The following is a 144,179-nucleotide window of genomic DNA, read 5'->3' on the forward strand; positions in this document are numbered from 1 at the left end:
GGCAAGAATACTGAAGTGGGTGGCCATTTCCTTCTCCAGGGGGTCTTCCTGACTCAGGGATCGAACCCAGATCTCCTGAAGCGCAGGTGAACACTTTACTGCCAAGCCACCAAGGATGCTGTAACAAACATTTATTTTGTCCTTTTTCTGTGGTTGGCACAGAACACTTTGCTGAATTGAAAATAGTTAATAAGACCAAGTTGGCTACAAAAGTATGAAACAAATTGCAAAAACAGTCACTTTGAAAGGGAATAAAATATTGAAAAGCTTTTTAAATACCTTGGCCACTGTTTCTCACATGTAAAATATAAATCATAATAATGATGATAAAAATACCTAATTCACAGTGTTATGAGGAAGGTCAGGGAGATAAAATGGAGAAAAGAGATCATATACTTCAAAATTATCTCTAAATATCAGTTCTTCTCAGCCAGTAGAGGATAACTCTCATTATCACAGGACTCATAATTTCCTTTAATTGCATATATCTTGCATATAATGCTCTTAAAACCCGAAGGAAAAAGAAATCACTGTGTAAGACAAGTGGTAGGTTCTGAACAGAATCAGCAGGCAAGTTGAAATTACGAATCTAGTATAAGAAAGTGAGAGATAAATGACCTGATATGTCCTGGGCTATCTTTAGCAAAGGCGGGAATCTCATTTAGGCAGTAATTAATTATAGGTGCCCCAACATTTTCAGTTGTTATGATTAACTTGGCTTGGGTGATCCATCTTGGGTGTCAGCTCCAGGAGATAGGTGGGGTTTTCAGTCTGATATGGAAATTATTTCAAAATTAATCAATCCTTAGCCCTTCTCTAATGACAGCATTTCCCTGTTACCAGGTCTTGAAGCTTGATTAGCAGGCTGGACATTTTATGTACATTCCACAGTAGCAAAAGGAATACCACGAATTATTTTACAAAAGTTTAACCAAGTGTTGAGACTAAGGCAAAATATCTCTTCTTTGGTTTGGGGGAAAAACAAAAGAAGGAAAGCTGATGCAATAATCATCTCTGCCTGGCCTCTTGGCTCACATCCTTCCACAAACGCTGTCTTCCTTGCTCTTTTCCAATAGATCAGGCATGTCCATCTCTTAGATGGTTTGCACTTATTCCCTTGGCCTGGAATATCCTTCCTGTTTGTACCCTTTACGTCTGTGACGTCTCTCCTTGCCAAGTCATTTAGAATAGAATAAATCATCCCCTTTTCAAGTACTTCCTGTTCTCCTTTCCTCCTTTGTTTCTTCTCCATAGCTCTGATTAGACAAATGATACGATGATTTCACTTCTTAATTGTTTTTATTCGTCTCCTCCCATCAATGCACACTTGTGTGACGGAAGAGGTTCTGTCCCCCTGTTCCTTGCTGTGTCTCTCAAAGGAGAGCGATGCTTGTCACAGAGAAGCCACTTGTCACAGAGCTTGGGAGTAAATGAATGAAACTTTACATGTGATGGTCTTATCATGTTTTTAAAATATTTCCATGTTGTAAAAATTAAATGTCTCCATGACCCACCTGCCAATGCAAGTAGATGTAAGAGATGTGAGTTCGGTCCCTGGGTCCGGAAGATGCCCTGGAGGAGGGCATGGCAACTCACTCCAGTATTCTTGCCTGGAGAATTCCGTGGACAAAGGAGCCTGGCGGGCTATGGTTCATAGTGTTGCAAAGAGTCGGACATGACTGAAGCGACTCAGTATGCATGCACACGTGACAGTTCTGATTTACAGCATAACCATAACTTGCTAAGAACACAAACACTTACATGTGATTTCCAAGAGGTGATTATTTAAGTGCTGGCAGCTTCATTGCTTATTTTAAAATTTAGGTTTGAGTTTAAAATTGAACATATCCCCAAAGACAATAAAATGGGGAGAATGATAGATCGAAATAATTACCCTTTTCTAACAGAATACAAGGAAATAGAGTCAGTTTACTAATCCATCAATTAGCATATATCTTGGAGCACCTACAAATGGTTTGCCTATTTTATGACCTGGAAGAAAGCCTTAATATGTAAGTTAAAATGGCTTACCCTCTAGTTTCTTTGGGGTAATACTGAGCATTAAGGAGACATTATTGGAACTGGAAGACCACTTTGATATAGTTCCTGCTATATCCTAAAGGAAATCAGTCCTGAATATTCTTTGGAAGGACTGATTCTGAAGCTGAAACTCCAATACTTGGCCACCTGATGTGAAGAACTGACTCACTGGAAAAGATCCTGATGCTGGGAAAGACTGAAGGCAGGAGAAGGGGACAACAGAGTATGAGCTGGTTGGATGACACCACCGACTCGACAGACATGAGTTTGAGCAAGCTCCAGGAGTTGGTGATGGACAGGGAAGCCAGGCATACTGCAGTCCATGGGGTTGCAAAGAGTTGGACAGGACTGAGAGACCGAAATGAACTATTAACTCCCTGAATCACATTAGTCAGGTAAACTTTAGATTCTGAGTATCAGTATCTCTCTCTATTACATAATAATAGTGCAGGAACTCTACACTCCTTCTCAAAGCAAAATACTAGATTTTACATTAGGAGGTAGGGCAGAGCCGAGCACATGACTGGCTTCTCAATAAACACTCCTCGGTTAGCAAACCTGAGTCTCTTCTTTCATCCTAGTGGGGAGCAGCTCCTGCAGCTGGTAAAAGGTAATCCTCACGCTCGAGACTGAGCAGCGCGGAGTAGTCCGGATGGAAGAAGATACAGAGAGGAAGCACAAACCTATCAGCAGCTGGAAGATAAACACCCTCCTACCGCCAGCAGCCCTTAGGCAGCCCGGTGATGTGGTTCTGGCGCCACCTGGTGATTCTTCTCAAAATTTCCCTGCAGCTCCAAGGACCCGCGTGACAGACTTTTTTTTTTTTTTTTTTCTGTAAAACACCCTTCAAATGAAGGCTCATCTGATGAGTCCATGAAACTGAAAAGATTTATTAATAGTGTTAAATATCTAGCTCAGAGAATGGGAGAGGAAGCAAGTATATTCTAAAAAAGATGAAGAAATGTAGAAGAGGCCCAAGCACTGCATTTTAAAACAGTATTCCGATAGTGGCCAATGGTAAACCTGAGGTGTTCTCTGTCCGATTGAAACAGTTCAGTAATTTAATTTTCTATCACTGGTTTTCATTCACAACAACACAATTTGCTGGGCTTCTTTTGAGGCTTGATGTTTGTGACGGCAGAGGAGCACAGAGCGGTGTTCAGGCCACAGGGAGCTCCATTCGGGCTTTTCGCCCAGGGAGTGCACCACGGGCCGGAGGGTGGTCATTCTCCTGTGAGAAGTGCAGGGAATGTTACAGGAGCTCACAAGCGAAAAGGACACGCTGTGTCCTGAGAGGTGAAACCTGAGAGGTGAGCAATGCCTGGGAGGCGACTTAGAAGGTGGTTCAAATTGTGAAGAGCCAAAGTGAAGAAACACGGTGTATATAAAACAGAAAAGCAACAAGGACTGACTGTATACACAGGCAACCATATTCAATCTCTTGTAATTACTGACAATAGAAAAGAAGTTGAAAAGTATATGTACATGGATACACAAATATGTATGCGCTTCCCAGGTGGTGCGATGGTAAAGAATCTGCCTGCCAAGGCAGGGGATGGAAGAGACATGAGTTCGATCCCTGGGTGGGGAAGATCTCCTGGAGGAGGAAATGGCAACCCACCCCAGTATTCTTGCCTGGAAACTTCCGTGGCCAGAGGTCCTGGTGGGCTACAGTCCATGAGGTCTCAAAGTGCTGGACACGACTGAGTGAGCAGGCACACGCATAACTGAATCACTTTGCCGTACCCCTGGGACTAGCACGGGGTTGGAAATCAACTAGACTTCAATATAAAAAAGTGAAGGGAGGTAATTTGAGGTGGAAGGAATCAGTGTCAGGGAGCATTGGGGGTCAGGAAGGTCAGGATGTCCTCTGGGAGGATGGCTGGGTATACCTGCTAAGGTTTCTGCTCAGGGGTCAGGAGGGCTTCTCACAACCCTTACCCTAATTCAAGGGGCTGGACTTACTGCCCATAGTGGCGAGGGCTGTGGTATATTGGGAATTCATGGGACCAAAGCTTCATGTGAATTCAGTAAAGGAAATGCTGCCATTTTATTAAAAATCTGCGACCTTTAGAATTAGCTGGAATTCAATTCTAGGGATCTTTAATTGGGAAACATATTTATCACACTCATGTTAAGGTTTTCACCTTAAAGATTTTTTTTTTTTTTTTTTGGATGGGCAAATATATTTCAAAAGCTGTTAGTCAGCCTTGAGAGAAAATTGGATATCGAAAAAGTAGAAATACATACGCTTTGTCTAGAGTAAGTCAGACAAATTAAAGTGTGGTCTTTTCCACATTTGTGAATATTTTTGACATTTCCTGTGAGTCTGGATTCAGGGGAATGAATACAATGAGTTAGGTGAATAAAAATGCAGTGCCAGTAATAAGTACAACTGCAGAGAATCTGCTCACCGCTTTAAAGCATAGATGGCTTAAATGTTTCCCACAGAATTAATATATGTCAGATATCAGAATTACTGTAGGAGGATTAAACATACTGGTTATGTTCTGCACTTTGAAAGTGACAACACAGATAGATGAATGGAAAAATATTTGTCATTTTTAGCTATCATTTATCTTTAAATGCTGAAAATTTTGAAATGTTACATGAAGAAGTAGAAATATACATTTTAAAAATTCACATAATGTTTGATATTTGTATGTTATTTTCATGTTTTCTAAACACGCTTTTAAATCCTAGTTTTTCTGGAGAACATTCCAGATCCTCTTAAATCAGGGTGGATTTTCCAGGTGAATTTTATGATCTGGCAATTTGGGGAAACACTTAAAGAAATTGCCCTCTCAAAATCCTCATCCGCTAGCTATTGATCATCCCCACAAGTGTGTGAACAATGGCTCAGAGAGCCTGAGTGGCCCAGGTCCCCAAAGATGGTTCTGACTTCTAACTTAGGTCAGTCTGTGTGTCTCTGAAGCCCAGCTCTGCCCAGTAGTCCTCACTGCAGCACGGTAGTGACGGTTTGATAAAGGACAGTTTGGAAGTCTGTAAATAAAGCATTCCTTCTACAGATCCTAAGGCGCATCTATACTGGGCCATCTATGACGGACAGGGAAGCCTGGCGGGCTGCAGTCCAACGGGTCGCAAAGAGTTGGACATGACTGAGTGACTGAGAAGCTCTATACAGTCAGCAAAAGCAAGACCAGGAGCTGACTGTGGCTCAGATCATGAACTCCTTATTGCCAAATTCAGACTGAAATTGAAGAAAATAGGGAAAACCACCACATCATTCAGGTATGACCTAAATCAAACCCCTTATGATTATACAGTGGAAGTGAGAAATAGATTTAAGGGTCTAGATCTGATAGAGTGCCTGATGAACTATGGACTGAGGTTCATGACATTGTAAAGGAGACAGGGATCAAGACCATCCCCATGGAAAAGAAATGCAAAAAAGCAAAATGGCTGTCTGGGGAGGCCTTACAAATAGCTGTGGAAAGAAGAGAAATGAAAAGCAAAGGAGAAAAGGAAAGATATAAGCATCTGAATACAGAGTTCCAAAGAATAGCAAGGAGAGATAAGAAAGCCTTTCTCAGCGATAAATGCAAAGAAATAGAGGAAAACAACAGAATGGGAAAGACTAGAGATCTCTTCAAGAAAATTAGAGATACCAAGGCAACATTTCATGCAAAGATGGGCTCGATAAAGGACAGAAATGGTATGGACCTAACATAAGCAGAAGATATTAAGAAGAGGTGGCAAGAATACACAGAAGAACTGTACAAAAAAGATCTTCATGACCAAGATAATCATGATGGTGTGATCACTGACCTAGAGCCAGACATCCTGGAATGTAAAGTCAAGTGGGCCTTAGAAAGCATCACTACGAAAAAAGCTAATGGAGGTGATGGAATTCCAGTTGAGCTATTTCAAATCCTGAAAGATGATGCTGTGAAAGTGCTGCACTCAATATGCCAGCATATTTGGAAAACTCAGCAGTGGCCACAGGACTGGAAAAGGTCAGTTTTCATTCCAATCCCAAAGAAAGGCAATGCCAAAGAATGCTCAAACTACCGCACAATTGCACTCATCTCACATGCTAGTAAAGTAATGCTCAAAATTCTCCAAGCCAGGCTTCAGCAATATGTGAACCATGAACTTCCAAATGTTCAAGCTGGTTTTAGAAAAGGCAGAGGAACCAGATATCAAATTGCCAACATCTGCTGGATCATGGAAAAAACAAGAGAGTTCCAGAAAAACATCTGTTTCTGCTTTATCGACTATGCCAGAGCCTTTAACTGCATGGATCACAGTAAACTGTGGAAAATTCTGAAAGAGATGAGAATACCATACCACCTGACCTGCCTCTGGAGAAACCTATATGCAGGTCAGGAAGCAACAATTAGAACTGGACATGGAACAACAGACTGGTTCCAAATAGGAAGAGGAGTACATCAAGGCTGTATATTGTCACCCTGCTTATTTAACTTCTATGCAGAGTACATCATAAGAAATGCTGGGCTGGAAGAAGCACAAGCTGGAATCAAGAGTTCCAGGAGAAATATCAATCACCTCAGATATGCAGATGACACCACCCTTATGGCAGAAAGTGAAGAGGAACTAAAAAGCCTCTTGATGAAAGTGAAAGTGGAGAGTGAAAAAGTTGGCTTAAAGCTCAACATTCAGAAAGCAAAGATCATGGTGTCTGATCCCATCACTTCATGGGAAATAGATGGGGAAACAGTGGAAGCAGTGTCAGACTTTATTTTGGGGGCTCCAAAATCACTGCAGATGGTGACTGCAGCCATGAAATTAGAAGACGCTTACTCCTTGGAAGGAAAGTTATGACCAACCTAGATAGCATATTCAAAAGCAGAGACATTACTTTTCCAACAAAGGTCTGTCTAGTCAAGGCAATGGGTTTTCTAGTGGTCATGTATGGATGTAAGAGTTGAACTCTTAAGAAAGCTGAGTGCGAAAGAACTGATGCTTTTGAACTGTGATGTTGGAGAAGACTCTTGATAGTCCCTTGGACTGCAAGCAGATCTAACCAGTCTATTCTAAAGGAGATCAGTCCTGGGTGTTCTTTGGAAGGACTGATGCTAAAGCTGAAACTCCAGTCCTTTGGCCACCTCATGCAAAGAGTTGACTCATTGGAAAAGACCCTGATGCTGGGAGGAATTAGGCGCAGGAGGAGAAGGGGACGACAGAGGATGAAATGGCTGGATGGCATCACCGACTCAATAGACATGAGTTTGCGTGAACTCCAGGAGTTGGTGATGGACAGGGAGGCCTGGAGTGCTTCGATTCATGGGGTCACAAAGAGTTGGACATGACTGAGCAACTGAACTGAACTGAACTGAGCGACTGAACTGAACTGATTACTGGACCAGGGGATGCAGGAAAGTTCAGGATGTGGGTCCCTAACTATCCTCTCACAGGCAGGGCCAGGCCACAGTGTTAGAAGGCCTATAGGTATGCATGGGGGTGGTCTGGTTGGCTAGTGGGTTACGAAGCGAAGATCTTGACCCTCAACTCTGCTGATGATCCCCAAATTGATCTTTAAAGGGCTGTAGGAAGGTGGCTTGGGATTGCCAGGCCCCTAATCTGAAAACATTCATAAAGCAGACTGGTGGCCTCCAGAAAGATTTCCTGGGCAAACTTACTTCTTATAACTCACATAAGAAAACTGTATGGGTGTTATTTGACACCCATAATGTTTTTAGTTTAGAGATTAAACCAGTCAATCCTTGTTTGATTGGAAATCAGGAAATCAACCCTGAATATTCATTAGAAGGACTGATGCTGAAGCTGAAGCTCCAGTACTTTGGCCACCTGATGAGGAGAGCTGACTCACTGGAAAAGACCCTGATGCTGGGAAAGACTGACAGCAGGGGCAGCAGGGGGAAGAAGAGGATGAGATGATTGGATGACATCACTGACTCAAAGGACATGAGTTTGGGCAAACTCCAGGAGATAGGGAAGAACAGGGAAGCCTTGCATGCTGCAGTTCATGGGGTTGCAAAGAGTCGGACACAACTTAGCGACCAAATAACAACAATGAATATTTAGTTAATTCTTGTTCAAGTTTTATCACTCCTGAGGAATGAATGCATCTTCTAAAGATCAGAATAGAAGCCAGTTAGAATGGGAACATGTATCAACAAAACTAGCAACTTAGAATGGGTTTTCTTAAAAATCAAACAGGAGACTAGTATATCTCCAGTCTCTTTTATTTGAGTTGGGTCATATAGTCTAGTGGGGCTTCCTCAGTGGCTCACTGATAAAGAATCTATCTGCAATGCAGGAGATGCAGGAGACACGAGTTCAATCTCTTGAGTCAGAAAGATCACCTGGAGGAGGAAACAGCAACTCACTCCAGTATTCTTGCCTTGGAAATCCCGTGGACAGAGGAGCTTGGCGGGCTACAGTCCATGTGGTCACAAAGAGTTGGAAATGACTAAGCACACATACGTGTGTAGTCTACCATATCCTGGAGGTCAAATGAAACCAGTCTCTAAAAAGGATTAATCTGTAGGTGAGAGATCGAAAGTGATTTTCCTTTCCTGCGTGGTTTTAGAGAGGACACCTTCAGAGGTTTAGGGGCTAAATTCTGGGCAGGTGACAGGAGACTAGGCTAGTGTGCTTAATGAACTTAATTTTTAATTTTAAATAAGAACATGATTTTGGAAACAATCTGACAGAGAAAATGCTCATATCTTGAAGCAATTACATTAGTAGACCAAGGGAATAAAGGATGATTTTTTCATTGTCTGATATAATTTCATAATATGTGTCCAAAATAGCTAGTCAGAAATAGTGTTTTAACTATATATATATTCAATATATGTACCGTATAGCATATACTATAGTATAATGGACTTCCCGTACTATTCTATATAGTATACACCAATCTATTTACTTAAGTAGTATTATAGATCAAATATTTTGATTCTATGACTAAATAAATCCTAATTTTTCTAGATGGATCCCATGGAAAAACTTTTATTATTTAGGTTCTTGATTAGGTTCACACCAATCTAGCTTTAATTTATTGTAATGTCCTCAAATCATAGTAGTTTTGGGGGTGCAAGGAGATTGAAAAAAGGAAGGAGGCAGGAGCCTAATGTGGGGTTTGCTGAGGAAAATCTCTTTTAGATAAATATAGCAGGCATCACCCAGATACAGACCAAGTCTTGTTTTTCTCTGTGGAAGATGGAGAAGGATGCTGGGCTGGAAAAGGTCACTCTTCAGAAGGAGAGCATCCCAGCCTGGCTGGTCTGGTTGGTGGGACTGTGATTTGCACTGGCTTAGTCCATCAGACACCTGCATATTCCATCATTATAAATGCCAGGCTTGTACCCAGTACTGATGGGGGTAAGATAGAGAGTACATGGGGTCTGGCCCTCAATGGATCTGATGCTCCATTGTGTTGCTGGCTGTCAGACTTGATGGAAAGGTCTTTGAATGCATTTCCTCCTTTGTAAAGTAAGTGAAGTGAAGTCACTCAGTCATGTCCGACTCTTCATGACCCCATGAATTGTAAGCCTGCCACATTCCTCTGTTCATAGGATTTTCCAGGCAAGAATACTGGAGTGGGTTGCCATTTCCTTCTCCTTTGTAAAGTAGGGATAATGGAAATGACTTCACAGGATTGTGAAGAGGATTAGAGATGATGTGCATAAATTTGCCCACCTGATATGAAAAGCCTACTCATTTGGAAAAGCCCCTGATGCTGGGAAAGACTGAAGGGAAAGGGAGAAACAGGCAGCAGAGGATGAGGTAGTTAGATAGCATCACTGACTCAATGGACATGAATTTGAGCAAACTCCTGGAGATGGTGAAGGACAGAGGAGTCTGATATGCTGCAGTCCATGGGGTCACAAAGAGTTGGACACGATTAAGTGTGTGAACAACATATAACGTATCATGCATGGGCCTCACACAGGGTAGGCACTCAATGGTCATCAATCTCTCTCTCTCTGTCTGTTTCTCTCTCTGCCTCTATCTGTCTCTCTCTCTTACACACACTTGCACACACACTCCAAGTCCTGATCCAATATAACAACAAACTGTGACTTTTTTATTTTTTTTTCTATCCTTGTCATTGTTGCTGCTATAACCATGATCCACTAGGTCAGACCACTAGTGTTTACTCAAGGATTATGTACCTACTTCCTCATAACTGAGGATATCAAGGAGTATGACTCACCTTGCAAAGTTTTTTAAATATGTGAAATATTACTCAGCCAGAGGTCATTTTAAAATGATCTACCTTCCAGCTCTCTGTTGTCAATGGAGATCTTAAAACTTTTATTTGTTCTTAATAAAGAGGTTGTAGGATTGAGATTATTATTATTATTTAAAAAATTTTTTTCTCCAAGCTTTTTGGATTCTTGGCTTCAGTATGCTAATTTCCCTGGTAGCTCAGGTGGTAAAGAATTTGCCTGCAATGCAGGAGACCTGAGTCCAGTCCCTGGGTCAGAAAGATCCCCTGAAGAAGGGAATGGCTACCCACTCCAGAATTCTTGCCTGGGAAATATTCTTGCCTCCTCCTCCTGGTCAGAGGAGCCTGGTGGACTACAACCCATGGGGTCACAAAGGGTCGACACGACTGAGCGACTAACACACACTCAGCATGTCCGGTGAGGCATGTGATGGTCTTCAATATGCCAGGTCTGGACTGCAGAGCGCCCTGGCAGGTACCCTTGCCCCATATTAACTGCCAAGCAGGTTTCAAGCAAGAAGGTAGTAACCGACTAGCAAATCCCACTGGATATTTGGGGTTTACTTGCATGTCAGTTCCATAGTCCTGTTTCATATTTCTTCTACTTTGTCATTAAAGAGTTCAGTTCAGTTGCTCAGTTGTGTCCGGCTCTTTGAGACCCCATGAACCGCAGCACGCCAGGCCTCCCTGTCCATCACCAACTCCCAGAGTCCACCCAAACCCATGTCCATTGTGTCAGTAATGCCATCCAACTATCTCATCCTCTGTCGTCCCCTTCTCCTCCTGCCCTCAATCTTTCCCAGCATCAGGGTCTTTTCAAATGAGTCAGCTCTCTGCATCAGGTGGCCAGAGTATTGGAGTTTCAGCCCTCCAATGAACACCCAGGACTGATCTCCTTTAGTTTTCTATAAAATGTATAAGTTTCCTGGCCTCCTTGATCTGGGTTTCTTAAGATTTCTGCACCGTTTCTTCCATTTCCCCAAATCAAGATGGTCCTTGTCAAGTCCCTACTTAGACTCGATTTCTGCTTATTAAGACCCAGCTCACTGCTTCTTGTCGACCATCCCATATGTAACTCCCCTGGACTTTCATTATACTCTAATCCTGACAGATAGTGCTGTTTGCTTTTGAGCAGCCATTTTTCATTTTCTTCCTTGCTAACCGAAAGCAAAAATGATTTTTGCTCATCAGATGAGTAGCAGGGCATGAAAGGAAGGAAGGGAGAAAGTTGCTTGACCCAGTCCTAATATTTTTGTTTAGTGGAAGCCAGTCTTGTAATCCTAGTTCTCTCATCTGAGGATGAAGTGGGCTGGAAGAATAGAGAGATATAAATGTATATGTTTTCAACTTTTCTTGTTAAGACTTTCTTTCTTCATAGACTGAAAATCTGTGGAGAAAAGGGCTACACACATTTTTTTTTTTTTTTTTCCGCTGCTGCTCCTTCCTTCCCCTTGTGAGGCTGCTGTGCAGCCATCATTTTATGACCGTGAACAAGGGACCAAGAATCACAGAGATGTCCACCAACACCTTCTATCTTGATGCTAATTAACAAGTTTGGGACCATCTTCCTCTAAGCATCTCCCAAACACAGCATTCATGTCATGATTGGATATGTGCTTATAACTCTTTGGGGCTTCCACACACTAACGGTCACTGTGTCCTTGCCTTACTCTTTTCCGGGCTATGGGTTCCCAGCCACAGGGTAACTACAGTACAAGAGTTCATGGTTAGAGGAAGAAGAAAATGGACAGAGAATGGCCTTCCATTAGGAGGAAAGTCCTCAAAGCAATGCTTTTTGTTTGTAATTTTAATAGCATTTTGTTCTCAACCTACAGGAAAGTTTAGTATTATTAGTCCTATTCCCTTGTAGCTCAGTCAGTAAAGAGTCTGTCTGCAATGCAGGAGACCCAGATTCGAAACCTGGGTCGGGAAGATTCCCTGGAGAAGGAAATGGCAACCCACTCCAGTATTCTTGCCTGGAGAACCTCATGGACGGAGGAGCCTGGCAGGCTACAGTCTGTGGGGTTGCAAGAATCGGACATGACTTAGCAACTAAACCACCACCACCACCAAGAGATTAGAAAATTGAGGATTAGAGAGTTTAAGCAACTTGCCCAAAGCTTCAGATTTTGCAAACCATGTGAGGTGTGTATAGTTTCAAGGTTTATATTTATACAGTTTACAACTCTGCCCTGGTGGCTCAGACTGTAAAGCATCAGCCTGCAGTGTGGGAGACCGGGGTTCAACCCCTGGGTCAGGAAGATCCCCTGGAGAGGGAAATGGCAACCCACTCCAGTACTCTTGACTGTGAAGGAGGAAACAGACAGAGCTGGACTCCATCTTAGGCCAGGCTGCAAACATTAGGCTACATGCATGGTCACCCTCCCAATGGACTCTGAACTTTGCACCTGGTGTCTACAGAAATGGCATACCAATGGAAAACCAGACCCCCTGGATAAAAGAGCCTCAGGACTTGTACTTGGACTCTCTGTCACCTAAAAGAATATGCTAATTATCTCTGTAACAGAACAAAGTCATAAATACCGTTATGTTTATTGGGATATGACCACAGGCCTATTAATAAATGTCCACTGTTTAACTATCTAGGCTTATGACACATGAATCCTGGGTTAACTTTGATTGTATCTCTCTTTTACCTTGTCCAGACTAGTTTCAAGGAACTTGGGGAGGTGGGTTTGAGCACGTACGCTTAGGGTATATAAAGTTTTCACAAAAACTGGTCGGGGTCCTTGGCTAAAAGGAGACTCTGGCTTGGGCCCGCTGGTGTAATAAACTGCACTCCACTATCTGCATTGTCCTTCCGAGTGAGTTTGTTTCCCAGAACGTGTGGCTACAACACCTGGAAAATCCCATGGACGGAGGAGGCTGGTAGGCTACAGTGCATGGGGTTGCAAAAGTCGGAGACAACTGAGTGACTTCACTTTTCTTTTACAACTCTGCTCTGTGCAATAAGGATGAAATCTGAATCCTAACATGATTTTCAAGACTATTATTAACAATTATTACTTAAAATTCCCCAAATGTTCAAAGTTCCTCTCTCTTCTGTATCTTTGCTTATGCCATTCCCTCTGTCTGGAATGTTCTTCTTCCTGTTTTCATCTGGGTAAATCCTATTTCTCTGAACTGAGCTAGGACATCACGTTTTCTTGAAAACATCCTGTACTCTCCAGTCAGTCAGATATGCTATCCTTTATATTTAAATTGAACTTGTATGTTCCTGTTTCTTGTGCAAATTTCTGTTCCCTGTGAGCTGCATTCCCTGAGCTGAGAGCAGATTCCTGCTCCACTGGGGAATAGTCCTTATCCATCCTCATCCTTGAGGACACAATAGATTTAACTTTGACTTCAACTCCACATGGTGTATCAGGTGCTCTAGGGCTTGAGGAGGGGAATTTACATTCTGAAATCTCCACTGATGATTATAATGTGTATTCCTGGTGATAAGCGAGAATAGCAAGTGCTCAAAAGTATTTCTTGTGCAAATTCTGTACCAGTTCCTTGACTGGTAAACAGAAGACTAAAGTGAAGTTGCTCAGTCATGTGGGATCCCATGGACTGTAGCCCATTAGGCTCTTCTGTCCATGGGATTTTCCAGACAAGAGTACAGGAGTGGGTTGCCATTTCCTTCTCCAGGGGATTGAACCCAGGTCTCCTGCATTGCAGGCAGGCGCTTTAGCATTTGAGGCACGAGGGAAGCCCAACAAAAGACTAAAAACACAAACAAATAACTAAAAATGTTCAATATTCTCCACCTAGTTATATGGACTAATTCAGTACCATCATAATCACTGAAGCCAAGAATACTGTTTAGAAGTCCACAGTAAAACAAAGAAAGCAAAATATAAATAAGCCAGACTATCCACAAGTATCCCAACTCTAAAAGGTCATTGCACATTCCAATATCGGTCAGACAATTAAATCGTATAGGAATGACCTAAATCAGTTTCCGAGTGAATTTCTATGTTCCTTGAAAAGCATTCAGATTATATATTTTTATCAGAACTTAGAAGGAATTGACGATTTAAGAAAGAAAATCAGTAGACTGGAATAAAAGTGAATATAAACTCTTTGAAAACTACATTTTATTCAAATGTAACTTTTCTATTTCTGATAAAATAACTCATAGGGTGTGCACATGTGGGGGTTGAATTCCTTAGGAGACAGAATGCTACTGGAGAAATGGGAGCTTAGAATAGAGAAAACAGGTCACTGGCAGATGTCTTGCCTGGGGACAGAGAACAAAGAGTAATTTCAGATGGCATCCTGGAGAGGGTAGAGGAAATCCACTCATAATTATAGATTACATGGGTAAACATTAACTCTACTGAAAATCCCTGCAAAACAGAGTCCTTCCATAAACTGTCAGAGATGGTGCTGATAATTTAAAATGAAAGAGCTTAGATATAGCTAAATAGAAAAAGAGAAAAAAAAAAGTTTGAACTTGGAGAAAAATGATTTTCTGTTCACAGAGCTACAGTTGGCAAAGAGAAGCATTATCATAAAATTTATGTTAAAATGGACATAAACAGGGACCTCCATTTTGAAAGGGAATGTTATAGTCTTGAAGGAGTATGAATGGACAGAAAAAAGAGGTTGAAACAATCTTGTAGTATAACCCTAAAATATCTGTGTTCTGTGTTTAGAAAGGACAGGATTTGGAGTTATCAGGACTTTCAATCAAAGCCAGATCTTCTATTCCTACCAGACATGACACTTGAGTCTTAATGCCCTAATTTGTTATTGTAACAATTAGTAACTTTTCTTTCACAAAAGGAAAAGGTGCCATGAGCCTGAGACAGAATCTCAAATAGGTCTCTAAAATAAATCACAATTATCTATTACTCTTAACATAGAGACAGAGGTTAGAAATAAATTCCCCAACAATGAAAACTGGTCTTTGACATTCTTGCTACCATCACAGTGTTCTAATATTTGGGGGAAAAAAACACATTCTGAACAGTTTCTTTGGTATTAGGAGGCTTTCACTGAGAAGCTGGTACTGGCATTAGATTGTGTCATATCTAGCGGAAATATGATCTTGCTTGTGTGTAATTCTACACATCTCAAAGCATTTTTCTTTGTTTAATTTGATCTTCCCCGGACAGGAATTCACAACTGGATATACAGATTATGGAGTAGTGAAATTTTAAAGTCAGAAAATAGTTCAACTATTTATTAGAATGACCCAGTGCCATGGTTTTTGGCTTTTATCTTGTGTTCCAAGGTAGTGAGACAAAAGCTGGAGGAAGGATAGTAATGTGGGGAGAGAGTCCCTAGCGAGCAGGGTCTTCCTGAATGTAAGGCCAAGAATGGCCCTCTTGTAATTGGGATTAGAGCAGGAGAGGGAAGTTCAAGTTCCTCTGAGACCAGACAGTTCTTCACCGCATAGGCTCTCTGAAAACTGGAAGCAGAGCAGCGAGATTAAGAGAGAGATCCAAATGTATGGAAAGTTCGACGACAAGAAGACGAGGAAGAACATATGAGGGTGATTCAATAACTGGAAGGCAGAATACAGAGGGCAGAATGCGTTTCCTGAGTTCTGAAAGGTAATGGCTACGGTAGAAAAAATAAAGAAATCTTTAGACTCTAGTCAGTGTGCAATATTCCAAAGAATGTAGTTTTGATTCTGCCTTGAAAATACGTGAAGCAAGTTGAGAACTAAACAAAGCCACAACACAGCCTAGACCTATCTTAACTGCAGATTGGATCCTTGTAGCCTCCGTATTGGTACCTCTCATGTCTTTCTTCAGATCCCTATTCTTCTTTCATATAGAATCTCTAGCACACAGTTATAAACTAGGGGAAAGCAAAGGGCTGAAAAATATAAACTATCATTAAGATAAAAAATAGTCTATAGAAACAGGACCAGAGGTGGCCTCAATGTAAGAATCACTAGAACATGACTTTAATAATGATAATTATGTTAACAGAGTGGAAAAGGAAGACAACATGAGTAAAGAGATTGGTGATCTATGAGAATTAATAAAGTAATAACATTTGAAATAGAAAAGACAATCAGAAATTAGAAATGAAGAACTCACTTGTTGAGTTAAATAGCAGACTTGAAATAAGAATATGTCAGTACTTTTGATGACAGTTCTATTTCAATTCACTAAAAAATCAGAATATTGAAGAGATATTGGGACTCCACTCCAGGTTCATTGCAGCATTATGCAAAATAGTCAATATATGGATACAACGAATGAATGAATGAAGAAAGAAATGTGTAAATCAGTGGAATATTACTCAGCCTTAAAAGAGAAGAAAATCCTGTCCTTCGTAACCATGTGGACTAACCTGGAGGGTATTACGCTAAGTGAAATACATCAGTCACAGAAAGACAAATGCTGCATGATTCCACTTACATGAGGTAACAAAGCTCACAGATCTACTTGGAAGCCTGCTCTGCCTTCCCCAGGAAGGCCCATTCTGTACGTAATAAATGTTTTTATCCCTTTCTATGTATGTGTGGTGTCATCAGTCTCAACATCTGCACCAAAGGCTGGATGGGATGATCCATTCCCTCTCAAGTTTGACTAAACACAAACACTGACCATCACCAAACATACACAGTAAGAGCGCCTTCCCACTGGGTGTGCGACATTTCATGAGCCCTATGAGAGAATTTTTGGCAGCTTCTTATAAATCTCAGGGGTACTACCCAATGTTTTCTCTCCTAGATATTTTCCCAAGAGAAATGCAACAAGTACCCAAACACTCATTCAAGAATGTTCCTAATAGTCTCAAACTAGTAATGCAAATAACCTGGGCTTCCCAGATGGCTCAGCAGTGAAGTGCCTGCTTGCAATTCGGGAAACCTGGGTTCAATCCCTGGGATGCGTCCCCTGGAGAAGGAAATGACAATCCACTCCAGTATTCTTGCCTGGGAAATCACATGGACAGAGAAGCCTGGTGGAATACAGTCCATGGGGCCACAAAAAGTCAGACACGACTTAGCGACTAAACAACAACAACCCAACTGTCTATCAACAGTATAAAAAGCACATTGGAATGGAATTGAATGCTAATGAAAAGAGTCAACAAATATTTGAAAGGATCTCAAAAATTATGGAGAGAGCAAAAATAAATATATCCAAAGGATGTCTATAGTATAATTCTATTTATTTGAAGACCAACAGGCAATGCAGATATGAAAAGTGATTGCCTCTCTTGCCAACTGGAATTGCTCGGAAAGGGACTCAGGGGAATTTCTGTCATGGTGGAAAAGTTCTATATTCTGTTTTCTTTGGAGGTTACCATGAGCATATAAAACTGAAAATTCATTCATCTGAAAATTTAAGATCTGCTATTCCTGTTGTTCAGTCCCTAAGTCGTGTCTAACTCTTCGCGATCCTGTTGACCATAGCCTGCCAGGACCCTATGTCCATGGGATTTCCCAGGCAAGCACACTGGAATGGGTTGCCAGTTCCTTCTCTAGGGGATCTTCCTGACCCAGGGATTGAACCCAAGTCTCCTGCATTGGCAGGCAGATTTTTTTTTTTTTTTTTTTTACCACTGAACCATCTGGGAAGAATATATTCAAATTATACCTCAGTTTAAAACAGTGAATACAGGCTAAGCATTCTATACATTAGGAAAATTAATGTGTTAAATTTTCTAGCAGTTAACCTTTATTGCAGCATATGTGCAGTTTCTTCAAGGACACTGAGTGAGCACGGGTGCTCTGTTTCTGAATCATTTCTGACTCTTTGAGACTCCATGGCCTGTAGCCCGCCAGGCTCCTCTGTCCATGGAATTCTCCTGGCAAGAATCCTGGAGTGGGTTGCCATCCTCCTCCAAGGGATCTTCCTGACCTAGGGATCAAACCTGCATCTCCTGCGCTGGCCCACAGATTCTTTACCACTGAGCCACCTGGGAATCAAGGGCACTTTACTTACTGCATAGGACATAATGTTGTGCATTAGGGATTTAATTTATAGACCTGTTTGCCATATGAAGAAACTGGGTCCAGAAATGCAAATAATTTCTCCATTTATGAAACTACTGGTACAAATGAAGAGAATTCTACTCTTTTGACTTGAAACATCATGAACCCCTCAACTTCCATGAGGTTGATGTTTTCTTCATGTGTCTTTATCTTACTGTGACTTTCAGAATTGATTACCCGAGGAGGTGGTTCTGTCCACAGACACTTGCATTGCTCGAGTGTTCTCAATGCAAGTGACTCTGCCTGGGATTTATGATTCTGAAAGTTAGAGCTTTTCTGGAAGTCTTTTCAATGACTAGCTAGCAAGCATGAGCACCAAAAAGCTAATGGCATCTTAGAGTATGAGGTAATGATTTACATGACAAGTCTCTCAAGTGTTAAAAATGCTGGCCATTCACATCCGTGAGGCCACATGCATAGAACTTTTCTCTTCTGCCATGGACTGCTGATAAAATACTTTTAATTATATTATGCAATTATCTCAAAGAAAATAGATAGCTTTCAGCTGCTAAGTTTCCTTTCAATGACCTGATTAAAATGCATCAGGGGAGATAAGACCCAGATGTTCTTGTCATTAACTGATAAGATATTGCCTGTAATTTCTACCAACGGCTGAAATCATAGGGAAAATGCAAATAGCAGGAAAAGAGCAATGTCTTAATAGCAAAATATGGACAGCATCTCCTATGAGCAGTATCTTTTGATGATTTATCTTTCTTTACCTTTTAATGTTTATATGTATTTTCCCTGGGGTTTGGCAGCCATTCCATGCTATCTCTGCTGGTTCACTGGGGAAAAAATTACAACAGGGATGGCAGGCGTGCCTTTTAAATTAAGTTTATATATATATTTTTTTAGATTTTTATTTTTTTATTTTAAAGTTTATTATTGTAGAGAAACTTTTTGCATTATATTAAATTGAAGCTAAAAATATATTCCTACAATTGAATATAGCATTGTACATTTATTCATTTTTTCATTTTTTTTTTAATTTTATTTTATTTTTAAACTTTACAATATTGTATTAGTTTTGCCAAACATCGAAATGAATCCGCCACAGGTATACCCGCGTTCCCCATCCTGAACCCTCCACCCTGCTCCCTCCCCTCCCCTCCCTCTGGGTCGTCCCAGTGCACCAGCCCCAAGCATCCAGTACCGTGCATCGAACCTGGACTGGCAACTTGTTTCATACATGATATTATACATGTTTCAATGCTATTTTCCCAAATCTCCCCACCCTCTCCCTCTCCCACAGAGTCCATAAGACTGATCTATACATCGGTGTCTCTTTTGCTGTCTCGTACACAGGGTTATTGTTTCCATCTTTCTAAATTCCATATATATGCGTTAGTATACTGTATTGGTGTTTTTCTTTCTGGCTTACTTCACTCTGTATAATAGGTTCCAGTTTCATCCATCTCATTAGAACTGATTCAAATGTATTCTTTTTAATGGCTGAGTAATACTCCATTGTGTATATGTACCACAGCTTTCTTATCCATTCATCTGCTGATGGGCATCTAGGTTGCTTCCATGTCCTGGCTATTATAAACAGTGCTGCGATGAACATTGGGGTACACGTGTCTCTTTCCCTTCTGGTTTCCTCAGTGTGTATGCCCAGCAGTGGGATTGCTGGATCATAAGGCAGTTCTATTTCCAGTTTTTAAGGAATCTCCACACTGTTCTCCATAGTGGCTGTACTAGTTTGCATTCCCACCAACAGTGTAAGAGAGTTCCCTTTTCTCCACACCCTCTCCAGCATTTATTGCTTGTAGACTTACGGATCGCAGCCATTCTGACTGGGGTGAAATGGTACCTCATAGTGGTTTTGATTTGCATTTCTCTGATAATGAGTGATGTTGAGCATCTTTTCATGTGTTTGTTAGCCATCTGTATGTCTTCTTTGGAGAAATGTCTATTTAGTTCTTTGGCCCATTTTTTGATTGGGTCATTTATTTTTCTGGAGTTGAGCTGTAGGAGTTGCTTGTATATTTTTGAGATTAGTTGTTCATCAGTTTCTTCATTTGCTATTATTTTCTTCCATTCTGAAGGCTGCCTTTTCACCTTGCTAATAGTTTCCTTTGTTGTGCAGAAGCTTTTAAGTTTAATTAGGTTCCATTTGTTTATTTTTGATTTTATTTCCAATATTCTGGGAGGTGGGTCATAGAGGATCCTGCTGTGATGTATGTCAGAGAGTGTTTTTCCTATGTTCTCCTCTAGGAGTTTTATAGTTTCTGGTCTTACGTTGAGATCTTTAATCCATTTTGAGTTTATTTTTGTGTATGGTGTTAGAAAGTGTTCTAGTTTCATTCTTTTACAAGTGGTTGACCAGTTTTCCCAGCACCACTTGTTAAAGAGGTTGTCTTTAATCCATTGTATATTCTTGCCTCCTTTGTCAAAGATAAGGTGTCCATATGTGCGTGGATTTATCTCTGGGCTTTCTATTTTGTTCCATCGATCAATATTTCTGTCTTTGTGCCAGTACCATACTGTCTTGATAACTGTGGCTTTGTAATAGAGCCTGAAGTCAGGCAGGTTGATTCCTCCAGTTCCATTCTTCTTTCTCAAGATAGCTTTGGCTATTCGAGGTTTTTTGTATTTCCATACAAATTGTGAAATTATTTGTTCTAGCTCTGTGAAGAATACCGTTGGTAGCTTGATAGGGATTGCATTGAATCTATAAATTGCTTTGGGTAGTATACTCATTTTCACTATATTGATTCTTCCAATCCATGAACATGGTATATTTCTCCATCTATTAGTGTCCTCTTTGATTTCTTTCACCAATGTTTTATAGTTTTCTATATATAGGTCTTTGGTTTCTTTAGGTAGATATATTCCTAATTAAATTTATAGATAGTGTTGATTTGAGACAAAATTATGAAATAAGATAACTCTACTTCTAATGCTTCACATGTTTTTGCACAGAATAATTATTTTTGAGATTCTAAATAAAACTTAATTTTTAGTCAGATTATGATAATAGCTCTTAGTCTTGCCACTGGCCTCTCTGTGTTCCTGTCCATCTTTTAAAATGCCTCGAGGCCCAGGTGGTGCTAGTGGTAAAGAATCTGCCTGCCAATGCGGGAAACATAAGAGACCCAGGTTTGATCCCTGGGTTGGAAAGATCCTCTGGAGAAGGAAATGGCAACCCACTCCAGTATTCTTGCCTGTAAATTTCCAGGCAAAGGAGCCTGGCAGGCTACGGTTCATGGGTCTCATAGAGTTGGATATGACTGCAACTGAGCACAGGTTAATATTTGTAGGACATGTAAATCGTCGTGGCTCCACTCTGCCCAAACACTGTAGGTGGAATGGGAGGATATTTAGTATTAGATAAGCCAGAGATCAGCAATCTTTCTCTGTAAATAGAAAGTAAAGTTTAAGGCCCTGCAGGCCATCTAGTCTCTGGTGTTGTGGCATCTACAAATAGTATGTAAATAAATGGACATGGCTGTGTTCCAATAAAACTTTGTTTCCAAAAATAGGCAGTGCATCAGATTTGACCCATGGGTCATGCTTTGGTGACCTCTGAATTAGTGAACCAACAATTTATTCTGATATAGAATTACACACATTTAAGATCTGTAGTTTATTTTCAGTTGTCTGAAAATAATTGCCAAAGTTCCTAAAGTGTCATAAAAACACAAAATTTGTTCACAAATGTGAAAACAGTCAAGGAAGCAATGTTAGAGCTTAATTCTTATTTCCATTACTAATCAAAGTCCTCACTCTTGATAGGGCAAAATATACGTACAATCATAATTGTAAATAATAACTAGATGCTAAATCTATTTTACAAAATAACCTTGGAAAAACGTCCCAAACCAACTTATGATTTGTGGATTTAATATTAGAATATTTTCTATACTCTTTGTTGACAAAATATAGCCTTTGTATTAGAAACAAGAGACTTGGGGGGCTAATTATGTGAATGGACCTTTCTCCTTGAATAGAGCAATCTGAATTGGCAAGTTATGACATAAAGTAATATTTTATGCCTGCATTTGAAGTTGACAGCAAATATTAAATAAAAACATAAAACATCAGAGATCGTCAAGTTATCTACTTGGATGTTCCATGGTTACTTTCAAACTAAAATGGGTAAATCATAATTTTCTCTCCCAAAACTTCTTCGTCCTTGGGTGCCCCATTCATCTGGTATAAAGATATTTACTGAATAAGTATGTGAGGGAAAATAAAAGGTGTGAATTCCTATTAGAGGACTGTTAACATTGCTTTTGTTTTCTTTAGTTTTTAATTTTTCTGTCTTGAGGAGAAGGGGCAGTATTCCTCATGGCATTCAGTCTGTGCTAGTTTTTTGGAACAGAAAGGAGACAGAATTTCTTCTCAAAAAAGCATGCAATAGAATTTTCATCAGTGAGGATGAGTGTAATCAATATAGATGACTCTACTCCTGTCTGTGTTAAAAGTGTACAGTCCCCATGTTACAGTGAGCCCTGACCACAGAAAGGAAGGTTCTCTGACAGAGATCACCCATGGCTTGACCAAGACTAAGCTAATGCAGAAGATATTTTCAAAGGCGATAATAAACCCTCACTTTCTGCATGCTCTTTTGCAATGTGGTCTTGCCTCCCTCCCATCAAGAGGTGAATTCTTAGCCTCCCCTGGAATCTGATCGGGTCCTATGTCTGATGTTGACAGACAGAGTGAAGCAGACAGGATATTGTGTGACCTCTAGGCCTTGCGGCTTCCACTTTCACCCCTTTGAAACCCTGGGTAATGATGTACAGGAGTCCCACTTTTCCTGGAGAGACCATGTGGATAGAGAGGCCCCCTCCCCCGCCCCGAGTTATTGCAGTCATTGCGGTGAAGCACCATATGACTAAGACCATGTTGGATCATGCTGCCCCCAGCTCAGCTGAGCCTTCAGAGGATGTCAACAGCAGGAGTGACCACAGGTGAGACCAGAAGAACAACCCACTACACATTGCAGAATCAGGAAAAAATAAATGGTTCTTGTGCAGCAGACATAATGGATATGGTTCCTTCTATGTGTTTGGTCTATATGAGCACAATGGAAAAAAAAATCTTTGTCATGTCAAGGCACTAAGGAGATGGAGGATTGAGTGACTGTTGGCTGTTTGCTTCACACTTCGTTATTATACTAATCTTTCTGCTGCTGCTGCTGCTAAGTTGCTCAATCGTGTCCAACTCTGTGCGAGCCCATAAAGGGCAGCCTACCAGGCTTCTCCATCCATGGGAGTTTCCAGGCAAGAGTACTGGAGTGGGTTGCCGTTGCCTTCTCCGATACAAATCTTAAAAAACACCAGAAATTTGCTCCTGATGTTGAGCCAGTGCTACTGGTGTAGGTACCCTTTCCCTTCTGTAGGGGTTCTTTCCAGGTCTCCCACATTGCAGGTGGATTCTTTACCAGCTGAACCACAAGGGAAGTCCAAGAATAACTGGAGTAGGTAGCCTAGCTCTTCTTCAGGGGATCTTCCCAACCCAGGAATTGAATGGGGATCTCCTGCATTGCAGGTGAATTCTTTACCAACTGAGCTATCAGGGAAGACCATCTATTTACACAGTACTAGTAAATCGGAGGACTTCCCTTGTAGTTTAACTGGTAAAGAATCCTTCTGCAGTGTGGGAGACCTGGATTCGATCCCGGGGTTAGAAAGGTACCCTGGACAAGGGAACAGCTACCCACTTCAATATTCTGGCCTGGAGAATTCACAAAGAGTCGGACACAACTGAGCAGCAAATTAGAGAGCTTGTAGATAAAGGAAAAAATGACAATTTTATTTTCTGATATTTTGCAATTTTCAAAGAAATTTCATTATCATCACCTAATTTGTGATTTAAAACATATCAAAGAGATTCACAGGGGAGATATCATGACTTACATTAAAATTTTGAGGGTTCAGGAGGTTAATAATGACTTTATCAATAGCTCAGGTAAGAACTGACATAGCTAAGATTTGAAATCATATTTTTAAGTTTAACCTCTGTTTTATTACTGTTTCTCAGGTGTTAAGCTTATGTTGTATATGAGAAACAGGGAGATGTCTTTGGTATAAAACAAAATTCAGCTTTGGCAGTTAGCATTCTATCACTACAAATGTTTGTCAGTGTCTAGGCTAAAATATTCATGATGGTACAGAAGTCTGTTTTTATTGATCTTTGGGTAAACTGAAGCATGTTAAGTGATGGATAGAGTGTCTGTCACATAGTATATTCTAAAAATAGTGATCACTATTCTCATTATTCCTCATTCCATACCATAATTATTTATAACTCCCCCTAGTATGTACTAACACATTATGGATTACACATGACCCAGGGATATTAATGTTCAGTTTTCAAGATTAAAATCATATTTTGGTGCATGAAAAAATCCTGTGTATTGTTTTGTACTGTTAGCACCCTAATATTATCAGGTGAGCTTTGATTTTTATCATTTCTATAAACTGTAAGTGTACCTGCATTTTAATAGCTGGTTTAGACATGGGAGCAGAGATGATTATTTCGAATCTTTCTACATGAGGTTTAATTTTCAAGTAAGAAGAAACATTTATACTTTCATAACTTTTTAATAAGATGCATTAACAACTATTTAATAAGGGGCTATGGGGAGGTTTATATAAGAAGTCTATTTTTGTTGTGGCTATTAACTCTTGCATTTAGGATTTTCAATATTTTAAGGGTTATGAATAATTATAGATAGATCAATTCCTTGCTTTCTCACAAAATACTTTATCTCATTTTTCTCTACTACTGCTCAGCCTTTTCTAATGTTGGATGACTGATCCGAAAGGACAGTGGTTTTATAATCAAGTCCTCTCACCTACACACTAATTCTCATTTTCTATCCAGTATCTGAGCTGGTTTTCCTGTCATATAAATCTTTCTAGTCTTTGCATTAGGATTTGCTTTCTAAGTTATCCCAGCTTTTCTTTTGGAATTGAAATACCTTCGAACTAGAATATTTAATGGAAGGGAGAGAGAGAAAAAGGGAGGAGAGTTTGAGAAGCTATTTCAGATGAGTTTTATGATTTTTGATCTGGCTCTACTTCGAATAGAGTTCAAGCAAACCACATGTGTACTTCAGATCAGAGGCAGCACTCGGATCCCTGCAGTTCTTTCATTAGACCAGATCTTTCTGTAGCTGACCTGACTTGGTCTCATTGAAGAGGGTTATTGTGAAAATCCATTTCCTGTCTACTCAGGTGACAGGAGCTCAGAGTGTATTCTTTATACCTTTTGGAAAAGTGGAATAGTCAAAAAGGACTGATTTTTTACAGAGAGTTTTGCTTCTTTCTACCTGTGGGATTTCCCCTGCAGGACAGGTTTACAGCAGACAATGGCCCTGATGGGAACATCGCAGATGCGGAACTAAATCTCAGAGAACAAAATCCTTGGATTAGATGTTTGAATTTAAGAGAAGATAATAGTTCTCTATAATAAAAGAGATTTAAGATCTATTCTAAGCATTTACAATACCATATAATATTCTTTGGGGCTGGCATTCATGTATATTGCTTCAATTGTACTGAGTAACACAAGGCAGTTACAGTCTGTGTAAGGTCAGGAAAGTACAGTGGGGTCAGATTTAAGATTCAAGAATCTGAACTCACCAAGTCACACTCATTTGAACCTCAGTCCATTGAAGAATCCTAAAAGTCAGTAGATTCAGTGAGGGGATGGAAGAGAGACCCTCTTTCTCTTCTCATTTAGTGAATTTAAACACCAAAGGAATAGGTAGAAGATTGAGGGAGTGAGGAAGAGACAGGAAGGAAGGTTACCTACATCTGTCCTGAGTGATAACTGGAGAATGAGCTTCTTAGGATGAGCTTGCACAGAACAGACTCTGGAGCTTGATCAAGCTGGACCAGAATCCCAGGTCTGCCACTTCCCAACTGTGTGACACTGGAAGAGCTACTACATCTTCCTCTGACTCAGTCTCCCCATCTGTACAATAGGGCTACTAAGAGAATTTTGTTCATATGGTTTTTATGGACATAAAATGAGTTAATTTGCTTGAGAACATAGTTCCAGGCACAGGATAGACTCTATTTAGATTTATGAGCTCACTTTATGATAAAAATGCTACTTGTTATTCAAAGGAATCTGCGCCGGTGAATGAGGTGGACCACTACCTAATTAAATCTCTTGCATTTCCCCCATTTCTTACATATTTCCCAACAGTATCTCTATTTGGGGTCTTATTGTCTCAAATCAATCCACCAATAGGCAGCCATTATCAATGTGTTCTTTTTGAATGACTGTGTCATTAGTCTTTTTTTAAAAAAAATCATGTCCCATTCTGCATCAGATCCCAGCTACTAAGTATGAGACTCAAGCCTTCCCACAATCTCATCTCAGCATATCCTGCATGCCAGGCTTCATCTCCTCCTACGCTTCTTTCTACAGTTTCTGCTCATGAATGTCTATATTTCACTGCGACATTGTTTTGTTTGTTTTTGCTTTAAACTTTCTTTTCCTACAGTTTACCTGTGAAAACATACATAAACATCCAAGAGATAACAATGATGCTCTCTTCCATTCTTTAAAAGTCTGGGTGTGGACATGTACACACTGTTATATTTAAAATGGATAACCAACAAAGAACTACTGTATAGCACAGGGAACTCTACTCAATGCCGACTGGATGGGAGGGGTATTTGAGGGAGAATGGATACATACATTGATATATGTATTAATATGGCTGAGTCCCTTCACTTGGAACTGTCGTGACATTGTTTATTAATCTGGCTGAGATTCAACCAGTCCATTCTGAAGGAGATCAGCCCTGGGATTTCTTTGGAAGGAAGGATGCTAAAGCTGAAACTCCAGTACTTTGGCCACCTCATGTGAAGAGTTGATTCATTGGAAAAGATTCTGATGCTGGGAGGGATTGAGGGCAGGAAGAGAAGGGGATGACAGAGGATGAGATGGCTGGATGGCATCACTGACTCGATGGACGTGAGTCTGAGTGAACTCCGGGAATTGGTGATGGACAGGGAGGCCTGGTGTGCTGCAATTCATGGGGTCACAAAGAGTCGGACACAACTGAGCGACTGAACTGAACTGATACTCCAATATAAAATAAAACGTTTTTAAAAAAAGTCTGAGTGAAGATATGTGTTTCTGATTTAATTCCGATCTATCTGTCTCTTAACTACTGTGTTTACTGCATTGAGTGTCAAAAAGGGGACATGTCTTACTTTAAGAAAATTCACCATTAATTCAGGTTTTCCCCTTCTATAACTTCTCTCCTTATCTTGATACCTCTATTTGATGCCCAAAGCTTCAAGAATTCCTTCTTAACACTTTTGAAAATGTTTCTAATATATTGCCATAGCCCAGACCTCATTATTTTAAATCCAAACTACTCCCATGTCCAGACATATACCTATCCTTTTTACAGGTCTTAAGTTACAAAGAAATGTTTTTAAAATGTCAATTCGTTTTGCCTATCTGCTGAATACTTTCCAGTATCTTTGCTATAGTGCAAATCCCTTCAGCTGGTGTGGTGAGTACTGTTTTCATTTCAATTCATTTCAATCACTCAATTGTGCCCAACTCTTTGCTACCCCATGGACTGCAGTACACCAGGCTTCCCTGTCCATTACCAACTCCCGGAGCTTACTCAAACTCATGTCCATTGAGTTGGTGATGTCATCCAACTAGCTCATCCTCTGTCATCCACTTCTCCCCCTTCCTTCAATCTTTCCCAGCATCAGGGTCTTTTCCAATGAGTCAGTTCTTCACATCAAGTGGCCAAAGTATTGCAGTTTCAGCTTCAGCATCAGTCTTTCCAATGAATATTCAGGACTGATTTCCTTTAGGATGTACTGGTTGGATCTCCTTGCAGTCCAAGGGACTCTCAAGAACCTTCTCCAACACCACAGTTCAAAAGCATCAGTTCTTCAGCTCTCAGCTTTCTTTATAGTCCAACTCTCCCATCCATACATGACTACTGAAAAAACCATAGCTTTAACTAAATGGACATTTGTTGGCAAAGTAATGTCTCTGCTTTTTAATATGCTGTCTAGGTTGGTCATAACTTTTTTTCTAAGGAGTAAGTGTCTTTTAATTTCATGGCTGCAGTCATCATCTACAGTGATTTTGGAGCCCCCCCCCCCCCCCCCCCAAATAAAATCTGTCACTGTTTCCCTATCTATTTGCCTTGAAATGATGGGACCAGATGCCATGATCTTAGTTTTCTGAATGTTGATCTTTAAGCCAACCTTTTCACTCTCCACTTTCACTTTCATCAAGATGCTCTTTAGTTCTTCACTTTCTGCCATAAGGGTAGTGTCCTCTGCATATCTGAGGTTATTGATATTTCTCCTGGCAATCTTGATTGCAGCTGGTGCTTCATCCAGCTCAGCATTTCTCATGATGTACTCTACATAAAAGTTAAATAAGCAGGGTGACAATATACAGCCTTGACATACTCCTTTCTCTATTTGGAACCAGTCTGTTGTTCCAAGTCCAGTTCTAACTCTTGCTTCTTGACCTGCATATAGATTTCTCAAGAGGCAGGTCAAGTGGTCTGGTATTTCCATTTCTCAGAATTTTCCACAATTTGTTGTGATTCACACAATCAAAGTCTTCGGCATAGTCAATAAAGCAGAAATAGATCTTTTTCTGGAACTCTCTTGGTTTTTGGATGATCCAGCAGATGTTGGCAATTTGATCTCTGGTTCTTATCTTTTCCAAATCCAGCTTGAACATCTGGAAGTCTCGGTTCATGTACTGTTGAAGCCTGTTGAGTATTGTTTTAGGAATCTCAATTATATCTATTCTTAATACCAGGCTTCCCTGGTGGCTTGTCTGGGCTTCTCTGGTAGCTCAGGCAGTAAAGAATACTACTGCAATGAGGGACACCTGGATTTGATCCTTGGGTTGGGAAGATCCCCTGGAGAAGGGAACATCTACCCAGTCCAGTATTCTGGCCTGGAGAATTCCATGGACAGAGATGCCAGGCAAATTACAGTCCCTGGGTCATAAAGAGTTGGACACGTCTGAGTGACTTTCACTTTATTCACTTTTAATGCCAGGCATGTATGAGTCCATCCACACAGATTTGGAATGAAGACCACGCTTGCCTACTGCGAAGGAGCTTTCTTGAAAAGACATGGTAGTCAAGTCACATAAGAATGATCCTATCACACTATTCCAGTTGTGGAGGGAGAGGGTAAGATGGAAGGAATAATTCTGAACACAGTCCCTGTCTACTCATAGTATCATCCAGCCAGTCCTCCCAGAAGCACAACTCAGCTTAAAAGAAAATGTCCACAATAAAGTGATTACATATTTTAGATTCTTAATAAAAGGGGAAAATAAATCTTTTGAATCTTAAGAGAACAAACTAGCAATGATACATTAGAAACCAGAATCCCTTGATATTTATCCAGTTTCATCCTAGTATTCTTGTCTTTTGGATAAAGCAAGATAGAAAGTGAGGTGATAAGTGTTACTGTTAATGATTCAAGTTGGGAGTGATGGAGAGGGTTTGTCCCTTTATATTCCTGGTAAGTCCATGAAGAATAACTGCAGTAGGTACTGGGATCTAACGGGGGCCTTTGCTCTTATTTAATGTTTTTATGAATATCAAAACTCCAAGGCAATGTGGCCCTGTGCAAGCCATCTTCCCTCAGGAGGCCTCAATGTCCTCATCTGTCTGAGAAGAGTTTCAGATGAAATATTCAGGCTTACTCACATACACATTTTTCTGTCCACTAAGGAGCATGTATTGTGAGTAAAATCCCAGCTCTGTCTTCCCCGGGGATAAGAGTGGATCCCTCTGCAGTGACTGATGCAGTTTTCCTCTGTGACTCAGAATCAACGCAAAGGCATCACTGGCCCACCGAGCCAGCATGTGTCAGGATGTGTATACAGGCCCTCAAAGTTCTTTTCCCATATGTCACTTCTGAAAACCTAGGACTCTCCCCTCCTTTAAATCAGTGCTTCGTCACTTAATAAGATACTAGAAGGTAACACACATTTTTGGCTTGTGCTAGATATGATATTAAGTCTGTGAATCCACTGATAATAAAGAAACTATACGCAGCAATTTTAGAAGGAAGGGAAGATAGAAGGCAGGGAGGGAAAGAGAGAGAGAGGAAGGAAGAAGGAAAAGGAGGAAGGGAGGGGGAAAGAAAAGGGGGAAAGAGAGAAAGAAAGAAAGAAAAGGAGGGAAAGGAAAGAAAAATAAGAAAGGAAGGAAGAAAATCATACCCCATCCAGTCCGAACTAAATCCAGCTGAACATATGTGCAAAATAGCTATAACATGCAAAGATAGATGATGATTGCCAGAAGGAAGTCACTCTGTCAGATTTAACATTTAAAACTATGTCATTAAAAGAAATAAACTTTGACTACAGATTTGTCTTATCATAATCCTTAGCAAGACTCTTTACTAACGATCTATAAACTTTGCTGTTCACAAGAGTTACTCTGGGTAATTTGCTATTAACTTACTTCTGCCCTTTTGCCACTGTTCATGCATTTTGTGAATTTCTTTTTGTGTTTCTGGAGCAAGAAAACAAGATCAAGCTGAAAGGCAATGGCCTGAGTCATATTGCCACAGTAAGCAGAGAAGGAACATGTTCTAGAATTGGTTAGAAAAGGCCCACTGTGTGATGAAAGAAAACAAAGTGTAGACCTTGCTTTCTGAAGTTGTAGGTTGAAACCAACTTGGTCAAGGAATCCTTAGCCTTCTTTCAGTTCTCTTCCTGAGGGGACAGTGAACATAGTAATTGCTCAATAAACATTACTTTTTGAAAGAACAAAAAACAATTGCTAACTTACTCATTCTCACTCTACAGTTCCATCTTCTCCAGAATTTCGTACAGTTGAAATCATAGAATATGTATCACTGATATGATGCAGTTTTGTCTCTCTGATATTAATTAAAATCTAGATCGATGTACAATTGACATTCCGGCATCTTCCATGGATGGCAGATATATATATTTTCTCAAGTCATTGGACTAAGAGATTGCTAGTACCATTTTTCAGCATCATTTCAGTATTCTATAATTTTGATGGAAATTTTCTTAGGCATCTTTAAACAGCCAGTGAGTACTAGCTAGAGAATAATACTAAAGTCTTAAAAATAGTATCTTCTAGTTACTGACTATTTTCTATCTATGGGCACCATGCAGGTTACTTTATATTTGAATTATTTAGAACAGTCTTGCAAATAATTATCATTTTAAAATGGCAAAACTGTGGTTCATTGATGGTGACAGTATTATTGAGATCAATTTATAGTTATAGATATAAGATAAATATTTAGGGATTGCCGGGAGCCAGCCTGAGGAACTCTGCCCGTGGCAAAAGTCATGAGGAAGGAGGCTCGGCATATGCAAAGGTGGGATTGAGCCTCAGGGACTCCTGAATTTCCTCCTGGAAATTCTCGAGCATCTACCCCCCAAACCAGAGTCTGCCTACTTTACTGCTTTGTGCTCTCACCTACACCTCTGACTTTATGGGGGGCTGTCGCCCACTACCATCTCTCTCTCTGAAAAAGAGTTAACTTACAGCTCCAGTTAATAAAGTTCCTGGGTGTGACAAGAGTGTTTCAACCTACAAACTCCTTTGGAAGTCCTCTAGCCTGCTTGAATAGGTTCTTCCGGCTATATGTGATTGTTCAGAGCTTTCCAACTGTGAGAGGCATGAGATGTTCTAAACTGTCTAAATACAGATTCCTTTGAGCAGTTAAGTTGATTAGAAATTGTATTGGTGAAGGATTTTTCACTTCTTGGGCCAATGTTTGCTGCTAAGTTTCCATATCCCTTACCTACTATGTCCCTCGCAGTGTATTGATTAATATAATTGGTGTATAGGAATGTAAGTAGTAGCTTTAATGTTTGCAACCTTGAACCCTTGAGTTAATTCTTTTCTTGTTATAGCCCACCACACCTTTGCCCTATAGGAATGCAACTTTATCTAATGCTTTTGGAGGGTGGCGCCTGACTTTAAAATAATCACCTTTAAAGAAAAATAAGTTTTCTGAAGAAAGGATCTTAAAATGTTAACAGGCTTCCTGGCCAGAAGATGATGTAAATCACCTAAACTTTTGCATATGATAAGTTTGAAAGCCTGGCTTCGATTAGGATCAAGGACTACTGTCCTTGCATGACTCTACCCCTTCCCCCATTATCCTCTATGCACAACTTAAGGTATAAAAATTACTTTGGAAAATAAAGTGTGGGCTTTGTTCACCAAAACTTGGTCTACCCATGTCGTTCTTTCTCTCACCTTCTGGCTGAATTCCCATCTGGGGCATGGAGGCTCGTCAAGCCTACTAATTTTGCCTGGGCTTCTAAGATCTGACCGGGGAGGCCTTAGTGTCTCCTCTCCTTCGGGAGAACAGGAGGATGCCTGCGGCCTATGTAGGTGATGTAAATTCCTTGCCTTGGAATTTTATTAGCTTTCCACGTAAACCAAGTTATTCAGCCTCTTTTCTCCACTGAATTTTCTCACTGAGCTATCCTTATTTAACCACTCTTTATATCCTTAATTAACGTTTAATATTAAGCAATTGTTTCCTGATCCCCACCGACACCGTCCCCGCTTCGAATTCCCTGGATCCACCAGGGCTGGACCCCAGCAAGGATTGTCTGATTCTGAGCCCCTTCTCTCTTTCATACTCTAAGCCTTGTCTTTCTTCTCAGCCAGAAGAAGAAGGCATTTTGTTGCCTCAGACAGTTTTAAAAGTTCTTGCACCTCCCCAAGACTGGGCTTTTTGTTGTCTGATTATAATCTTGAAAATGAAGGTCTCCATTTGTCCTTCAGGAGCCATTGAGAAAATATTCCTACATGTACTGTTCCTTAATGGCTCTACTGCTGTAAATAATGTATATGACATGACCTAGATCAGCCCTCATTAAAAAAGATGGAGTTCCCAACTATTCACTCCTGTAGCCAACGGTGGATCAATAACACTGTGATTAACTGTGGGCTCCTGCCTGAGAATTGCCTGCTATGTGCAGGGACACCAGTGTGCTATTATGATGTTGATGAAAAGAGCTAGGAGCTGTAGTTTATATGACAAATAATAAAAGACAAACCAGGGCTTTGGCTTCAAGAAACAACGACATACTGGGAAAATGCAAAAGAGGAAATTAAGTTTCTTATTTTTTTAAACATAGGTTTAGTTAAACCTCACCTGGTTTACTGCTATATTCATGTGAAAAGGTATGTTGGCAGGTCTGATTGCCTGGGGAGCCTAGTCTGTTTTGCGGAAGCTTAGGAAGGGCTTCCCTGGTGGCTCGGTCTGTAAAGAGTCCACCTGCAAAATGAGAGACATGGGTTCGATCCCTGGGTTGGGAAAATCCTCTGGAGGAGGGCATGGCAACCCACTCTGGTACTCTTTCCTGGAGAATCCCCATGGACAGAGAAGCCTGGCAGGCTGCAGTCCATGGGGTCACACAGAGTTGGACATGACTGAATGACTAAGCACAGGAAACCTCCTGGGACAAAGGATGTGAGCATTCAAATGCTCAAGATTATTTCAAGGATGGTACATTATTTTAAAGAGTATATTTTATTAGAAGGTTCTTCCTTGTCTGTTTCTTAAAACTGTCCCTTTCTTAGTTCTTAGGGAACTGTACCTAAATTCCAGGTAAGACTGTGATAAAAAAAAGTAAATAGAGGTAAGAGAGCTAGAAAACTTGAGGGCAGAAACTGATGACAACCTTGGCCAGACACAACAGCCTTCCCATTGGGAATCAGGGCCATCGACATTAGTATTGCTGGCTATACCAACAGTAGCCCTTATGCTGGACACCAGCACTGGGGTAACCTCAGTGGGATCTGCTGTTTAACTCTTCTGTTAGTGCTCAGAAGAGGACACAGGCAGATGCTATGGATGGTCAAAACGTCTAGCTTAAGGAGCATGTTGAGCTACTCTCTGGGACTCCTATAGGTGAGATAGACCACAGTGGCCTTAGCAGGAAGGAAGCAAGCAGTGGGAAATAGGGTAGAACCTCTGAAAGTATGGATGGGGCTACAGACTGGAGCTTCCCTAGTAGCTCAGATGGTAAAATCATCTGTCTGCAATGCTGGAGACCCGAGTTTAATCCCTGGGTGGGGAAGATCCCCTGGAGAGGGAAACGGCAACCCACTCCAGTACTCTTGCCTGGAAAATTCCATGGATGGAGGAAACTTGTAGGCTACAGTCATGGGGTTGCAAAGAGTCAGACACAAGTGAGCGACTTCGCTTTTACTTTCAGTTTTCACAAACTGGTGGCAAGGAATGCTCACATATTACTTGGAAATTGGGAGGAGTCCACTCACTGACTGGCTGTGTGTGAACATTTTAGGTAGGTAGACGTCCACAGCCTTATCTTGTCAACCCCTGAGGAACTCAGAATATGGAGCTGAGCCAGCAGAGTGTAAATTGTAGGATTTGATACCAAAAGGTTAATACACAAAGAGAAAAAATGATTATTTGAAGTCATTTGAACAGATAGAAAATATAATATTTAAGAAGATTAAGATCCTGCAGAGACATAGAGAATTTACTAAGTGAAATTGCAAACATTTTAAGTGGATAATGTAAGAGATAATTTTACATTAAAAAGAAAAGGATTATCACCCAAAGAAGAAATTTTCATTCTAAGAATTCCACTGAAAGAGCCTGCACAAGTATGGAATGGGAATTATTAAATAACCTACACTAAACCACACTGAAAATTCTTTATTTTGCACAGTGAGTCAATCACTACAGGCTGTCTGGAGTTAGATAATTTCAAGCCTTGGTTATTCATCCCAACCCCTCTATGTTCTCAGGTAAGTGCTGAGAACTGCAGGTGTTCAGCTTGCCCAGTTCTGGAAAAGCTCAGGAGGAGATGGCTGCAGGATGGGGACGAGGGGGTGATGACTGTGCTACCATAGAATAGACTTGAGAGGTTACCCGAGGCTAAGACAGGACCTGAAAGATACAATTTGTAACTAGATCGAATTTCTCCATTAGCTATTCTGCCTTTGAGCTTCCTTTATCTGGAGATATTACTTGAGTAATATAATACACACCTGTTGGACCTGGTTTTCATCAAACTGGATCCATGAATGGAAAGAGGCTACTTTGTTTATCAGGTTGTTTTAAGGACACTTTGTGTCTGAAACAGTGCCAATGTTCTTTTAATGCACACATTGCCAGTTAATTTTATATATTTTACACGAGTTAATAGTGGCCTACTCTGTGCATAATGCTTATCCTTTCACTCTGCAATTTACGATTGATAGCTAGGATAGGGAACTGCAGTTTAGCTTAATCAGAATGGTGGTAAAAGGCATTGCTAATGACAATGAAAATATGGGAAGACAGTGAACCCAATTTGGATATCCAGTAAGAGTTCCTCAAAGAGGTTTCACATCAGCTGTATATGGAAGACATCAATGCTGGCAGCCGAGAAACAGAGCAGAACGTTGGAAGTGCTGAACTGGAAGGACTGATGGAGGGTATGATTCTCCATTTTGCAAAACTGGAAACTTTCCCTGACAAAGCTACCTTCAGTAGGCTGTCAACCTGCTCAAAGGCAGAGCCTCCCCCAGACAGGTCAAAGGGAGTACAAGAGGGTAAGAGTAAATAAACACCCACAATTAGAAAAAAAAATGAGGCCTTTGCTTCTAGGTGTGCACATGTGCTAAGTCACTTCAGTCGTGTCTGACTCTTCACGATTCCATGGACTGTAGCCCGCCCGGCTCCTCTGTCCATGGGATTCTCCAGGCAAGAATACTGGACTGGGTTGCCATGACCTCCTCTAGGGAATTTTCCCAACCCGGGGATCAAACCCTCATCTCTTATGTCTCCTCCACTGGCAGGAAGGTTCACCTGGGAAGCCCTTGCTTCTTGGAGGGTACATTTATTTAGAGCTGAAAGTGGAAAATCAGGAATCATAGGTTTTCTAACAAGCGTATAGGCTGCTGACTTCTTTCACTTTGTTTTAGGTCGAATCCATAAAAATTCTACCCAGTGTAAACAGAAATCGAAGGAAGAAGGATCTTTAAACCATTTTTAATGTTTTTTTTTTTTTAAACTCTATTTAATTTCAATGAAACTGAAGAATCTTTCTGAAGAATCAGCCTGCTGACTCTAAAAGCAGAGGCCACAAGCTCAGGGACACAGCTCTGGCTTTCCAGGCATTTCCAGGTGACCCTTCTCTTCCACTGTGTTGACAGATGGGACATTTTCTCAAGATAAGAGGAAAAGCAAAGCATTGCACTGCAACTCTCAAAGGGCTAAAAGAGACTCCATTTAAAAATAGCATTTTTGTTATATGTTACCTATGTGTGTTTCATGCATTTTTGTTTAATGACCATTTGCTGCCCACTTGATTAGAGAAGTGTGGCTGTATGTAAGCAGGAAGGAAAACCCCTTTGTTTATACCACAGGATGTTCAGTCAGCATCCACTTTGTTGTGGATATCCGAGCAACACTTGAGATTCTCCTAAATATGAAGCACCAAGTAGTTTGGGTGTTCATCCTCATACTCGGAGAAGGACCGAGTACGAGTGATTGATCTTGAATTGCAGTGACTGAAATCTAAGTGCTATAAAATGAACTTACCAATAATAAGTGAGTTTAATAAAACAGTTCTTCTGAAGCACTAGGGGATGCCTGGGGTATTGCTGATAAGCACAACAGCAAGAAATTTTGAAACATTGCCCAAGGCATGCGACTACAATTTTTTAAGAACCTCAATATCCATAAACATTAAAGATCCTGTGGAACAACCAGGACCTCTTACAATAAACTTGATCTTCGTAAGACTGGATTTCCATGCACACATCTTGACTTGTCTTGGACAACTTGCACAATTTATTAACTTTTACAAGTCTCAATTTCTTAAATTGCAAAAAACAAATATGCATGGGAGGATTCTTATGAGGACTACAAATAGTACATGAGTTGCTACCATGTCCTGATTCTGCCAACAAGTGTCAATATCACATTTCCCTTATTACCCAAATTATAATAGCTCAAATTATAACAGCAGAGACATTACTTTGCCAACAAAGGTCCACATAGTCAAAGCTTTGGTTTTTCCAGTAGTCATGTATGGATGTGAGAGTTGAACCATAAAGAAAGCTGAGCGCTGAAGAATTGCTGCTTTTGAACTGTGGTGTTGAAGAAGACTCTTGAGAGTCCCTTGGACTGCAAGGAAATCCGACCAGTCCAGCCTACAGGAAATCAGTCCTAAATATTCATGGATGGACTGATGCGGAAGCTGAAGCTGCAAAACTTTGGCCACCTAATGCAAAGACCTGACTCATTTGAAAAGACCCTGATGCTGGGAAAGATTGAAAACAGGAAGGGAAGGGGACGACAGAGAATGAGAAAGTTGGATGGCATCATTGACTCAATGGATGTGAGTCTGAGCAAGCTCCAGGAGATGGTGAAGGACAGGGAAGCTTGGCGTGCTGCAGTCCATGGGGTCACAAAGAGTCAGACATGACTGAGTGACTGAACTGAATTGAATTTATTTAAATGTTATATTTAATCATTATTTATAATTTTTAATAAAGATTTCTGATATTCTCATTTTTCACCAGAAGAGGCCACTATGATCCAACATAATGGATTTATTGTCAATTACTGAATAATTCTATGTAGGAGATCAGTCCTGGGTGTTCATTGGAAGGACTGATGTTGAAGCTGAAACTCCAATCCTTTGGCCACCTGATGAGAAGAGCTGACTCATTTGAGAAGACCCTGATGCTGGGAAAGATTGAGGGCAGGAGGAGAATGGGACAACAGAGGAGGAGATGGTTGGATGGTATCACCGACTTGATGGACATGAGTTTGGATAAACTCCGGGAGTTGGTGATGGACAGGGAAGCCTGGCGTGCTGCGATTCATGGGGTCGCAAAGAGTCAGACACGACTGAGCAAATGAACTGAACTGAGAAAATTGACGGTTACTTAAAAGGCAATGATCACGAATATGTTTTTCTTTTCTCACAACCCACCTTTTGAAAGGCAGCCTCCTCTTCTATCCTAGCATAGTGCTTATAGAAGATCCTTCCTCTGATTCCTTGGGAGAAGTCAAGATTTTAGAGATAGACAAACATAGATTTAAATCTTGGTTCTAGCACAGACACAAACTGTTTAACCCTGGTAAGTAACTTAAACTTGTTCACTCCTACAAAGAGAAAAGGATGGTATCTAGCTTGCTTTTGCCTTTTTTTTTTTTCTTTAGCGATTAGATGAGCTACTGCTATAAGAGTACTTAAATGGCACCTGTAATAAAGAAGAAACTCCTATTAGTTCCTATGCCTCTAGAATCTCCAATACACTTGCCCATACCTGATTTTTATTACCAAGTATGCTCTAAAGAATTCTAAAATGATTTATGTACATTTACCTAATAATGGAAAGAATAGAATGAATGCTAAATTCAAGGCTGTTTACAAGGTTAATATAGAGAAAAATGAATAACTGGACAGTGGAGATTAAGGATTTATTCATTTTTTATCCTCAAATTATCATTGCAGTTAAATTTTTACCTTTACATTTTAAAATAGCAAGCATATGCTTCCTTTCCATTATAAAATATTAAAATAAATGAACAATTTATCTTTCCTCAGATATCTCTTCTATTTCTGTAATCATTTATCAAATGTGCATATATAAAAACTAAAAACTAAAATACTAATAGCAATAGTTGGCATTTTCCTGGTAGTCCAGTGGTTGAGAGTCTGCTTGCCAATGCAGGGGATATGGGTTTGATCCCTGGTTCATGAAGATTCCACATGCTGTGGAACAACTAGCTTGTCAGCTGTAACTACTGAGCGCACGAGGATTTATACATCAGTTCAGTTCAGTTCAGTTCAGTTGCTCATTCGTGTCTGATTCTTTGCGACCCCATGAATCGCAGCATGCCAGGCCTCCTTGTCCATCACTAACTCGCGGAGTCCACCCAAACTCATGTGAATTGAGTCGGTGATGCCATTCAGGCATCTCATCCTCTGACGTCCCCTTCTCCTTCTGCCCCCAATACCTCCCAGCATCAGGATCTTTTCCAATGAGTCAACTCTTCGCATGAGGTGGCCAAAGTATTGGAGTTTCAGCCTCAGCATCAGTTCTTCCAATGAACACCCAGGACTGGTCTCCTTTAGGATGGACTGGTTGGATCTCCTTGCAGTCCAAGGGACTCTCAAGAGTCTTCTCCAACACCACAGTTCAAAAGCATCAATTCTTCGTTGCTCAGCTTTCATCACTGTCCAACTCTCACATCCATACATGACCACTGGAAAAACCATAGCCTTGATTAGATGGACCTTTGTTGGCAAAATAATATCTCTGCTTTTTAATATGCTATCTAGGTTGGTCATAAGTTTCCTTCCAAGGAGTAAGCATCTTTTAATTTCATGGCTGCAATCATCATCTGCAGTGATTTTGGAGCCCTCCAAAAATAAAATCTGACACTGTTTCCACTGTTTTCCCATCTATTTCCCATGAAGTGATGGGACCGGATGCCATGATCTTCGTTTCCTGAATGTTGAGCTTTAAGCCAACTTTTTCACTCTCCTCTTACACTTTCATCAAGAGGCTTTTTAGTTCCTCTTCATTTTCTGTCGTAAGGGTGGTGTCATCTGCATATATGAAGTTATTGATATTTCTCCCGGCAATCTTGATTCCAGCTTGTGCTTCTTCCAGCCCAGTGTTTCTCATGGTGTACTCTGCATATAAGTTAAATAAACAGGGTGACAATATGCAGCCTTGAGGTACTCCTTTTCCTATTTGGAACCAGTCTGTTGTTCCAAGTCCAGTTCTGACTGTTGCTTCCTGACCTCATATAGGTTTCTCTAGAGGCAGGTCAGGTGGTCTGGTATTCCCATCTCTTTCAGAATTTTCCACAGTTTATTGTGATCCACACAGTCAAAGGCTTTGGCATAGTCAATAAAGCTTAAATGGATGTTTTTCCAGAACTCTCTTGCTTTTTCGATGATCCAGCAGATGTTGGCAGGTTGATCTCTGGTTCCTCTGCCTTTTCTAAAACCAGCTTGAACATCTGGAAGTTCACAGTTCACGTATTGCTGAAGCCTGGCTTGGAGAATTTTGAGCACTAATTTGTACATCAGGCTACCATATATCTGAATTATGAAGATGTGAATATATTTTTCTAGTATTGAGCTTCATACCCCCTATTCCACTCCATCCCCCAAACACAGATGTTTACAAGACCTTGCACATCCCAGAGCAAATCACCGTATTAAAACTTTTAATAGATAAGACACATAGATTTCTTTTATAAAGAGGAGAAAGGACTATTTGTGAATTTAAGATATCTACAGGAAAATCTATTGTAAGAGATTTTACAAATGAGAGTTAACAATCTGGAAAATAACCTTCTCTCGACCTAGGTTCTCAAATTAAGATTCTTCCTTTAACACACTCTAATCATATGCAACTCTTTAAGACAAGTAGAAATAGAAGGGAAAAAAAAAGATGTAATATTTCCTAGGGAGATAACAATCATGGATTAAATGCCTTTTTTTATTTTTAAATTTTATTTTATTTTTAAACTTTACAATATTGTGTTAGTTTTGCCAAATATCGAACTGAATTTGCCACAGGTACACATGTGTTCCCCATCCTGAACCCTCCTCCCTCCTCCCTCCCCATACCATCCCTCTGGGTCGTGCCAGTGCACCAGCCCCAAGCATCCAGTATCGTGTATCGAACCTGGACTGGCGACTCATTTCATACATGATATTATACATGCTTCAATGCCATTCTCCCAAATCTTCCCACCCTCTCCCTCTCCCACAGAGTCCATAAGACTGTTCTATACATCAGTGTCTCTTTTGCTGTCTCGTACACAGGGTTATTGTTACCATCTTTCTAAATTCCATATATATGCGTTAGTATACTGTATTGGTGTTTTTCTTTCTGGCTTACTTCACTCTGTATAATAGGCTCTAGTTTCATCCATCTCATTAGAACTGATTCAAATGTATTGTTTTTAATGGCTGAGTAATACTTCATTGTGTATATGTACCACTGCTTTCTTATCCATTCATCTGCTGATGGACATCTAGGTTGCTTCCATGTCCTGGCTATTATAAACAGTGCTGCGATGAACACTGGGGTACACGTGTCTCTTTCCCTTCTGGTTTCCTCAGTGTGTATGCCCAGCGGTGGGATTGCTGGATCATAAGGTAGTTTTATTTCCAGTTTTTTAAGGAATCTCCACACTGTTCTCCATAGTGGCTGTACTAGGTTGCATTCCCACCAACAGTGTAAGAGGGTTCCCTTTTCTCCACACCCTCTCCAGCATTTATTGCTTGTAGACTTTTGGATCGCAGCCATTCTACTGGCATGAAATGGTACCTCATAGTGGTTTTGATTTGCATTTCTCTGATAATGAGTGATGTTGAGCATCTTTTCATGTGTTTGTTAGCCATCTGTATGTCTTCTTTGGAGAAATGTCTATTTAGTTCTTTGGCCCATTTTTTGATTGGGTCATTTATTTTTCTGGAGTTGAGCTGTAGGAGCTGCTTGTATATTTTTGAGATTAGTTGTTTGTCAGTTTCTTCATTTGCTATTATTTTCTTCCATTCTGAAGGCTGCCTTTTAATCTTGCTAAAAGTTTCCTTTGTTGTGCAGAAGCTTTTAAGTTTAATTAGGTCCCATTTGTTTATTTTTCTTTTATTTCCAATATTCTGGGAGGTGGGTCATAGAGGATCCTGCTGTGATGTATGTCGGAGAGTGTTTTGCCTATGTTCTCCTCTAGGAGTTTTATAGTTTCTGGTCTTACGTTGAGATCTTTAATCCATTTTGAGTTTATTTTTGTGTATGGTGTTAGAAAGTGTTCTAGTTTCATTCTTTTACAAGTGATAGACCAGTTTTCCCAGCACCACTTGTTAAAGAGATTGTCTTTAATCCATTGTATATTCTTGCCTCCTTTGTCAAAGATAAGGTGTCCATATGTGCGTGGATTTATCTCTGGGCTTTCTATTTTGTTCCATTGATCTATATTTCTGTCTTTGTGCCAGTACCATACTGTCTTGATGACTGTGGCTTTGTAATAGAGCCTGAAGTCAGGTAGGTTGATTCCTCCAGTTCCATTCTTCTTTCTCAAGATAGCTTTGGCTATTCGAGGTTTTTTGTATTTCCGTACAAATTGTGAAATTATTTGTTCTAGCTCTGTGAAGAATACCGTTGGTAGCTTGATAGGGATTGCATTGAATCTATACATTGCTTTGGGTAGTATACTCATTTTCACTATATTGATTCTTCCAATCCATGAACATGGTATATTTCTCCATCTATTAGTGTGCTCTTTGATTTCTTTCACCAGTGTTTTATAGTTTTCTAATTTTGGGTCTTTAGTTTCTTTAGGTAGATATATTCCTAAGTATTTTATTCTTTCCGTTGCAATGGTGAATGGAATTGTTTCCTTAATTTCTCTTTCTGTTTTCTCATTATTAGTGTATAGGAATGCAAGGGATTTTTTTGTGTTGATTTTATATCCTGCAACTTTACTATAATCATTGATTAGTTCTAGTAATTTTCTGGTGGAGTCTTTAGGGTTTTCTATGTAGAGGATCATGTCATCTGCAAATAGTGAGAGTTTTACTTCTTCTTTTCCAATTTGGATTCCTTTTATTTCTTTTTCTGCTCTGATTGCTGTGGCCAAAACTTCCAAAACTATGTTGAATAGTAATGGTGAAAGTGGGCACCCTTGTCTTGTTCCTGACTTTAGAGGAAATGCTTTCAATTTTTCACCATTGAGGATAATGTTTGCTGTGGGTTTGTCATATATAGCTTTTATTATGTTGAGGTATATTCCTTCTATTCCTGCTTTCTGGAGGGTTTTTATCATAAATGGATGTTGAATTTTGTCAAAGGCTTTCTCTGCATCTATTGAGATAATCATATGGTTTTTATTTTTCAATTTGTTAATGTGGTGTATTACATTGATTGATTTGCGGATATTGAAGAATCCTTGCATCCCTGGGATAAAGCCCACTTGGTCATGGTGTATGATCTTTTTAATGTGTTGTTGGATTCTGATTGCTAGAATTTTGTTAAGGATTTTTGCATCTATGTTCATCAGTGATATTGGCCTGTAGTTTTCTTTTTTGTGGGATCCTTGTCAGGTTTTGGTATTAGGGTGATGGTGGCCTCATAGAATGAGTTTGGAAGTTTACCTTCCTCTTCAATTTTCTGGAAGAGTTTGAGTAGGATAGGTGTTAGCTCTTCTCTAAATTTTTGGTAGAATTCAGCTGTGAAGCCGTCTGGACCTGGGCTTTTGTTTGCTGGAAGATTTTTGATTACAGTTTCAGTTTCCGTGCTTGTGATGGATCTGTTAAGATTTTCTATTTCTTCCTGGTCCAGCTTTGGAAAGTTGTACTTTTCTAAGAATTTGTCCATTTCTTCCACGTTGTCCATTTTATTGGCATATAATTGTTGGTAGTAATCTCTTATGATCCTTTGTATTTCTTTGTTGTCTGTTGTGATCTCTCCATTTTCATTTCTAATTTTATTGATTTGATTTTTCTCCCTTTGTTTCTTGATGAGTCTGGCTAATGGTTTGTCATTTTATTTATCCTTTCAAAGAACCAGCTTTTGGCTTTGTTGATTTTTGCTATGGTCTCTTTTGTTTCTTTTGCATTTATTTCTGCCCTAATTTTTAAGATTTCTTTCCTTCTATTAACCCTGGGGTTCTTCATTTCTTCCTTTTCTAGTTGCTTTAGGTGTAGAGTTAGGTTATTTATTTGACTTTTTTCTTGTTTCTTGAGGTATGCCTGTATTGCTATGAACTTTTCCCTTAGGACTGCTTTTATAATGTCCCACAGGTTTTAGGTTGTTGTGTTTTCATTTTCATTCATTTCTATGCAAATTTTGATTTCTTTTTTGATTTCTTCTGTGATTTGTTGGTTATTCAGCAGCGTGTTGTTCAGCCTCCATATGTTGGAATTTTTAATAGTTTTTCTCCTGTAATTGAGATCTAATCTTACTGCATTGTGGTCAGAAAAGATGCTTGGAATGATTTCTATTTTTTTGAATTTACCAAGGCTAGCTTTATGGCCCAGGATGTGATCTATCCTGGAGAAGGTTCCATGTGCGCTTGAGAAAAAGGTGAAATTCATTGTTTTGGCATGAAATGTCCTATAGATATCAATTAGGTCTAACTGGTCTATTGTATCATTTAAAGTTTGTGTTTCCTTGTTAATTTTCTGTTTAGTTGATCTATCCATAGGTGTGAGTGGGGTATTAAAGTCTCCCACTATTATTGTGTTATTGTTAATTTCTCCTTTCATACTTGTTAGCATTTGTCTTACATATTGCGGTGCTCCTGTGTTGGGTGCATATATATTTATAATTGTTATATCTTCTTCTTGGATTGATCCTTTGATCATTATGTAGTGACCATCTTTGTCTCTTTTCACAGCCTTTGTTTTAAAGTCTATTTTATCTGATATGAGTATTGCTTGCTACTCCTGCTTTCTTTTGGTCCCTATTTGCATGGAAAATCTTTTTCCAGCCCTTCACTTTCAGTCTGTATGTGTCCCCTGTTTTGAGGTGGGTCTCTTGTAGACAACATATGTAGGGGTCTTATTTTTGTATCCATTCAGTCAGTCTTTGTCTTTTGGTTGGGGCATTCAACCCATTTATGTTTAATGTAATTACTGATAAGTATGATCCCGTTGCCATTTACTTTATTGTTTTGGGTTCGAATTTATACACCGTTTTTGTGTTTCCTGTCTAGAGAATATCCTTTAGTATTTGTTGGAGAGCTGGTTTGGTGGTGCAGAATTCTCTCAGCTTTTGTTTGTCTGCAAAGCTTTTGATTTCTCCTTCATATTTGAATGAGATCCTTGCTGGGTACAATAATCTGGGGTGTAGGTTATTTTCTTTCATCACTTTAAGTATGTCTTGCCATTCCCTCCTGGCTTGAAGAGTTTCTATTGAAAGATCAGCTGTTATCCTTATGGGAATTCCCTTGTGTGTTATTTGTTGTTTTTCCCTTGCTGCTTTTAATATTTGTTCTTTGTGTTTGATCTTTGTTAATTTGGGATTAAATGTCTTAAATTCATTCTGCAGCTGTGAAGTTAGAACTATGATTTCTACATCAGAATGGCATTAAGCATTGCCCAAATTTGATCTACAATGGTTGTCTCTTTTGAATATGTCCCTTTTTATACCAAGGGGCATTTTTCCTCTTGTAAGCCACAAAGGATAATACAATGGTTAGGTAGAGTCTGAAAATTACGTTTCTATGACACTCTCCCCACATTCTGGAAAGCAAGGCTCTGCCAAGTTTAATACCTGAATACAGATCTGAAAAGGTACAGTCCTAGAGCTTCTAAATCCATGGTGTACTTGTGCAGACACACATGTAAGAAGATGGTAACACCCATTATTTTTGTGGCTGTGTGTGCTACAAGGGGTGTCATCACAAGTCTTGAAGCAAAAAATAAACATCTCCTTGGTATTTCTGAAGTACTGGAGGAGTTTGCCTCATCACAAACACTGTTTGCTTTGATAATCTAACTACGTATTTCTCAAGGGAGTATAAAAATCTAAAAATCAGGAAATCTTGCTAAAATGCTTTCTTTGCTGAAGCAGTATCTCAGTATAATAGCTTAGTAACTCAACTACTTAGACACAGTTATTTCTTTGTTACGTATGGCTCCGTATTCTTCATGGAGCTTTAAGCTCTGCTGAGACTGAATATTCCTTTTGAATAATTATCCTTCCTACTAGTAAACTAATCAGTGACTCTCTTGAGGCCAACAAAGTGAATGGTTTTGAGTCTGACTCTTGTTGAAAAAGCACACTTAGTCCCACAGATGGCACTGTGCTATAAATCTGAAGTTATATATATTAAAAAAAAAAAAGATAATCACTATCTTTTTTTTTTTTTCCTCAAGCAGACTTTATGAAGTATTAATCAATTTAGGGAAGCTAATAAAATGCCTTGAAAATGAATCCCAATGTTATTTAAATTATAGCTATTTATCAGTAAACAGAAGAAATTTATGAGGCCACTATTGGAGCATACCAAAAGGCAAGCTGGTCAAAATAGATTTGACCCCTGAGGAAGTTTGGGGATATTTTTAGTGCAAAGAATAAAAGTTTGGGTGTGTTTTTGTGAATAAAATGAATTCCATTATTGTATTTCTTTCAAGGAGTCGACTTTGACAATCCCCACGTTGAAATCAAGTTGTCTATGCAGCAACTTCTTTTGTAAATTTTAAAATCCTGCCAGCCCTTCTCTGAGATGCTGGTATCTTTAATATGTCAAAAGAATGTTCGCCTGCCACAGTGAACTAACATTTATTTTTGTTCTAAATTAGAAAAACAACAGGGCTGAATCAGCTTGACATGACATTTAGCTGAACACCATGAGGGATATTTTCATCAGTAAGGATGAAGAAATAGGAACGGTGGTTCCCAGAAATGAAGTGTGTGCTGCAGTCAACAAGGGGCTGTGTGAGGGGAGGCTGGTTGGAGACTAAGGGAGTGTTTGGGTAACAGTAGTCTGGGGGCATGGATAAAATATTCTGCATCTTACAGGGCATTCTCAGGCAGTATTTCATTTGGATCGCAGCAATTTTTTTTTAATTCTTATTTTTTTATTGAAGTATAGTTGTTCATAATGTTTCAGGTGTACAGCAAAGTGATTTAGTTTTAAATATATACTAGTTATATATATATATATGTGTGTGTGTGTATATATGTATATATTTTTTTCTATTATAGGCTACTATAAGTTAATACAGTTCCCTGAGCTATACAGTGGATCTTTCTTGCTTATCTATTCTGTTTCTTTTTTGAGGATGGTTGTCACTTGATTTGGAGGATGGTTGTCACTTGATTTTTTGGGAATTTGACTGCAATTTTTCAGGAGATTATTTAACATTTCAAAATCAGGTTTGCTTTTATCTAAAATTTAAAAAATTGCCTCAGAATCCTAATTTGAATAATTTGAGAGAATGACAATTTGTGATATTCATATATATTGTGAAATAATATAATTAAATTTATTGACAAGAGGGTAGATAGGTTTTAATCATCTCTTTGGTTTTTTTTTTTTTATGAATTTTATTAGAGTATAGTTGCTCACAGCAATATTTTATGGAAGAAATTAGAAACCAAAGGAGAGGGGAGTATTACCATTTTCTGATGAGGAAACTCAACGACAGAGTTGGCTTTGCCTTAATTCATGACCCCACGTGAAAGCACTTGACGCAAGTAAAAATATCATTTTGTTGCTTTTCATTCTGATGACCTGTCAGTGATAAAAAGAGAAAAGCTTCACTTTAAGAGTCTGTTTCTATTGAAGTTCATTTTTTCTTGCACTCTGGGATGACATAAGGCTTAGAAGTTTTATTCTTGCAAATGAAGACTGTCTTACCCACGACCTTCTGGGCACCGGAAGACAATGTGATACAATAGGAAAGACACAAAGCCAGGGGTTGGGACACATGTTTCCTGCTGCTTCATCTCTTCAGGCCTGTGTGTTTTCATTTATCCAATAATAGGGTAGAAACAATTATTTCTAAACTCCTTATTAACACCAAAACTCTATTTTCACTTCATTTTCCCAATGGTGAACATAATAAATGATGTAAAATTTAATGATCTCATTACTACAAATGGTAAATTGCATTTTAGAGTAAAAGGTTGAGTTACTCATTAGTAAGTCTATGAACACAGCAGTGAATTTCTAGGTTTTTTTGACATCATCAATCTTTTTGGAAATCAGCTCAATAGGAAGAATGATTCAACTTCATCCTGAGAGTTTGGCTTTCTTCCCTCCTTTCCTTCTTTTTTTTCCTTCTTCCCACAGATATTTATTGAGTAATTACTATGTGCTAAGTTCTGTACAGGGTACTGGGGATAAAGTGGTCATAAATCAAATTTTGACACTGCCTTTTAGAGTTTACAGTTTAGGAGATAGTCAAATTAGCCAAAAATTAGAACATAGAAAAATAGTGCTAAGGAAGGTGAAAATATAGATTAACACATGGGTTGCCTCTACCCAATTCAAAAGCAGAGCCTCCTCTCTGTGTTTATCCATTTATTTCTTTGCATCTTTCCTTTCTCAGATTTGACAACGGCATCTTCATGATCTCAAAGATGCTTGTGCCCAGGAGAATATCTCTAGATACTATCTGTATTAGTTTCCTAGAATTTCTTAAGAAAATACCATAAGCCTGTGGCTTAAATGAGAGAAATAGTATTCTCTTACAGTCATGGAGGCTAAACGTTCACAAGTATGGTGTTGGTGAGGTCATGCTCCCACCAAAGCCTCTGGGAAGCATCCTTCTTTGCCTCCTTCAGCTTCCGGTGGTTCCTGCCAATCACTGGAGTTCTTGGTTTGTAGCAGCAAAGCTCCAGCCTCTCTCTCTGTCTTCATGTGACCTTCTCCATGTCTGTCTCCTCTGTGTCTTCAAATCTCTATTTCTCTTCACAAGAACACCATCCATTGAGTTCAGGGCCCACCTTAGGGCCTCATTTTAAATTGATTACATCAGCAAACATCCTATTTCCAAATAGGTCATGTTCACAGTTTCCATGTGTAAGGACATTTTTGGAGGAACTATTCAAATCAGTTCAAGCCTAAGGAAAATAGAGATAACAAAAGAAGGATGCAGAAGAGACTTTATTGTTAATATGACTTTTATATTTTTTAATGATTATGCATATAATATATGTTTATTAAGAGAAAATGGAGCATGGTTTAATAAAAATATAGATGTGTGCATTTAAAATGAATGGTGTTTCCATTTAAATGCTTATAGTACACAGATCACAGTTAGGGGACTCTGCTGATCACAGGTAATCGGAATCCTGAACTTTCATGGGTGTCAGTAGCTTCAACCTCATTGCCCAGCAAGGTGGAGCAGAGTGTCCTTTTCACTCCCTTGTCATCCTTCAGAGAAAACACTGATGTTTTATAGGGGGAAGGCCACAGGAAAATGCAAAATGCAAAGTCTGAACAATTGTAGAACAGGATAATTTGCTTCTGAATTATTGGGAATGTGAAGAATTCTTGACAACATAATGATTCCACCAAATTTTCTACCAATTTTCCTTGATTCAAAATCAATTTCAAATTTACTTGTATTGCTATTAGAGGTGACATATTTAATATGAGGGTCTTTAAACAAGGACAGCTTAAAATCCTCTTATAATAGACGAGTTACTAAACCCTCAAGTCACACATCAAACTTCTTAAGATGCAGTTTATATTCTTTTCAGTTTTTTTTTTTTTCAGTTCTGGGAGAATTTTCATTGACAGAGAATTTGCTTCTGTAAAATTCAGGCAAAACTCATACTCTGAAATTGTAGGATTTTCCCTTTCCTCGATCAGACTTCAGTTGAGGACAAAGTATGGTCTTTATTTCACGGTTTCTTTCTCTTGTCTCCTTTCCTTTCCTTTCCACTCTCTCTTCTTTTTATTTTTTTGCTTTCAGGGACTAGAAATAGTTCTATATTGAGATCTGAAAGTTCATCAGTGTGTGATTTTCTTTGTAAATTTGTCCCAAAAGACTATGATAGATAGAATTCAAGCTTTGCATCCAAAATGATAAAAAAAAAAGAGCCAAAGCTAACTATGTGAGGTGATATATATGCGTATGTATATATGTATATAGAAAGATAGACACGATGGAGGTGATCATTTTATAATGCATTGATATAAAAACACACTGAGTTGTATACCTTAAAATATACTACTTTTATTAATCAATTATACTTCTGCTGCTGCTGCTGCTGCTAAGTCGCTTCAGTCGTGTCTGACCCTGTGCGACCCCATAGACCGCAGCCCACCAGGCTCCCCCATCCCTGGGATTCTCTAGGCAAGAATACTGGAGTGGGTTGCCATTTCCTTCTCCAATGCATGAAAGTGAAAAAGTCAAAGTGAAGTCGCTCAGTCGTGTCCGACTCTTAGAGACCCCATGGACTGCAGTCTACCAGGCTCCTCCGTCCATGGGATTTTCCAGGCAAGAGTACTGGAGTGGGGTGCCATTGCCTTCTCCAGTTATACCTCAACAAAGCTTAAAAAAAGTGCATATCAGATCAGTCGCTCAGTCGTGTCCGACTCTTTGTGACCCCATGAATCTCAGCATGCCAGGCCTCCCTGTCCATCACCAACTCCTGGAGTTCACCCAGACTCACGTCCATCGAGTCAGTGATGCCATCCAGCCATCTCATCCTCTGTCGTCCCCTTCTCCTCCTGCCCCCAATCCCTCCCAGCATCAGAATCTTTTCCAGTGAGTCAACTCTTCGCATGAGGTGGCCAAAGGACTGGAGTTTCAGCTTCAGCATCATTCCTTCCAAAGAAATCCCAGGGCTGATCTCCTTCAGAATGGACGGGTTGGATCTCCTTGCAGTCCAAGGGACTCTCAAGAGTCTTCTCCAACACCACAGTTCAAAAGCATCAATTCTTCGGCGCTCAGCCTTCTTCACAGTCCAACTCTCACATCCATACATGACCACAGGAAAAACCATAGCTTTGACTAGACGAACCTTTGTTGGTAAAGTAATGTCTCTGCTTTTGAATATGCTATCTAGATTGGTCATAATTTTCCTTCCAAGGAGTAAGCGTCTTTTAATTTCATGGCTGCAGTCACCATCTGTAGTGATTTTGGAGCCCAGAAAAATAAAATCTGACATTGTTTCCACTGTTTCCCCATCTATTTCCCATGAAGTGGTGGGACCTGATGCCATGATCTTCGTTTTCTGAATGTTGAGCTTTAAGCCAACTTTTTCACTCTCCGCTTTCACTTTCATGAAGAGGCCTTTGAGTTCCTCTTCACTTTCTGCCATAAGGGTGGTGTCATCTGCGTATCTGAGGTTATTGAAAGTTCAAATGCAGTTACTAGAATCATACGCTTAGGTCCCCTGGTGAGCTAAAGTAGGAGGTTGCAGGAGATTAGGGGAGAGGTAGGCAGAGGTTTAAAAAAAAAAAAGAAAGCAGGCTTGTTCAGGATCACTCAGGGTTTGGGGCACACCTGAGAATGGGATAGGAGCTTCTTACCAGCACAGGTGGAGCTGGACCTCTGGGTGAATTTTATAAACTTCTCAGTTTTCCAATTCAAAAAGGTGCCGTCTGGGTACAGAAGCACCTCTTGTCTTCACAGGCTGAGCAGAGCTGGGTCGTGTCCCTCGCTCCCATAGCTGGGCAGCCTCTGTAGTTCTAACTCACCTACCCATGGGGGCAGCCCTGACCCTAGCTCTCAGACAGACTTCCTGCAGTCACCCTTCACTTTCTTTAGCTTTGATGACTGGTCCTCATTTGCTGTGATGCTCATATCCTTGGCAGAGAAAAGACCTTTTATAAGTTGGAGAAATAACAGTCGCTTGTATTTATCAAGAATCCTTGAACACATGGTTATAGTATCTAGAAAGTTCTGGGCACAGGGACACCGTGAACCTAGTGGTTATTAGTGGGATTGACTGGGTTTGGATTCTGAAGGTTCCACCTCTTTTAGCTATATGTGTCTAGACTTTAGACACATTATGGGAAAGTTATTATTCCTCTTCAGAGGGGCTGATTTTAGCAGCAATAACATGATTGTATAGATTAGAAGGATTAATGCACATGAAGATTATTTTTAAGAAATGGAAAAAAAAGTATTTGGCATGTGCAAAGTGCTAAAAGTATGTATTATATTTTTAATGAATTTAATATAGAAGCAATAGTATTTAGACACTGATCATGAAGGACTTACCATCTCATGAATTTTACTTTAAATGTTTTAGAAACAATTATTGGGTAATCTTCAAGGACTAGTAACTGATTTTAATAAAAACAGAGAAAACCAATAAGGCAATGTTTTTACTTACTCAGGGGTCTTCCCTCATTCATAAACACACAATTATATTTCTTAAATCTAATTTTGAGTTGAGTATATTTGGCATTCAAGGTAAGAAACTACCCATAGGTTTAGACTTAACCCCAATGGAAATAATGTTTCATCTGTCTCCATTTATGTGTGTGTTGGGGGGTATAAAGGAGAGACGAGCAGAGACTGAGAGGTAGAGAGAGAAGGAGAGAATGAATTTTGAAGACAATGAATTTGATACATTTATTTCAGTTCAATTCAGTCGCTCAGTCATGTCCGATTCTTTGCCACCCCATGAACCGCAGCACACCAGGCCTCCCTGTCCATCACCAACTCATGGAGTCCACCCAAACCCATGTCCATTGAGTCAGTGATGCTGTCCAACCATCTCATCTTCTGTTGTCCCTTTCTCCTCCTGCCCTCAATCTTTCCTAGAATGAGGGTCTTTTCCAATGAGTCAGCTCTTCGCATCAGGTGGCCAAAGTTTCAGCTTCAACAGCAGTCCTTCCAATGAACACCCAGGACTGATCTTTAGGATGGACTGGGTGGAACTCCTTGCAGTCCAAGGGACTCGAAAGAGTTTTCTCCAACACCACAGTTCAAAAGCATCAATTCTTCGGCACTCAGCTTTCTTTATAGTCCAACTCTCACATCCATACATGACTACTGGAAAAACCACAGCTTTGACTAGATGGACTTTTGTGGACAAAGCAATGTCTCTGCTTTTGAATATGCTATCTAGTTTGATCATAACTTTCCTTCCAAGGAGCAAGAGTGTTTTAATTTCATGGCTGCAATCACCATCTGCAGTGATTTTGGAGCCCAGAAAAATAAAGTCTGACACTGTTTCCCCATCTATTTGGCATGAAGTGATGGGGCCGGATACCATGACCTTAGTTTTCTGAATGTTGAGCTTTAAGTCAACTTTTTCACTCTCCTCTTTCACTTTCATCAAGAAGCCCTTTAGTTCTTCTTCACTTTCCGCCATAAGGGTAGTGTCACCTGTGTATCTGAGGTTATTGATATTTCTCTCCTGGCAATCTTAATTCCAGGTGGTGCTTCATCCAACCAGCATTTCTCATGATGTACTCTGCATATAAGTTAACTAAGCAGGGAGACAAAATACAGCCTTGACGTACTCCTTTTCCTAACTGGAACAGGTCTGTTGTTCCATGCCCAGTTCTAACTGTTGCTTCCTGACTTGCATACAGGTTTCTCAAGAGGCAGGTCAGGTGGTCTGATATTCCCATCTCTTTCAGAATTTTCCACAGTTTACCGTGATCCACACAGCCAAAGGCTTTGGCATAGTCAATAAAGCAGAAATAGATGTTTTTCTGGAACTCTCTTGCTTTGCTGATGATGAAGCAGATGTTGGAAATTTGATTTCTGGTTCCTCTGCCTTTTCTAAAACCAGCTTGAACCTCAGGAAGTTCACGGTTCATGTATTGCTGAAGCCTGGCTTGGAGAATTTTGAGCATTACTTTACTAGCATGTGTTCAGTTCAGTTCAGTTGCTCAGTTGTGTCTGACTCTTTGCAACTCCATGGACAGTGAGATTTTCCAAATTTGCTGGCATATTGAGTGCAGCACTTTTACAGTATCATCTTTCAGTATTTGAAATAGCTCAGCTGGAATTCCATCACCTCCACTAGCTTTGTTTGTAGTGATGCTTTCTAAGGCCCACTTGACTTCACATTCCAGAATGTCTGGCTCTAGGTCAGTGATCACACCATCATGATTATCTGGGTTGTGAAGATCTTTTTTGTACAGTTCTTCTGTGTATTCTTGCCACCTCTTCTTAATATCTTCTGCTTCTGTTTGGTCCCTCCCATTTCTTTCCTTTATCGAGCCCATCTTTGCATGAAATGTTCCCTTGGTATATCTAATTTTCTTGAAGAGATCTCTAGTCTTTCCCACTCTGTTGTTTTCCTCTGTTTCTTTGCATTGATTGCTGTGGAAGGCTTTCCTATCTCTCCTTGCTATTCTTTGGAACTGTGCATTGAAATGGGTATATCTTTCCTTTTCTCCTTTGCTTTTCACTTCCCTCCTTTTCACAGCTATTTGTAAGGCCTCCCCAGACAACCATTTTGCTTTTTTATTTACCTCTATATATAATTTCTGTAGCTATTTGAAATTGAATATATATATCTATTCTTTAGGGTTTCCCTGGTGGCTCAGAGGGTGGTAAAGAAGCTACCGTAATGTAAGATACCTGGGTTTGATCCCTGCATCAGGAAGATCCCCTGAACAAGGAAATGGCAACTCCAGGATTCCTGGTGGGCTACAGCCCATGGGGTCACAAAGAGTCAGACACAACTGAGCAACTAACACTTTACTGTTTTTTTTTTTTTTTTTTGCTTTTTATATATTCTTTACAGAGGAAGAATGGTGGTGTAAAATGAAAAGCAGCTTTACAATTTGACACAAGCTAATCTTTCAGTTTAGCCATTTACTGATATTGTAATTCTGAGTATGCTACCTCAATATTTGGAGTCTCAATTTTATCATCCGGAAAATGGAATTAATTACAGTTTGTAAATTTGTCATAAGGATATGTAAGCATTTGGTTCATAGGGGCAATGACGAGAGGAGTTACCCCGCATCCGAGGTCAGGGGCGGCGGCCAGGAGGAGATACCCCACACCCTAAGCGCGAGGCCAGGGGTGACAGGAGGGAGGAGCTACCCCACGCCCCTAAGCCCGAGGCCAAGGGCGGCAGTGGGGAGGAGCAACTGCATGACCAAGGCCAGGGGCAGTGGCCGGGAGGACCAACCCCATGCCCAAGGATCCATGGCTGCACGGGCGCAGGAGGGCCTAGAGGAGCTATCCCACATTGAAGGTCAGGAAGGGTGGCGGTGAGGAGATACCCCTTGTCCAAGGTAAGGAGCAATGGCTGTGCTTTGCTGGAGCAGCCGTGAAGAGATACCCCACACCCAAGGTAAGAGAAACCCAAGTAAGACGGTAGGTGTTGCAAGAGGGCATCAGAGGGCAAACACACTGAAACCATACTCACAGAAAACTAGTCAATATAATCACACTAGGACCACAGCCTTGTCTAACTCAATGAAACTAAGCCATGCCCGTGGGGCAACCCAAGATGGGCGGGTCATGGTGGAGAGATGTGACAGAATGTGGTCCACTGGAGAAGGGAATGGCAAACCACTTCAGTATTCTTGCCTTGAGAACCCCATGAACCGTATGAAAAGGCAAAATGATAGGATACTGAAAGAGAAACTCCCCAGGCCAGTAGGTGCCCAATATGCTACTGGAGATCAGTGGAGAAATAACTCCAGAAAGAATGAAGGGATGGAGCCAAAGCAAAAACAATACCCAGCTATGGATGTGACTGGTGATAGAAGCAAGGTCCGATGCTGTAAAGAACAGTACTGCATAGGAACCTGAAATGTCAGGTCCATGAATCAAGGAAAATTGGAAGTGGTCAAATAAGAGATGGCAAGAGTGAATGTTGAAATTCTAGGAATCAGAGAACTGAAATGGACTGGAATGGGTGAATTTAACTCAGATGACCATTATATCTACTACTGCAGGCAGGAATCCCTCAGAAGAAATGGAGTGGCCATTATGGTCAACAAAAGAGTCTGAAATGCAGTACTTAGATGCAATCTCAGAAACAACAAAATGATCTCTGTTCGTTTCCAAGGCAAACCATTCAATATATAGTAATCCAAGTCTGTGCCCCAACCAGTAATGCTGAAGAAGCTGAAGTTGAACAGTTCTTTGAAGACCTACAAGACCTTTTAGAACTAACACCCAAAAAAGATGTCCTTTTCTTTATAGGGGACTGGAATGCAAAAGTAGGAAGTCAAGAAACACCTGGAGTAACAGGCAAATTTGGCCTTGGAATACGGAATGAAGTAGGGCAAAGACTAATAGAGTTTTGCGAAGAAAATGCACTGGTCATAACAAACACCCTCTTCCAAAAACACCAGAGAAGACTCTATACATGGACATCACCAGATGGTCAAAACTGAAATCAGATTGATTATATTCTTTGCAGCCAAAGATGGAGAAGCTCTATACAGTCAGCAAAAACAAGACCAGGAGCTGACTGTGGCTCAGATCATGAACTCCTTATTGCCAAATTCAGACTGAAATTGAAGAAAGTAGGGAAAACCACTAGACCATTCAGGTATGACCTAAATCAAATCCCTTATGATTATATAGTGGAAGTCAGAAATAGATTTAAGGGCCTAGATCTGATAGATAGAGTGCCTGATGAACTATGGAATGAGGTTCGTGACATTGTACAGGAGACAGGGATCAAGACCATCCGCATGGAAAAGAAATGCAAAAAAGCAAAATGGCTGTCTGGGGAGGCCTTACAAATAGCTGTGAAAAGAAGAGAAGTGAAAAGCAAAGGAGAAAAGGAAAGATATAAGCATCTGAATGCAGAGTTCCAAAGAATAGCAAGAAGAGATAAGAAAACCTTCTTCAGCAATCAATGCAAAGAAATAGAGGAAAACAACAGAATGGGAAAGATGAGGAATCTCTTCAAGAAAATCAGAGATACCAAAGGAACATTTCATGCAAAGATGAGCTCGATAAAGGATAGAAATGGTACGGACCTAACAAGCAGAGGATATTAAGAAGAGATGGCAAGAATACACAGAAGAACTGTACAAAAAAGATCTTCACGACCCAGATAATCATGATGGTGTGATCACTGACCTAGAGTCAGATATTCTGGAATGTGAAGTCAAGTGGGCCTTAGAAAGCATCACTACGAACAAAGCTAGTGGAGGTGATGGAATTCCAGTTGAGCTATTCCAAATCCTGAAAGATGATGCTGTGAAAGTGCTGCACTCAATATGCCAGCAAATTTGGAAAACTCAGCAGTGGCCACAGGACTGGAAAAGTCAGTTTTCATTCCAATCCCAAAGAAAGGCAATGCCAAAGAATGCTCAAACTACCACACAATTGCACTCATCTCACACGCTAGTAAAGTAATGCTTAAAATTCTCTTAAATGCTTAAAATGCTGAAGCCAGGCTTCAGCAATATGTGAACCGTGAACTTCCTGATGTTCAAGCTGGTTTTAGAAAAGGCAGAGGAACCAGAAATCAAATTGCCAACATCCGCTGGATCATAGAAAAAGCAAGAGTTCCAGAAAAACATCTATTTCTGCTTTATTGACTATGCCAAAGCCTTTGACTGTGTGGATCACAATAAACTGTGGAAAATTCTGAAAGAGATGGGAATACCAGACCACCCGATCTGCCTCTTGAGAAATTTGTATGCAGGTCAGGAGGCAACAATTAGAACTGGACCTGGAACAACAGACTGGTTCCAAATAGGAAAAGGAGTTCGTCAAGACTGTATATTGTTACCCTGTTTATTTAACTTATATGCAGAGTACATCATGAGAAACGCTGGACTGGAGGAAGCACAAGCTGGAATCAAGATTGCCAGGAGAAATATCAATAACCTCAGGTATGCAGATGACACCACCCTTATGGCAGAAAGTGAAGAGGAACTCAAAAGCCTCTTGATGAAAGTGTAAGAGGAGAGTGAAAAAGTTGGCTTAAAGCTCAACATTCAGAAAACGAAGATCATGGCATCTGGTCCCACCACTTCATGGGAAATAGATGGGGAAACAGCGGAAACAGTGTCAGACTTTATTTTTCTGGGCTCCCAAATCACTGCAGATGGTGACTGCAGCCATGAAATTAAAAGACGCTTACTCCTTGGAAGGAAAGTTATGACCTACCTAGATAGCATATTCAAAAGCAGAGACATTACTTTGCCAACAAAGGTCTGTCTAGTCAAGGCTATGGTTTTTCCTGTGGTCATGTATGGATGTGAGAGTTGGACTGTGAAGAAGGCTGAGCGCCGAAGAATTGATGCTTTTGAACTGTGGTGTTAGAGAAGACTCTTGAGAGTCCCTTGGACTGCAAGGAGATCCAACCAGTCCATTCTGAAGGAGATCAGCCCTGGGATTTCTTTGGAAGGAACGATGCTAAAGCTGAAACTCCAATACTTTGGCCACCTCATGTGAAGAGTTGACTCACTGGAAAAGACTCTGATGCTGGGAGGGATTGGGGACAGGAGGAGAAGGGGACGACAGAGGATGAGATGGCTGGATGGCATCACTGACTCGATGGACGTGAGTCTGGGTGAACTCCGGGAGTTGGTGATGGACAGGGAGGCCTGGCATGCTGCGATTCATGGGGTCACAAAGAGTCGGACATGACTGAGCGACTGATCTGATCTGATCTGATACACTAAAAATGAGCAGGTTGCCCTCCACATACTGTCTCATTTAATCCTCAGAGTGATTTTACAAAGTAACGATTAACATCTGGATTATAATGAGGAGAACTTTAAGGCTTGAAGGGGCACCATAGCTTGTCCCAGAGAAACTCACTGCTGCTGACGCTACTGCTGCTGAGTAGCTTCAGTCATATCTGACTCTGTGCGACCCCATAGACGGCAGCCCACCAGGTTCCTCCGTCCCTGGGATTCTCCAGGCAAGAACACTGGACTGGGTTGCCATTTCCTTCTCTAATGCATGAAAGTGAAAAGTGAAAGGGAATTCGCTCAGTCGTGTCCAACCTTCGTGACCCCATGGACTGCAGCCTACCAGGGCCTGTGTCCATGGGATTTTCCAGGCAAGAGTACTGGAGTAGGGTGCCATTGCACTAGCAGATGTCAAACACAGGTTTTTCTGAAACCCTTGGCATTACTCTTTCCTTTGCATCACTCAGTCTCTTGTTAGGAAAATCTCATCTCACAATAGTCTGTATCCAATATTTATGCATGGAACTTTTCACAATCATTTCTTTCCAGTAAATATGTACTATATATTCATGGGCTTCTCTGGTGGTGCAAGTGGTAAAGAACCTGTCTGCCAATGCAAGAGATGTAAGAGACAGGGGTTCAATCCCTGGGTGAGGAAGATCCCTTGAAGGAGGTCCTGGAAGCTCACTCCAGTATTCTTGCCCGAAGAATTGTACAGACAGAGGAGCCTGGCGGGCTATGGTCTATAGGGTCACAAAGAGTCGGACACAACTTAAGCAATTTAGCACACATGCACGCATGTCAGATATGCACACAAGCATATATGACATATAATGCTTCTCCTCTCTCCAAGTTTAAATGTTAGTTACTCTTGTTTTGCCTCTTGTACACCTGTTTTCTAAATGCAATGCAATTATCATCCTCCTGTGAAATGTAGGTAAGAGCAGTAGAACATAGAGACCAAAATTATGGAAGTGCAGCCAGGGCAGTTGCATGGGGCATTTGAAATCATCTAGTCCAGAGACTTTTAAACCTTCAGCAGACAGTTCACAGTGGATATGTCTCAGCTGGTAAAGAATCTGCCTGCAGTGAGGGAGACCTGTGTTCAATCCCTGGGTTGGGAAGATCCCCTGGAGAAGGGAAAGGCTACCCACTCCAGTATTCTGGGCTGGAGAATTACATGGGCTCTACAGTCCATGGGGTTGCAGAGACTTGGATGCAACTTTCACTTTATATTTAAATTTCTTAAAAACATCAATTTTATATTCTTCACAGAACACAAATAGATGACATAAGTCACAAGCATAAATTTTAATTAAAGAAACCATAGAACTGACTTCATTCTTCTGTTAATGACCTTTTGTTATTTGCTGTGTGACCTTTAACTACAGGTATTTAATAGCAGACTGTAGGTTTAAAAAGTATGGGATGGATACTTGTTTGCCTACCTGCTAATAATTTTCTGCGTCCCACCTAGTACCCCACACCAACACAAATAGAAACAAACAAAAAATAAATAAAATGTTAGTACATAGTAGGTGGTTGATATCCAAAGGAAGCATAGTCATGGTCAAGTGAAAGCATAGTCTACTTTAGACCAATAATCTTATTTATTTATTGTTAATTGGGCAAAATGAAGTCTAAGAAAAGGACATAATTTAAACTGTCAAACTGTTTTTAGCTGTAAAGTCTATCACCGCTGGTTTTAATCCTCTTACTATTTCTCAGGGGAAAAGGCTGCTTTGACAAACCACATTTTTAGGGCTCTCTGCTGGAGATATGACTGATGCCTCTTTTCTTTCTGTACATGCACAAACACACATATGCACATGTAGACACACCGTTGGCATTGCTTAAAGACATGCTGGTTTTTTCCTTTTAAAAAAGCAACGTGTGTTTGTCCCTCAGCGATTTTAAAAAACAGTCACAAACTCTAAAGAGGAAAATAAAAAGTGTCCTTATTTTCCCACTAATTTAAACAATAAATTTGCTCAGGAGAAAATGATGAAAAATTTAAAAAGTAATAAACCTTTTTTTACAGTAGGTTGTAATGGTACTAGTGTTCACCAAAATTTCAACAGATTTGTTAAGAAGTTATACCTGTACTCTTAGATTTTAACTCATGTTTTTACATGACTCAAATTGAAGAGTGTTTTTTGAAAGGGAAATAAAACCAGTTATAATGATACCAAGCCTGAGCCCGAGTCTACAAATCTCTCCACGTGAGAATTAACCTCTTCCAAAGATAAGCTTCTTGTTAGTGGCCCTGTTTCTCTATCAACTACCCAAAGATCCACTACTCAGTCGATATATTTTATCTTTTCAAATTAAGTCCTCCTGTAGTGAGCCTGATAAAGATGATTTAAGTAGTTGAAAAAACATGATTCTATCTTCATTTTTTAAGTTACATTTTATTGAAATGAGTGTTCTTCTTCTTCCTATTTTCTCTTTAATTTCAAAGACCAGGATTTAAAGTTGATTAGCCACCATTATTAAACTAAAATACATGTAAATGAGAATAGATTTTCTTCTGAGAGAAAATACTTTTGAATCTTCAAAGAAAAAATACTGTGTTACTCAGATCCAGTTGCTAGGACTTAGATACATCTGGCCTCCCACTGGTAGGAATTCAGAAAGAGGCCCTAATTCTGCATGTTGCAAAAAAAAAAAAAAAAAAAAACACACACACACACACACACAGGTAAAGGAGCCAGTAGAATGGTATAGACTCTCATGATGTCATGGAGACCAGGATCTGGGGAAAATTGGAAGTGGTCAAACAGGAGATGGCAAGAGTGAACATCAACATTCTAGGAATCAGCGAACTAAAATGGACTGGAATGGGTGAATTTCAGATGACTATTATATCTACTACTGTGGGCAGGAATCCCTTAGAAGAAATGGAGTAGCCATCATGGTCAACAAAAGAGTCTGAAATGCAGTACTTGGATGCAATCTCAGAAACGACAAAATGATCTCTGTTTGTTTCCAAGACAAACCATTCAATATCACAGTAATCCAAGTCTATGCCCCAACCAGTAATGCTGAAGAAGCTGAAGTTGAATGGTTCTATGAAGACCTACAAGACCTTTTAGAACTAACACCCAAAAAAGATGTCCTTTTCTTTATAGGGGACTGGAATGCAAAAGTAGGAAGTCAAGAAACACCTGGAGTAACAGACAAATTTGGCTTTGGAATAAGGAATGAAGCAGAGCAAAGGCTAATAGAGTTTTGCCAAGAGAACTCACTGGTCATAGAAAACACCCTCTTCCAACAACACAAGAGAAGACTCTACACATGGACATCACCAGATGGTCAAAACTGAAATCAGATTGATTATATTCTTTGCAGCCAAAGATGGGGAAGCTCTATACAGTCAGCAAAAACAAGACCAGGAGCTGACTGTGGCTCAGATCATGAACTCCTTATTGCCAAATTCAGACTGAAATTGAAGAAAGTAGGGAAAACCACTAGACCATTCAGGTATGACCTAAATTAAATCCCTTATGATTATACAATGGATTACACAGAGATAGATTTAAGGGACTAGATCTGATAGATAGAGTGCCTGATGAACTATGGAATGAGGTTCGTGACATTGTACAGGAGACAGGGATCAAGACCATCCCTATGGAAAAGAAATGTGAAAAAGCAAAATGGCTGTCTGGGGAGGCCTAGCTGTGAAAAGAAGAGAAGTGAAAAGCAAAGGAGAAAAGGAAAGATATAAGCATCTGAATGCAGAGTTCCAAAGAATAGCAAGAAGTGATAGGAAAGCCTTTCTTAGCGATCAATGCAAAGAAATAGAGGAAAACAACAGGATGAGAAAGACTAGAGATCTCTTCAAAAAAATTAGACATACCAAGGGAACATTTCATGCAAAGATGGACTCGATAAAGGACAGAAATGATATGGACCTTACAGAAGCAGAAGATATTAAGAAGAGGTGGCAAGAATACACAGAACTGTACAAAAAAGATCTTCACGATCCAGATAATCATGATGGTGTGATCACTGACCTAGAGCCAGACATCCTGGAATGTGAAGTCAAGTGGGCCTTAGAAAGCATCACTACAAACAAAGCTAGTGGAGGTGATGGAATTCTAGTAGAGCTATTTTAAATCCTGGAAGATGATGCTGTGAAAGTGCTTCACTCAATATGTCAGCAAATTTGGAAAACTCAGCAGTGGCCACAGGACTGGAAAAGGTCAGTTTTCATTCCAATCCCAAAGAAAGGCAATGCCAAAGAATGCTCAAACTACCGCACAATTGCAATCATCTCACACATTAGTAAAGTAATGCTCAAAATTCTCCAAGCCAGGCTTCAGCAATATGTGAACCGTGAACTTCCTGATGTTCAAGCTGGTTCTAGAAAAGGCAGAGGAACCAGAGATCAAATTGCCAACATCTGCTGGATCATGGAAAAAGCAAGAGAGTTCTAGAAAAACATCCATTTCTGCTTTATTGACTACGCCAAAGCCTTTGACTGTGTGGATCATAGTAAACTGTGGAAAATTCTGAAAGAGATGGGAATACCAGACCACCTGACCTGCCTCTTGAGAAACCTATATGCAGATCAGGAAGCAATAATTAGAAATGGACATGGAACAACAGACTGGTTCCAAATAGGAAAAGGAGTACCTCAAGGCTGCTTATTGTCACCTTGCTTATTTAACTTATATGCAGAGTACATCATGAGAAACACTGGGCTGGAAGAAGCACAATCTGGAATCAAGATTGCCGGGAGAAATATCAATAACCTCAGATATGCAGATGACACCACCCTTATGATAGAAAGTGAAGAGGAACTAAAAAGCCTCTTGATGAAGGTGGAAGAGGAGAGTGAAAAAGTTGGCTTAAAGCTCAACATTCAGAAAACGAAGATCATGGCATCTGGTCCCATCACTTCATGGCAAATAGATGGGGAAACAGTGGAATTAGTGTCAGACTTTATTTTTTTGGGCTCCAAAATCACTGAAGATGGTGACTGCAGCCATGAAATTAAAAGACGCTTACTCCTTGGAAGGAAAGTTATGACCAACCTAGATAGCATATTGAAAAGCAGAGACATTACTTTGCCAACAAAGGTCTGTCTAGTCAAGGCTATGGTTTTTCCTGTGGTCACGTATGGATGTGAGAGTTGGACTGTGAAGAAAGCTGAGCACCGAAGGATTGATCCTTCTGAATGGTGGTATTGGAGAAGACCCTTGAGAGTCCCTTGGAGTGCAAGGAGATCCAAGCATCCATTCTAAAGGAGATCAGTCCTGGGTGTTCTTTGGAAGGAATGATGCTAAAGATGAAACTCTAGTACTTTGGCCACCTGATGCGAAGAGTTGACTCATTGGAAAAGACTCTGATGCTGGGAGGGATTGGGGGCAGGAGGAGAAGGGGACGACAGAGGATGAGATGCCTGGATGACATCACTGACTCGATGGACGTGAGTCTGAGTGAACTCCGGGAGTTGGTGATGGTCAGGGAGGCCTGGCATGCTGTGATTCATGGGGTTGCAAAGAGTTGGACAGGACTGAGTGACTGATCTGAACTGAAGCCTTCTGACTCTTCATCAAAGACATTTCCCAGAAACTCCTCTGTCACTAAAAAGATCTGTAAAAAGTGATGTAATTTGGTTAACTAATTTTCATTAATTGCACCTGGTCAGCATTAATTGTCTAATTCAAAACAAGGGAATCTTCCCAAGGGACTGAGTATTCCATGGTTAAAATCTGAATCAGGACCTCTCTTACCTATGAAATGGCCAGGAATTCTCTGGTCTATGGAGAAACAGTGGAATGAAAGGTATTACATGGGATTCTTAGGAGGTTATGGCCCACATTATGACCAACTAAGAACCAAGTGTATGTGCGTTTGAACCTTTCATCCTGGGCAGTGGCCTGAGGCATCACCCCTTGGAATTTGCAAAGCTGAGTTGGATTTCCCATTTTAACCATATGACTAGCAGATAAACATGATTACCACAGCCAATCCTTGAAACACAGGTTATCATCTTCTTTATATTAATAGTTCTAAGAAAGTAAATACAAGAAGAAAGTGATAGAACAGATCATCTTTAAAGATTTCATTTAGAATCAGAAGGAAAGGGCTCAGAGAGACAGGATGACCTAAAGGCAGATACTGAAGCTAGAGGCTGAAATTATAACTGAATCAGTGATGACATGGCATCTCCTTAATCACCCCTTTGCATCTCAGTAAAGGTAAGCAAAGTGGCCAAAGACTGAGGTGGTCATTTTAAGATCAGATCTAGTTAGAAGCAGTGGTAAGGAGACTAAGAAATATGTGAGGTCAACCCAGACTTTTTCTGCAAACCGCTTCATTTGCGTATCCTAAAGAACAGTGAGAAGGTGGGAACAGGTTTGATCAGAGTAAGAGTCAAGAGAAAGCACATTACCTCCTGCAAAGGTAGGCTAGGTAACCACAGACCATAGGTAGGAAAGGGGATGAAGTCTTATTCTGCAGTGAATGCTTGAATTAAGCATCCTTTTTTTTTTTTTTTTAAACTGGTTGGAGCTATTAAACATTGTATGTTTTTTGGGGTCTGAAAAACGACTGTAGGATTATGTAATCGCATAAGAACAAACTTGGAAAACACATAGTGATATCTGCTCAAATTTCTATCCTGGAATGTGGAAAGATTATTCTCATGTAACTCAAGATAGAGTCATAAAGAGAGATGAAATAAAGTTTTGTTTATATTTTATGACTTAGCTTTAGCATAATTGTTACAGAAGAAAGGAAGTATAGGAAGGGAAGAAAAATTGAAAAGGAAGAAGGAAAGTTCTTGGATGAATTTTCTTTTTTCCTTAACAAATATGAGCCCAAGGACCAAATGATCCTTTTTTCCTTATCATATCTGGTCTGAGGACCAGAGGATTGATTTACCCAAACTTTATGAATATATTTATGAAATATATTTTATAATCTACATTCTGTTCTGTATCTATTGCTCCAAGAGAGAAGCCATGTCCTTTTCACCTTATTCTTATTTCTTTCATTTTGAATATATTAAGATCAAAATAGTAGTTTTAAAGGAAGTAAAATATAAATACTGTATGGAATTAAGCCTTGATTATTTTTATAATCTGCTCTGTGCATCAAAATTTTAAAAAAATTTAGTTTAAAATTCAGCTAAGTATCTGTGAACTATTAAATATAGTCAAAATAAATCAGAAACTAATTCTTTCAGCCAGCAACAAACCCAAATATACCGAATTAACAGATTAGTTCTTCCTAGGAATCTATGGTGCATTATCAACAAAATGTTCTCATAGAAAATGTTGTCTGGGAGCATTGGAGAATTATCCCAATGAACACTGTTGTAATTATAATTATAAATTAAAATAATAGTAGCTCCTCTGAGGAGTACAAAACACTTCTCTGAGAATTTTTTAATGATTTCAATCTGAGCTTAACATTTTTCATCCAGAGTCAAAACAGAAGAAGAGACAGTTTATCAATAATAAACTAGGAAATAAATTATGAGAAATGCTCAGAGCTAAAGAACCAGATATAGAATTACCAACAGAAATTCGGAGCAAGAACTTTTTATCCATACTCTACAGATTTAAATAGGCATCAAATTGAAGAAGCAATTCAACAGATGGTGGATCAATAGGTCAAAAATACTGGTCAGTGAAATATTATGTGTAAGATACTATAAGATGTCCTGTGCTGAATTAGGGTGCTTTCCAAGAAGAAGAAAAAGAAAAGACAAATCACCTTTATGCTAGCAGATCCTATAGAAGAGTTAGAAAACAAACATATTGTTTAGGTTTTTAATGAAATATTTCACTATGTGGGAATCAAATAAACTGCTATTGCTATAGGAATTTTAGGGGTGATGAGAGTCACTTAAAGAGGAAAAAGAAGGCTGGCATTGTCAGAGAGGGCTTTATAAAGTGTTATCTAGTTTAAAAGATTATTATAGTCTAGGAGTAAAATTCTTTGCTCAGTAAGATACTTGAATATTCTATGAGATCTGAGTGGTCACTATGTCATCCGTATTCCTAATCTCCTGAAGGACACATAATAACATCCACAATAAAGGTAGTAGATCAACCATTTATAAAGTAGAGTAAGTTTAAAAGACAAATATAGTGAAATCATCTATGCCCACGATAAATAGTTAAAGGATGCACACAAAATGATATAAAATATGATGTCAAGACATGATGGATGGAGGGGCAGTAAAATATGCAGGGTTGTTAAAATCTGTTCAAACTTACAGGATCAGCAATTTAAAATTTTATATATATATACACATACATGCACACACACACACAAAGACTATAAAGAAAGCTGAGTGCCAAAGGATTGATGTTTTTGAACTATGGTGTTGGAGAAGACTCTTGAGAGTCCCTTGGACTGCAAGGAGATCCAACCAGTCTATCCTAAAGGAAATCAGTCCTGAATATTCATTGGAAGGACTGATGCTGAAGCTGAAGCTATAATACTTTGGCCACCTGAGGCAAAGAACCTGATGCTGGGAAAGACTGAAGGCAGGAGGAGAAGGGGACGACAGAGGATAAGATGGTTGGATGGCATCACTGACTCAATGGACATGAGTTTGAGTAAACTGCGGGAGTTGGTGATGGACAGGGAGGCCTGGCATGCTGCATTCCATGGGGTCGCAAAGAGTTGGACACGACTGAGTGACTGAACTGAACTGAATATACGTGTATATATATATATATATATATATATACATATATACATACATATATCACCCCATCCCACAGAGACTCACTCAGCTGGTGGTGACCCATACACATAGCAGGCTTTGATGGGTCTGGAGACCTGGCTATAGTTAGTTCCCCTCTCTGTGTAGCCAGCTGCAATTTGCTATTGACAGAAAGTCTAGCTGTATAACTTTCTTCCAGGTCCCTGTTGTGTTAAAAAATAATACATTAAATAATAAATTCTCATAACTTTTGCTTTGGAAAGAAAGTTCATAGAAAGTTCATCCTCAGAAATTTATGTTAGAAAAGCCTTCTACAAATTATCTATATTAGAAGGTTGCCATGGGGCTTAAGTAAAAGGATGCCCCCTCCAAAAAAAGCGTGTGAACACTTTTTTTACACCCAGTAAGTACAATTCCTTCTCATACTGTTCATGGTGTTCTCAAGGCAAGAATACAGAAGCGACTTGCCATTCCCTTCTCCAGTGGACCACGTTTTGCCAGAACTCTCCACCATGACCTACAAGGGTGGTCCTACAAGGCATGGCTCATAGTTTCATTGAGTTAGACAAGGCTGTGGTCCATGTGATCAGATTGGTTAGTTTTCTGTGATTATGGTTTTCAGTCTGTCTGCCTTCTGATCTAGAAGGATAAGAGGCTTATGGATGGTTCCTGATGGGAGAGACTGCTTAAGAGGGAAAATGTGTCTTATTCTGATGGGGCCATGCTCACTAAATCTTTAACCCAATTTTATGTTGAAGGGCGGGGCTGTGTTCTCTCCCTATTATTTGACCTGAGGCCAAACTAAGGTGGAGGTAACGAAGATAATGGCAATCCCTTCAAAAGGTCACATGCACCCACTGCTACACTCAGTGTCCCCAACCCTGCAGCAAGCCACTGCTGACCCACGCCTCCACCAGAGACTCCTAAAACACTGAAGGGCAAGTCTGGGTCAGTCTCTTGTGGGATCACTGCTCCTTTCTCCTCGGTCCTGGTGCAAACAAAGTTCCAGTTGTGCCCTGCAAGAGTCTGTTTCCCCAGTTCTGTGTAAGTTCTGGCAGCTCTATGTGGGTTAATGGTGACCTCCTCCAAGAGGGCATATGCCACACCCAGGTCTGCTCCACCCAGAGCCCTTGTCCCTGTGGCAGTCCACTGCTGACCTGTACCCCCACAGGTGACACTCAAATATAGTTCTGTCTCAGTCTCTGTGTGGTCTCTGGGTCCTGGTGTGCACAAGGTCTGTTTGAGCCCTGTGAGCATCTCTGGTGAGTATGGGCTTTGATTCTAAATGTGATTCCACCCCAGCTACCATCTTGCTGGGGCTTCACCTTTGCCCTTGGACATGGGGTATCTTCTCAAGGTTGCTCCAGCACTGCACAGCTGCCACTTCAGTGCCTAAGAGTCTTGGTGGGGACTCTCTACCCTTGGAAGTGGGGTATCTCCTCACATTAACAGTACGAAAAGGCAAAAAGATATGACACTGAAAGATGAACTCCCCAGGTTGGTAGGTGGCCAATATGCTACTGAAGATCAGTGGAGAAATAACTCCAGAAAGAATGAAGAGATGGAGCCAAAGCAAAAACAACACCCAGCTGTGGATGTGACTGGTGATGGAAGAAAAGTATGATGCTGTAAACAGCAATATTGCATAGAAACCTGGAATGTTAGGTCCATGAATCAAGGAAAATTGTTAAGTAGTCAAACAGGAGATAGCAAGAGTGAGCATCAACATTTTAGGAATCAGCGAACTAAAATGGACTGGAATGGGTGAATTTAACTTAGATGACCCTTATATCTACCTCTGTGGCAAGAATCCCTTAGAAGAAATAGAGTAGCCATCATAGTCAACAAAAGAGCCCGAAATGCAGTACTTGGGTGCAATCTCAAAAACGACAGAATGATATCTGTTCATTTCCAAGGCACCATTAAATATCACAGTAATCCAAATCTATGCCCCAACTAGTAATACTGAAGAAGCTGAAGTTGAATGGCTCTGTGAAGACCTACAAGACCTTCTAGAACTAACACCCAAAAGAGATGTCCTTTTCACTATAAGGGACTGGAATGCAAAAGTAGGAAGTCAAGTAATACCTGGAATAACAGGCAAATTTGGCCTTGGAGTACAGAATGAAGCAGGTCAAAGACTAACAGAGTTCTGCCAAGAGAACGCACTGGTCATAGCAAACACCCTCTTCAACAACACAAGAGAAGACTCTACACATGGACATCACCAGATGGTCAATACTGAATCAGATTGATTATATTCTTTGCAGCCAAAGATGGAGAAGCTCTATACAGTCAGCAAAAACAAGACTGGAAGCTGACTGTGGCTCAGATCATGAACTCCTTATTCCTAAATTCAGACTTAAACTGAAGAAAGTATGGAAAACCACTAGACCATTTAGGTATGATCTAAATCAAATTCTTTATGATTGTACAGTGGAAGCGAGAAATTTATTCAAGGGATTAGATCTGATAGAGTGCCTGAAGAACTAAGGATGGAGGTTTGTGACATTGTACAGGAGGCAGTGATCAAGACCATCCCCAAGAAAAAGAAAGGCAAAAAGGCAAAATTGTTGTCTGAGAAGGCCTTACAAATACCTGTGAAAACAAGAGAAGTGAAAGGCAAAGGAGAAAAGGAAAGGTATACCAGTTTGGATGCAGAGTTCCAAAGAATAGTGAGGAGAGATAAGAAAGCCTTCCTCAGTGATCAATGCAAAGAAATAGAGGAAAACAGTAGAATGGGAAAGACTACAGATCTTTTCAAGAAAACTGGAGATACCAAGGGAACTTTTCATGTAAAAATGGGCACAATAAAGGAGAGAAAAATGGTATGAACCTAACAGAAGCAGAAGATATTAAGAAGAGGTGGCAAGAATACACAAAAGAACTATACAAAAAGAGATCTTCATGACCTAGCTAATCACAATAGTGTGATCACTCACCTACAGCCAGACATCCTGGAATGCGAAGTCAAGTGGGTCTTAAAAAGCATCACTACAAACAAAGCTAGTGGAAGTGATGGAATTCCAGTTGATCTATTTCAAATCCTAAAAGATGATGCTGTAAAAGTGCTGCACTCAATATGCCAGCAAATCTGGAAAACTCAGCAGGACTGGAATAAGGTCAGTTTTCGTTCCAATCTCAAAGAAAGGCAATGCCAAAAAATGCTCAAACTACTGCACAATTGTACTCTTCTCACACACTAGTAAAGTAATGCTCAAAATTCTCCAAGCCAGGCTTCAACAGTATGTGAATTGTGAAATTCCAGATGTTCAAGCTGGATTTAGAAAAGGCAGAGGAACCAGAGATCAAATTGCCAACATCTGTTGGATTATTGAAAGAGCAAGAGAGTTTCAGAAAAAAATCCATTTTAGCTTTACTGACTATGCCAAAGCCTTTGACTGTGTGGATCACAACAAACTGTGGAAAATTCTGAAAGAGATGGGAATACCAGACCACCTGACCTGTCTCCTGAGAAATCTATATGCAGGTCAAGATACAAGAGTTAGAACTGCAGATGGAACAACAGACTGGTTCCAAATAGGAAAAGGAGTATGTCAAGGCTGTATATTGTCACCCTACTTATTTAACTTATATGCAGAGTACATCATGAGAAACACTGGGCTGGATGAAGCACAAGCTGGAATCAAGATTGTCGGGAGAAATATCAATAACCTCAGATATGCAGATGACACCACCCTTATGGCAGAAAGTGAAGAAGAACTAAGGAGCCTCTTGTTGAAAGTGAAAGAGGAGAGTGAAAAACTTGGCTTAAAGCTCAACATTCAGAAAACTAAGATCATGGCATTTGGTCCCATCACTTCATGGCAAATAGATGGGGAAACAGTGGAAACAGTGACAGACTTTATTATTATTATTATTTTTGGCTCCAAAATTAATACAGATGGTGACTACAGCCATGAAATTAATTAAAAGACACTTGTTCCTTGGAAGAAAAGTTATGATCAACCTAGATGTCATAATAAAAACCATAGACATTACTTTGCCAACAAACATCCATCTAGTCAAAGCTGTGGTTTTTCCAGTAGTCATGTATGGATGTGAGAGTTAGACTATAAAGAAAGCTGAGCACCGAAGAATTGATGCTTTTGAACTGTGGTCTTGGAGAAGACTCTTGAGAGTGCCTATCCCTGCAAGGAGAACCAACCAGTCTATCTTAAAGGAAATCAGTCCTAAATATTCATTGGAAGGACCGATGGTGAAGCTGAAACTCCAATACTTTGGCCACCTGATATGAAGAACTGACTCATTGGAAAAGACCCTGTTGCTGGGAAAGATGGAAGGTGGAAGGAGAATCAGATGACAGAGGATGAGATGGTTAGATGGCATCACCGACTCAATGGACGTGAGTTTGTGTAAACTCAGGGAGTTGGTGATGGACAGGGAGGCCTGGTGTGCTGTAGTCAATGGGGTTGCAAAGAGTCGGACACTACTGAGCAAGTGAACTGAACTGAATGGAAGTAGAATGCACTGGAATTTATTTTTCTTAAAAGGGGTCTTTGTATCTATATGTAGAAAAATATTTTGTTTTCTCTTATGCTGTTACCTTTCCAGGTGATGCCAATGGTAAAGAACTCATCTGCCAGTGCAGGAGACACAAGAGGCACAGGTTCAATCCCTGGGTCAGGAAGACCCCCTGGAGAAGGGAATGGCAACCCAACCCAGTATTCTGGCCGGGAGAATCCAATGGCTAGAAGAGCCTGGTGGAGTCCATGGGGTCGCAAAGAGTGGGATACAACTGACTGACTAACACTTTTGCTGTTACTCAGTTCCAATTAAATAAAAAAAAAATCATTATTAAACGTATTATTCCTGCTGTGTGAGCTGCTAAATGCTTACTGTGATACAGGGCTCTGGAAATAATGTCATGCTGAATTTGCCCTTTTGAGGGAAAAGTAACTTCCAGACTGTGCTGAGATGAAGATATATCTCTTTCTCTCTCTCCTACCCAGCACTTTGGGACAAGTGCACAATCACCATGATACTTTTGCATGCTCCTACTGAGTAAAGCAATTTTAGGTCATTTCTCATTTAACCATGGACCTGCATCATTTTACATGTGGCTTATCAGGATCAAAAGGTAGGGCAAGGTTAGAGGAAGAAAGACAGAAAACTGAACCAGACAAGAACCCTACCTTCAAGGTAAGTGTTTGTTTAATCCTACACATATTGGATTTCATTATGGGTCTTCCCAGGTGGCTCAGATAGTAAAGAATCTGCCCGCAACGTGGGAGACCTAGGTTCAATCCTTGGGTCAGGATGATACCCTGGAGAAAGGAATGGCAACACACTCCAGTATTCTTGCCTGGAGAATTCCATGGACAGTGGAGCCTGGTGAGCTACCAGCCCACGGCGTTGCAGAGTCATACATGACTCAGTGACTGACAGTTTCACTTTCTGTGACTGAAAGATTGTAAGTTTCCACCCATGTACGCAGTGTCTACATTCCTGCAGAGAAAAAAACCATATTTAACCAGGGAAACAAAAGTGTATAACAGATCTAGGTGGGATATGATTTTGATTTTGGAATATGAAGTTGGATATAAATAAACTGTATGATTTCTCTCGTAGAGAAAGATTTCTCTCTTCTTTTTTTGGAAGGCCTAAGAATCTGTCCTGTTAATCTTGATCTATTCTTTGTAGTTCACACAGGCAGCTATCTTGGGTAGAAACATTTTCTGTTTTTCCTCTGTGGGCCCAGCAAATGGAAAGGCTGTTAAGGGTTGACCCAGAGTGGTATGTGACACTGGGGACTTATACTGTGCGAAAAAAAGAGACCCAATTATTTTCTGTAGCAAAACTCAATTTTTCCTGGCTTCATTGCTCCAAAGCGAAGAGTTACATGACTCATTTGGGAATTCCTTTTTCTCTAGACAAAATGAGTTTCATATTCTGGACATGATGCCCAGAGGCAATTTTCAGGATATTTGACCAGAGTTCATCAGTTGGGTATTTAGATAACTTTTCATCCTTTGGTGCCAACACAGTGGATGCAATCCCATTTGGGGAGAAGTAAAAAAAAAAAAAAAAAAAAACAAAATCCATTATTGATGTAAACACACATCAGGGACAGTAATTCTAAGTTTTAGTCAAAATGTGCACTATGCTTCAGGATTGATAAACCATATTTTCAGCCATTATACCACTTTATGCAATCCTATTCCACGAAAGTAATCTATAACATAAGTGTGATTACTTCTGTCCATTTTACAAAGTGCAAATTTATCTAAGAGTAGTGGTAGAAATATGTTTGGAGGAAGGAAAGAACGGATGCTTATCCTTATTAAACACTAATTATATGCTTATGCCACTATATTCTATCATTTTACTTTTCAAAAAGTCATATAACTTGTGCATTTCATCTCCCATGTCTATGTTGATGATACTGAACCTAAGTTCCTAAAATGAAACTGTTTCCTTCCTGTCTTTGCACACACCTGTACCCTCAGTTCAGTTCAGTTCAGTTGCTCAGTCGTGTCCGACTCTTTGTGACCCCATGAATCACAGCACGCCAGGCCTCCCTGTCCATCACCAACCCCCGGAGTTCACCGAGACTCACGTCCATCGAGTCAGTGATGCCATCCAGCCATCTCATCCTCTGTCGTCCCCTTCTCCTCCTGCCCCCAATCCCTCCAAGCATCAGGGTCTTTTCTAATGAGTCAACTCTTTGCATGAGGTGGCCAAAGTATTGGAGTTTCAGCTTTAGCATCGTTCCTTCCAAAGAAATCCCAGGGCTAATCTCCTTCAGAATGGACTGGTTGGATCTCCTGGCAGTCCAAGGGACTCTCAAGAGTCTTCTCCAACACCACAGTTCAAAAGCATCAATTCTTCGGCGCTCAGCCTTCTTCACAGTCCAACTCTCACATCCATACATGACCACTGGAAAAATCATAGCCTTGACTAGATGGACCTTTGTTGGCAAAGTAATGTCTCTGCTTTTGAATATGCTATCTAGGTTGGTCATAACTTTCCTTCCAAGGAGTAAGCGTCTTTTAATTTCATGGCTGCAGTCACCATCTGCAGTGATTTTGGAGCCCCCAAAAATAAAGTCTGACACTGTTTCCACTGTTTCCCTATCTATTTCCCATGAAGTGGTGGGACTGGATGCCATGATCTTCGTTTTCTGAATGTTGAGCTTTAAGCCAACTTTTTCACTCTCCACTTTCACTTTCATCAAGAGGCTCTTTAGTTCCTCTTCACTTTCTGCCATGAGGGTGGTGTCATCTGCATATCTGAGGTGACTGATATTTCTCCTGAATCTTCAGCATGGAATACAATTTCTTCCACTGGTCTATCTATTAAACTGTTCTGTTAAAGCTCATATGTGATATCCAGATACATGTCCTTACAATTCTCACAATGTATTGGACAAAAAAAAAAAAAAAGTTGATATTTACAGTGTGTGTGTGCTCAGTCACTAAGTTGGTCCAACTCCTTGGGACCCTGAGGACTGTAGCCTGCCAGGCTCCTCTGCCCATGGAATTTTTTAGGCAATAATCCTGGAGTGGGTTGCTGTTTTCTTCTCGAGGGGATCTTCCTGACCCAAGGATCAGATCCACATCTGTATTGTAGGCAGGTTCTTTACTGTCTAAGCCACCAGGGATGTCTCAATATTTACAGTAGAATGTAATAAATGTGTTAGGTGTTAAGTTGTAGGAAGGGAAGAGTGATTGAATCTGCCGTAGTAACATATCTCACTTATGTTTCTGTTCTTAGTTTCAAACATGGCAGAAAATCTCCCAGCAATTTGTCAAGATAAATGTGTGAACTAATGCTTTCTCTGCTATGAATGATACACCCTTTGATGGCGAGCTATTAGTGCATTACATAACCCTTTCAAGAATACACAGAGGCCCTGGAAGAATGCATAGTTGTATTTTGCAAAATCTGCTTGGAGTTCTAAGTTCTGCTTAAAGAAGGCCAGAGTATGTTTATAACTAATCTATGAGAGGTAGCAAAGCCATAACTACAGCAACACCTTCCAAGGTACCTTTTCTAGATAGCCAGAGGATCTAATGCCTGAAAGCGCCTCACCTTGAAAAAGGATTCTCTTTGACCTTCTTGGGTTACATGCTTAAGTCAGAAAAAAACAGTATTTCACTAAGATCTAATATAAATCCAATCTTTGAGACTTCAACTTGACAATCAGCTGGTCTCAGAAGTATTCCGACACTACGTAGGACATGCGAACGTGCTATGCTATTGTTTTAAACTAGTCAAAGTACATACAGAATAAAATTTAACCCAAATACTTGCAGAAGTGCCAGAGTACACTGCAGGGGTAGAGTTCCGTAAAACCCAGTTTAAAAATTCCTGAATTAGGAGATGCCCTATGCCTCCAAGACGGCATGCCTAGAGTTCACAGAAGCACAGCTTGGGTGGCAGGTTTGTACATGGAGGAAGTCTCGGTACTGCTGAAAGAATTGCACAGATCCTGACAATGAGTTCTGGGCACCATGAAGGATCTGGGTGGGTCCTACTGACACTGCAGACTCCGGGACAAAAACAAAGAAGGGTCAGAGTCCCCTCCAGTGCTTGGGGACCAAGCAGAGGATCTGGTTGTACTGATATGTGTACAATAAAGAATTGCTACTGGCTGTACTACAGTCTTTCCTAGTTAAGCAAAAGAAGGCACTTAGGGTGGCAACCAGCTCTAATTGACAGTGTGACTCCAGGAAATTCACTTTTCTTTAGGAAAACCATTCCCCTCTCCCAAAGATGAGGACTTGGACTAAATTATTTCTTTAAAAATGATTTTGAGGCCTGGCCCCTTCTTTCTAACTGTATATACTTGGAAATCACAAACCCTCTTCTTCCGAGACTCTCACTTTTTAACTTACATATAATAAGGATTCAAAATTTCTACTCATCTCACGCACTGTTATGAGAATATCAGTTAATGTAACCGAAGTACTTTCCATATTGTAAAGTGCTCAGTCATGTCTGACTCTTTTTAACCTCACGGACTGTAGCCTACTAAGCTCCTCTGTCCATGGGATTTTTCAGGAAAAATACTGGTCTGAGTTATCATTTCCTTCTCCGGGAGATCTTCCTAACTCAGGAATTGAACCCATGACGTCTGTGTCTCCAGAATTGGCAGGCAGATTCTTTACCTGCTAAGCCATTGGGGAAGACCCATTATAAAGCACAATTCATGTAAATGCTGAGATTTGCCTCAACCTCCTTCCAGTTTGAAAAATCAAATGTTGACTCTATGAAAAGCTTTAGTGGATGAGAATTATTTTTTTCCCACTGTTGAGTTGGCATTGTCTTGGAGGGAAGACTCGCCACAGTTTATTCCTATCATAGAAGGCAGTGCCCCCTACCCTCAACCCCAACCAAACTGCTTTCAGGAACAGGTTAAATCCATGCAACTGGGATTTTAACCCAGACTGCTCTGCTCGCTCCTGCTGTGTGTGTGTGTGTGTGTGTGTGTGTGTGTGTGTGTGTGTGTGTTAGCTGCTCAGTCATATCCAACTCTTTGCCACCCCATGGACTGGGGGACAGGCTCCTCTGTCCATGGAATTTCCCAGACAGGAAAACTGGAGTGAGTTGCCATTTCCTCCTCTAGGGGATCTTCCCGACCCAGAGATTGAACCTGCATCTCCTGTGTCTCCTGCATTGCAGGTGGATTCTTTACCACTGAATTACCAGGGAAACCCAAAACACTTGGTACTATGACTGCTATTTGATACAAACAAAATAAACACTATTGACTGAGTTAATGCTCTTGCTGCTCTACTTTATTGTTTTTTAACATCATTTCCCCCCCCAACTTTATTGAGATATAATTAATACATAACATGGTGTAAGTTTAGTATGTTTATTTGGTACACCTATTGCTGCAATATGATTACCACTGTAGTGTTAGTTAACACACCTCTATTATGTGCCATACTTATTTCTTTTTTGTGGTGTGAACATTTACAATTTACTCTCCTATCAACTTTCAAGTATACAACATAGTCCTGTTAATTGTAATCACAATTCTGGGTGTTGGATTCCCAGAGTTTATTCACCTTCTGCCTGCTGCTACTGCTAAGTCACTTCAGTCGTGTCCGATTCTATGCGACCCCATAGACGGTAGCCCACCAGGTTCCGCCGCCCCTGGGATTCTCCAGGCAAGGACACTGGACTGGGTTGCCATTTCCTTCTCCAATGCATGAAAGTGAAAAGTGAAAGGGAAGTTGCTCAGTCGTGTCCGACTCTGCGACCCCATGGACTGCAGCCTAGCGGGCTCCTCCGTCCATGGGATTTTCCAGGCAAGAGTACTGGAGTGGGGGTGCCATTGCCTTCTCCCACCTTCTGCCTGGAAGTTTGTAACCTTTGACCAACATCTCCCCAGTCTTCCCTAGTCCACCCTTCAGCCCTGACAATCAATCACTGTTGGAGTTTCTATTTCTATGCGTTTCGGTTTATTTGTTTTTGAGATTCCAGCTATAAGTAACATCACACAGTATTTGTTTTCTATTTCAGAATTATTTCACTTGGCATCATGTCCTCTAGGTCCATTTATATTGTAGCAAATAGCAGGATTTCCTTATTTCTCATGTGAATCATGACACTTTTGCAGAAAATGGAGAATTGACTTCTTAATTTATATACATACTTCTGCTTCTTTATTGGGGAAAAAAAAGCTTCAAGAAATGTTCTTTTCCTCTTTGTCTCTTCTGATGCTAATCAAATGGACCCTGTTTCCTCTCTAGCATAAATATTTTCTCTCTCTTGCCTTCAAGGGTAAAAATACAATATACATGAAACAGTAATTTATTAACAAATCCTTTAGAAAGAATTTCCCACTGTGGGGCTGATGCAACTCTGTTGTGCCCCATGATTGACACAGATATGCCCAGATGTATCCAGGGTTTTGTGTCTTGCTCCAAGTTCCCTAAGTACTGAAACTGGGCAATCATCAGACATGCCCCAGTATTCATTGCTTCTGGGTGTTCTGGGGGAAATATGTCACTTCCCAAAATTTCCTCAATCTTTGAAAGGCAAAACAAAGACAAGTACAACACTGTTTCTCTAAGACATTAAATCAAATGTATTACATTTTATTGTGGTAATACAAGATTCCAAAAAGATTTGCTTAATAATTAAAAAATGAAATATTAGTGCTATGCAGGAAAGTGTACTTCTATCAGTAATAGAAATGACAGCTGTCAGGCTGTATTAAAGATAATATAGAGAATTTGAGTTCTTTTTTGTTAAGAAATAAAGTATGGAATGGGGCTTCCCAGGTGGCTCTACCTGCAATGAGGGAGATCCAGGTTTGATTCCTGGGTCGTGAAGATCCCCTGGAGAAGCGAATTTCAAATCCACTCCAGTATTCTTGTCTGGAGGAGCCCATGGACAGAGGAGCCTGGCAGACCACAGTCCATAGTGTTGCAGAAAGCTGGACACGACTGAAGCAACTTAGTACGTAAGAAGTATACAAAAGACACTTCTATAATACCAGCTTGTTTATAAATTGATAATCACAACTTGTAGACCGAATGAGTTCCTGGAATCTCCATTCAGGTTAGAAATCTGAATCATAAAGCATGAATTTCTTTCCAGATGCAAGAAGGATCCTAAATAATTTCATAGTCAAGCTTTGTGTTTAAGGATTCCTAATATGTTTATGTGGTCATTTTTACTGTTAAACATTTTAGAACCCAGCATTTTTGAGAGCTGTGCTTAATATAGCATGAAGCTCTTTGGGTAGTTTGAGTATAGTTGCTGAACTCCACGGACTAAATAGAAAAGGGAGATATCTGAGCTTCTAGATTAGACCAGGAAATATTGGAATTATAAGGAAAGATATGAGCCTATCAGTCTGGGACTTTTTGATTCTGGCCCTTTCTGGCCACATATAGGACTTTTATATATACAAAAAGAGATCCCTTAAAATGGAGTGGTGAGAGATAGAAAATGTCTTGCTTTATTGACTTTTCTTTCTTCCTGTTCCCAGATTTTGGAACTGATCAAGGTTCACCTGGACTTCCCAAGTGGCTCAGCAGTAAAAAATCCACCTGCAATGCTAGGAGACTCAGGAGACACAGGGTTTGATCCCCGGGTCAGGAAGATCCCCTGGAGAAGGCCATGGCGACCCACTCCAGTATTCTTGCTGGGAAAATCCCATGGATGGAGGAACCTGGACATGATGTCATAAAGAGTCAAGCTTGACTGAAGCAACTGAGCACAACACAGCATGGGATTCACCTGTAAGAGGATGAGATGGTTGGATGGCATCACCAACTCAAAGGACGTGTTTGAGCAAACTCTGGGAGACAGTGAAGGACAAGAAAGGCTGGCATGCTGCAGTCCATGGGGTCACAAAAAGCCAGACAGGACTTAGTGATGGAACAATAAAGGATTCACTACGTCTAGTTGTCTGTATAGACCTTTATTTGTTTCTAACTTAATTTTTCACAAACTGACACAAATGTAATCGTTTGTAGGCACCAGTATGATCATGGTATATGCAATGCTATTTTTATCATTTTACATTTTTGCACTTTTCCTGAACCTCCCCCTCCACTTTCTGTCTTCCCAACTCTAGACTTTCCCTTCACTACAAACCAGATAGCATATGTATTATATATGTACACATGTATGTATATAATACATAAGTTGAAGCTTATAAATGATTGTTCTTTGCCTATTTTTCAGAGTGAAGCCATATTATATACACTTTCCTTTTACAATTTTTCTTTAATATCTACGTGGCATTCAATATTCTTGTGGTGACTGTGGCATGATTTATTCTGACAATCTCCAGGTGATGGACTTTCACTGGTTTTCTAAATTTTCCCTCTACAAAAAATGTTTTAATAACAATTCTATTATGTATACCCTGACATATTTGTGTTTTCATTTAGTGGAATAGATTCCCATGAGTGAGATTGCAGGGTCAAAGGAAATGTTTACTTTTATATTTTCACAGATGTAGTAAAATTGTTGTCTAAAAACTCGGTAACAATTCACACTTCTGTCAAATGTATGAAGGGGATATTTCTGCCACTATTGTGAATAGTTGAACATTAAAATGGTCACCAGTCTTTTAAATATAAGGAGATACATAATTGCTACTTTGATTTGCACATCCTTGGATACTAGTGACTTTAATTATCTTTTCATATGTGCACTCACCTTCTGGATATGGTCTCTTGTTTGTTTCTAGACTCCTTTTTTTTTCACCTGAATCCAGAGTGTCTTTAATTTCAAAATGAGACTTGTTCCTATTAACTGCATAGCAACTGGGCATCTGTGAGATATGTCTACAATAGGAAGAAAGGACCTAGAGAACATGTCTCAGGACAAAATTTAAAGGAAAAAATGACCTTTATTGTTTTCAGAATTCTTTTAGTCAAGCCTCTTCTGTAAATAAGTTAAAAGAGTAAACATACCACCTGCTCTGGTATCTATGGTTCAACCTATTACAAGGGAAACATGAATAGACTCAATGGCTTAATTGATAAATAGACAACATTTAAGGCATGAAATTTTAGTTCAGTTTTTTTTTTTATTTGATACTAGAGTGGACCCTGTATATCTGATATGGAACCTGTCCTCAACCTAAAGCCACATTTCTGGAATCCTTTGAACTTACTGTAAGAAGGAGACTGAAACAATTCAGCTTAGGTTACTTTAGGATCAGGAGAAGAACCAGAAGACTGATACCAGCTCCAGCTTCCCTGTACACCTGATCTCATGATTACCATGGTGTCCTTTGGATAGCTGGTTCAATAGCAAATTAAGAAGAAACCCACCTGGGTGGCTGTAGCCATCACCCTCACTGACACCTTCTCTGGACAAGTTTCTGTGGTCAGGCGGGGCTCAGCCTCTAGTTCACAAGTAGTGGTAAGGTTACACTGACAACAGATGTGACAGAATTTGGTCATATTTATTATTAGCATCAAGATGAATCACACTCATTGCTCTTTGATCAGGATATGGTGAACAGAACTGGCTCAAACATGAGGTCCTTGAGGGTAAGAGAATAGAGCCATATCAAAGTTATTAGACACACGTAGAAAGCACCAGGGTTTCACTGGTGGCTCAAATGGTAAAGAGTCTGCCTGCAATGCAGGAAACTGGGTTCAATCCCTAGATCAGAAAGATCCCCTGGAGAAGGGAATGGCAACTCACTCCAGTATTCTTGCCTGGAAAACCGCAGAGGCAGAAGAGCCTGATGGGTTATAGTCCATGGGGTTGCAAAGAGTCAGACAGGACTGGGTGACTAACTTACGTTTTTTTTCAGAAAGCACTCAGTAGCAATGGCTAAGCTAAAGGGTGGGTGATGGCTAAGTCAAGTAGGAATTAAAGCACAGGATTTTCTCCAGCTCAGTGCTCTGCGGTCAGTTCCACATCTCCATTTGCTCGTATGGAAGATATATCCATCCTTTCCCTGGTACCCTCTGCTACCACGTTCCTTCTCTCCAAAGCAATCATGCTTTAATTGGTATAACCTGACAGGTAAAAGTAACCTCCCAGCAATGGAGGGACTAAGGCATTTCAAAAAAAACAAACCAAAGGACTTTGTAGATCCTCCCAGAAGAAGTGCTTTTGCTGAGTCTTGAATATGGAGTGGACATTCAACAGGGCAGATGGAAAGGAAACCTCTCAGATGTGTGCAGAGCCCTGGGTGTGGGCCACATCCTAGGTAATGACCTCCCACAGCCCTCTTCACCTCCCCAAGCATCAGTGTCCTTGTCTCTTATGTGTATAACATTCATCTATTGTGACCCCTTGCTGGCTAATAACCAAGTAGGTTATCATGTGTGAAACCACATTTTAAAGCTCTATTGATGACAGTGAAGATGATTTTCACTGGGTTCTAAGAGTGTGGCTCTGTAAATAGTGAGGAATTTGATTGTTTACTTTTTGAAACCATAGCTTAGTGCTGGGTGCTGAAAGAAGTCCACCTGTCAAAAATAATACACCTGTGGAAGGCAAAGGGATGGTTTTGTAAACACAGTTAAGATGTTCTTATTTGTAATTTAAATGAAACTCTTCATGGGCCTCCTCTTTCTTCCTTCACCTGGACATCAGCTGACCTCCCCACCCTCTCTTGTTCCCCCTCCTTCCCTTAGCACCTAATGTGTAGATGGTGCTGAGGATGAAGACTTGAACTCATTGCTTTGTATACATTGCACGTGACCAAGGTTCACTATAAAATTATATAGATGCTATAGTTGTGCACAAATTATAGATGAGGCAGTCTAAAAGATTTAAACAATTTTTCTACAGCCCATTCCCAGGTCCAGCAGTTTGGTTCGGGCCCCTGTACGTGACCAGGTTGCCTTATTGCCTTCAGGTACAGTTTGTATGCACCATGTGTTCAGCTTTACAATGCTTAAATTTTCTGTCCTTCCAAAGGAACAACAAATCATCTAGACAGCAATTAAGATGCTTTTATGAACACTGAATGCAGTGCAGTGGTGGCATCAAGGAAGAGCTGGCACAAGGATATTAAGGATGACTTACCATGACTTTGATTGTCCCCTCCCATGTCTCCATACCCACATCAACATCTCGTACTGTGCAGGACACCTTCCATCTCCCATGCTGTCAGGTGTCTGCTATTAAATCTTTCCTCTAAAGAAAACCTGCCACAATCATTGCATGATTTATCAACCTGGAAAATCATCGGAGTAAAGTGCAGTAAGCAGGAGACCTGGGGTGTATGACACGGGTTCAGGTGAAGGCCCCCTCTTGTCTATTGTGGGACTGTGTTAGTTTCCCAAGGCTTCCTTAGCAAAGTACTGTAACCTGGGTGGTTTAAAGCAAGTATGCTATCACAGATCTGGAGGTGCCAAGTCCAAAATCAAGGTGTAGCAGGGCCATGCCTGCTCTCAGTTTCTGGTTGTTACCATGGTCCTTGACATTTCTCGTTTTGCAACCATGTAACTCCAGTCTCTGCCTCGATAGCCCATGTGCGTCTTCTCTCTGTGTGTATGTTTCCTCTGATGCTCTTCTCCTCTCCATATGTATCTGTCCTCACACCAAGTTTTCCCCTTCTTATGAGGACCCCAATCATGTCAGATTAAGAATTTATTCTAGTACGATCTCATCTTAGCCCAATTACACCTGCAAAAACCCTATTCCTGAGTAAGGTCAAATTCACAGGTACTGAGGGTCATGAGCTCCACATGTCATTTTGGAGGACACAATTTAATCTACAACTGGGGCATTATAAAATAAACATTTCCTCCTTATCGTTTAACACAGTTCTAGAAAGAGGGGTTTTCAGGCCAGGTGATCTCTGATTTCCTTTCCAATTCTAAACAGACCATGACTCTGACACTTAGGAGAATAAGGATACTTTTGTATCTGAAAAGTTTGTTTTAATTGAAAGAAAAGATAAAAATATACTATGAGGGCATACGTGCATGCATGCACACACACCAGGCTTCAGAGAGCACAGTTTGAAGCATGCAGTGTGCTGATGGAGTCAGAAAAGAGCTCTTCAAGATTTCAAGTCCACAGTGAATTGCTGGAAGCCTATATACTGCCTTGTTGTGGAGGTCACCTACTAAACAGCTTACAGGAGTTGTGTTTGCCCAAAGATTAATTTAGAGATTAACCAGGTGACTTTGCAGCAGCCCCTGAAGGCTTTTCATGAAAGCTCATAAAACACATTTGTGGGTGGTTGTTAATGTTTATGAGTGTGTGTGTGTCTGTGTTCAACCACATTCCCAGCTCTACAGAAACAGATCTGCATGATCCCTTAGCTTTCTTCTTCTTGAGATTTCGTTATCTGAATAATTTCCTAAAGACTAAAAACGAAAGTATTTTAGGGGTGCAACCACCTCTATGTCAGATGACAACCACCTGGTATATTAAACACCTTGCTACAATGGGAGTTTATTTTTAGTGTTTTCAATGGCTATATACCAGCGTGTATACTCAGAATAAAAATGAAATCCAAGGGTTTACAACAGGGAGTTTATTCCAGTTATTGTGTTTTTCTCTTCGTGGGGGAGGACTTAAAGGAAAATTGCAGACACCAGAGAGGAGGAAGAACTAGCATTTGCTGCATTTATATAGACTCAGGGAGGACACTGATATTTGTAGCCATTTTGTTCCATCCCTGGGTCGGGAAGATCCCCTGGAGAAGGAAATAGCAACTCTTTCCAGTATTCTTGCCTGGAGAGTCCCATGGACGGAGGAGCCTGGTGGGCTACAGTCCATGGGGTGGCAAAGAGTAGGACACGACTGAGTGACTTAACTAACTAACTTTACATGACAGGAGCTTTGCATAGCTCATCTCATTGGAGCCTATAGGAACATTTTCTTATTGTTTCCGTTTTACAGAAGAATGACTTGAGGCTTCTGAACTTTCATCACTTGCCTCTGATTAAAGGAGATTAAAGGAGTGGTAGGAAATGGAGCAAGGATTTGAACTGAGATTTGGTAGACTCAAAATCCCTATGCAGTTGTCTCTAAGCCATGATGTATGTGTGGGGGGGGTGTGTGTGTGTATGTGTGGTATGTATGTGTGTATGTGGTGTGTGTACATGTGGTGTGTGTGTGTGTGTCTGTGGGGTGTGTGTGTTTGGTGTGTGTGCATGTGTATATGTGGTATGTGTGTGTGTGTGTGGTGTGTATATGTGCATATGTTGTATATGTATGTGTGTGTGGTGTGTGTGTGTGTGTGTGTGTGTATGTGTGGTATGTGTGTGTGTGTGTGTGTATGAAGAGATATAGGCAATAATTATCCCCCAAAGGAGTTTTGTTAGAGAACTTAAAACTTTCTAGTTTCTTTCTTGCTCCACAGATTCATCTTAGGTTCCCCCTTGTGAAATGTTCAGAGCTTAAAAGCTTAAGTCTGATAACTGGATAATGAATAGCTGGATCGTGGGTTAGAAAAGAGGTTCTCAGCATTTATATTCAGGTTTTCCAGAGAAACAGAACTAGTAGGATATGTGCATTTGTGAACAAACATAATATATAAATAAATATATATTCTGTTGTAATCAGTCTCCTGATATAAATGTGAATCACATCCAAAAATATCCTCATTGAAACACCCAAAACAATGCTGACCAACCATCTGGGCATCCTGTGGCCCAGTGAAAATGGCACATAAAATTAACCACCACAGCATTGGTGAACACTTATTTTTGGGAAAAAAAAATGAAGCTCAATTTGCCAAAATGAATAAAGCTTAATCTCATTTGGACCTAAAGGGAATATAGATACAACCTGAATACTAAGAAAAGACTACACAGTTTCTGCAACAAATCTCTTTTTTCCCCTTCACATCTGATTAGAGTTCTCTGAAGTTCTCCGTAAGCATCATATCCCACTGTTTCTTCCCACTTGTGCTATGTGCTAAAAATGCCAGAATACTCGGCTCCCTGAACACCCCAGGTGGCCATGCACTCACACGCCACCAAGCCTTTGAGCCTTCTGTGTCCTCTGCATCAAGTGACCTTTCCTGCCCCATCCTCCACCCAGGAGTAACTGACCCAACTTTCAAAGGCTGGTGTATACAGCATCTCCTCTGGGAAGCTTTTCCCAGTCCTTTGACCAACAACATTGACCTCTCCCCCTATTTGATCACAGAACAGTCTTCAGATCACTAGCAAGCATCTGCCCTGACTCTGCTTGCAGTAGGCTCACTGTCAATATCCACAACCCATCAATCAATAGCCACTGTACTAACTGCTCCAGCTGCTTTCTGCAAGAATCCCTTGGTGCTTTCTCATTTTGCTTCCAGCTCACTCCCTTTGATTCATGTCTCAGCCCATTCTTGCTTTTGCTTCTGCTTTACTTTGTGTTGGCTTCCTCAGCAGCTCAGTGAGAAAAGAAAAATCCCCAGGACAATGCAGGAGACACGACAGATGTGGTTTTGATTCCTGGATTGGGAAGATCCCCTGGGGAGAAAATAGCAACCCACTCCAGTATTTGTGCCTGGAAAATTCCGTGGACAGAGGAGCCTGGCGGGCTTTGGTCCATAGGGCTTTAAAGAATCAGACATGACTGAGCATTCATGCACGGTACTGTATGTTGGTATTTGTCTTTCCTGATTTTTAACTTCTGAGGCTTCCCAAAGAACTGTTATTTTCTATATTCCTGGACTATTCTGGGTAACTTTGAAGAGCACCCTCCTGGAAGACCAAATTCCCACAAAGCACCTCTTCACCCTTGTGTGTGTGGATTCTCTCACTAAGAATTCCTCACTCTCTGCTCAGGCTATGTAATTATTTCTCTCCTCTTGGATAGTGAGCTCTTCTGTAGAAATTATATCTTATTCATCTTTGAACTGCTGGTGATTTCCTTATGCCCAGCATGTTTTATGTGGCTGGTAAATATGTGATATGAATCAGTGAAAAAAATTAAATACATCTTTATCTTGAGTGTCCTCCTTGCTCCTCTTAACTTCTAAATTCTTACTATCCTTTTAGTGTTAATTCTAGTCTTGGATTACCCCAGCTGGAGCTAATTTATTTTTAACTGGGTTCCTAGTTCCCATAGAAACCAGATGGTATACATCTTACTGTATGTTTATATGCTATGTCTCTCACTGAAGCTCCATAAAGCTGAATCACAAAGCTGGAGAACCAGGAGGATCATTGTCCAAAGGCTGGAGAATGTACATGTCTCAGCTCATGCAGAGAGAGTTAATTTGCCTTCCCTCCACCTTTTTGTTTTAGTCAGTTCTTACCAAGGTGGATAAAGTTCACCCACTTTGCAGAGGGCCATTTGCTTTACTCAGTTCACCCATTCAAATGCTAGCCTTTTCTGGAAACACTTCACAGACACACACAGAAATAATGTTTTGCCTGTTATATGGGCATCACTTAACCCGGTCAAGTTGACACAGAAATTAATTATCATGCAGGCAAATGGGTAGGCTAGGATTCCAGAGTCCTAGGGATTAAGTGGTAGTGACCAAGTCCGAAGGAATACACTGAAGACTTCAGCGGTCCACTTTCTCCAAGTCCTCTGCTTTCTACATCTAATTTGTTGTTGTTTAGTCGCTAAGTCATGTCAGACTCTTTGTGACCCCATGGACTGTGTGGCCCACCAGGCTCCTCCTCTGTCCATGAAATTTTCCAGGTAAGCGTACTGGAGTGGGTTGCCATTTCCTTCTCCAGGGGATCTTCCTTCTCCAGGGATTGAACGCGCATCTCCTGCATTAGCAGGTGGGTTGTTTATCACTGAGCCACCAGGAAAGCCACTCTACATCCCCATCTAAGAACGTGCACCCCAAATACCAAGCCTGCATGCCACAACTAAGACCTGATGCAGACAAAAAATAAATAAAAATTTTAAAATGAAGTTTTAAGCAAGTTAGAGGAAGCAGAAATCTTGCAAATTCATCCCCTACAATCTTTTTCTTCACTCTTCAGAATTTTCCATTACATTTACTCTATGTCCATGACAGGAAAATGAAACTAAAGCTATGAATAACAGTAGCCTGAGGTAGAAAAGTAAATATTATTCCTTTGGGTGGCACATTTTTTTCAATTTTATTACCAATTTTATTCACTCACCGGCTTCTTGCTTTCAGAGCAACATCCATTTCTTTCAGATCCTTATTCTGTTTGTCTATGTTTTTTTAATAATGCTATTATGAGGTACAGCTTTAAGTGTTTATTAAATATTTTAAAACACAGATTGGTGTAATTTAATTGAAAAATGTTGGCATTTCTCTATAAAATTAGTGAACTGCCTTTAATGATTTGTCTTCTAAAATTGCCTTGGGGAGGAAAAAAGCAAGAAAGCATTCCTATTTTCCTTGCTATGTTACAATTTAAAATCAGTCCAGTATTTGTGTGATCAAATTTGTAATAATCTGTCACTACTGGCAGAAAAGAAGATTAAAGGATTCAATTTATTACAAAGAACAAAAGTGTGATATCTCCTCCCTCCATAGAAATAATACAAAATTCTAGAGTTGTTTTGACATCATTCTCATATTTCTGCTACAATGATATACTTTAAAGGAGGAATTCTATCTATTCACAGTATCCACAATGAAAATTCAATTCCTCAGAATCAGAAACTCTATATATTCCCTAATTCTCTGTTATGGGCTTTGTGGGTAGAACTCTCCTTAAAACTTCAACTTGACTGGAAGATCATTCTCTCCCTCTTGTTGGGAAGAGCTGACTATCTGTCCACTCATGGTTTAGCTCCTTGAGAAGGTCAAGGAGTGAGAGAACATTGCTCCATCTTGTGAATTTATGGACAGTATTCTCCACACAAAAATTAAATGAGATGTTAAGGCCTTAAATAGATAACTGCAGTAAACCTCTCTGTGTTATCAAGAATTAACTGTTAATAGATGGCAGAAAGTAAAGATTTGGCCTGCTTGTCTGGTTCTGGCAGTAATTAACTGCTTACTTACTCCAACATATATTCAGTGCTTGAGATAATTGGAAAGATACAGAGGCCTTCTCGCTGGTCTCTCTCCATAAATATCCCTCCACAGCTGCTGAAAGACATATAAATGTGTCTGTTTCTTTTTGTTCCACTCTACATGAAGAGAAATATGTTCATGAACATAGTTTGAAGGACAGGTGAATTAGGGTCCAATTCAGCCTTAATATTTTTTTCTTCTCCACAAAAAATATCTTTCCTGAGTATATCAAAACTTATTTATAGATTTGGTGTCAAAGGCGATCTTTATTATTTTTTAAAGTGGTGGGCCTTTAGTTTAATGGTGTCAATTCCTGTCAAATTAAACTATTGTTTAAATAAAATTCTAGTCACAATCTCAACAAGGTTTTTTTCACTGAATGTGTCTACAGACTCTGAAATACATATGGATGCGTAAGCACTCAGGATGAATCAAAGTTGTTGAAAGGAAAATGATAAGGGAGAACTTTTTCTATTATAAAGAATTCACAGGAAGCACCCCTGATTAAATTAGTGAAATAGAGAGAGGACATAGGCAGAGTCAAAAGGAATACAGTGAAAGAATTGGAAACAGACCCACTGATAGATGGTAATTTCATATAGACAGATCATCTATGTCAGGTATGGAATCAAAAGCCAATGGACTGAACATGGGGTACTTAATAAGTGATCATGACAGTTGACTTTGAAAATGAAAAAAATGCAAAAACTAGATCTCAACCTTAGGTCATATCCTAAAGTATATTCCAAGGATGATTAAATTCCTAAATATAAAAAGTAAATCTTTAAAATTTTAAAAGGGAATATATTAGATCTTTTATAATAGTGCAAAAGAAAAACAGTAGCAAATCATCTTACATGAAAAGGCAAATGGCAGACATGCATAAAATAGTTGCATGCATACCCCTCTTAACAAATTAATACTGGGAATATATAAATAAGCTCCTAAAATGAATGAGAAAATATAAATCTTAATATTCTGTTTTTATACAATGTATTTCACATCAGCTAACCAATTAAGGAAAATGTATTTGGGCATGTGAATAGGGAGTTCAGAGGTACTGTAGGCTATATTACAGCTAGACTGAGGGATTTCAATGATGGCAACCAGCTCTGCCCTCCTCAAATGGCATTGAAACATGTATAATATCATGTATGAAACGAGTTGCCAGTCCAGGTTCGATGCACAATACTGGATGCTTGGGGCTAGTGCACTGGGACAACCCAGAGGGATGGTATAGGGAGGGAGGAGGGTTCAGGATGGGGAACACATGTATACCTGTGGTGGATTCATTTTGATATTTGGCAAAACTAATACAATTTGTAAAGTTTAAAAATAAAATAAAATTAAAAAAAAATAAAATAGATTCTCTACTTGGTGAGCAAGATGGCTGGATGTCATCCATCTCCTGTCCTGCCAGTTTATTGACTTCAGTAGGAAAGAAATCTCTCCCAGTAGGTATACAAGAAAAATCCCAGGGTTATTCCAACTGGTGTTTAGTCATGTCCCTAAGGCAACCCACTCCAGTGTTCTTGCCTGGAGAATCCCAGGAACGGGGGAGCCTCGTGGGCTGCCGTCTGTGGGGTCACACAGAGTCAGACACGACTGAAGCGACTTAGCAGCAGTAGCTATCTATTAACCATTCATGATAGCAGCGATGCTAAAGTCCTCTGGCAAACCACCTCTTAGCAATGTGCCCTTCCTTGCAGTTGATGGAGGGAAAGGGCAGAATCAGGACCTTCCAGACAAGAAGGACCTGAGCCTCCAGTGAAAAGAGTGACTGAGTGAACAAAGTAGGTTTCTGCTACGAGGAAGTCACACACATACAAATAAGATCTCAAGTTTTGACTCATATTCTTAGCTTGTAATTATATTAAAAACACAAAAATGAATAAATAAGATAGTAAAGAAATGAAACTTTATATTACAAATTTCCCAGCTATTGTAAGCTAAAATAAGAACAACTTTCTCACCTATTGAGTCAATGGGAAGACTAAAATTGTATATTATTATTTAATAATGATGTCTCTTATTCAAAGTCAACATCCATTCTTAAACAATTTTTAGAAACACATTTGGTGCAAATTATCAGTTTATAAACAAATATGTATCAACTAGCAATAATATGAAAGTTATTCTTTCAGGGTTTTTTGTGAATTTTTAAAAATTTATTTCTTTTTATTAGAAGGATAATTGCTTTACAGTATTGTGCTGGCTTCTGCCAAACATCAACATGAATCAGCCATAGTATAAACATGTCCCCTCCCTCTTGAAACTCTCCCCGCTTCCCTCTCCATCTCACCCCTCTAGGTTGTCACAGAGCCCTGGTTTGAATTCTTTGAAAGTGAAAGTGAAGTCGCTCAGTCCTGTCTGACTCTTCGAGACCCCATAGACTGCAGCCTACCAGGCTCCTCCGCCCATGGGATTTTCCAGGCAAGAGTACTGGAGTGGGGTGCCATTGCCTTCTCTGTCGGATAGAGAACGTATCAGATATTAAACTGATAAGAACAGATACTACACTTGATCTTAGCCAAAAGGCCGAGAAGTGAGTCATACAGCAAATTCCCATTGGCTATCTATTTTACATATGGTAGAGAATAACATGGAAACACATATTACCATATTCTTTAAGTTTTTGTGCAAACTGAAGGAATATGAGGCCACAGTCTAAGCCCTAAGTGAGTTTCAGTAATATATGGGAAAAGAATAAGATATGTGAATATGGAAATTTACTTTCACTTTCACACTTTAATAGATAAGATACATACAAAGAGAGAAGCCATAAAGAAACTATAAACAAGAGGTTTCCAGATTCAGTAGGGACTCTGCTCACCTCACCAAAAGTCCAAACATCACTCTTCACTCAGGCCTGTCCCAGCTAGGGACAAGAACTGCATGTTTCAGCCAAGAACTGACATAGCAGAAGAGAGTCCTGAACAGCTGGGCATTCGTGCTAATGTGAGAAGAATTTGGGAGGGTGTGACATCAGTTTTAACTACATTTTTTCTTTCAATATAAAATGTTATAGAACCTTTTGAATTCTCAGAAGAATAATTTTTTAGTATTGAAATCATTTGATTGGTGTCTCAGGCACTGAGGTTTTCATTTTCATGAGGTTTTGAATTTATGCCAGCCATATTTCAGGTGCTATGATTTCTAATTTAAGGACTTTACTTTCATTCATTCATTTTCCACAGCATCATTCGTATCCATTCAGTGCAGGGCTTCCCTCATAGCTCAGTTGGTAAAGAATCACCTGCAATGCAAGAGATCCCAGTTTGATCCCTGGGTCAGGAAGATCCCCTGGAGAAGGGATACGTTACCCACTCCAGTACTCTTGGGCTTCCCTGGTGGCTCAGCTGCTAAAGAATATGTCTGCAATGCAGGTGACCTGGGTTCCATCCCTGGGTTGGGAGGTTCCTCTGGAGAAGGGAAAGGCTAGCCCACTCCAGTATTCTGGCCTGAAGAATTCCATGGACTGTATAGTCCATGGGGTCACAAAGAGTTGGACATGACTGAACAACTTTCATTTTAGGAATATTTGAATCTATGAAGAGAAGAGTTTCCTCATAGTCAGTGGAATTGAGGAAGGCTTAATAGGCTGTAATATTTGGCACTTAAATACTGAGCAAAATCTCTAAATATAGGTAAGAGTGTCACAGACTTCTGGCCAGAAAGAGCACTGTCAGTAGGTAAAGATCTGGAAAAAGGGAGAATGGGGCATCCTTTATCAAAGCTGGAATTCTGTTCATCTCTCTCTCACTCTAGGACTTCCTACTGCTGTTGTTTATTTGCTAAGTTGTGCCTGACTCTTTGCGACCCCCTGGACTGCAGCATGCCAGGCTCGTCTGTCCTCCACGATCTCAAATTCATGTCCATTGAGTTGTTGATAATATCTAACCATCTCATCCTCTGCTTCCTCCTTCTCTTTTTGCCTTCAATCTTACTCAGCACCAGGGTCTTTTCCAATGAGTGGGCTCTTCGCATCAGGTGGCTGAAATATGGGAGCTTCAGCTTTAGCATCACTCCTTCCAGTGAATATTCAGGGTTGATTTCCTTTAGGATTGACTGGTTTCATCTCCTTGTGTCTGGTAGTTAAATAACAGAGAGCATACTGTGCTTATTGTCACTTTTTGTCTCTGTTTCTCTTCCTTCTTTCATATATATGTCTTCTTTGGGAAATGTCTTTTTATTTTTTAAAATTATTTATTTATTTATTTTTTACTTTACAATATTGTATTGGTTTTGCCATACATTCACATGAATCCGCCATGGGTGTACATGTGTTCCCCATCCTGAAACCCCCTCCCTCTTCCCTCCCCATCCCATCCCTCTGGGTCATTCCAGTGCACCAGCCCTGAGCACCCTGTATCATGCATCGAACCTGGACTGGCGATTCATTTCACATATGATAATATACATGTTTCAATGCCATTCTCCTAAATCATCCCACCCTTGCCCTCTCCCACAGAGTCCAAAAGACTGTTCTATACATCTGTGTCTCTTTTGCTGTCTTGCATACAGGGTTATCCTTACCATCTTTCTAAATTCCATATATATGCATTATTATACTTATTGGTGTTTTTCTTTCTGGCTTACTTCACTCTGTATAATAGGCTCCAGTTTCATCCACCTCATTAGAACTGATTCAAATGTATTCTTTTTAATGGCTGAGTAATACTCCATTGTGTATATGTACCACAGCTTTCTTATCCATTCATCTGCTGATGGACATCTAGGTTGCTTCCGCATCCTGGCTATTATAAACAGTGCTGCGATGAACACCGGGGTACACGTGCCTCTTTCAATTCTGGTTTCCTTGGTGTGTATGCCCAGAAGTGGGGTTCCTGGGTTGTATGGCAGTTCTATTTCCAGTTTTTTAAGGAATCTCCACATTGTTCTCCATAGTGGCTGTACTAGTTTGCATTCCCACCAACAGTGTAAGAAGGTTCCCTTTTCTCCACACCCTCTCCAGCATTTATTGCTTGTAGACTTTTGGATCACAGCCATTCTGACTGGCATGAAATGATACCTCATCATGGTTTTGATTTGCATTTCTCTGATAATGAGTGATGTTGAGCATCTTTTCATGTGTTTGTTAGCCATCTGTATGTCTTCTTTGGAGAAATGTCTATTTAGTTCTTTGGCCCATTTTTTGATTGGGTTGTTTCTTCAATATCTGCAAATCAATCAATGTAATAAACCACATTAACAAATTGAAAAATAAAAACCATATGATTATCTCAATAGATGCAGAGAAAGCCTTTTACAAAATTCAACATCCATTTATGATAAAAACCCTCCAGAAAGCAGGAATAGAAGGAACATACCTCAACATAATAAAAGCTATATATGACAAACCAACAAAAAACATTATCCTCAATGGTGAAAATTTGAAAGTATTTCCCCTAAAGTCAGGAACAAGACAAGGGTTCTTATTCACTCTCACCACTACTATTCAACATAGTTTTGGAAGTTTTGGCCACAGCAATCAGAGCAGAAAAAGAAATAAAAGGAATCCAAATTGGAAAAGAAGTAAAACTCTCATGTTTGCAGATGACATAATCCTCTACATAGAAAACCCTAAAGACTTCACAAGAAAATTACTAGAGCTAATCAATGAATATTAAACCTAGATCAATGACCAACCTAGATAGCATATTGAAAAGCAGAGACATTACTTTGCCAACAAAGGTCTGTCTAGTCAAGGCTATAGTTTTTCCAGTGGTCATGTATGGATGTGAGAGTTGGATTGTGAAGAAAGCTGAGCGCCGAAGAATTGATGCTTTTGAACTGTGGTGTTGGAGAAGACTCTTGAGAGTCCCTTGGACTGCAAGGAGATCCAACTAGTCCATTCTAAAGGAGATCTGTCCTGGGTGTTCTTTGGAAGGAATGATGCTAAAGCTGAAACTCCAGTACTTTGGCCACCTCATGTGAATAGTTGACTCATTGGAAAAGACTCTGATGCTGGGAGGCATTGGGGGTAGGAGGAGAAGGGGACAACAGAGGATGAGATGGCTGGATGGCATCACTGACTTGATGGACATGAGTTTGAGTGAACTCTGGGAGTTAGTGATGGACAGGGAGGCCTGGTGTGCTGCAATTCATGGGGTTGCAAAGAGTCGAGTGACTGAACTGAACTGAACTGAATCAATGAATATAGTAAAATTACAAGATATGAAATCAACACACAGAAATCCCTTGCATTCCTATACACTAATAATGAGAAAACAGAAAGAGAAATTAAGGAAACAATTCCATTCACCATTGCAATGAAAAGAATAAAATACTTAGGAATATATCTACCTAAAGAAACAAAAGACCCATATATAGAAAACTATAAAACACTGGTGAAATAAATTAAAGAGGACACTAATAGATGGAGAAATATACGGTGTTTGTGGATCGGAAGAATTAATATAGTGAAAGTGAGTATACTACCCAAAGCAATTTATAGATTCAATGCAATTGCTATCAAGCTACCAATGGTATTTTTCACAGAGCTAGAACAAATAATTTCATAATTTGTATGGAAATACAAAATACCTTGAGTAGCCAAAGCAATCTTGAGAAAGAAGAATGGAACTGGAGGAATCAACCTGCCTGACTTCAAGCTCTACTACAAAGCCACAGTCATCAAGACAGTATGGTACCGGCACAAAGACAGAAATATAGATCAATGGAACAAAACAGAAAGCCCAGAGATAAATCCATGCACCTATGGACAACTTATCTTTGACAAAGGAAGCAAGAATATACAATGGAGAAAAGACAATCTCTTTAACAAGTGGTGCTGGGAAAACTGGTCAACCACTTGTAAAAGAATGAAACTAGAACACTTTCTAACACCATAGTGAGTGAATGAAGTTGCTCAGTTGTGTCCGACTCTTTGTGACACCCTGGACTGTAGCCCTGGAGAAGGCAATGGCACCAAACTAGTCAACCACTTGTAAAAGAATGAAACTAGAACACTTTCTAACACCATAGTGAGTGAATGAAGTTGCTCAGTTGTGTCCGACTCTTTGTGACAACCTGGACTGTAGCCCTGGAGAAGGCAATGGCACCCCACTCCAGTACTCTTGCCTGGAAAATCCCACGGACAGAGGAGTCTGGTGGGCTGTAGTCCATGGGGTCGCTAAGAGTCGGACACGACTGAGAGACTTCACTTTCACTTTTCACTTTCATGCATTGGAGAAGGAAATGGCAACCCACTCCAGTGTTCTTGCTTGGAGAATCCCAGGGACAAGGGAGCCTGGTGGGCTGCCGTCTATGGGGTCACACAGAGTTGGACACGACGGAAGCGAGTTAGCAGTTAGCAGGACTGTAGCCCACCAGGCTCCTCTGTCCATGGGATTCTCCAGGCAAGAATACTGGAGTGAGTTGCCATTTCCTTCTAACACCATATACAAAAATAAACTCAAAATGGATTAAAGATCTAAATGTAAGACCAACGTAAGACCAGAAACTATAAAACTCCTAGAGGAGAACATAGGCAAAACACTCTCCAACATAAATCACAGCAGGATCCTCTATGACCCACCTCCCAGAATACTGGAAATAAAAGCAAAAATAAACAAATGTGACCTAACTAAAATTAAAAGCTTCTGCACAACACAGGAAACTATAAGCAAGGTGAAAAGACAGCCTTCAGAATGGGAGAAAATAATAACAAATGAAGCAACTGACAAAGAATTAATCTCAAAAATATACAAGCAACTCCTGAAGCTCAATTCCAGAAAAGTCTTTTTAAAAACATAATTCAAACAAATTGTTTCTTTTATGCTTGTATAAAAGACCAGAAAACCCTGGTGCTTAACAATTCTATCTGGCCCCAAGGGAGGCTGCCATTTGTTTTGTGGGCATCAGAAACAGCTATGAGGACCCTCACCTCTGGAAACACTTTGCCTGGTTCATGGCTAGTTATTCTATGAACACCACAGAGGACTATATCAGACTAATTGTTCCAAAGGGGTGAGATCTCACATTATAGGCTTAGCTGTTAATATAATGGAAAAGGACAAGGCAAAATGCTGGTAAAAGGAAAGACAAACATCTCTCTTTTGGGCAAGGGTGGGTCCTTGTCCAGTTGGCCAGTCCATTGTCACAGTCAGGATTTCACTTGACTTTCAACACCTTGCTTTTAAAGCATAACAAACTTCCCTCATATATGGCACAGGAAAACATTACTAAGTCTCTTTCCTTAAGGAAAAAATTTACTAACTTACTTAATGTTTTGTAGCATACAGAGTGATCCCCCAATATATGCTGTGCCAGACTAACTCACTTCAGTTGTATCCACTTCTGGGCGACCTATGAATTGTAGCCTGCCAACCTCCTCTATCCATGGGATTCTCTGGGTAAGAATACTGGAGTGGATTGCCATTGCCTTCTCCAGGGGATCTTTCCAATTCAGGAACTGAACTAGTCTCTCATGTCTTATTGCACTGGCAGGCAGATTCTTTACCACTAGAGCCACCTGGGAAGCCAGGGATCTTTCTGACCCAGGGATGGAATCCAGGTCTCCTACACTGCAGGCAGATTTTTTACTGTTTGAGCCACCAGAGAAGTTCCCCCTAGCCCCCGACACACACAATATATATAAACCTATTTAATTCTCAATAACACCAGATATGCAGATGACACCACCCCAAAGGCAAAAAAGCAAAGAGGAACTAAAGAGCCTCTTGATGAGGGTGAAAGAGGAGACTGAAAAAGTTGGCTTAATGCTCAACAATCAAAAAACTAAGATCATGGCATTTGGTCCCATCACTTCATGGCAAATAGATGGAGAAAAAAATGAAAACAGTGACAGACTTTATTTTCTTGGGCTCCAAAATCACTGCAGATAGTGACTGTGGCCATGAAATTAAAAGATGCTTGCTCCTTTGATGAAAAGCTATGACAAATATAGACAGCATATTTAAAAAAACAGAGACATCACTTTGCTGGCAAAGGTCTGTATAGTCAAAGCTATATTTTTCCAGTAGTCTTGTACATATGTGAGAGCTGGACCATAAAGAAGGCTGAACAGCAAAGAATTGATGCTTTCAAACTGTGATGCTGGAGAAGAATCTTGAGAGTTTCTTGGAAAGCAAGGTGATTAAACCAATGTATCCTAAAGGAGATAAAACTTGAATATTAATTGGAAGGACTGATGCTGAAGCTCTTAATTCTTTGGCCTCCTGATGTAAAGAGCTGACTCATGGGAAAAGACTCTGATCCTGGGAAAGATTGAAAGCAAAAAGATATGGGAACAGCAGAGGATGAGATGGTTAGATAGCCTCACTGACTCAATGGACATGAATTTGAGCAAACTCTGGCAGATAGTGAAAGACAGGGAAGTCTGGCATGCTGCAGTCCATGGGGTTCACAAAAAGCCAGACATGACTTAGTAACTGAACAAGAACAAAATGATCTATTCATCATACCCAGCCCTGAATGCATTTGTGTTTGCTTTATCCTTCTAAAATGGTAGTACATAGTTTTCATTATTATTCCCAAATTGTGGTAAAGAAATTGAGATCTAAACATGTTTAGCAATTTGCTTCAAATCTGACACAACTGGTGTATGAGTGTATTATATGGGGTTATCCAGAGAAACAAAGCCAGTAGATAGACAAATGGATGGATGGATGGATAAAAGGAACTATATTATAGGAATTGACTGATGCAGTTATGGGGTTTAAAATGAGCCACAGTCTTCTCTCTACAAGCTGGAGAACTAGGAACTGGTGATAACAGTTCAAGTCTTAAGGTCTGAGAAGGAGTTTGGAAGAAGTTTCACTGAAAAAAGTCCTAAAGCATAAAGGCCTGGACCCAGAAACCCTAATGTTCAAGGGCCAGGAAAGATGGATGTCCATGTTCAAGAAGGAAGAACTAGAATTTGCCCTTCCTATGCCTTTTTGTTTTATTCAGGTCCTTAAAGGATTGTTTGGTACCTGGAAACACTGGTGAGGACAGATCTTATTTACTCATATTCTACTGATTCAACTTCTAATCTCAGACACACCCAGACCTGATCCTATACCGTTATCTGGGCATCCTTTGGCCCAGCCAAGCTGACTCATGAAAATTTACAGTACCAATACCAAAGTTATGTTTGAACATGGGTTGATGATCTCCATGTCTATCAATACTGTATATTTTTTAATACTATATTTATTCATTTAACAAATACCTATTTGAAACTGGAGCCTATTATACAGAGTGAAGTAAGTCAGAAAGAGAAACACCAATACAGTATATTCACACATATACATGGAATTTAGAAAGACGGTTAATGGCAACCCTATATGCAAGACAGCAAAAGAGACACAGATGTAAAGAACAGACTTTCGGACTATGTGGGAGAAGACAAGGGTGGAGTAATTTGAGAGAATAGCATTGAAACATGTATATTACCATATGTGAAACAGATGACTAGTGCAAGTTTGATGCATGAAGCAGGGCACTCAAAGTCGATGCTCTGGGACAACCCAGAGGGATGGGGTGGGGAGGAAGGTGGGAGGGGGGTTCAGGACGGGGGAACACATGTACACCCATAGCTGATTCATGTCGATGTATGGCAAAAACAACCACAATACTGTAAAGTAATTAGCCTCCAGTTAAAATAAACTAATTTTTAAAAAAGAAAAAAGAAAAAACACTTAACACCTTCTATGGTATGAATCCTGTTCTCATAAAAGTTAACATCTCTGGAGGGGAAAACCTGACCTCACTTTGATACACTGCCATATTCCTTCTCAAGTTTAGGGTAGTGCTCATGAGTAGGTTTCTGTTTAGACTTTTCTGCTCTAGTGTTCCTTTGCTCTAGGCTGTATGAGCATCATACTCTATTTACTAGTATCTTTAAAGGTTTCAAAATTTTAAAGGGTAGTGAAATTAAGTCTTATGGACTCTGTGGGAGAGGGAGAGGGTGGGAAGATTTGGGAGAATGGCATTGAAACATGTAAAATATCATGTATGAAACGAGATGCCAGTCCAGGTTCAATGCACGATACTGGATGCTTGGGGCTAGTGCACTGGGATGACCCAGAGGGATGGTATGGGGAGGAGGGAGGGAGGAGGGTTCAGGATGGGGAGCACATGTATACCTGTGATGGATTCATTTTGATATTTGGCAAAACTAATACAATTATGTAAAGTTTAAAAAATAAAATTAAAAAAAAAAGAAAAAAAAAGAAATGTAAATACTTGCGTTTTGATTTTACTAGTCAAGGTTAAGTTTAAGGTTAACTTGACAATCACTGGTTCTTTGCATTTCCAAGTAAATTTCAGAATTATTTTGTCCATTTCCACAGACACACACACAGACCTAGATTTTAGGATTGCACTAAATTTATATAGACATTTTCAAAGAATTAATATTTTACAACTGTGTCTTTCATTCTATGAAATGTATCAAAATGATACAAGACCAAAAAAATCTCCACTGTTTGATTTTTAAAATTCCATTTCATACTAGCAACCTTCTAAACAAATAATCACCAAATTTAAATGACTAGTGTCATGTATTCTTGCAAGCATTTAATAAAGTATAACTCTGAATAAAAACTTTCAGAAAATAAAGTAAAAATACCATTTACTAAGTCTTGAGACTTGATATTGAAATCTGAAATAAAATACAAGAAAAATAATTCACAGGCAATTTTCTAAGTATAGTTGTAAAAATTCTAAAGAGTATAATACAAGTCACATCCAACAATTCACCAAGAGAATAATACATCAAGACAAAGTGTAGTTTATTTCAAAAACATAAGGTGGTTAGCATTTAACAAAATAAATTGATGTAATTCAGCAGTGTGATTTTATAACAATCAAAAAAGATAAATATCACTTGATGATCTCAAATACAGAAAAATTAATCTCTAATGTGTAATACTGACTGTGGTAAATGTTCCTTCACATTAACAATGAAGGAAACCTTAATCTTATACTGTTATCTTCACAAAAGTAAATATCACATTTAGCTAAGAAATATTAAAAACATTTTTTCTGAAGTTCATAAATGGAACAAGATTGGGAAGAAAAAAATAAGCTTTTATTTTCAGGTTTTATACACATAAATCCAAACGAATCTACAAACAAATAATTAGACTTAGCATGCAATTATACCATGATTGCTGAATACAAGATCAAAATAGCAAAAGCAAGTGTGTTGCTATAGGCCAGCAACAAGAAAACAGAAAATAGTCACCTAAACATTATATCATATTAAATATTATTCTAAAACATCAAATACCTAGGAATAAATCTAACTGAAGATTTGTAAAACTACTATACTTTCTATGATTTCCATACAACTATACCCTTACAAATACCATAAAGCATAAGAGAAATTAAAGAAAATCTAAATATATGGAAATTTGTGCAGATGATAGCATGAAAGACTTGATATGTTTAAGATGTTAATTGTAGTTTACGATGTCAATTGTATCCAAATTGATCTACAGACTCAGTGCAATCTTGTACTTGATCCTCAAGCTCACATCTGTAGGACAGGTACTACCTACCGCAAACACCTGTGATTCACTGCCTGAGCCTCAGATTTCCTGCATTGTATAGAAATGCTGAGATATTTTTACTCAATAACATGTTTCCAAAGACTAAATACAGGAAATAAAAAGTGATTTTCTCAGCCTATTTCTCTACCTGATTCATTTGTTACCTAATCCCTCAGTAGCTTTACATAATAATTAAAAGTGTTGGTATAAGGTAATCTGAAACCATCCTCAATATAATTATTTTTTTCCACTTCAAAAGAGATATTTAAAAGATGACTAACTGCTTTTACTTGGAAGGAAAGTTATGACCAAAGTAGACAGCATATTAAAAAGCAGAGACATTACTTTGCCAACAAAGGTCCATCTAGTCAAGGCTATGGTTTTTTCCAGTGGTCATGTATGGATGTGAGAGTTGGACTGTGAAGAAAGCTGAGCACCGAAGAATTGATGCTTTTGAACTGTGGTGTTGAAGAAGACTCTTGAGAGTCCCTTGGACTGCAGGAGATCCAACCAGTCCATCCTAAAGGAGATCAGTCCTGGGTATTCATTGGAAGGACTGATGCTAAAGCGGAAACTCCAATACTTTGGCCAGCTCATGCGAAGAGTTGACTCATTGGAAAAGACTCTGATGCTGGGAGGGATTGGGGGCAGGAGGAGAAGGGGACGACAGAGGATGAGATGGCTGGATGGCATCACCAACTCGATGGACATGAGTTTGAGTAAACTCTGGGAGTTGGTGATGGACAGGGAGGCCTGGTGTGCTGCAATTCATGGGGTTGCAAAGAATTGGACACGACTGAGCGACTGAACTGAACTGAACTGAAATGCTTTTACATCTCTCAAAGGGGTTATTTTCCAACCATCCTGCTTAATCGTGCAATCTCAAATCATCTTATCTGACAGTGCTAGGTTTAGGATACCTATTTCAATATAATAAACTATCCAACACCAAAATGGAAACAAATTGCTAATATTAGGAAAGGAAATAAGTTTTAAGGTATGTTGTGCTTTTAATGGGCCTCCCAGGTGGCCCTAGGGGTAAAGAACTCTGCTAACGCAGGAAATGTGAAGACATGGGTTTGATCCCTGGGTAGGGAAGATCCCTTGGAGGAGGGCATGGCAACTGACTCCAGCATTCTTGTGTGGAAAGTCCCATGGACAGATGATCCTGGAGGACTACAATCCATAGCGTCACAAAGAGTTGGACCCCACTGAAGCAACTTAGCATGCACGTGCATGCTTTTAATGTGAAATGTGGGAGGAGTTTCTGTGAGGCATATTTTAAATACTAACTTTCTCCCCCCATACTATGACCCCTGAAAGAGGACTTAGTTACTTTTAAAAACTGAATTCACTTAAAGAATTCAACAACACCCATGTTCACACTTGGAATTTGGAGTAGAATTCCAATTTAATAAAAGACAATGGCCTATTTGTTTTTTTGTATAAAACTGTTCATTCTGTGCAATGGTGTTGAGATCATTGGTTGTGATTCTGCTCATGGGAGGCCCTGCTCAGCTATTTCTGACTATGACAACACCCCTTCATTCCTGAAGGAGAGTCTAGCACAGAGTGAGAAACCAAGTAGCTCTGTAATCTTTGGATCGGTTAGACGTTTTGTTCTGGTGGGCTGAGCTGAACCACAGAGAAGATGCGAGGGCCCATTTTGTTCCTTCGGCCAAGAGCAACAGTAAAGGAAGGTCCTCATACCTCCTTTTTCTTTCCCTTTGGCTAATAATTATTCAATATGGGTATGAATCTAAAGGGCCTTCCCCGGTGGCTTCTTGGTAAAGAATCTGCCTGCCTATGCAGAAGATGCATGTTCGATTTCTGGGCTGAGAAGATCCCCTGGAGGAGGGCATGGCAACCTACTCTAGCATTCTTGCCTGAGAAATCACATGCACAGAGAAATCTGGTGGGCTACAGTCTATGGGGTCACAAAAGAGTCAGACAGGACAGGACTTGTGACTGAACAACAACAGCAACAATGAATCTGAAACCCCTGGAAAGCTTGCTAATCATTCTATCAGATTCTGAGATGAGGGTGAGAATTTTACATTTTAATGGGGACAATGGGAGATAATAATTGTTATTATTCTTGTAATAACAGCTAATATTTGTTGAACACTCACTTTATATGCATCATCTTATCTAATTGTTAGAATATCACTTAATAATAAGTGTTACTATTGCAACCATCAACACCTCTTTAGATGAATCAACTAGAGGTTCCATAACTATGGAGTGAACTTAATAACTGTTACATTTGATTAAACTGAATATTCACTGAGAAACACCACTGTAGCCCAGGGCACCTCCCAGAGGTGAGAAATACTCCAACATGGCCTTCCAGAATAAGGGATATAGAAAAGCAAAGCAAATAAAAATGCAAAGAGGCAAATAAAAATGAGTGATGCAAAGGCTGGGCTCTCTTACTTTTCTCATCACTTAGCTGCCTGAGACTGATCCGCTTTTATTGGTGCCTGAGTATTGCATTTGATGTGGTTGATCCTCAACTGATTGGTTCATTGTTTTCTTATGCCAGTTATTACTGATACATAATTTTAAAGGAATGCTTTGTTACAGACGATCCTAGTCCAATATCTTCTTCATTTCACAGGTATATAACTATAAACCAAGAGAAACCAAATGACTTCTATCAGAGTATATAATTAGTCATCCACAGAAGAGAAACAGAATTCTGACTTTCTCACTTTTTTCTTAGCACTCCTGCTTTCTCTCTAGTCCTTGGAATCAGCCCACCTTTGGACCCTTCTGTTACACTTTTAGAAGTAAGGAAAACTCTAACCCAAACTTCATTGTATCTAGAGAGAGAGGGTAGTATCAGCACAGGCTTCTGTAAACGGTAAGGTAAATAATTTAGCAGTTATAAAGTTTTACATGCAAAACCCTCTAATTTTCCTAAGGTTATTAAAAATTGCTTCACTGAAAATACTCATTGCAAAGGCCCTGATGCTGGGAAAGACTGAGGGCATGAGGAGAAGGGGACGACAGACAATGGGATCGTTGAATGGTGTCATTGACTCAGTGGATACGAGTGTGAGAAAATTCTGGGAGATAGTGAAGGACAGGGAAGCCAGGCTTGTTGCAGCCTATGGGATTGCAACGAGGCTGACATGACTGAATGACTAAACAATTTTGCTCTAAGAGAAAAACATTGATTCTAACTGCTATGCTTGGAAATATCTACATATTTTCAGCCTTCAAATATGTTTCCCATTTCAGTTTCAGCTTTTAATTATTAGAATCAATAGCACTGCTGGGGTTATGAAAGTATTTTGCTGAGATTTTCCTTCCTTTAATGTTCAAATTAGCGAAAGTCAAAACTGTAGTAAAATTGACCATTCACAGAGGATCCCTGTGAAGAGTGCAATTAGAGTTGATTTCAAAGAAAATCCTAGGAATTTACCAGGCAGAACCAATTCATAATCCCACAAACCAAATTTATTCTATTTTTGACTTATGATTCACCTAGGAAAAAACGTGTAACAGAGTGATTTCCCCCAAAGGCCCTCTTTATGATGAATGCGTCAATATAAATGAGGTTCAGTTTCCATATTTTTCCAATTTCCTGTGACAGTCCTTGCCATTCTTAATTCATAGGAAACATTTGTTACACCTCCTGGATGCAAGTATTACACAGAGGTTTAGGACAATTATGAGTACTTCTTTTAAGCTAAAATAATTCAAGGTCATTTTTCCTTTACTTTATAAGGTGGCTAATTGGATATAGAGAAAGAAAAGGTGATTTCAAGATATTCTTTCTTTCTATCCACCCTGTGTGTGTGTGTGTGTTTTCTACCTTTTTTCTACCACCATCCTTACCAAATATAGGCTTTACAATTAGGAAATTCTGGTAAGCTGGAGTAATGAGAGGAAAATAAACTTGAAGCAAATATTTACCATTCTTTATAGATGCATGAAGGAGTGGACAGAAGATCATTTTTAGGCATTTACTGTACATCATGGGCTCGTGTGATTGTGTCTCATGTTTACCTACTTTTAATAACAACACAGTTACATAGAATATGTGATGTGATACCAAGAAACTGAAGCCCAAAGATAATAGTGTACCCTTGTCCTGAGAACAGGGTGTACAGTTTATAGTCAACAAAAAAGAACCAAAACAATTCAAAAATAATAGTTATAAGGATTGAAAAAAGAAAGCAATCTGTCATTAGTCCCAGAAAATACTTTATTTCCAAATGACCCTCCAAAGGAATCTATAGATAATTATGAAATTAAAGAGAAGGTTAAACAAGTTTATCAGATATATGCTCACTATCAAGAAAAAGTACTGTGTTTCTATTTACCAGCAATAGCTATAAAATTTGGTGTTCAAAAAGAATGATATTTTCAACAGCAAAAAATAAAATTCTCTTGAATACAAATAATAATGTGCACAAACCTTAGAGAGAAAATGATAAAATTGCATTTTATAGCTGTTAAAGATAAGCTTGTTAAGTAGAGAGATTTATTAAGGCTATGAATAGCAGAATCCATTATCATAAAAATGGTAACCTCAACAGAAGTTATAGAGATTAATTATAATTCCAGTAAACTCAAAACAGACTTTCTTTGTATGCATATGATTGAAAATTAACAAGCCAAATATTTTTCCCATAACAGCAATGACTCAATATTTACCAATACTCTAATAAAGAAAATTTATAAATCTTACATACAGATATCAAAGCTTATAATAAAGATATACTAATTACTATGATTTTATGCAGTGATAGATAATTGAAGATGGTATAAGATGGAGATTATATTAATAAATACATTTACATTTTAATAGATCTTGTATTAATATCAGTGGGAATAAAATGACCATTCAAAAGAGTAGAACAATCAGTCATATATATGGGAAAATTAAAATTAATTATTTTCTCATTCCATTTACCAAAATAAGCTTTAGTATATTTAAGAATTTAAATGTACAAAGCAAAACTTAAAAAAATAATATCAGAGAATATCCTTAAGGCATTAAATAACTTTTTAAGTAAAACTTAAATGGAAAAACTGTTAAAGGTAAAGCTTATAAATCTGACTACCTAAAAATAAAGAACATTTGTTTATCAAAATCCCACATAAGGAGAGTGAAAACACAGAGCCACAAATGAAGAGAATGCATTTTTAATATGTAAATATGACAAACAGAATATATAAAGAAGCTCTCTAAAGCAATAGAAAGTGGGAGAAATATATAAACTGGTATTTCATTGATAAAAAAACAGAATTATCCTGGTAAACCTCACAAGGAATAAGTGGAACACAATTGAAAACCAGTATGAGGCATCAGTGCACCCTCCACATGTCAGGAAATAGATAAACATATATGATACCAGATGATGCCAATTACTGCTATGTAAAGCAATGAGAATATCGATATAAGGGTAATTGGAGTGTACTTGAATCAATAATTTTGGAATAACATCTGGAATTATATAAAAAATTACTTATTTCCCACCTATGACCCTAGAATATGTATTATAGGGTATATAACCAAAAGAAACCACTGCACATGTACATCCAGAGACATGGACCAGAAGGTTCAGTGAAGCATCATCCACAATAGAAACAAGAGCCACAATAACAAAAGTCAGATTACTATATACTTTTTTGTGTAAATAGACAACCGATTAGAAGTTGCTGCATAAACACTGGGAGCCCAGCCTGGCGCTCTGTGACCTGACCTAGGAGAGTAGAATGAGGGAAGGGAGGGAGGTTCAAGAGGGAGGTAATAGATGTATCAGTTCAGTTCAGTCACTCAGTCGTGTCCGACTCCTTGCGACCCCATGAATCGCAGCACGCCAGGCCTCCCTGTCCATCACCAACTTCCGGAGTTCACTCAAACTCATGTCCATCGACTCGGTGATGCCATCCAGCCATCTCATCCTCTGTCATCCCCTTTTCCTCCCGCCCCCAATCCCTCCTAGCATCAGAGTCTTTTCCAATGAGTCAACTCTTCGCATGAGGTGGCCAAAGTACTGGAGTTTCAGCTTTAGCATCATTCCTTCCAAAGAAATCCCAGGGCTGATCTCCTTTAAAATGGACTGGTTGGATCTCCTTGCAGTCCAAGGACTCTCAAGAGTGTTCTCCAACACCACAGTTCAAAAACATCAATTCTTCGGCACTCAGCCTTCTTCACAGTCCAACTCTCACATCCATACATGATTACTAGAAAAACCATAGCCTTGACTAGACGAACCTTTGTTGGCAAAGTAATGTCTCTGCTTTTGAATATGCCATCTAGTTTGGTCATAACTTTCCTTCCAAAGAGTAAGTGTCTTTTAATTTCATGGCTGCAGTCACCATCTACAGTGATTTTGGAGCCCCCCAAAATAAAGTCTGACACTGTTTCCACTGTTTCCCCATCTATTTCCCATGAAGTGATGGGACCGGATGCCATGATCTTCATTTTCTGCACGTTGAGCTTTAAGCCAACTTTTTCACTCTCCACTTTCACTTTCATCAAGAGGCTTTTTAGTTCCTCTTCACTTTCTGCCAGAAGGGTGGTGTCATCTGCATATCTGAGGTTATTGATATTTCTCTCGGCAATCTTGATTCCAGCTTGTGCTTCTTCCAGCCCAGTGTTTCTCATGATGTACTCTGCATAGAAGTTAAATAAGCAGGGTGACAATATGCAGCCTTGACGTACTCCTTTTCCTATTTGGAACCAGTCTGTTGTTCCAGGTCCAGTTCTAATTGTTGCTTACTGACCTGCATACAAATTTCTCAAGAGGCAGATCAGGTGGTCTTGTATTCCCATCTCTTTCAGAATTTTCCACAGTTTATTGTGATCCACACAATCAAAGGCTTTGGCATAGTCAATTAAACAGAAATAGAAGTTTTTCTGGAACTTTCTTGCTTTTTTGATGATCCAGTGGATGTTGGCAATTTGATCTCTGGCTCCTCTACCTTTTCTAAAACCAGCTTGAACATCTGGAAGTTCACAGGTCACGTATTGCTGAAGCCTGGCTTGGAGAATTTTGAGCATTACTTTACTAGTGTGTGAGATGAGTGCAATGTTGTGGTAGTTTGAGCATTCTTTGGCATTGCCTTTCTTTGGGATTGGAAGGAAAACTGACCTTTTCCAGTCCTGTGGCCACTGCTGAGTTTTCCAATAGATGTATAAGTATGGATAATTTGTGTTGTTGTACGGCAAAACCAACACAATATTGTAAAGTATTTTTCCCCATTAAAAATACATTTAAGAAAATTATATTACCAAAATATAGATAAATAAATCATGGTATATTTGCAAAGTGGAATAGTACACAGCAGTGAAAATTAAATATAACTTTAAATATATACATATATAATTTAATATACATTTATTACTTAAGTTTAATTCTATTTTTATGTTTTATGATACTAGAGTTTTATATAAAACAATGTGGTTGAAGATTGAAAAATATGAGGATAATTTCAATTAATTTTGTGTGACTTATTTATATGAAGGTCAAAATATTTAAAGCTAAATATGCTGCATAGAAATGTGTTTATTTGTGATTAAACCCTAAGAAAAAAAAATTGTTTTCTAAGTTTTAAAGGGTCTATGATCAGAAGAAACATCACTGGAGTATTCAAAGTTATCTGTAATTTTGTATTTTTTAAGCTTATTGGTGTGTATGTAGGTGTCTACTGTATTCATGTTATCAATTAAAATGTGGATACTAATTTGTTTATTTTTGTCTACTTATTTTGTTACATAATATAAAGGGGAATTAATAACAAAGACTTTTGGACAAATTACCTAGAAGTTAAGCTTTTCAGAAGGAAGATCATATGCACAAATATCTTATAGTATGATTTTATTTACACATGGCTTCCTTAGTGGCTAAGACAGTAAAGAATCTGCCTGCAATGCAGGAGACCCAGGTTCCATCCATGAGTCAGCAAGATCCTCTGGAGAAGGGAATGGTTACCCATTCCAGTATTCTTGCCTGGAGAATTCCATGGACAGAAGAGCCTGATGGGCTACAGTCCATGGGATTGCGAAGAGTCAGACAGTTCTGAATGACTAACGCATTTACACACAACCAGAAACAGGTAAAATTAGCTGTTAAGAAGATCTAGGGAACTATTAGTAAAATACTCAGTGTAGAGTTTTTCTTTATGGAAGCAGGAGAATCATGATTCAGGGATGTGTTTCCTGGGTTTCCTAAGCTGGATAGCAGTTTCCTAAGTCATCATTTTACATTAATTCTTTAAACTCCACATTCATATTACATATACTCCAATGCATGCATTTGTAAGGTGTATTTAAAAATATAATGGAATAAAATAATGGAAGGAAAGAAGGAAGGAAGAAAGGAAGGAAAGAAGGGAGGGAGGAAATCAGTTCTAGATCTTTCTACTTTGTCAGTGCCCAGCTCTACTCCCAACTAGGAAACTGGACTTTGGACTCTGAAATTTTTAGTAAGTAATTACTGAATATCTAGTTTGTGTTAGGCAAATCTATATGTTATATTATTTAATTCTCACAAAAGACGTGAGAGTTACTTCCTGCAGATGAAAACTGAGAATTCAGTCTTGCAAAAGATCCCAGATACAGAGAAAGTTGCTTGGATCTATTTCAATTAACACCATTAATTTATTAAAGTCAAGGTTGCATCAGGAAACTGATAGCATTATTACCATAATTCCCCTAAACTGTCCTTAAAATTGGAATTGCTGTTCTTATTACAAATGAGAAAAGGGATGGCCAAAGAGAATAAATAACTTGATTAAACTGAACTAGGCCATGGCAGAGAGAGGATTCACACCAAGTTCATTGTAATTCTAAAACCTATGCTCTTTCTCCTACAAATGGATCCCAGTCTTTTGAAAATTTAATTAATTTTCTTTCCATTATTCATAGTTTCCCTCATATTTAAGCATCACACTTTGTACTTTCATATCATAAAGTCATACACATTAGTTCATTAAAGTTTTGCAACCTTTTAAATATAGAAACTGGGGTTAACATATAGCCTAAAAATGCAGAACTGATAATAGAAACAGTATCGCTTGACTTTCAGTCTGATACTCTTTCTGTAATAGAGCAATGCTTTTCATCTCATGAGCAACTATCTCAAAATAAAATACACTTTGAAGAGTATTTTTATAATGCAGTCTGTGCAGTTTTTAAAGCCTACCTTTACTTTTTCCTAAGTAAAAACAATTGTTATAGTCATTTTTTTCAAAGCACTTCTCAGCAAACTGTTTTCCATGCTATTTCACATCTGGCCCTTCCCCTCACAGATGTTCAGTAGTAAAAATAGCTGAAGAGAGTAAGTATAAGTGAATAGCAAGAATCCAAGATTGGAAATAAGCTCCCTCATTTATTTTAAGTCTATGGTTTCCTATTTAACAATAGGCTTTCTAGAAAGATTGTTACCAAAGATCTGGATAGATTTTCCAAACTTTAAGAGCAGGGGTTGTCTGAAATAAGAATTTCATGCATGCAGAATTCCAAGTGCATTATAATAAGGAACAGCAGTGGATTTTACAAGCTTATGCTACTGCTGCTGCTAAGTCACTTCAGTTGTGTCCAACTCTGTGTGACCCCATAGACGGCAGCCCACCAGGCTCCCCTGTCCCTGGGATTCTCCAGGCAAGAACACTGGAGTGGGGTGCCATTTCCTTCTCCAATGCATGAAAGTGAAAAGTGAAAGGGAAGTCACTCAGTCGTGTCCGACTCTTAGCGACCCCATGGACTACAGCCTACCAGGCTCTTCCATCCATGGGATTTTCCAGGCAAGAGTACTGGAGTGGGGTGCCATTGCCTTCTCCGTTACAAGCTTATAGAAGGTGGCAATTACTTCAGTGCCATTGTTCATTAACACATGAAAGTTTCTGTTTTATGAGCCTATGCTTCTATAACAAGTCACCACAAACTTCTGGCTTTAAAGAATCTACCTGCAATGCAGGAGACCCCAGCTCGACTCCTGGGTTGGGAAGATTCGCTGGAGAAGGGAAAGGCTACCCACTCCAGTATTCTTGGGCTTCCCTTGTGACTTAGCTGCTGATAAAAAATCCACCTGAAATGCGGGAGACCTGGGTTTGATGCCTGGGTTGGGAAGATCCCCTAGAGAAGGGAAAGGCTACCCACTCCAGTATTCTGTAGATTGTATAGTTCATGGGGTCACAGAGAGTCAGACATGCCTGGGCAAATTTTACTTTTAAACAGCATGGATTTATCATCTTACAGCTGTGCAGGTCAGAAGATGACACAGGTCTCACTGGACTGAAGTCCTGAGGGGTTTGCATTCTGTTGTGGAGGTATTCAGTTCAGTTCAGTATTCAGCTGCTCAGTTGTGTCCAACTCTTTGAGACCCCATGGACTGCAGCACGCCAGACCTCCCTGTCCATCACCAACTCCTGGAGTTTACCCAAACTCATGTCCATTGAATTGGTGATGCCATCCAACCATCTTTTCCTCTGTCATCCCCTTCTCCCATCTCCACTCTTTCCCAGCATCAAGGTCTTTTCAAATGAGTCAGTTCTTCACATCAGGTGGCCAAAGTATTGGAGTTTCAGCATCAGTGTCAGTCCTTGTAATAAATATTCAGGACTGATTTCCTTTAGGATGGACTGGTTGGATCTCCTTGCAGTCCAAGGGACTCTCAAGAGTCTTCTCCTTAGTGGAGACTATTGCTCTGGTGCCTCTAGCTTCTAGAGGCCTCAGGCATTCCTTGGCTCCTGGCTCTTTTCCTCTATTTTAAAGTCAGCAATTACAGACTGAGTTACTCTCACACAGCATCTATCTGAACCCTTCTGCATCCACTTTCATTTTTTTAAGGACCCTTGCGACTACTTGTGGATAAACCAGAATAATCTCCTTAATATTCAGGCAAGTCAATCAACAACTTTAATTTCATCTGACTTCTTTTTTTTTTTTCTTTGCTATGTAACACAATATATGCATAATATATCCACAATATATCATGGGGATAAGGATGTGAAACTTTCCTGGGGGGGGGTATTATCTGCCTCCCACAAGTGCAAGCTGTCGTTTATTTACATCATAAAAATGCCGTTGATCCAGTCAGTTAGGAATTCTTGCTGCATGGTAGCACTGTGAAGAGTTTTACTGAGAAAGATGATTCTGAGCTGTTTTAATGTAAAGTTTGCTTTGTGTGCTGGAGGGGTAAACAGTGTTGGTTTCTTTCTTCACTCAGTGTTTTTTCCAACCCAACCTACATCAACTCTAATCGAGTTTTTTCAGTTTTTGGAGCAAGCCACATCATCTCTTAATTATAACTTTAATTTTCACTCACTGAATTCCCTGGGACAATTGTTTTTACCTTCATTCAATGACATTAATTGAATACCCACTGTGTGTCAGACAAATATAAAAGTAAAGAAAGATTCTATTCTATAGGTAGCTTACATGCTATAGTGATTACAGGGGAGACAGGCAAAAAATCAATACAATAAATAATATGTTATATTATAATATGTTATATTAGAAGGCATATATACTTAAGGCAAGATATGTGTTTACAAATAATATGTAGATTCAGAGGTGAGTGTGGGGTAGACAGCTGAAATTTTAAACAGAGAGATGTGTATGACCTTTTCAAGACAGCAACATTTGAACACTATCTTGGTACTGAAGAAACTGTCCGTGTAGGTAGCTTGGAGGAGAGCTGTTTGTGACAAGAAAGAGACATGTAAAAACAAACAGAATCTCAGCGCATCACTAGACCAGCTTTAGGTTGGGTTTCCAGTTTTACATTTAAGCCATTAGGCCTTCTGTGGCTGCTGATGAATCTGGGATTTGGAAAGCGGAAGAGACTTAGAGACAAGAGACTAGACTTAGAGACTCAAAGGAGAAAATTGATCAAAGGTTTCAAGGAACCAGACACCTGAGTCTAGACAGAGAAAGAGTTACTGATTCAAAGGAAGACCATGAAGATAGCTCATCAGAGCAACCTCAAACCAAGACTAGTTATGCCCAGATTATGGCTGGGAGTCTGGACAGATTTCCAGAAGCACCAGGAAGAACCCAGACATGCTGAAACCCCACCTTTTCTTCAGTTTGTTTAATGACAACACATCCACCATTACCTAGAATCTTCTCAACTCTCAGCAGCATCCTTTCTGATTTGTTTCAGATTTTTCCTGTTTTTTTTTTTTTTTTCTGAAACTTGTTTCTGTTAGCATCTTTCACAATCTTAGAAAATGTCAGTGGCCCCAAATTGCTCTCAATTTTAACATACACTCCTTAATATTGCATTGAACTGCCTCTATGATCGAGCACCAGTCAACAACTTCACATTATCTTCACTAACATTTCTAAGCCATTGTTCTCCATTCTACCACAATTTGGACTTTCAAATTATTTTTGGCTTTGCTCCTCCAATTTTTCCTGTTGATCAAATCACTTGGCTATTTCAAAGTTAGAATCTCTTGTCCAGTGATGTCTTCTGGATGTAACTAATCATATCTTAGAAAAATTATCTTCAAATTCAGGATGTTTTTATCTCTATTATGACCACACTTGGCTTTTATAAATTCCATCACAGCAGAGTCCATATTGCATTTTTTACCTTTCTAACATTTAGTACAGATATTAGAGACTGGACAATGAGTTTTCTTTAATTTAAAGATAATTATTTAAAGTTTATTTAAAGGAATAAAAAATAGGTTCCAAAAAGATGTAGAATGTTGCCTTCATTCTAAATCTGAAATTGAAACTAATTTTAAAAACGACATAGTTGTTTTGTTATAATATGACAGATCCTTCAGTCAAGTTTTAAATTGTGTTTTAATGTAAATTAATTTACACATATTTTTCCAGAGAGCTAATGAAATTACAAAAATATGTTTATTAAAACTTATGATTTTGTAAATTCTTATTTAAATAATCTGATATTTATGGACTACAATATTATAAATTCTTATTTAATTGCTGAAATTGTTTTAAGTATATGACTATCTTTTATGTCTTGGGATTTTATTTCTGTTATAAATTACAGGATATGCAGATATTCAAAACAAAACTATACTTGATTTCCAGGTTTTATTTCCTTTGGCTATATACTCACAGTTGGGATTATCTGAATATGGTAGCCATATTGATAAGTTTTTGAGGAACTTTCATGTTATTTTCTATAAGGTCTGTACCAATTTACCTTTTCACTAAAGGGGTATGCACAATAGTCTAGCTGTAGAAACAATCTTCAGTTCAGTTCAGTTCAGTTGCTCAGTCGTGTCTGACTCCTTGTGACCCCATGAACTGCAGCATGCCAGGCCTCCCTGTCCATCACCAACTCCTGGAGTGCACCCAAACCCATGTCCATTGAGTCAATGATGCCATCCAACCATCTCATCCTCTGTCGGCCCCTTCTCCTCTTGCCCTCAATCTTTCCCAGAATCAAGGTCTTTTCCAATGAGTCAGCTCTTTGCATCAGGTGGCCAAAGGATTGGCGTTTCAACTTCAACAGCAGTCCTTCCAATGAACACCCAGGACTGATCTCCTTTAGGATGGACTGGTTGGATCTCCTTGCAGTCCAAGGGACTCTCAAGAGTCTTCTCCAACACCACAGTTCAAAAGCATCAATTCTTCGGCGCTCAGCTGTCTTTATAGTCCAACTCTCACATCCATACACAACTACTGGAAAAGCCATTGCCTTGACTAGATGGACCTTTGTGGCAAAGTAATGTCTCTGCTTTTGAATATGCTGTCTATGCTGGTCACAACCTTCCTTCCAAGGAGTAAGTGTCTTTTAATTTCATGGCTGCAGTCGCCATCTGCAGTGATTTTGGAGGCCAGAAAAATAAAGTCAGCCACAGTTTCCACTGTTCACCCATCTACCTGCCATGAAATGATAGGACCAGATGCCATGGTCTTAGTTTTCTGAATGTTGAGCCTTAAGCCAACTTTTTCACTCTCCTCTTTCCCTTTCATCAAGAGGTTCTTTAGTTCTTCTTCACTTTCTGTCATAAGGGTGGTGTTATCTGCATATCTGAGTTTATTGATATTTCTCCCAGCAATCTTGACCCCAGCTTGTGCTTCTTCCAGCCCAGTGTTTCTCATGATGTACTCTGCATGTAAGTTAAATAAGCAGGTGACAATATGCAGCCTTGATGTACCCCTTTTCCTATTTGGAACCAGTCTGTTGTTCCATGTCCAGTTCTAACTGTTGCTTCCTGACCTGCATATAGGTTTCTCAAGAGGTAGATCAGGTGGTCTTGTATTCCCATCTCTTTCAGAATTTTCCACAGTTTATTGTGATCCACACAGTCAAAGGCTTTGGCATAGTCAATAAAGCAGAAATAGATGTTTTTCTGGAACTCTCTTGCTTTTTCAATGATCCAGTGGATGTTGGATCTGGTCCCATCACTTCATGGCAAATAGTTAGGGAAACAGTGGAAACAGTGTCAGACTTTATTTTTTTGGGCTCCAAAATAACTGCAGATGGTGACTGCAGCCATGAATTTAAAAGATGCTTCCTCCTTGGAAGGAAAGTTATGACCAACCCAGACAGCATATTGAAAAGCAGAGACATTACTTTGTCAACCAAGGGTCCATGTAGTCAAGGCTATGGTTTTTTCAGTAGTCATGTATGGATGTGAGTTGGAATGTAAAGAAAGCTGAGAACCAAACAATTGCTGCTTTTGAACTGTGGTGTTGGAAAAGACTCTTGAGAGTCCCTTGGATTGCAAGGAGATCCAACCAGTCCATCCTAAAGGAAATCAGTCCTGAATATTCATTGGAAGAACTGATGGTGAAGCTGAAGCTTCAGTACTTTGGCCACCTGATGCAAAGAACTTACTCATTTGAAAAGACCCTGATGCTGGGACAGATTGTAGGTGGGAGGAGAAGGGGATGACAGAGGATGAGATGGTTGGATGGCATCACGGACTCAATGGACATGAGTTTGGGTGGACTCCGGGAGTTGGTGATGGACAAGGAGGCCTGGCGTGCTGCAGTCTGTGGTGTCTCAAAGAGTCGGACATGACTGAGCGACTGAACTGAACTGAACAGATTCAGTAAAATAATGCTTTTTCCCCTCATTTCTCTGTCATTATAGAGCTTCCACTTTGGAAACTCTGATAGCCAGTTGCTCAGGATTTTCAGTATTTCCTATCCTAGATGAATTTCATGTGATTGCTTTTCTATTTACAAGAACTTGCATGGACAGAACTTGAAATCAAAGGCTGGTAAGAGTCCTGGTAATCCAAGTCTATGCTGCAACCAGTAATGCTAAAGAAGCTGAGGTAAATGGTTCTATGCAGACCTATAAGACCTTTTAGAACTAACACCCAAAAAAGATGTCCTTTCATTATAGGGGACTGGAATGCAAAAGTGGGAAGTCAAGAAACATCTGGAGTAACAGGCAAATTTGGCCTTGGAGTACAGAATGAAGCAGGGCAAAGGCTAATAAAGTTTTTCCAAGAAAATGCACTGGTCATAGCAAACACCCTCTTCCAACAACACAAGAGAAGACTCTATACATGGACATCACCAGATGGCCAACACCAAAATCAGGTTGATTATATTCTTTGCATCCAAGGATGGAGAAGCTCTACGCATTCAGCACAAAAAAAGAAAAAAACAAAAACAAAAAAATACACTGGGAGCTGACTGTGGCTCAGATCATGAACTCCTTACTCCCAAATTCAGACATAAATTGAAGAAAGTGGGGGAAAACCTCTAGATCATTCAGGTATGACCTAAATCAAATCCCTTATGATTATACAGTGGAAGTGAGAAATAGATTTAAGGGACTAGATCTGATAGAGTGTCTGATGATCTATGGATGGAGGTTCATGACACTGTACAGGAAACAGGGATCAAGAGTATCCCCAAGAAAAAGAAATGCAAAAAAGCTAAATGGCTGTCTGAGGAGGTCTTATGAATAGCTGCGAAAAGAAGAGAAGCAAAAAGCAAAGGAGCAAAAGAAAGATATACCCATTTGAATGCAGTTCCAGAGAATAGTAAGGAGAGATAAGAAAGCCTTCCTCAGTGATCAGTGCAAAGAAATAGAGGAAAACAATAAAATGGGAAAGACTAGAGATCTCTTCAAGAAAATTAGAGATACCAAGGGAACATTTCATACAAAGATGGGCTCGATAAAGGACAGAAATGGTATGGACCTAACAGAAGCAGAAGATATTAAGAAGAGGTGGCAAGAATACACAGAAGAACTGTACAAAAAAGATCTTCACAATCCAGTTAATCATGAAGGTGTGATCACTGACCTAGAGCCAGACATCCTAGAATGTGAAGTCAAGTAGGCATTAGAAAGCATCACTATGAACAAAGCTAGTGGAGGTGATGGAATTCCAGTTGAGCTATTTCAAATCCTAAAAGATGATGCTGTGAAAGTGCTGCACTCAATATGCCAGCAAATTTGGAAAACTCAGCAGTGGCCACAGGACTGGAAAAGGTCAGTTTTCATTCCAATCCTAAAGAAAGGCAATGCCAAAGAATGCTCAAACTACCATACAATTGCACTCATCTCACACTCTAGTAAAGTAATGCTCAAAATTCCCCAAGCCAGGCTTCAGCAATACGTGATCTGTGAACTTCCAGATGTTCAAGGTGGTTTTAGAAAAGGCAGAGGAACCAGAGATCAAATTGCCAACATCTGCTGGATCATGGAAAAAGCAAGAGAGTTCCAGAAAAACATCTATATCTGCTTTATTGACTATGCCAAAGCCTTTGGTTGTGTGGATCACAATAAACTGTGGAAAATTCTGAAAGAGATGGGAATATCAGACCACCTGACCTGCCTCTTGAGAAATTTGTATGCAGGTCAGGAAGCAACAGTTAGAACTGGACATGGAACAACAGACTGGTTCCAAACAGGAAAAGGAGTACATCAAGGCTGTATATTGTCACCCTGCTTATTTAACTTCTATGCAGAGTACATCATGAGAAACACTGAGCTGGAGGAAGCACAAGCTGGAATCAAGATTGCCGGGAGAAATATCAATAACCTTATGCAGATGACACCACCTTTATGGCAGAAAGCAAAGACGAGCTAAAGACCCTCTTGATGAAAGTGAAAGAGGAGAGCGAAAAAGTTGGCGTAAGGCTCAACATTCAGAAAACTAAGATCATGGCATCTGGTCCCATCACTTCATGGGAAATTGATGGGGAAACAGTGGAAACTGTGGCTGACTTTATTTTTTTGGGTTCCAAAATCACCCCAGATGGTGATTGAAGCCATGAATTTAAAAGACGCTTCCTCTTTGGAAGGAAAGTTATGACCAACCTAGACAGCATATTAAAAAGCAGCGGCATTGCTTTTTCAACAAAGGTCCATCTTGTCAAGGCTATGTTTTTCCCAGTAGTCATGTATGGATGTGAGAGTTGGACTATAAAGAAAGCTGAGTGCTGAAGAATTGCTGCTTTTGAACTGTGGTGTTGGAGAAGACTCTTGAGAGTCCCTTGGACTGCAAGGAGATCCGACCAGTCCATCCTAAAGTAGATCAGTCCTTGGTGTTCACTGGAAAGACTGATGTTAAAGCTGAAACTTCAGTACTTTGGCTACCTGATTAGAAGACCTGACTCATTTGAAAAGACCTTGATGCTGGGAAAGATTGAGAGCAGGCGAAGGGACAACAGAGGATGAGATGGTTGGATGGCATCACCGACTCAGTGGACATGAGTTAGGTTAAACTCCGGGAGTGATGATGGGCAGGGAGGCCTGGCGTGCTGTGGTTCATGGGGTTGCAGAATCAGACATGACTGCGGGACTGAACTGAACTGAATTGAACTGAAGAGTATATTTGACAGTGTGGTGGACCAGTTACAAATTTTTCTAGATTAATTGTGTGACTTCTTTAAATCTCAAAGATACTATCATTAATTATTTGTGTACAATAAAGTCTATTATAACATAACAGAATTCTTTTAAGTAGTGTTCATTTAATAATTGATTTATTTTTAGATGAATTTATTTTAGTCTTTTTATTCATTTATTGATGTGGTTTGTATAGAAGGTAGATGGGGGAAATGCTTAAAAATTATGTATTCAAAGTCTTTGCTTCTAGATGAAAGCACAGAGACCTCAAAAGCAGAAATGACCCGCCCAAGGTCAACAAACTGCCCTTCACTTGGTTGGGACCAGAGCCAATTGTTTTCCATCCATGACTCATGGCTCATTTCACCCCTTTAGTCCTGCCAGAAGTCAGTGACTTGTCTAAAACTAGCTCAGTCATAAGCAGTGATAGTTATTGCCCTTAATCACTTAAGTGAGTGTGTTTCAAATTCATGCTGGCTTACAAACCTTCTGAAAGCAGGGATTCTCAAACAAGTTCTCTGCCTGTATCTATTTTTAGGGATTTGTGTTTTGGATTTGTGTTTCTTACCTCCCTTTAAAGAGAGAATAACAAACTAGTTTGGAATTTAGGATATTTATAGTCAGTAACTTCACTCTTTTACACATTAATTACTAATCTTATTTTCTCCTTGATACCTTCTTTACTGTGATACACAGGCATACTTGTATTACTTCATGGAAAGTAGACGGGGAAAAAATGGAAGCAATGGCAGATTTTACTTTCTTGGGCTCCAAAATCACTGTGGATGATGACTGCAGCCATGAAATTAAAAAACACTTGCTTCTTGGAAGAAAAGGACTTAGTGTAATAAAAAGCAGAGATACCACTTTGATGGCAAAGGTACATATAGTCAAAGCTATGCTTTTTCTAGTAGTCATGTATGGATGCGAGAGTTGGACCATAAAGCAGGCTGAGTGCCAAAGAATTGATGCTCTCAAATTGCGGTGCTGGAGAGAATTCTGAAGAGTCCCTTGGTCTGCAAGGAGATCAAACCTGTCAATCCTAAAGGAAATAAACCCCGAATATTCATTGGAAAGACTGATGACAAAGCTGAAGCTCCACTGCTTTGGCCACCTGAGGCAAAGAACCAACTCATTGGAAAAGAGGCTGATCCTGGGAAAGATTGAGAGCAGGAGGAGAAGGCAGAGACAGAGAATGAGATGGTTGAATGGCAGCACAGACTCAATGGACATGAATTTGAGCAAACTCTGGGAGACAGTGAAGAACAGAGAAGTCTGCAATTCATGCAGTCACAAAGAGTCAGATGGACTTAGCGACTGAACAACAACAACAACAACTGAACAATGACAAAGCTCAACAGTTTTATTGAACTTTCCAGATACTGCATTATTTTTTAACAAATTAAAGATTTGTGGCATCCCTGTGTCAAGCAAGTCTACTGGTGACATTTTTCAACAACATTTGTTCCTTTCACATCTCTATGTCACACTTTGATAATTTTTGCAATGTTTTAAACTTCTTCATTGTTATATTTGTCATGGCAATCTACAATGAGTGATCTTTGATGCTACTATTGCAATTATTTTGATGTCTCCACAAATTGCTCCCATATAAGATGGCAAACAATCAATAAATGTTGTCTGTGTTCTAACTGCTCCACTAACCAGCCATTCCCTTGTCTCTCACCCTCTCAACAGTTCTTCCTATTCCCTGAGACACAACAATATTGAAACCAGGCCAACTAATAAACCTACAGTGGACTCTAAGTGTTCAACTAAAAGGAAGAATTACATATCTCTTACTTTAAAAGATAGAAATGATTAAACTCAGGAAGGCAAATTGAAAGCTATGTTAAAGCTAGAACTCTTGCACCAAGGAGTTAGCCACATTGTGAATGCAAAGGAAAAATTCTTGAAGGAAATGAAAAGTGCTACTCGAGTGAACACATAAATGATTAAAAAAAAAAAAAAAAAGAAGCAAAACAGCCTTATTGCGGATATGGGGAAAGTCTTGGTGGTTTGCATAGAAGATCAAATCAAGTCCAACATTCTATTAAGCCAAAGCCTTATCCAGGGCAAGACCTCAATTCTCTAACTAACTAACACACCACTTAATTAGTAATCTCACCAGCATTATATAAGCCATTCACCCTGCTTATTTAACTTATATGCAGAGTACATCATGAGAAATGCTGGACTGGAAGAAACACAAGCTGGAATCAAGATTGCCGGGAGAAATATCAATAACCTCAGATATGCAGATGACACCACCCTTATGACAGAAAGTGAAGAGGAACTAAAAAGCTTCTTGATGAAAGTGAAAGTGGAGCGTGAAAAAGTTGGCTTAAAGCTCAACATTCAGAAAACGAAGATCATGGCATCCGGTCCCATCACTTCATGGCAAAAAGATGGGGAAACAGTGGAAACAGTGTCAGACTTTACTTTTTTGGGCTCCAAAATCACTTCAGATGGTGACTGAAGCCATGAAATCAAAAGACGCTTACTCCTTGGAAGGAAAGTTATGACCGACCTAGATAGCATATTCAAAAGCAGAGACGTTACTTTGTCAACGAAGGTCCGTCTAGTCAAGACTATGGTTTTTCCAGTGGTCATGTATGGATGTGAGAGTTGGACTGTGAAGAAGGCTGAGCACCGAAGAATTGATGCTTTTGAACTGTGGTGTTGGAGGAGACTCTTGAGAGTCCCTTGGACTGCAAGGAGATCCAACCAGTCCATTCTGAAGGAGATCAGCCCTGGGATTTCTTTGGAAGGAGTGATGCTAAAGCTGAAACTCCAGTACTTTGGCCACCTCATGCGAAGAGTTGACTCATTGGAGAAGACTCTGATGCTGGGAGGGATTGGGGGCAGGAGGAGAAGGGGACGACAGAGGATGAGATGGCTGGATGGCATCACTGACTCGATGGATGTGAGTCTGAGTGAACTCCGGAAGTTGGTGATGGACAGGGAGGCCTGGCATGCTGCGATTCATGAGGTTGCGAAGAGTCAGACATGACTGAGTGACTGAACTGATGCCCAATAAATGGGCTTCTCAGGTGGCTCAGTGGTAAAGAATCCACCTGCCAGTGCAGGAGACACAGGAGTCATGGATTTGATCCCTGGGTCAGGGAGACCCCTGGTAGGAGGAAATAGCAATCAACAACACTATTCTTTCCGGTATAACTTCATGGACAGAGGACCCTGATGGGCTACAGTTCCTGGGGTCACATAAGAATAGTATAAGACTGAGCACATGTGCAGGATGTGGAATAAACTTTGCCAAATTTTATCAGAGGCAGAATTTTGCTTCAAGGTCGAGACTCAATGTTTTCAGTGTTGACAACAAGTCACATACTTACGTAGACCAATGTAAATCCCAGTAATGCCCACTAAACTAGAGGAAGGAAGTGATGCTAATACAGAGGGCCTTCATTAAGGGAAATAAAAACTTAAGTGCACATTTTATGCATATAGGATGCTTTTGAAAAGAAAAGCACAAGTGTAATATTGTTAGGAAATTGAGGTTGGAAAATTTCAGGATTTGCCAAATATACCAGAATATTCTTGTAAAGGCTGAAGTTTAGGTTTGATCCAAACCAGTTATTTCCATGATTTCATATTTTATCTGTTCCTCCAGTTCAGATGGTAAACAAGAATAAAATAAGATGGATATATTAATATTTATTCAAATTTTCTTCCTTTAATTCATCTCCAGACATATCATTCCCATTTCAGCTTCTCCAGATTATATATATACACACACATACTCATTTCAAGAAAGCTATCTTTCATGAGAAAGGTTGTATGATGTCTAACAAAGCTTATTTCTATATTTATAATCTTTATCTATATACATATATGTCTATCTGAAAATCTGAAGAATTTAAATATTATATTTTCTGCATTAAAAAAATAGCACATTACTCAAGTGTTTAGCTACAAACAGACACTAAAGATTAGAAACCAAATTAATTTCTAAATTAAAATAAAAAATTATGTATGACCTCTGATTAAATGCTTGCGTTTTAGCTATTGAACATGGAAAAAAATTAATAGAATAAGGGTACCAAGGTCACAATAACCTCCCTTAAAATATAACCATAATAACTTTCATTCAGTTGTAGAAGTATAAGGTTGTATCTAACCACTTTTTACATATATTTACGTTATTAAAGTTGCACTACTTCTGAGCCTCTTAAATAAATGATCCATTATTGAGTGCAATGTTTGGAAAATGTCTTTGAAATGCATATATACCATCACAAAATTGACAGCCCAATGCTGAGATAAGGAGGAAAAATGAGAGCCATAACATTCCAAGAGTGCTAGAACTCTACAGAAGGTTTTACTTGAGTAATTTCATCTAGCTGCAGTGATGGAAAAGATCTGTGGATTGTTAAGTAGTAAATGCTTTTTTTTTTTCTTATGGGAAATTATTCTCAAGTATTATTAACACAGTTTTTACCTGTCATCTTCTACTTCTCCCTTATCTGTGACTGAATCATGGTGATTAAGGAATTGAGCATGAAATGTTAATTTTTGATCCTATTCTTAGAAATAGGTTAAACTTCACATGTGATGAACCTAAATGAAGAAATCATCCCTAAGGATCATTAAACTTCTTTTGCTTTAATTTAATATTCATGGTCATGCTGGGGATGGGCAAATTTTCCCCCTGCCCTTCTTGAGTTCTTTTGGCTAATCTAATAATTAAACTGAAATAAAACCAATTAGTAGGGATAAAGCAAAACTATGTAATTCATGCTCACAGAGTTCTCATAGAAATGGGACCTAAAAAATGGTCAAAGCAGGAAGTTTTTATATTTTTTAATATGAAAAATAAGCAATAAATTTATGAGGAATTGATAGAACAAAGAAATGTAGGCTTGGGGTAGCAAGTTAGTAATGAAATAACATGCTTGTTTCTATAAGCTTCTTGGTCTTTAATTCTTTATCATTTGTGATAAAGGTATTCTTCCACAAATCAGATGCAGAGAGGACATCTTTCAGATGATTTCTGGGGGACAGAAGAAGTTCAGAGTTCCTTTTTCTCATCAGTTGTTTTCCAAACAAGTTCAAAATAATCAATAGGCCACGGTGGTATATTGGGGGCAGCCTGCCCTTAGCCCCAGCACTCATCATAAAGGTCTATCACTTACATCCACTGAATAAAGTCATGAGAAAATCATGACATCTGGAAATTTCAGTGCTTCTTTGCCTGCAAAATACCTTTCCTGCAGGATACATCTCAATACTGAATTTCAGTTGTTTTGACACAAATTTAGGCTATATAATTGCCATTAACTCACAATAAGAACTCTTCTTTTAACCTGTAGGCATTATCAACCTTCAATTGTGATCTTCTGGCTCTACATTTCACACTATTTTTAGTTTGTTTGAATGTTTATTTATGAAACTAATTTTCATTTTGTCTGTATCATTTTTTTTTTATCTTTCTGACCAAGGGAATGACATGATAAGACTTTCATTTCTGTATTTTAGTATATTCAATGTTGTTCAGTCATTAAATCATGTTCAACTCTTTGTGACCTCATTGACTACAGCACACCAGGCTCCACTATTTCCTAGAGTTTGCTCAAATTCATGTCCATCGAGTCAGTGATGCTATCTATAAATGTCTCTTTCTCTGCCATGCCCTTCTCCTTTTGCCTTCAATCTTTCTCAGCATCAGAGTCTTTTCCAATGAGTCGGCACTTTGCATCAAGTGGCCAAAGTATTGGAGCTTCAGATTTAGCATCAGCACTTTCAGTGAATATTCAGGGTTGATTTTCTTTAGAATTGACTGGTTTGATCTCTTGCAGTGCCAGGGACTCTCAAGAGTCTTCTCCAGCAGGACAGTTTGAAAGCATCAGTTCTTCAGTGAATATTTTAGTGTTCCTGTCTCTTAATCATGCCCAGATCTAAATGTAAACTGAAAATTCTCTTCAATATCACAATTCCCATTGCTTTGGGAATGTTAAAATTTATTATTAGAAGATCTATATGAATATGAAAAGAATATATTGGAGAAGGGAATGGCAACCCACTCCAGCATGCTTGCCTGGAAAATCCCATGGACAAAAGAGCTTGGTGGGCTACAATTCCTGGGGTCACAAAAGAGTTGGACTTGACTTAGTGAGTAAACAACATGAATATGAAAAGAATATATACATATGTATAACTGAGTCACTTGCTGTACAGTAGAAATTAAACACAACTTTGTAAATTGACTATGTACTTGAAAACAATTTTTTTAAACCAGAAATTCTATAATTGGCCTTAACCACTTTTTATTGGCATACTGATAGAAATTAGGTTTTATATAGTCTCATCACCACAAAAAGTTTTTTTTTTCAAAATCATGGATATCCCACCATATATGTATTATTTTGTCAAATAGAAAGCCAAAGGTATACAGAATGTAACCATTCAAAACAGACTTAAAAAGTGCAAACCTCAGGGACACACAAATGCATGTAAGCATTCTATCACAAACTAAAAAAACACATGGATTAATGAATGATATATTTTTTAAAATACTCAAAGCACAACATTCTAAACATTGAGAAATTCACTAAAGAATTATATCTATCTTAGATAATATAGAAATTATTTTAAATATAACTGCTTCTCTATTCCAGGAAAATTTAAGAGATGGACACAATAAAATATTTGACTAAGAATGAGTAAAAGAAACAACATGAGATCAAAAGAAAAAAGGGAGATGGTAGAGCTAAGCATATAAATTAAGTTAAAATTTAATATTACTGCTGAACTCTGATTATCCTAATCAGAGCGATGCTGTGAAAAATGTAAAGAAATAAGTTGTGAGAGAGTCTTGTGAAAACCACACCAGTTACAAAGGAAATGCATATGGTGACTGAAGTGTCTAGAGGAAGAAAGAGAAAAACGGAAGAGAGACAGCAGAATACCTACAGAATTTTGATTAGTGTCAATTCAAGAAAATATATCAGATGATACATTAAGATAATATCAAGTATGAAAGAAAGTGTTACTGGAATGAAGACATAGATATACAGATAGGGAATCTCATTGCTTTCCAAGAAAATGAAATTAACTATCACAACTATATATATGTAAATATATTAACATATAGTGATTCAGTCAATTGTACTTCATAGTAAAAAAAAAAAAAAAAGTGCAAAATTTTCTACTCCAGGAAATGCTGCAGTTTATTTAAAAGGAGAACAATAACTGGCCTCTGGATTACTCATAATTAATAAGACACTATCAGAGAAAATAAGTATCCAGAGCATTGTGAAGGGAATAAGATATGATACTTTAAATTTCTATATTCCATTACATTTTAATGAGTAAAGATAAGAAAAAAGACATTGTTAGATGTATCAGGTCTCAAGAGTTTTATTATACAAGTAGCTTTGCTGAAACATTGACTTGAAACCATAATCCTATTAAACAATATACAAATGAAAGTCAAGAACAAATGAATGTGGGAATAAAGACTTAAAGACTTATTATAAGATTTAAATCCACATAATCACAAAATTAAATTTAATTCAATGAGATGATTATGGTCATGAAACAGAATGCTTATGATATACATAGCAAAGAGTTTGCATAGTGTAAAAATGATTGAAATAAAATAACTATAGACTACCATTTCTGGAGTGCTTCTAAGATTGCCAGGCAACAGTCCCAGATGTTGAAAAAAAAATTAAAGGAAAGACATGACATCTTTGGCCTGGGGCTGGAAAATAAATCCCTCAGAGTGTGTTTAAAATGGGAAAAATAATATTTGCATGAAATGAAGCTAAACTTGATATAATGGTCACATGGTCTTTTTAGATGTAGCGACTTCTGCTTAATATCTTAGATTTGCTAAATTAAAATTTTCTAGGCCTACAGACTAAGAATACACAAGCTGCCAAGGTGATTTTATTCACACCAAAATTGGAACATTACTCTTCTTAATAGATGGGAAAGTTAATAGGTAACTGAAATGAAGAGTAAGAAATAACAGAGTAAGTACCCTAAACATCCAGGATACAGTTCAGTTCAATTCAGTCACTCAGTCATGTCCCCGCTCTGCGACCACATAAACCACAGCATGCCAGGCCTCCCTGTCCATCACCAGCTCCCGGAGTCCACCCAAACCATGTCCATTGAGTCGGTGATGCCATCCAACCATCTCATCCTCTATTGTCCCCTTCTCCTCCTGCCCCCAATCCCTCCCAGCATCAGGGTCTTTTCCAGTGAGTTAGCTCTTTGCATCAGGTGGCCAAAGTATTGGAGTTTCAGCTTCAATATCAGTCCTACCAATGAACACCCAGGACTGATTTCCTTTAGGATGGACTGGTTGGATCTCCTTGTAGTCCAAGGGACTCTCAAGAGTCTTCTACAACACCAAAATTCAAGAGCATCAATTCTTTGGCATTCAGCTTTCTTTATAGTCCAACTCTCACATCCATACATGACCAGTGGAAAAACCATAGCTTTGACTAGACGGACCTTTGCTGACAAAATAATGTCTCTGCTTTTTAATATGCTGTCTAGGTTGGTCATAACTTTCCTTCCAAGGAGTCAGTGTCTTTTAATTTCATGGCTGCAGTCACCATCTGCAGTGATTTTGGAGCCCAGAAAAATAAAATCAGCCACTGTTTCCCCATCTATTTCCCATAAAGCGATGGGACCAGATGCCATGATCTTAGTTTTCTGAATGTTGAGCTTTATGCTAACTTTTTCACTCTCCTCATTCCCTTTCATCAAGAGGCTCTTTAGTTCTTCTTCACTTTCTGCCATAAGGGTGGTGTCATCTGCATATCTGAGGTTATTGATATTTCTCCCAGCAATCTTGATTGCAGCTGGTGCTTCTTCCAGCCCAGCGTTTCTCATGATGTACTCTGCACAGAAGTTAAATAAGTAGCGTGACAATATGCAGCCTTAACGTACTCTTTTTCGTATCTGGAACCAGTCTATTGTTCCATGTCCAGTTCTAACTGTTGCTTCCTGACTTGCATACAGGTTTCTCAAGAGGCAGGTCAGGTGGTCTGGTATTTCCATCTCTTTCAGAATTTTCCACAGTTTACGGTGATCCACACAGTCAAAGGCTTTGGCATAGTCAATAAAGCAGAAATAGATGTTTTTCTGGAACTCTCTTGCTTTTTCAATGATCCAGCGGATGTTGGCAATTTGATCTCTGGTTCCTCTGCCTTTTCTAAAACCAGCTTGAACACCTGGAAGTTCACAGATCATGTATTGCTGAAGCCTGGCTTGGAGAATTTTAAGCATTACTTTACTAGTCTGTGAGATGAGTGCAATTGTGTGGTAGTTTGAGCATTCTTTGGCATTGCCTTTCTTTGGGATTGGAATGAAAACTGACCTTTTCCAGTCCTGTGGTCACTGCCGAGTTTTCCAAATTTGCTGGCATATTGAGTGCAACTCCTTCATAGCATCAGTTAAACTAGATCTTGGGCTATGGGCAGAATTTGTGTATTTTGTGAGGGGATTAAGGACATATATTTCTTGACATGGAATTTAAGAAGTTAAACAAACTTAGCAGGTCAGCGCTATCATGGGTACATGGTAAGAAGTGACATGACACCTTTTCCTATTGTTACAAATTACCTTTTCTTTCCAGAATGATATTTATGTATCTCATTAGCAATATGAACTAATGATAATATGTGAATGTTTCAAACATGTGTGTCAGTTTCAAACTCCTTGATTTTCTCAGCATGAACCCAATCTCTTGGGTTGATAACTATTTTTAATATTTAGAATTTTCTTTAGTTGCACAAAAACTAGCATTCTTTTAATAAAAGTATAAACATAAAATTAACTCTTATTTTTGGTAATACTTTCCATGTGGTTTAATTGATTCAATTCAAGAATATATGGTAAAAACTTCATTAAATACAAGACATAGAAGGGAAACTAAAAATAAGTAAGATCTAATTCTGTCTAATTAGCTTTGACTTGATGGATGTGAGTCTGAGTGAACTCCAGGAGTTGGTGATGGACAGGGAGGCCTGGACTGCTGCGATTCATGGGGTCGCAAAGAGTCGGACATGACTGAGCGACTGAACTGAACTGAACATGTATAATTTAGATATTTCTGAAACATCCCAGATATAATTTCTTTTCTAATAGTGGGCCATGAGAGTTGGAATATATAAACGTGTTTGAGAGATTGTCTAGCTTCCTAAATACAGTGTATTCTCACTTGCATGTTATCTTTAATGATTAACTGCTAATTAAATAAAAGATACCTTAGAAAACATATGTTCTGATTTGTGTACTAAAATATAGTTCACTTTGACACAAGGAAACAAATAGCTCTCTCTGAAGCAAGAGTAAATCTGTAAGCAAGATTGTACATAGCCTTTTCAGAAATGAGAAATTTCACAGCTTGCTTTATTGATAATCCTTTAGAATTCTTCATAGATTGTATGAGTTAAGGACTGCAAATTCTATAGAAAAGTGAAAGAGGCTGGAATAACAGATGAAGTTTCAGAAGCATGATGCTATTTTTCAAATTAGAGCTAGAGATACTAACGTTTTACAAACAATAAAGCAAATCCTTATTTTGCACATCACTTGTAACATCTATCAAATATCAAATAAAAATATTTTCACTATTAACCAAACTCATGTTTTAAATGATAGGTTGCAAATAAATTGTAATATGAACATTGAAAATGATAAACATATAAATATTTGGCCCTTAAAAAGCAGTAAGTGTTGGTATTCTTTATGTTCTAGAGAGCTCAAATGTTTTGGAATATTCACTTATAAACAAATAATTGAATCTAGCATCTCATTTTATGTAGTTTCTGCTTTCCGTAAATCTTCTGAGATGAGAATTTTCGTTTCCTTTGTCCTCATTTGCTGTATTCCTGTATGATTACCCTTTCCTCCAACACTCATGGCACCGTCATTTTAGCAAAGCTTTTATCTGCATTCTGATTTTTAGTAATTAAAAAGAAAATGTTTCCTCTTTTACCTTCTCACTCCAAAAAGAGTAGAAGATAGTTCCCAATGAATAAATACAGTCTGACAATCAGAGTGGTGATTAAATTTGTGGGTGAGTAGGAAAAGTCAATGGCACTCCACTCTAGTACTCTTGCCTGGAAAATCCCATGGATGGAGAAGCCTGGTAGGCTGCAGTCCATGGGGTCGCTAAGAGTTGGGCACGACTGAACGACTTCACTTTCACTTTTCACTTTCACGCATTGGAGAAGGAAATGGCAACCCACTCCAGTATTCTTGGCCTGGAGAATCCCAGGGAAGGGGAACCTGATGGGCTGCCATCTATGGGGTCACACAGAGTCAGACACGACTGAAGCGACTTAGCAGCAGCAGCAGCAGTCTTATGTTAACAAACTTGGTTGATAAATATTTGATTCCAAATTGGAGAACGTGCACTCTAGAGATAAAAATTACTAGATTACATTTAAAAAGACTATAATAATTGGCTCATATGATGTAAAAATATCTTTAGAAAGATCAAAAAATTAAGATGCATTTTTGGTTTGCAGAAATATGGCATTAGTGCATTCTATAGCCATGCTCTTCAGTCTTGTGCTAGGACATACCCACTGCTCACAATGGAAGGTTGCCTGGAGCTCCAACTATAGCCGTGGAATATACTAAAGAAAAGGGGTCCACAGAGACCGAACTGAGTTATAGTCATATAGGTCTGTGTTTTAGTTAATTAATATAATTTAATATTGTCTGTTATGAATTCTTTTTTTCAGATGTCTAGAATGTCATTGGAAGGACTGATATTGAAGCTGAAACTCCAATACTTTGGCCACCTGATGTGAAGAGCTGACTTATTGGAAAAGACCCTGAGGAGAAGGGGACAACAGAGGATGAGATGGTTGGATGGCATCACAGACTCAGTGGACATAAGTTTGGGTAAACTCTGGGAGTTGGTGATGGACAGGGAGGCCTGGCGTGCTGTGGTTCATGGAGTCGTAAAGAGTTGGATATGACTGAGCGACTGAACTGAACCGAGAATGTCTATTCATTAATTATAAACTTGATTTTTTTTACAAAGTTTTGCCATTTTGTCATAACTGTTTTCTTTACTAAATCACCATTATATAAAGACTACTATCCATACTTCTTAGTGAAATAAAAAGTGTTTTACTTTATTTTTAGTGAATGCAATCAGAACAATTATGTTTCTTATTACTTCAATATATTTTAATTTATTCTAAAATATTTTGGTCACAGAATCAAAATCCTTTTACTTCTTAATCATATCATAAGGGTTTTAGACTTGTAAAAATAGCTTTGGCTTTACAAAAAAGGAATAAGCAAAATATTTTTTCATAACATGAAAAAATACACAAAAAACCTAGTGCTAACTCATAGAAGATAAAAATTTCATTGAATTAAGTAATTTTCTAAATGTCTGTCTTACTTGTATCCTCAAGCAATGTCATCTTTTCCAGCATATAGAGGAGCCAGGCAGGTCACACATATACATCACTTTTTTCCAGTCTGTGGTATCTGTTCTGTAACATTACTAAGATTTCCTTGCAGATTAAACATGATTTGTGCAAGCAGAGTGTCTGCGGTCTATTGGAACTAAAAGAAAAACCAAGTGGACTAAGACAAGATAGCGTTTCAGATGCTCTCATAGGGAAAAGTACAGAATACTGTAGAGGATTTGAGGAAGGGGTCCCTGGGTGCATAGCTGAGACTCAGAGATTTTCTTTGAGAACCGATAGCGGAGATGAATCCTGGATATTAGTGTATTCGTTTTCTACTGCTGCATAGCAAATCACCCCCAAGTTTACTACCCTAAAACCAGCCACATTTACCATCTCAATTTCTGTGGATCTTCTAGCTCAGAGTCTCTTACTTGCAAGATGATCAAGTCATCCCATTTTGCCCAAGACCTTCCTGATCTTAAAACCAGAAATTCTACATCCCAGGAAACCCTTGTTTCCAGGCAAACCAGGATGGATGGTCACCTCACTCACAAGGCTTTCATCAAGATGCTGATTGAGGACAAAGCACCCTTTCAACTGGGGAAGGGTCAACTGGGGCAGAATCTGCATCCAGACTCACTCAGTGGCTGTTGACAGGCTGTTCCTTCAGGGCTGTGAGTCTGAGGGCCTCTGTTCCCTCTGTCCATTGGCCAGAACCTGCCCTGAGTCCTTTGCCCTCGGTTACCCTCTCTGTCAGAGCCACTGTGTGAGAAGAGAATGCCTGCATGATGAAAGCACTGTCTTTGCTAGCCTAACCACGAAGTCATTCCATCATTTTTGCTGAATTCTGTTTGTTAAAATCATCCCACCAACTAGATCCAACTCAGCCACAAGAGGAAGGAAATAATCAGGGGCAGGACCACTAAGAATTAAGGGTCACTGGAAGCTATGTCAAGTTTCCTACACATAAGAGTAATTAGGTAAAAGAAGGACCCAGAATAAGAAGTATACAAAAATCACATGCATATAGATATTGATATTTTATAGAGTATGCAACTATGATAAAAATTATCTAAATTTATCAATTAATAAAATTTTTTCAATCACTAAATACAAAAGAGATTTTATAGCTAGTCTCCTTTTGTTCACGTTGGAGTGGAATGTCTGGTTTGGAGCAACCTCTTTTTTCTTTCTACTTTTAAAAGTTATTTTTGTTACAAAATTCCAGGGGAGGGGGGAACTGTACATCTGAAGTTTTAAAAGGGCAGCTCTAAAAGTAAAGAATGGATGTTGTTCAAATGGTTACAATGCCTATAATACCCACTGAGTTTTCTTGTCTTTGAGAAAACCATATTTTCTCTTGCTTTCTGACATTTTCATTTTTTCAATATCTTTTTCAGCCTTCCAGACACTGCTTTTGCTTGTAATATTTCTTTCTCCCGATCACGCTCTGCCCCTATAATGCTTGTTACTCCTTTAGATTCATCCCAGACATTAGGTTCTTAATATTTTCCTAGCTAATATAATTTCCCCTATTAAACATCCTAATGTCTACATATTTCATTTTCTGGCATCATCACAGTTCTATTTTTACATTTATGATATGATTATTTAGTTTGTATTTATTTCCTGAAACATGAGTTTCATGTGGGAAACCACCACATTTTTCCCAGTCTTAAGCTAATATCTGGCATAATGTAGATTATTTTAAACTATCTGATGATTGAATGAACAAATACATATCTAATAATTGACCTGATCTTTTTGCCAATGACTCTGTCTTCTTTGAATTAAAAATATTTTTGTATTTGGCATATATATGGTGAGTAATTAGGTAGATAATAATTTTATACAGACCATAGTTGTTTATTTTCCTAAATTTAATATTTTTCACACCAGGCCAGACCTAGTCATCAAGATTTTTAGTCAAATAAAAAGTTAACCTACTGAATAAATCATTTAAATACATTTTATTTGAGCCATCTGTGTCTGTTAGTGATTCAGTCATGTCCAACTCTTTGGGACCCCGTGGACTGTAGCCCACCAGGCTCCTCTGTCCATGGAATTCTCCAGGCAAGAATACTGGAGTGGGTTGCCATTTCCTCCTTCAGGGGATCTTCCCCACCCAGGGATTGAATTCTGGTCTCCTGCATTGCAGGCAGATTCTTTACCATCTGAGCCACCAGGGAAGCCCCATAAAAATGTAATTATGATATGAATCCTTTCTTTCTGTTCATTTAGGTAATGAAACACTTTAATATATATTAATTTATTCTGTATTCCTGTTGAGATTATTTCAGCATAGAAATATCTCCATTTTAAAAATGAGGGCAATGAAGCTCAGTGCAATTTAGTGGCTAACTCAAGGTCATACTGCTTCTGAAAACAATGCTTTTTAAAAAAGTATAGATACAATCGAACTCCTCTGTTTCACCAAGGTACTTAAGATGCCGGCATTGTTTCCAATATGTTGTTGCTTAATTCTGTGTTTGGAGTCCAGGAAATCATCTCCAGAGAGACGCGGGAGGGGCTGATCATCACTTTGACCACTCCTGCCGGATTGGGCAGAATTTATGCTGCAAAATGGATTTGCCACAAGAGGGCACAAGAACCTATCAAACGGATTTACTGTATGTGTGTTTTTTTTTGTTCCCCTTCAAACTGACTGAAAAAGAGAAAGAAAAGTAAAGGGCAAGAGAAGAAAAAGAGAGTATTTTAAGCAATTAACTTTCAACTATTTCAAATTCCATCATTGCAAGCAAGCTGTTTAGAAATGCAAAGTACTTCTATTCATTAGAGTAGGCAAATATAAATACTGCACAGTTTTGAGATGTTCAGGAAAATTTGTTGCAAACGCTTTTATTAATAAATATTTTATAGGCTTTGACATTCAGAAAATGTTTTCATGTGACTACTATGAAAAGAAGTCTTTTGGCTTATAATCACAACTCCGATATTCTTTCTTTTCTTTTGTCCTACATGCTCTTCAATGTAAAGAAATTTTTAACAATTTTAGGAATTCTTCCTTGATAGTATCAGCCCCAAGAATTATATTCTTCTTCCACATGAACATTAATAATTTCATTGCCCATTTGTTCATCTCACCCATATAGTAAGTACTTCATAATCTGAGCTGAAGGAACTCAGATACTAAAGGATGTTAAAGAAAGGGAATTAAAAAAAAAAAAAAAGTGCCTTTTAGCAGTAATTATTCTATTACAGCAGAGAAGGCAATGGCAACCCACTCTAGTACTCTTGCTTGGAAAATCCCATGGATGGAGGAGCCTGGTAGGCTGCAGTCCATGGGGTCGCTAAGAGTCGGACAGGACTGGGCGACTTCACTTTCACTTTTCACTTTCATGCATTGGAGGAGGAAATGGCAACCCACTCCAGTGTTCTTGCCTGGAGAATCCCAGGGGCGGGGGAGCCTGTTGGGCTTCCATCTATGGAGTCGCACAGAGTCGGACACGACTGAAGCGACTTAGCAGCAGTAGCAGCAGCATTCTATTACAGATTTTGACTCACAGAGCTTTAAGCAATTTCCTCCAAATCATACCAAGAAGACCAATTTGACTCCAAAACCAGATTAAGACTGATCTGACTCCAAAACGCCCCCAAAAGAACACATACTTTTAATCTCTGCACAGAGCTTTCAGGACCTCCTTGGTGGATCAGTTGATAAAGAGTCTGCCTGCAATGCAGGAGACCCGAGTGTGATACCTGGGTCCATAAGATCTCCAGGAGAATGGAATGGCAACCCACTCCAATATTCTTGCCTGGAGAATTCATGGACAGAGGAACCTGGCAGGCTATAGGCCATGGGGTCACAAAGATTTGGACATGACTGAGAGACTAACACTTCAGGCCTTTGAGAATCATAATAGATTCTCAAGTCATATGGATAATAATAAATGAAGCCAAAGTTTGTTGATAAAAACTCATATTCATAAATATTTGATTTAATCATCCCTAAATAAATCTCAGTTGTAATTAGGGACAAAATTATCTTTTGTGTAAGAGGTAAACGTGTAGAATTTTCAGGAAACATAAAACTGGCAAATTTATTCATATAAATGAAAATCACTAATTGAAATTCAAATTGTTTTTGGTTACTTTCTTTGTGTGATGAATTATGCTATGAGACCAAATGAGAACCAGTTATATCAGCCTGGTGATTAAGATTTCACAGAGGATCATGGTTAGAACTATTTTGAAGGCTCTGGAAGAAACCTATTGAAAAGGGGAGTAGATGATTTTAGGAAGAATGCCTTGTATGAGAAATGGTCTGCAGACAAGGATTTAAAATGAACAATGCCATATTAGGACAATTTGCAGTAACTAAGTTAAATTACAAAATGAAAAAGTACTTGAAAAGAAAAAAAGAATATACATTAATTTTTTAATCTAGATTATATTAGATAAAACTTAAATAAATTAAAAATCTACTTCATCTGCCTCAAGAAAAAAATATGTAAGTAAAATAAAAATATGTACATATAAAGCATATTACTATACACCTGTAACCAAGCTGTTCATATATATGCATTCATTATATTTTAGAATGAAATTAAAATAGACAAACTGTATAGGTAAAGATTGCTGAATTTAGAAAGTAGATATTGTTAATGATAGAATCAAAATTGAGTTTTGTATATTGCTAAATATGCTTACTCGGAGAAGGCAATGGCACCCCACTCCAGTACTCTTGCCTGGAAAATCCCATGGATGGAGGAGCCTGGTGGGCTACAGTCCATGGGGTCGCTAAGAGTCGGACACGACTGAGCGACTTCACTTTCACTTTTCACTTTCATGCATTGGAGGAGGAAATGGCAACCCACTCCAGTGTTCTTGCCTGGAGAATCCCAGGGACGGGGGAGCCTGGTGGGCTGCCATTTATGGGGTCGCACAGAGTCAGACACGATTGAAGCAACTTAGCAGCAGCAGCAGCAGGAAATACACTTACTAGTTCTAATCTTTTGTGGAACATTTAGGTTTTTTTTTTTTTTTTAACGTATATGACAATGGCATATGTGAACAGAGAGATAATTTTGCTTTTTTTTTTCTTACTTGAAATTTTTTGTTTGCTTCTTTTTCTGATTTGGTTGCTCTGGCTAGGACTTCCGATATCACAATGAATACAAGTGATGGGTGTGGGTATACTTGTTGCCTTGTTACTGATCTTAGAAAAAAGTCTCACAGCTTTTCACTACTAAGTATGATATTTGCTGTGGACTTTTCATGTATTATTTTATTATGACTTTACTACATAAAACTTATTTTTACTTGTACTTTACTGAGGTGATTTTCTTCTAATCTTGATATATTCGGTGTTTTTATTTTTTATCATAAAACTCTAATTGTGCCCAATGCTTTTTGTGCATTGATTGAAATGTGATCATGTGGTTTTGTTATTCATAATTTTGAAGTGGTGTATTACATTAGCTGATTTTCATATGTATTCCAGGAATATACCTCACTTGGTTATAATGGTATCTTTGTACTGTGTTGTTGAATTCAGTTTTTTGTATTTTTTTTAAGGATTTCTGTCTTAATATCATTGCGGATATTAATCTGTAGTTTTCCTTTCTTGTAGTAAGGTCATCTTATTTTTGTATTGGAGTGATCTTGACCTTCTAGAATAGCTTATAAGTATTCTCTTCTCTTCAAACCTTTGGAAGAGATTGGGAAAGATTGGTATCATTCTTCATTAAATGTTTAGTAGCATTTTCCAATGAAGCCATCTATTCTTTGGCTTTTCTTAGGAAAAAATATTTTTATTAATTCAATCTCCTTATTATAGGTCTGTCCAGATTTTTTATAGATATGTCCAAATTTTTAAACATTTCTTCATGGTTTAGTACTGATGTGATGTATATTTTTATAAGTTTATCCATTTATTCTGTATTGCCCTTTCTTTGTATAATGTTTCTCCTGAGATCAAATGATGATTTTTGAGGGCTCCATTGAACATGACATATCTTCTTCCTCTTGTAATTTTCAAGATTCTCTTTTGTCTTTGATTTTTGATGGTTTCATGATAATGTGTCTCCATATGGGTATTTATGGGTTCAACCTGGTTGGAATGTTTTCAGTTTCTTAAATTTGAATGTCCATTCACTCCCTCAGATTTAAGAAGCTTTTGCCTATAATTTCTTTAAATAAACACTTGTCCTCTTCTAGTCTTTAAGGACTAGCCGTATATAGGGGAAGACTTTCACCAATCAGTTCACCTATAGATCACCAATCAGACCTCTTTATGGGAAAGTGTCTTTCTGGGCTTAAGCATCCAGTTGGAGAGGTTTGCCAGTTTCTTTTTCAGAAGCGTGTACAGTCAACTGTCATTCCTCAGTACAAGTCCTCAGTACAAGCAGAGGATTGGTTCCAGGATCTCCCAAGGAAACCAACATTTGCAGATGTTCATGCCCTGTAGTCTGCCCTTTGTATCTGCTGTTTTGAATCCATGGATTCACCAGTCATGGTACTGCATGTGTTTGTTGAAGAAAACCCACATATAAGTGGACTTGTGCTGCTCAAACTCAAGTTGTTCAAGGGGCAACTGTAGTTTCTTGCTCCTGATGATGTCTGTTTGTGGTCCAGAAGATTCTCTTATGAGAGTTGGATCATAAAGAAGGCTAAGAGCCAAAGGATTGATGCTTTCAAACTATGGTGCTAGAGAAGACTTTTTAGAATGCCTTGGACAACAAAGAGATCAAACCAGTAGATGTTAAAGGAAATCAACCCTGAATATTCATTGGAAGGACTGATGCTGAAACTAAAGCTCCAACACTCTGGCTACCTGATGTAAACAGCCTACTCACTGGAAAAGACCCTGATGCTGGGAAAGGTTGAAGGCAGGAGAAGTGGATGACAGAGGATGAGGTGGTTGGATGGCATTACTGACTCAATGGACATGAGTTTGAGTAAACTCAGAGAGATGGTGATCGACAGGGAAGCCTGGCGTCTTGCAGTCCATGGGGTCCCACAAAGTCAGGCACGACTGAGTAACTGAACATCAATAACAACAACAAGATTCTCTGGTGCTGCCAACAAGCTGCTGAGCTCTTTTTTGTTCTCTGTGCTCCCTAGCCATGCAAGGAATGCAGGTACCCAGTCAGCAGTTCAAATCAGTTAAGACAGAGGTTAATCACTCAGGCAGTATATCCCAAAGCCAAAATGTTGGACATACATTTCACTTTCTTTTTTCCTCTCAAGAAGGAAGCTGCTAGTTTGGGTTTTACTCCCAGTGGTGAACTGTGCCAACATAGAAGAGGGGCTGATGTGGTTGAAAAGAAAAATTTTATTACCAGTTTCAAGGTGGTTGTTTTTGACTTTGAGCTTACTTTGCTGTACTGCAATTTACTGACTGGTTCTGGACTTCTCATAAAGTTTTTTTTTTTTAACCATATGTTGCTGTTAATTTGGTGTATCTGTGTGGAAACAAGCTCTAAGACTTCTTATTACACCATCTTGCTGGATGGATAACATTAGGAATATTTTTATAATACATGATGTTTTGATAATATTTCTTGTTTTGTTGAAAAAAAAAACCAGAATAATTTAGATTAAAACTATTCCTGTTACAGCTTTAAAGACATCAAAGAGATGAAGAATAAAAATGAGTAGGAATGGAATGTACTTAGGGGAGTAGCTTTAAAACATCCTCACTCTGGAAGTATACAGAATACCAGGAGACTCAGAGAATTTGATTTATGAACTTTCAAAGTCAATGAGCTCAGCTAGGCATGACTGAACTAGCAGAGGTACCTCAATTCAGGTGGATGATGCTGAATTGCAGAGTTAAAAGTCACTTATTTAGCCAAAAATAGTCTATAAAAAGTATTTGGATGAATCTATGACTATCATGACTAAAGCTCTAGAGGTGATGGTAACTCCCAGCTGTACAAGGACAATGATGCCCACTGTTACACATGAAGCAGTCTTTCTTAAAAGCTTAGATTCCCATAGGTTGAAAAGAATGAGATTTTATAATTCTTCTAATGCATGCCCTCACATACCTTTTTCCACATAAAATATTCTAGAATTATATTTCCTTTAGGTGATCTCCAGAAAGTTATATCAGGAAACATTGGAAAACATTGACTTAATGTTAGTAGTTTTTATTTGTAAAGATCACTAAAGCTCATGAATGTCAGCCAAATTTAGTAAATAATACGTGGATCTAAAACTCTAGTTCTGACCTCTCCCCAAAACTTCCATCCTATATTCAGATGAACGAAATCTGCGTATCATTTCTAAATCATTCTTTAGGTCCAAAGTTTAAATTAGAAAGTATATACATTTTTATATTTGTAAGTGTTATTGCCATCCTCTTGCGTAGATGTTAAAACGAATGGTCTAATGATCAATCTCCCACTTCATTCACAATCCACTGAATTATGTCCTTTTGATTCTGGCCCTTTTGCCCTTTTGATATCTCAAAAGTATCTGCTTAATATTCTTACTACAGTCATTTCTGTAATAAAGACTTACAAAGTATCACCTACATAATTTTGAAAGTTCTTCTTACTGGAATGATTACATGCCTACTATGCCGACCACAGTGGGATGAATACATTATCAGTTCAGTTGCTCAGTCGTGTCCTACTCTTTATGACCCATGGACTACAGCATGCCAGGCCTCCCTGTCCATCACCAACTCCCAGAGTTTACTCAAACTCATGTCCATTGAGTCAGTGATGCCATCCAAGCATCTCATCCCCTGTCATCCCCTCCTCTTCCCGCCTTCAATCTTTCCCAGCATGAGGATCTTTTCAAATGAGTCAGTTCTTCGCATCAGGTAGCCAAAGCATTGGAGTTTCAGCTTCAACATCAGTCCTTCCAATGAATATTCAGGACTGGTCTCCTTTAGGATGGACTTGTTGGATCTCTTTGCTCTAAAAGGGACTCCCAAAAGTCTTCTCCAACACTACAGTTCAAAAGCATCAGTTCTTTGGCACTCAGCTTTGTTTATAATCCAACTCTCACATCCATGCATGACTACTGGAAAAACCATAGCTTTGACTAGATGGACTTTTGTTGGCAAAGTAATGTCTCTGATTTTTAATATGCTGTCTAGGTTGGTCATAACTTTTCTCCCAAGGAGGAAGTGTCTTTTAATTTAATGGCTGCAGTCACCATCTGCAGTGATTTTGGAGCCCCAAAAAATAAAGTCTGCCACTGTTTCCACTGTTTCCTCATCTATTTGCCATGAAGTGATGGGACCAGATGCCATGATCTTAGTTTTCTGAATGTTGAGTTTTTAAGCCAACTTTTTCACTCTCCTCTTTCACTTTCATCAAGAGGCTCTTAAGTTCTTCTTTGCTTCCTGCCTTAAGGGTGGTATCATCTGAATATCTGAGGTTATTGAAATTTCTCCTGGCAATCTTGATTCCAGCTTATGCTTCATCCAGTCCAGCATTTCTCATGATGTATGCTGCATATAAGTTAAATAAGCAGGATGACAATATACACCCTTGATGTACTCCTTTCCCAATTTGGAACCAGTCTGTTGTTCCATGTCCAATTCTAACTGTTGCTTCTTGACCTACATATAGATTTTTCAGGAGGCAGGTCAGGTGGTCTGGTATTCCCATCTCTTTCAGAATTTTCCACAGTTTATTGTGATCCACACAATCAAAGGCTTTGGCATAGTCAATAAAGCTTTATAGCCAAATTGTTATTTATAAAACATTTTGGATTATCTTATTCTAGTATTTCGTTATGCTCATGGACTCACCATTACCTATTTAGGAATGCTTGAATTCCTTAGCCAGATATTCAGTGCCCTCTGGACTCTGCATTCAATCCATATTTCTAACTTTATTTCTCTTTTAATTATTTCTATTTTATTTACATCTCATTTGGCTTGAACTGAAAATAAGAGTTTTTTTAATAACTAAAATTTTAAAATTAAATAAAATATCTATAAATTTATGCCTAATGAAAATGATAAAGAGTGAGAAATAATATTGCACAAATATATAAGGAATTGATATGTGTTTCTGATTTATAAAACAATTTAATTATACAAAATTAAAACTAAGTGTTGAGAGAAAAATCTAGCCAAAATCACAACTTAACAGTCAGAACAAATAACTACTGTTATAATAGCCCTTGTTAATTCCTTTTGTATCATGGCCTGATTTAAAAATATAAATTCTAAAATTAAATTTATAGATTCATAATCTGAACATTTGCACTTTCCACTTCCACTAGAGATATATACAGAGGCATATGTAATGGAGTTTGAATGACTTGCTGCCTGATTTGCAAAATTACTGATACTTTTAAGCAATTTCAGTTTATTAAAATTCTTCACTATAAATTTAGATTTTGTTTTGAAAATCTATTGTCTCTCTTCCTCAAGTCAGAGAAAACAGCTTCTTTTCTGACTTGATAACTTTAAAAGAAATTGGTTTTAAACATGAGTTCAAGTTGACTCACAAGTCACACAACGTTTATCGAGTCAGGAGCCATATAGAAAAGAAATCATTTAATACATGACCTATATGAAAATATAGAAGTAGAAGAAGAATTTCATTATGACTTAAGAGTAAGGGGGAGAATCTAAGTTAATTTATATGTACTTAAAAGCTTTGAATAATTGAGGAAAGACTGACTTGCTCTTCGTTCCTATTTATCAGTTCAATTCAGTCACTCAGTCATGTCTGACTGTTTGCGGCCCCATGGACTGCAGCACGCTAGGCTTCCCAGTCCATTATCAACTCCTGGAGCTTGCTAAAGCTCATGTCCATTGAGTAGGTGATGCCATCCAACCATCTCATCCTCTGTCATCCCCTTCTCCTCCTGCTTTTAATCTTTTCCAGCATCAGGGTCTTTTCTAATGAGTCAGTTCTTCGCATCAGGTAGCCAAAGTATTGGAGCCTCAGCTTCAACATCAGTCCTTCCAATGAATATTCATGACTGATATCCTTTAGGATTGACTGGTTTGATCCCTTTGCAGTCCAAGGGATGCTCAAGAGTCTTCTCCAATACTACAGTTCAAAAGCATCAATTCTTTGGCACTCAGCTTTCTTTATGGTTCAACTCTCACATCCAACATGACTACTGGAAAAATCATAGCTTCGACTATATGGATCTTTGCAGCAAAGTAATGTCTCTACTTTTTAATATGCTGCCTCTGCTTAGTCATTCAGTTGTGTCTGACTCTTTGAGACCTAATGGATTGCAGCCCGCCAGGCTACTCTGTCCATGGGTATTCTCCAGGCAAGAATACTGGAGTGGGTTGCCATGTGCTCCTCCACGGGATTGTCCCGACCCAGGGACTGAACCCCACTCTCCTGCACTGCAGGCAGATTCTTTACCATCTGTATCACCAGGGAAGCTCAATAGCTGTCTAGGTTTATCATAGCTTTTCTTCCAAGCAGCAAGTGTCTTTTAATTTCATGGCTGCAGTCACCACCTGTAGTGATTTTGGAGCGCCCCCCCCCCAAAAAAAAAGTCTCTCACCGTATCCATTATATTTCCAACTATTTGCCATGAAGTGATGGGAATGCATGCCATAAACTTCATTTTTCGCATGTTGAGTTTAAACCAGCTCTTTCACTCTCCTCTTTCACTTTCATCAAGAGGCTCTTTAGTTCATCTTCTCTTTCTGCATAAGTGTGTTGTCATTTGCATATCTGAAGATATACTGTCCTAAATAGTACCACATTACAAATACATTACCTCATTTAAAACCCAAAGACAGATTAATTATGTACTTGTTGTCAATGTATGTGTTTCAGTGAAGCGGGATCATTGAATGGAAAGAACACTAGGATTTCGGGAACATACTGCACATATTAAATATGAATTGAAATCGTTGTTCCAGCACCTTCTAGGTATGTCATACTAAGCAGGAAGCTATGTCCTTGAGTCTTAATCTCTATAAAATAGAAAACAATTTTGCATCCCAAATTTTTATGAATATTATTAAAAGTGCCTACAACAGATGTGAAGAGTCATCCATTTCCATTGAATGTGAAGTTAAGTTACACTTGAATATTTGATTTTATTTTTTATTCAGTTCAGTCACTCAGTCGTGTCCAACTCTTTGTGACCCCATGGACTGCAGCACTCCAGGCCTCCCTGTCCATCACCAACTCCCAAAGTTTACTCAAACTCATGTCCATAGAGTCAGTGATGCCATCCAACCACCTTATCCTCTGTCGTCCCCTTCTCCTTCTGCCTTCAATCTTTACCAGCATCAGGGTCTTTTCAAATAAGTCAGTTCTTCGCATCAGGTGGCCAAAGTATTGGAGTTTCAGCTTCAACATCAGTCCTATCAATGAACACTCAGGGCTGATCTCCTTTAGGATGGACTAGTTGAATCTCAGGGTAGTCCAAGGGACTCTCAAGAGTCTCCTCCAACACCACAGTTCAAAAGCATCAATTCTTTGGCATTCAGCTTCCTTTATAGTCCAACTCTCACATCCATACATGACCACTGGAAACACCATAGCCTTGACTAGACGGACCTTTGTTGGCAAAGTAATGTCTCTGCTTTTTAATATGCTGTCTAGGTTGGTCATAACTTTCCTTCCAAGGAGTAAACATCTTTTAATTTCATGGTTGCAGTCACCATCTGCAGTGGTTTTGGAGCCCAAAAAACTAAAGTCAGCCACTGTTTCCACTGTTTCCCCATCTATTTCCCATGAAGTGATGGGACCAGATGCCATGATCTTAGTTTTCTCAATGTTGAGCTTTAAGCCAACTTTTTCACTCTCCTCTTTCCCTTTCGTCAAGAGGCTCTTTAGTTCTTCACTTTCCACCATAAGGGTGGTGTCATTTGTATATCTGAGGTTATTGATATTTCTCCCAGCAATCTGGATTCCAGCTGTGCTTCATCTAGCCCAGCGTTTCTTATGATGTACTCTGCATATAAATTAAATAAGCAGGGGGACAATATACAGCCTTTCATTTTCCTATTTGGAACCAGTCTCTTGTTCCATGTCCAGTTCTAACTGTTGCTTCCTGACCTGCATACAGATTTCTCAAGAGGCAGATCAGGTGGGATGGTATTCCTATATTTTTCAGTATTTTCCACAGTTTATTGTGATTAACACAGTCAAAGGCTTTGGCATAGTCAATAAAGCAGATATAGATGTTTTTCTGGTACTCTCTTGCTTTTTGATGATCCAGCGGATGTTGGCAATTTG

At 39.2% G+C, this 144,179-nt stretch overlaps 1 pseudogene; it reads right to left on the reverse strand.

Annotated features, from left to right (window-relative positions):
* Positions 1-90,767: 90,767 nt before the first annotated feature.
* On the reverse strand, positions 90,768-90,870 carry LOC147362735 (U2 spliceosomal RNA; annotated as a pseudogene).
* Positions 90,871-144,179: the final 53,309 nt, after the last annotated feature.

This window comes from Bos grunniens, chromosome 11 (genome assembly GCF_055505025.1).
Source record: "Bos grunniens cultivar Pamir isolate PY7600 chromosome 11, Bosgru_T2T1.0, whole genome shotgun sequence".
In the NCBI taxonomy this organism is placed as follows: domain Eukaryota; kingdom Metazoa; phylum Chordata; class Mammalia; order Artiodactyla; family Bovidae; genus Bos; species Bos grunniens.